Source organism: Lathamus discolor, chromosome 6, assembly GCF_037157495.1.
Source record: "Lathamus discolor isolate bLatDis1 chromosome 6, bLatDis1.hap1, whole genome shotgun sequence".
Lineage (NCBI taxonomy): Eukaryota > Metazoa > Chordata > Aves > Psittaciformes > Psittacidae > Lathamus > Lathamus discolor.
Window position 1 is genome coordinate 82,960,250 of NC_088889.1, and position 144,179 is coordinate 83,104,428.

At 42.5% G+C, this 144,179-nt stretch overlaps 4 protein-coding genes across 6 annotated transcripts in view; all 4 read right to left on the minus strand.

Moving 5' to 3' along the window:
* Positions 1 to 12,426: 12,426 nt before the first annotated feature.
* Positions 12,427 to 17,291, minus strand: RPS15A (ribosomal protein S15a). Its single transcript, XM_065684217.1, has 5 exons — positions 17,201 to 17,291; positions 15,950 to 16,087; positions 15,686 to 15,765; positions 13,975 to 14,060; positions 12,427 to 12,562 (listed from the first exon to the last, which is right to left on the minus strand). Exons 2-5 carry the CDS (start codon positions 16,080 to 16,082, stop codon positions 12,469 to 12,471), a joined length of 393 nt encoding a protein of 130 aa, XP_065540289.1. The 5' UTR covers positions 16,083 to 16,087; positions 17,201 to 17,291; the 3' UTR covers positions 12,427 to 12,468.
* A 461-nt stretch (positions 17,292 to 17,752) lies between these two features.
* Positions 17,753 to 24,741, minus strand: ARL6IP1 (ADP ribosylation factor like GTPase 6 interacting protein 1). 3 transcript variants are annotated; one of them, XM_065684219.1, is made up of 6 exons: positions 24,526 to 24,741; positions 22,314 to 22,447; positions 20,570 to 20,686; positions 19,851 to 19,968; positions 19,104 to 19,188; positions 17,753 to 18,859 (listed from the first exon to the last, which is right to left on the minus strand). In XM_065684219.1, exons 1-6 carry the CDS (start codon positions 24,724 to 24,726, stop codon positions 18,741 to 18,743), a joined length of 774 nt encoding a protein of 257 aa, XP_065540291.1. In that variant the 5' UTR covers positions 24,727 to 24,741; the 3' UTR covers positions 17,753 to 18,740. The 3 variants fall into 3 exon arrangements, with proteins under 3 accessions (XP_065540291.1, XP_065540290.1, XP_065540292.1); XM_065684218.1 differs by having other exon boundaries at positions 20,567 to 20,686; XM_065684220.1 differs by lacking the exon at positions 24,526 to 24,741 and adding an exon at positions 24,298 to 24,519 and having other exon boundaries at positions 20,567 to 20,686.
* A 4,641-nt stretch (positions 24,742 to 29,382) lies between these two features.
* On the minus strand, positions 29,383 to 97,803 carry SMG1 (SMG1 nonsense mediated mRNA decay associated PI3K related kinase). The gene is made up of 63 exons (XM_065684229.1): positions 97,561 to 97,803; positions 88,313 to 88,476; positions 84,236 to 84,391; positions 79,308 to 79,444; positions 77,054 to 77,112; positions 76,097 to 76,310; positions 75,180 to 75,305; positions 75,013 to 75,085; positions 74,249 to 74,346; positions 72,504 to 72,677; positions 71,251 to 71,475; positions 70,389 to 70,490; positions 69,704 to 69,973; positions 69,029 to 69,159; positions 68,294 to 68,455; positions 67,681 to 67,799; positions 66,840 to 66,927; positions 66,656 to 66,757; positions 65,293 to 65,433; positions 64,791 to 64,990; positions 64,305 to 64,501; positions 63,452 to 63,619; positions 62,454 to 62,608; positions 61,242 to 61,387; positions 60,242 to 60,443; positions 58,607 to 58,716; positions 58,055 to 58,202; positions 57,594 to 57,753; positions 56,799 to 56,919; positions 55,864 to 56,112; positions 55,275 to 55,559; positions 54,170 to 54,314; positions 53,749 to 53,887; positions 53,226 to 53,456; positions 52,950 to 53,127; positions 52,007 to 52,168; positions 51,484 to 51,701; positions 51,148 to 51,302; positions 49,996 to 50,218; positions 48,845 to 49,091; positions 48,041 to 48,270; positions 47,199 to 47,447; positions 46,666 to 46,804; positions 46,469 to 46,578; positions 45,896 to 46,114; positions 44,698 to 44,888; positions 43,910 to 44,082; positions 43,252 to 43,531; positions 42,280 to 42,552; positions 41,916 to 42,150; positions 40,215 to 40,441; positions 38,865 to 39,015; positions 38,589 to 38,778; positions 37,918 to 38,387; positions 36,777 to 36,914; positions 35,716 to 35,868; positions 35,201 to 35,380; positions 34,756 to 34,983; positions 34,102 to 34,313; positions 33,776 to 33,882; positions 32,901 to 33,080; positions 32,643 to 32,749; positions 29,383 to 31,988 (listed from the first exon to the last, which is right to left on the minus strand). Exons 1-63 carry the CDS (start codon positions 97,647 to 97,649, stop codon positions 31,911 to 31,913), a joined length of 10,989 nt encoding a protein of 3,662 aa, XP_065540301.1. The 5' UTR covers positions 97,650 to 97,803; the 3' UTR covers positions 29,383 to 31,910.
* A 43,578-nt stretch (positions 97,804 to 141,381) lies between these two features.
* Positions 141,382 to 144,179, minus strand: part of CLEC19A (C-type lectin domain containing 19A) — an 8,635-nt gene continuing 5,837 nt past the window's right edge. Inside the window, exons 3-5 of the mRNA XM_065684232.1 lie at positions 143,679 to 143,772; positions 142,794 to 142,926; positions 141,382 to 142,048 (exon numbers count right to left, since the gene is read on the minus strand). Coding sequence (XP_065540304.1) covers positions 141,969 to 142,048; positions 142,794 to 142,926; positions 143,679 to 143,772 — 307 coding nt within the window. The 3' untranslated portion in view covers positions 141,382 to 141,968. The remainder of the gene's footprint in view (positions 142,049 to 142,793; positions 142,927 to 143,678; positions 143,773 to 144,179) is intronic.

Here is a 144,179-nt window from a genome sequence, read left to right on the forward strand (position 1 = left end):
AACGGAGCAGCGGGGCACTTTCAGAAACATGGTGACAAAAGCATAGTGCGTCAGTGTGATGCTTGCTGGGTGTACCACAGGAGGCCATTCCCCTCCCCGGTGTGTCACAGAAAACCTTTTGAAAGGGAACCCATGGACAGGCAGAGCCTCTGTCCGTGTCCAAGGGCCACTCAGGGAAGCACACAGGTGCCTGGCCTATCTAGGACAAGGCACCAGGAGAGGAGCTTGGCAAAGGGAGAGATCCCAAACTGCCTGTGAGGGCAGCCCAGTGCCGCCCAGCCTGGCTGCTCCACACCAGGCCAAGATGGTTCCAGGCCTTGCTGTTCCATTGCTTTTGGGAGCAGCAAACCTGGGTGTTGCTTTGCCACAGATAGGCCTGGCTTTGAAAGCACCAGTTCCTACATTGGGATCCCCAAAACCCCACTTCCCTCTGCAGAGAGATTACCCCAGCCTGCCCCAGCTGACAGCCCTGGTCAGCTGCGTGAGCAGCACCCTGGGTCTAGGAACACCAGCAAAGCCCAGCTGGGTCTTCCCATCTCCTCCCCTTCATTCCCAATGATCCCTACCAGCCAGGACCGTGCTCCAAGCTGGGGTCCTCACCAGTGCCTGGTAAACCAGGGAAAGCTAAGTCAATCACTTGTTGTGTTCCTTGTTCATAAAAGTTTATAGTGAGTTTATTCTGTGATAGAATTTGAGAACGTTTCTTCAGTAGCAGATAATGCACTGGGCTGAGCATGCAGCATCTTTTTACTAAGAAAAGGACTCATTTCACACCATCTGCAGAGAAGTGACCATTCTCCTCAGCTTAGCAGGCTCCAAGTAAGACTGATGGGGTAGAGGCCACAAGGGCTGAAAACCCACATTCAGTAGAGACCCAAGGGTGCTGTGTGAGACACCAGTGAGCCATGAAGAGAGACGGACATTTACTGAGCACATTCCCATCAGACAAACGAGTAAACAAAAGGGCAAGCAAAACTAATTAAAAAATACCCTATAAAGAAGTTATTTGGTCATAAACGGACACCAGGGTGGAAGCATCAGATATGATGGTTCCCACGTCTTTTTTCCTCCCAGAAGCCCTTTGACTAATAAATTTTAAGAACCACAGTTGTAAAGTCTATTCCAGCCTCTGTTCTTTGCTTGCAGAGAGAAATACAGTGCACGAGTCTGTATTTCAGGTGACTGGGGCCAAGGATAACTCAAAAGGTCTTCAGAAAGGATAAAACCTACCTTTGTTGTACAGCAGCTCCCAAACCATGATTTTGGTAGAAAATAGGCACAGTCATATAAAAAGCTACACACAGCACACAAAAGGCAACAAACAGAAGTATGTGAATTCAGGCAATGGCTGAATCGCTTTAACATCAACTGAAGCTTTGAAGATGTGATTAGCATATAGTTAGGAGACACTCCTCTGCATCTCTGGAAGAGAGCAGCCAGCAGCAGAGCAGACAAGGTGCATAAGTCCCTGTGTGCCGTTGTCCATAGGGAGCAAAAGGGCCCCAGGTACTTTCTTGGTGTTGTGGAAAAAAGCAGACAGTTCATTGAGCAGTTTGATTTTTATGATACTTAGCATAACAAATCCATCAAGGTCAGCCAGAAATAGTCACAAGACATAGGTATTCACACCATAAGTTGGCATCCTTTGATAAAAGGCTGTGCATCTCCTGTAGCAGTTAAAAAGTGGTACCCATTTTTAAATGTAGGTCTCCAAATGATGTTTTGGAGTTGGAAATAGCATTTAGAGCCTAGTTTTGTGGCTCTGATTTGCGTAAGACCATGCTCTCACATAGCAGGGGCAATAATGAACTCCATGGGCTGCTCCCAACCAGGTCCAGCTGGCAGCACTGCCTCTTGAGCCATCACAGCCTGGTGGGGGTTGGATTTGTGCCACTGGAAATCTTCCTTTAATTGTCTGAGTTTTGGATGAGGACTGACTTGCACAGACCTTTCAATGTGAGCCTCGCTGAGATTTGCTGAAGGCCAGTTCAGCACATGCTGTCCATTTAAAGGTCATCAGTTCAACAATGAGCTTCACCAGGCAGGAACAGGCACTGGCCAGGATCAGCCATTATCCTTCAGGCAGACCATAAATTACTTTATCCTTCAGACTGGGTGCTAAAAGCAAGAACCTGAACGTCTCCTAGACTGTGAGGGACACCTGAAACCTGGATCTTTCTCAGGTGTAGCCAGGGGCTCTTTCCCCTCCCTTCCTTCACAGCTGAGCACTGGAACAGCACCAACCCTGCTGCAGCCCCATGCTCAGCCCAGCTCCCCACACCCCCATGTGCTTCCCATATAATCTCAGTTGTTGTTCTAGGCAGACAGCTCTGTTTTTACTTAAGGCAATTCTATGCCTTTCATTGTGTTTTTAATTTTCATTTCACCAAGATTCACTCCCATGACTGTGCTTTCTGGCATCTTCCAGCTTTTGTCCTTTATTTTTCCTGCTGGAGTCAGAGATGATTATCTCTCAAAAAGAGTTCTCAGCTGCATTATGTTGATGGTAAGTGCTGTTTTTCCTGCCCTGTCTGATTTTCCATGCAAGATGCTTTTCATATAGCTTTAAGTATTTTATTATTTGCAAATTGGTTGCCACGTCTCCAAGTTTCCCTTTCCCTGCTGTGGAAAGTGCCAGCATTGCTGTAAGGAGGGGACTGCAGCCTCTAGCAGGCCTGAAGAAGCAATCAGCTGAAACTTGGAGAGAACCACAGAAACCTCCCACAAATGCAAGCAGCTCTGGGGCACTGTGACCTCCCCAGCTGGTACCGCAATATCTTTGAGCATCTCTGTCTGTGTGACCCAGGCAGCAGGGACATTCCTGTGCCAGGGCACGGCTCCCTGAGAAACAGCAATGGGATCACAGGCTTCCCTACAGCCAGCACATTTGGGTGCTGGTACACAAGCTGTGACACCTCCATTCTTACCAGCACATTATCCAGCATGACATGGAGATCCTCAAGCCATCACTTCTGCTGCCAGCACTGGGAGATTCTTGGGCAGCAGGGAAGCACTGGTGAAGACCAGGACTAATGCCACCAAAAGTACGAGCTGGACCTGGCCAAGACCGTCCTCCAGAGCATCTTTTTCTCCAGGACAGGAAGCTCCTGAAGATGCCACATGAATCTCCAACCATGAATAACATCTTCAGAAAAACACCTTCCTTCTCCTTTCAGACAGAGGATATATGCATTCCCCAGCCTCTCCATCATTAGCCTTCCCCGCATTTCCTTCCCAGCACTGTTGCTGCCTCCTCACATGTTGGACCACCAGTTCTCAGCTGCTTCTTCAGCCACCTTTGCAGGTCCACAGTGGCCTTGCTGGTCCTACACACATATTACATAGGGCGTACAATAAGCTCTCTCACATCACTTATTGCACTAGTACCCAAAGCTAGTGGAGCAGACAACACTGTAAGAGAAAGCAAGAACATTAAAACACTGTCCCCACATTGTCACAGCAACCACAAAAAGTGCAACAAGGTTCTTGTTCCCTCAGCTGACCCTGATGCACATGCCCTACAAGGGACATTTGTCTGGCTTCAGCCAAGTCAGTGCTGTAACCTCAGCATCTGAGTTTTTTCCTCCCTGCCTACTTGTCAGGTTCCTCCATGGCTCACCTCTCAGCTCTGCAATACCTCCAAGCAGGTCCGTGCCCATACAAGACCCTCACACTATACAACATCCCACAGGCTTGTGAAATAATATATAGGCAGGTCACTACAATAGAGCAAGCACTAGTGAGAGCCACTGCTGGCTCAGCAGTTTTATTTTCCATCAAAGCAGCATTTTTTATTTTTTGTAATAGTTTTCCACCCTTTGGCATTTTCATTAGAAGACCAACAGGAAAAAAAGCCCTCAACAATCCCTGAGTGAAAGTCATAAGCAGCCTGACACCTGGTAATGAGATATTTCAAGCTATGGGCTGGCAATTTTATGGTATTTCTAAACCAAGCACTCAATCAAGTGAACTTAGAGAGAATGGAAAGTTTGTTTCTCCCAGGCATATGTCTTAAGGTTTTTCATCTTCTATTTCAGCAATGGAAGAATACAGTACAAATAAGGCAGGCAAATACCTGGCAAGTAAATACTTTTGCCGCAACATAATTATTCCCCTCAATGGAAAGGCTTCCAAGACAGCTTCTGACACAGTACTCAGCATTCACAGCCGACCCGAGAACCTCTTGGCCCCACATTTGAAGCGTCTCATGATTTTTCTTAAGGAAACAGAGCTCAGACAGTCCCTTATTTTGTCCTCCCAGTTCTCTTCCCTTCCCCAAACAGCTCTGAAATCCACCAGCCAGCTTCACTCAAGGCTTAAACAGAACAGTAAAGGTCCAGGATCATCCATTTCCAAATGTCCTTATATTAAAATGCATGCATAAGAGATGAGAGATATTACTGCTGTTGCACAGCAACAACTCAAAGATGATACCTGCTGAACCACTCAAGTCCAGAAGCTGTTGCAAGGGGGCCCTTCACCCCGTGCCACCTGGCAGCTAGTGTCTGCCCAATACATAGACCCTCAGCAAAGCTTTCCCTCCTTACTTCCCTCCCTCCCTCCTGAGACTTGGGGAAGAAATGGCACTCAAAGTGGGAAGCAATTCTCTGAGGGTGAGAAACCCCAAGCCCCACGAAATTGGAAGGGGCAGGGCAGCAGTGGGAATGCCAGCCCCTGACCGAGCCAGCATGATGGAGCAGGCTTTGGGCAAGTGAGCAAAAGCTCCTCCCTGCAGAGCTTCCACCACCACTCCCAGCTAAAAGCACCAGGCGTGGGGGCACCTGAGAGCACCCGGCACACAAGCACAGAAAAGCAGGACAAGAAGATGATGAGCAGGTTCCTACCAGCAGAAAGGCAAGGAACCTGCACATTGAACCTTATCTCCATCACCAATCTCCACTTGGAGCACCCATGTCCTCAGAAGACAAGAAAGCTTTCACCCCACCACCCACACATCCGCAACTAAATTCCTGTGAGATAATTGGGATGTTTCCACTCCCCTCCCACTGCAGCCACAGCTCACTGAGGCACCCAAAAGTAGAGCAGAGCCACCACAGCAGGCAACTGCTGGGCATGAAGAAGGGGGAGAAGAATCAGCCTCTTGTGCTGTCATCTCACTTGTCTCCCGGTTGATGCAAGGAAGGGAAGGGTTCTCTCAAAGCACAGCCAAGCTTCGGCCACTCACTCATCTCCCACAACAAATGATGCCATCCAAATGTCAGTGCTAATTGCAGAGAGAGGAAAATCATCTGCATTCTGCCCATAACAATCCATTGTTATTTTTACGCACACACATACAGACACAAGTAGGGAACCCTTCTCATTTCAAGCTGCGCTATTATGCTAACTACAGAGAAATAAATATGCCACACTGTAGCTAATAAGTGTCATTCACATCAGTATTTATTCCAAACATGTTTCCCCCATCATGTCTGTTCTGCCTGGAATTGCTCATCGCTAAAGAGGAGACCTTTATTTCTAGTGATTTAAGCAGACAGGAGAGAGTTAGCAATTAAAGCACACTTTTGTACAATTTAATTCTTTTAATTTCAGCTATCAGGGAGCGTTATCTGCTATCACTGTACCTTTCTATTTCTAGAGCCATCACCTAGCAGCACTGGGCTCGTACTTCACCAGTTTCCAAGATGGGTTCTCCCACATGAGCATGGGAAGAGGGCTGACTCCTGGTGAGCAATGGGCTTGTGGTTCTCAGCTCCATGCCGTGCAATGTAGGACTGGGTCTCTATGAGGAAACAGGCTCAGAGTAATTTTCGTTCATGCTCAGACACATTCCTTTACCCCAGCTCCCTGACACCCCACATGCATTTCGTGCTCACCCAGCACCTGTGTTAGTTGATATCTGTGGGAGACTGTTGCACCGTGAGCTGCCCCAGTGCTCCCACAGCCACACTGGGAGCTGCCAGCAGCCAATCCAGGCACCTTCAGTTGCTCCCTTGAGGGATTATTTCTGTGCTCATCAAAGGCTGGCGAGGACTAAATGTCATTCAAGAAAAGTATTTCGGAGCTAAAAATACTCTCACAATTTTTGCTTCCCTCCCAGAGCAAACGTCTGCTTGGCAGGTAGCAGATGAATTTAGTGGTCCTATGACACACGTCTTATCATCCGCCTGACAGCGCTTCACACACACAGTAAGGCATCACACCAAGCTCAAACTCCCGCTAGCTGGGCTGAACTATAACCATTTTTCACATTAAACTGGAAATAGGACTGAGTCAGAAATCCTCCACCGGTGGTGGGAAACCAGCAAGGCTTTGACTGCTGCCCAAGAGGGACAGGTCCACCTGCCCATCCACACCACATAAACAGAAGCAATAACCCACAGCCCACCCGGCTCAGGTAAAAATGGTTTCAAGTCTGAGGAGCACAGATGCTTCACTGAGGCTGGTGTTCCTGCACTAAGGAATGAATCCAAAGGACTGAACGAGGGCCAGAGCTAATTACCAGCCCACGCAGACTTGTGGATTATGTGTCGAGGATCCTGTTATGCAAGAATACAGCTGGGCATGTTATTGCAAGTGAGGAGACAGCCATTCATGTGAATTGCAGAGGTGTGGGGAGAAAAGAAAATCCTTCCATTTTCTCTCTTTTTCACTTGTACGGTTAAGGGCCTGGTTTGTAAAGATACTGAAAACCTAAAGTTCTCATTGATGTCCCTGGACTTTGCTCTTTAAAACTGCACAGAACAGTAGACCAAACACCAATTAGGCTCCATCCATAGAGCTAATGAGACTGGGAAAGTACCCCAGAGGTGGGTTTCAGCAGCAGCTTTTCTTTTGACCTCACTCGTCACTTGCTTTTCTCCTGCTCCGATATAATCCTTGTTCCTTCCTGCTTACAGCCTGAAAGCACAATTTACTTGCATCAGTGGAAGACAACAAGAACGGTTATGCCACATTTCTTCCCCACAATAGAAGGGGCAAATCCCGCTCTAGCTGGGAAGATGAAGACGGCAGGGTGTTGCACACACACATTTCTATCCAAGATCACATACCAAGTATTTTGCTACTCCTGCCTTTTTCTCATTTTCTTATATTAGGGCAAGAGAGACATCTAGAGATCGTAGGCAGGGGATTGCAAGCTTCTGGAAAAACAGTTTTCTGTGTAGCACGATGTGTTCACAGAGTGGGAACAATGAATCAAATGAATGAAATATGAAACACATTAACTCTTGGTTATAAATAAGTAAGGCCCAAGAGGGAATAGGAATGGATTATAGAGTAGCAGGAACACAGTCTGTTTCTGTGGCTTGCCCTGACACACGACCCCCAAACTGTGAAGAAAAGCACCTCCTTTGAAGACAGAACTTCTGGGATGGGTCACATACCCTGCTAGGGCAGCCTGTCCAAAAGCAGACAATGCTCCTGGAATGCATGCACAATGATTAACTGCAGCACTAGCAGATAAAACTTCCAATAAAATGGAACTAAGCTAGACCTGGAACTTGAATGCTGCCCTTTTAATCCCAAATCAAAGGCACACATCCAACCCACCAGCACAATTACACCAACAGCATCACTATTCTCAAGCCAGTCACAAGAATGATGAGATGGAGTGTCCTGTGCTTCACAGTGCGCCAACGGTATGGATTTTAACTTGTGCTCCCTATATAAATACACACGGGTCCATGTTAGCCGCCACGCAGTGGGCAGGAAGGTTGCTAAACCCAGCGCAGTCAGATGAAGGACAGCAGAACAGCTTTCAAAACCATGGGTACAGCTAGGTAATGGGTACCAGGACAACCTGATTACAGTAAGAGTGGTCCTAGCAAACCTCGAAACTCTCATTACCTTCACCAGAACCACAACATTTCCTTGTAGATGTTCTCGTCTGTTTCTAGTGCTTTTATGAGATTATCCTTACGTATCTCACACAGTAAATGAAACTGGATCAACTGGAAACTAAGCAGAAAGTTTTATGCCTCCAGACATCTTCATTTGCTTTGCCTGAGAACAGGACAAGGTCAATGGATTCTTTTCTCCCCCAGCAGAAGATGGACCTTCGCATAGCAAGCAATAAAGTCTGCCCAGTTATTCTTATCACTTGGTATGTCAGCACTTCTCTCTGTATAAATAATTGTAAACAAGACCAAATTAATCCAGGTCATGAGCTGGAAGTCAAAATACAACGAACCAGAGCAAGGAGATGGTGAAGAGAAAACCAGATACTTCTCGTTTTTAAAAGAACTGTGTGAGTTAAGTGGCAGCTCTTGAGCAGAGAAAGCATCAGAGGCAGGAGCAAGAACAGAGGCCACCAGCTGCTGAAACTCCTTGGCTCTACTAGAATAGCCCTATGGACTAAACTGTGGTTAAATCCACACAGACATTTACTGGGAGCCTGATATTTCCATTAATTGGCAGTAAGACACTGAACAATAGCTTTGTCTTAAATCTAAATTAATTAAATAGCGTTAGACAAGACAAAACATCTTGTTATTTCAGAGCATGCAATTTTAATTAAAACCCCCAAAATAATGGCTTGGGCAGTCCCAGATCCTTTACAAGCAAATGGTGTCTTCTGTCCTCTACCATCAGCCTCATCTGCACATCCTGACCTGCACATCACTGTGCTCCCTGTTCCTGCATCCTGCAAGCAGGACCCCACACCACCCACGAGCATCTCTTCATTCTTTCACTGCTGCAAAGTAACTACTCGGTGCAAAATCCACTGGCACAAGTTCTAAAGCCTTGCTTACCACTTCAGCCTGTTTTCTCTCCCTGCTTTCTGCCATACCACCTCACACATCCTTGTCTATTGCTGCTGGCTTTCATCTAGTCTGATAGGCAAAAAGAGACAAGAAGATAACTGTTCGGACACGGGAGATCCAGGTGTAATTACTGCTTGCATTGCTGGTGCAAGTAATTGGTGCATGAGTTTGAGAAACAAAGCACACGCTTCAGTCAGGGAATGGAGCTGACTCAATTACCCATTGTGGAAAACAAACAGATGAGAAGGAGAAAGTGTATTTCCTGTGAAGCCACTGTTATGCATCAGGCTTCTTACCCTGTTGGGGTATTTTGAAGATCCACAGTTATCTCCCATATTATCTTAAACCAGGCTCTGTTGCATCAAAGACAGAAAAAAGTCTCTTTGTGCACCAGAGTACGGGAGAAGTCCGGGTGGTTGGCAAGGAGCAGGGAAACCACCAGCAACACCAAAGCCTCTCTGGACGCTTCTCTCTCAGATCGCCCTCGAAGTCGGAGGCTGCCATCTGCTGACAACTTCTCACTACAACAATAAATAGATACTCGTTAATGCGGTTTGAACGATGTTTCATCCTATTCTTAAACAGCGGCATAAGGAGCAATCGGTACCTGGAAGTACTGATCATGTATCTGACAGAAGTGAGAGCAGGCTGTACCCCACAGATGGGTCAGCAACCCTCTCCCAGCTACTTGTAACTTACTAAATACTTTTCATAACTCAAACCAAGTTCTGACCCCATTTCACCACTTGTGACTAGGATTACTGACACTTACCTTCTTGTGCTCTCCCGAGCAGGTACAGAGGGACTACAGGCAGCTCAGCATCACCATGCACTATCCATACTGTAACACAACAAGCGTCCCCACAGAACAACAGCCAGGCAAGCAGCTGTGCTCACACAACCTAGGTGTTGAGGTTTGACTTAGCAAGCAGAAGCAACCCTCCAGCCTAAAGGCTGAGGCTTCTCTCTACAGCTGGAAGGGTATGGAGGTGACACACCACTTCCAGACTCATTCAGTGTTAGACTCCAGGTATTCAGGATAGCACCAGAGGGAAATCTTGGTAATTCCCGTGGTTGGTTGCAGCACAGATGCTCTCCTGGGGAGCCACCCACCCTCACAGGTTTCCCCACGGGAGGGTCAGCTGCCCCTGTCCCATTAGGGACTCCTCCACCACCAGCATTCCCCCCCCTGCTCCACTGCTACCAACCAACCAACACCCTGACTTCATTGCCAGTTGCAACCTGTACTGCTCTTTCAGCTTTCCCTCTCACCTCTCCCTATTAATCTTTTTATTACCCAAAATGACAGTTAACTTTTACCTACAAACTGCTTTCCCAAGGCACATCCCACAGCTCACAAACCAGCACTGGGGCTTAAAAAAACCCCGACAAACCACTTTCAGATTTAAACATGTCTGAGAATTACGAATTCCTGCAAAGACTTAAAGTGGCTGTGTTGCAGGGCACACATCCTAATCCTATGTGTCAGCTCCCAAATCCTACTTCAGGAGTTCCCGGGATCTCAGCAGCAGTTGCCCGAGAGTAAAGCCCTCATCAGTGAGGCACAAGCTCAAAGACCACCATATGAACTCACATCAGCTGCAGTGAGCCAGTGAGTAGTCACATTTTTAGCTGTGCTGTGAAAAAGGGGCATCTGCTGCTGCGTGCTCCAAGTCATTCTTTCTACATTGGAGCTCTAATTTCCATTTAATAATCCTACAAAAGTCTTTGGGCTGGCTTGTGAAATAAATTAACAGTCTATTCCCAAGTCCTCCTTCAACTCTGAGTATCAGGAATCCTGTCACTGTGGTGGGGAAGGACATACACAGGTAACTGGTTCAGAAGAACTGACGTGTGTGTCCTGTATAAAACTGGTTTAAAACATGAATGTCGGACCAGCAGGGAACTTGAAGCCCTAGTAAATTCATCTAAAAGGAAGCCTTAAAGTGTCACTGACCTTCTTCCACCATGTATCAGAAACTTGTGCTCTATTCTCGACTGAGTCAAGATGGAACAGTGGAATCTTCAGGGTTACTCTGAGCAAGAAATACAAAAGCTCAGGTGTGCATCAGCACTTAGTACTGCAGAATTATCTCCACTAATGACACAAAAAACCCACAACCCTGCAACAAAAGAGCTCATTTGACAAGAAAAAGGGGTCAAGGCAGACTTCTGACTTCGCAACTATTCTTTTTAATTCAATATACAGATCCTTGTCTTCAGTTAAGCAAATTTGTTCCAAATCAAACTGAGAACTGTACTGATCACATTTGAATGTTCTGCTGCCATCTGCAATCCACATACTGTGACCTTAAACAGCAGGTGACCAAGACAAAACAGGTGAAGTAGCTCTATTACTTCCCTCATCTTCTCAGTCATGGTGCAAGTCCCAGTCACGGGATGCTGGCATGCACCCCAGAACACAGAGCTTGAGCACTTGCACAGCTCTGCTGCTGGCTCCTTGCTCCTTAGGGAAGAGGTACAGCAGGTGAGACTGTGCTGCTTGTCTACAAAGAGTCAACACCTGTTTGCCCAGCAGCAGCATCTTCCCCTTTTCTCTGTAACAACAGACTGCCCTGCAACAGGTTACAGTTATGCATACTTACTGCCTGAAGACAGTCACTTCCACCCTAAAGCTCTCCCTGTCACCTTCCCAGCACAGCCCCTCTGACTTGAGCAACTACAGGTATCAACAGTCAGGGCATACTGCCAAGAAGGAAAATTGTTTCCAGCTGTGTATCATGAGAACCACCAATTCAAAAGCTGTTTCACAGCAGGGTGAAACAGGCTTGCTACATTTCAATTGGCTCCTTCCCAACAGACTCCAAACAAAGCAAAGCATGGCAAGGTATTTCCAGCTGCTGTTAAAGGACAATGCAATTGCCCAGAAGCTGGCTCCCCATTCCACACCATCTGCATGCAGCTCCTCAGCCCGTCACCTGCTCTCATACTGCTTTGAAAGGTGTTGATTTTTCTGTATTGAGTACATTACACTCTTATGCATCAGCTGCCTGAAACAAAGAGCAACAACTCATTCAATACTAAATACTCAATATATGCAAGCTCACACATCCTTATTGTCCCACTCCAGAAACTTAAAAAACTCCTAGTGACATCTTCATTCAACATGCACAGCAGCTGCACAGCAACTACCCCATTCAAAATGCTGCTTCAAAGGACTTTCAAAGCGGAAATCTTGAGAAAAAAATCCACCTCTCGGGTACTCCTTAGCTGCAAGATGAGGAACAAGTTTTGTGATCTGAAATCAAGCTTCAACCATCTTAATTATCCTACAGACCTACATCTCATAACCTTTTCAAACGTAACCAGGAAACACCTTCTGGCAAGGCATCTTCTATTATAGCCAACAGGTGAAACTACAGAATCCCATATATGTAACTGGAGACACACGGACCTAGCACCTGAGAGGTGACCCCACGACATAATAGTGAGTACACAACTTAGCACAAGAGCTCCCCTGTGGAGGCCATTCTGCACAGCAATCTGTAAGTGTCCCACAAGTTATAACCATTAGAAGTAGGTTATACCGTTAACAGAAATAAAAGTTGTGACCAGGGAAGGTGTGGAACCCAAACGTCCTCTGAAGTTGGAACTTGAGCACTACTGAAGAGCTGTCTGTTACAAACACTAGCTCAGGTAGTGTTTGAAGTCATTAAAATACCGACTGGAAACACCAGAGTCCGTTTGAACAATTTATTAGTAGCCTCTTTTTTTACAAGTTTTAGAAAAAGAATCCCAGGATTTTGCCTCCTGTGTGTTTTCGCCTAGCCTCCTCATGGTCCATGATGCCAGCTGAGGTTGTCAGAACAATGTACCTGTGAAGAAAGAACAAATGTTCAGTTTATGGTTCTGTCCTACACTCACGCTGAGCTGACAACACTAACTTCCTTTCTGTATGTATAGTCATGTCGTATTCATGTCTGTAAGTTTCATTACAGCAGCAAGATCTGTTTCTCTAAGAAAGGGCCTGATGGAAGTAAGGTCAGGTTATCAGACAATAACTCCTCTCACAAGTACAACTCTGCAGCACATCAGAAACACCTATATGCTTCTGTTCTCCAAGTATCTGTATCTGTGTCTCAGCAAGACGTTTTCTTGCACGTTCCCACTGTATTCAGCTCTTGTAGCAGCAACAACTCTATAGTTTCTAGACAAAATCTAATTCTATTCTACAAAGACATTTTTCTTCAGAGCAGGTAGAGTTGCCACTGTGGCAGACAGCTCCTCAACTCAGAACACTTTGCCTCTCCATGTTCTGAGCATAGATGAGTACCTGGGTCTGGACTGACACATGGAGCAGCCTTTGCCACTGCTAACGCCAACATCTGGATTACCAGCCTACTTCACCCGTATTGCTTCAGGTCCGAGAACCTCTTGTCCCACCATTACAGACACTATTCTGCCTTCCCAGTATTTGACTCAAGTGAATTTTGGGAAAGAAAAATACACTGCACAACAGGAAGATTTTCTATGTTGTGGAGGTTTGTTTAACAGAGGCTTCAAGTCTCTTATCACCTGATATCTAATCAATTTATACACAATCAGGAAGTTTAATTTAAACCAATATGAAACCTACTTCCACTGACCTGGTAACTTCCATCACTCCTCCCACCTTCCATATGTAGTCATTAATACAATTAAAATCACAGAATGGTTTGGGTTGGAAAGGACCTTAAGATCATCTAGTTCCAACCCCCCTGCCATGGGCAGGGACACCTCACACTAAACCATGTCACCCAAGGCTCTGTCCAGCCTGGCCTTGAACACTGCCAGGGATGGAGAATTCACCACTTCTCTGGGCAGCCCATTCCAGTGCCTCACCACTCTCACAGTAAAGAACTTCTTCCTTATATCTAAGCTGAACTTCTCCTGTTTAAGTTTAAACCCATTCCTCCTTGTCCTATTACTACAGTCCCTAATGAACAGTCCCTCTCAGCCACCCCTGTAGGCCCTTTCACATACCGGATAGTGTAAGAGAAGTCCCATTTTCCCAGTAAACTACAGAACTGGTGAGACCAGGATTTACCAAAGCCAAGCAAAACCAGGGCCTTGCTTAGTTTTAGTGCCCTTTTAAACGGGAAGACTCTGATTTTTAGACTGGTATCTACCTCCAAACTGATGAGAGAGCAAAGGCGCCAGGCAGGTCTCATTCACACAGTATTAAAGCACAGGAAAAAACACCCACATTTTTACATACAACAGGGATTTAACTCTTCTCCATACTCACCCAAACTGACGTGAAGGCAGCAGGTTGTTCTGCCACTTTTCCAAATCCTTCAGCTGAACATCAAATCTGGGACTGATTACACCACACTGTAAAACAGAACTCCATTACAAACTGAAGAACTTTATGAACTGGATTTGCACATTTGTCATTCCCATTCACTGGATAAAGGAATTTAACAACTGCAATTATAGTATTTTTGGCAGCAAAAGATCAGAGTACTAAGAAGCCTGCTCCATTACCCACAATACACACCAGCGCTTCTGTTCAGGTAAGTCAAGATTCTCTCACAACTACTCAGCTGTTACTTCCTTAGCAGCTTTGCCTCCTCCTCACAACCTCCTCCTCTTCACTTAAGAGTGACTTACGCTTACACTGCTGAAGTTAAACTAATAATGGCTAAACCTGGGAGAGCACAAAAGCGTATTACAAATCACTGAGGATTATTAAGCATCCTGTATCATCAGAAATCCTGTGAGTGCTCAGGGATATTCTACTTCTAATCAACCACTACTACTGCCTCCAGTTACCTCGCTGGCTCAAACTATCTTAGTAACTCCCCAAGAACAGAACAGCAGCACACCTTACTGCACTGAGGGACATGTTTCTGAACCAAACAACTGCTCCCTTATTGCAGCCTTTGAGAGAAACATTCTATCCAGCTGCACTCCAGAAGATATGTTATAAAATCATCCCAGGAGTTCAGGCAACACTATACTCAAATCTCACATACTGTATTTTACAGACACACACCACCAGGAGCTTGGGTGGCATCAGAACTCTGCATACTACACTCAATCAATGTTCACCTGCAATTTCATCATGGACATAGCCCCCAACATGTCCTGACCAAGTAGTTTTCATAGAACCATAGACTGGTTTGGGTCGGAAGGGACCTTAAAGCTCATCCAGTTCCAACCCCCTGTCATGAGCAGGGACACCTTGCACTAGACCAGGTTGCTCCAAGCCCGTATAACCTGGCCTTGAACATTGCATGGATGAGGCAGCCACTGCTTCTCTGGGCAACCTGTGCCAGGGCCTCACCACCCTCATAGTAAGGAATTTTTAGCTAGTATCTAATCTTGTTTATTTCTTCCCTGAAGAGCCACCTCTAAGTTGAATGGCTTAACTGGAAACCACAGTACACAGCAAGTCACCACAGAACTAGACAGCTCAGTATTTTGAGACAAAAGCATTAAAAAAAAAAAAAAATCCAAAACACACACGAATACTTCAGATGCCCCAGAACTTAAAAAGCAAACATTAACACAACATTCAACTTTCCCTCAACTACAAGCAAAGCCCATCTAGTGGCAGGAGAAAGGCTTGAATCCTCAGCACTTACAGGTATCAAACATCAATCGGAAAGCAGCTCAGTTCCTATCTCTTAAAGAGAGTCTTCTAGACACCTTAAACATCAAAGAAAGTGGGAACTCACTAGGTAGCCAGAAAGCCCTTAAAGAAAGAGAAACACAGCAGACTTCCCTGAAAATATATCTGACATATTCAGCGTTTAAAAGAAATTTAACTAGTCACCCATACCATTATGAATCCAGAAAAATTAACAAGCATTCGATAACCACTGGTAACACCCAGATTACTCTCATTTTACATGGATCCCACAAATACGACCTCCCTTTCAGAACTGAAGCGCACAAGCAATAAAAATAAAGACATGTTTCTAGAGAACTGAACTCACAAAGACAAATCCTACCTTGTTGAGTCTGCCTGTGAGATTGACAACAATCTTCCCAGCTCTGTGGTCATCAATTATCTCAAATTCGCCAATGTAACCTACAGAAGATCAGGAAACGGACAAATCAAACACGCAACACTCAGCTATGTTAATACAACTCATTAATATAACTGTGTTGTACAAAACTAGTTCAAGCATCTCGATTTGCTTGTAGCCAAAAAGCCCCTCAACAGCACCCGCAGAAGCCACAAGAAGAGCCAGCGCTGCACACTCTGCACTTACCGTGCTTCATCATCACAGTTAAAAACCGGACGATTACTTTGGAGCACGGCCTAATGAGAACTTGGCGTTTCCCACGTTTCTCTGCATTGTTGATGCTTTTGAGAGCATCGGCTAGAACGTTCATGCGCACCATGGTGCCTGCAGGGAAGAGGAGAGGCAGTTATGGACACCGGCCTTCCAGCACAGAAACGCTGAGCAGCACAATTCTTAAAAGTCTAATTTTAGACCTAAAACATCTGACAGGAAGTTACATTAAACCTTAAAAAGCTCTCTTAGGCTAAAAAGCAGGTTAAATCACATACTCGGGTCTGCTCAAGAGGATTTGCTGTTATCATGACAAGTCAAGGAATCTAACACACCTGGCTTTATGAGCATGCACAAACATTTAAAAACCACTGTCCAGATGATGTTTCCTGGGTATGACACCTTTAACAGGTAATCGTTTGGGACTTTAAAACACAGTTATGCAGTATTAGCCCTGTTCTAGAACTAGTTCATAGCTGTTATTGAACAGATACTGCTCAGCTTGCTTATCTGCAACGACCCTGCAGGATGCACACCCAACGCAGCACTATGAGAAAGGCAACCAGGATACAACTCTTTAATTCTCGTGATGAAGTGAAGAGCCCCCAGACTACCACAGGCCACGACAGGACTTGGTCCTGTGGCCCTGCCACAGAACCCGAGCACTGCCAGAACTAGCCATGACGGTGCTCCTCACAGGGGCCACAGGGCCATTGCCGAGGTGGCCAAGTCCTGCAGCGCATGAAGCTTTCACCACTGCACCAAGGACTCCAGAGGAGCAGACCTCGCGAACTGCTGCCCAGGGGCCGAGTGCAGCCAGACCCCCGCCCGAGGGCCGCCTCCTCTCCCAGGGCCGGCACACCGCCCGCTCCCCAAGCCCGCCGCTACCTCCCCCCAGGCAGCACGGTCCTCACTCGCCGAAGCCCACGGACTCCACAGTCAAGCTCCCCCGAGCGCTGCCCAGCCGGGCCCGGGCCTGGCTGCCACGCCAGCCCCCGCCCCGCATCTCTGCGGAGAGCGGGGCGACAGGCAGCAGGGTTCTTCCCCCCACCCTCCCCTCGGCGGGCTCTAGGGCGCGACAGGGAACGCGCCGGCGGCTCAAAACGGGCGGGACGGGTCGGGCGCAGCCTCACGGCCCGGACGAGGCGGCCAGAGGCGGCCGCGGTGCTCGGATGGGGCCGAGGGGCGGCGGATAGCAACCGGGACCGGGCGCCACCCCCAACTCACCGGTGCAGCAAGATGGCGGAAAAGGAAGAGGCCGGGCACCCGCGCGGGATTATGGGACAGCCATAGGCGCGGGGCTGCGCGCGGCGCGGCGCGAGCTGTCGCGAGACTTGGCGTCCCAGTCCGGTGGCGGCTGGCGCCGGGTGTGGTCACCCTCATTGGCCGAGAGCTGCGAATCGCACTTCCGGAGCGACGCCGCCGCCCGGGTTCCTATAGCAACCAGGACGCTTCGCGGCCGGCTGGGAGGCGGCCGCAGCGGCGGACCGGGATGGCAGCGCCCGCCGTGCTGATCTGGGGCCCAACGTGCCCACACCCACCCCGTTCACCGGTGTGGGTCGGCCACGGGTGGCATGAGAGCCCTCCCCTCCCCTCCCCAGCAGGAGCGGCCAGCATACCGCCACAGCTGACAGGAGCTCCGCTCTCGGCAGAGAGCTATTCCAAACACAAGCCGTGCACAACAAGTACGAGCGCTTACAGCACTAAAACACCACCTCCGGCTCCCGCTCATGAGCGAAAGATGTATTTTTCACAAAGAAAAAGAACAAAGAACTTAAAGAAGTTTCTTTTTAGTATGTATTTACCTATCGAACAGTTAGAATGGACACTGAGGAGAGTTCATTTTAGAACAGTAAACTTTTAAAATATTAACACAAGTTTTAGCAGTTTAAAGAAAAAAGTTCAGTTTTAAAAAAAGGAGAGAGGTCATAGAAAAGCACAAACGGTTCAGACAGGCTTATTTACAGAGACAACCCTAGCATATTCAACTGATTTTTTTACAGGCATCAACATTCATAAAACCAAACATGCTACATGGCTCCATGACAACAGCAGGTGTTCAAGCAATCAGCTGTTAAGGTAACAAGCACCTTAACTCATTTTCCTACAGTCTCAGTGCAACAAGTTGAAGCTTACACTACAGCTAAACAACTGAACTACAGATTTCTATATTCCAGACCCCTGTTCAACACATTCAGTATATGCAGCCAAAAAAAAAAAGCAAACAGTTTCAGTGAGACAATGGGATCACCTTTTGCACCAATTTTGAGTACATACCCTCAGCTATCATCCTCCTTACTCTGCTAATGGTCCCCCCTTCCACAAGGATCAGTAGTCGCAACCTTCCAAGAAAAGTTGACTTTCAGAACTTTAAGCCTTTCATAGTTCTTGTAGCCACAAATTAATGATCAGTGAACTGAATACAGCTACAGAAATGCTATCACACATTACAATTCAGCTGTTTGTCAAGTGGGGTGTTTATTCACAGGGCCTCCTAGTTTGGTGAAGACACTGAACAGCCTCCGTAAATCAACAGACAGGATCTTTCACACAAGATCAGCCACAGGCTGCAGAACCCCAGTCAGCACAGCAAGAGACACAAACCCACAGCAGTTGCTACAGTGACATTTTCACTTCATCAGGGAGCCAGTAAAAAAACAGAAACAACAAAAGCCAGTGAGCAATACAACTTCTATTGAAATTATATATTAACCCTCAAAACTGTTCCCCAGGAAATCTTTTATAAGAATGAACAGCAGGTAAGTCTTCATTCATTTTTCTTTTCCTTGTGCTTGAGAAGTTTGTTAATCTCTCTTTTTGCCATTCCAACATACTTCGTGATGATTCCATGCTGGTTTAGTCCAGGAAAAAGCAATAGGAAACTTACTAGAGAGGGGAAAAAAAAAAGCTAATTACTTAAGTCCTTTAACAAGCTTCTGTCACCTGCGATTCCCTTAAGCCATTAAACAGAAAAATATAACCCTAAAAAAATAAATAAATAAACAAAAAGACACCCCACCCCACCCCCCCCAAAATCACTACACTCAATCAAAAATTGCTTCTACCCATCTCACACCATTTCAGTTAGCCAGCAAAAAAGTTACTTCTGTTTTGCATGACGCACGCTTACCAATAAGATAGGTCAGGAAGAGATTGTGAACTTGCTGTCCAATCCAGGCAACCACAGCAAGAGAAAAAAGCATGGTCATGAAGTACTAAAAAATGAGAAGGGAACAGTTATCACAGACCTGTTGCGAATTTTCTGCCTTTCCCTTCAGTGTGCAGCAACACTTCAACATATAAAACTAACGAAGTTCGACTCTTCCACATGCGATGCTATGCACAGGGTTGTTAAAACTGACATTACAGAGTCTACAGCTGTATGTTCTCATTATTTTCAGATCTTCAGTTTTAAGGTATGGCAGTTCTGTTCTGTCCAGACATCCCTTAAGAGTCAGACTACAGCATCCTCTTTGACGCAAGCTCAGCCTCACACAGTACCTGAAGGTGCTTTCAGGACAGTAAACTAAATAGAGTTCATGTACCTAAGCTGACACACCACCAAGATCTGATTTGTTTTTTGACAGTTTGTGTACACTGGAACTAAGCTGTGTTTCCAAAAATTAACCTATCCAAAGCAGCTCAGTTCAACTTTATGTTAATATATCAAGGGCACGCACGTGACTGCATAGTACTGCAAGTTTAAAGTCATGTATCTCGCCACTCCAGGTTTGAATAAGCTGTGTGACTGGCATTAAGTTATACCAGAACTGCTGGTTCTTGTCTGAATAAACTGGCATTTCAAATCACGTCCCTTGCCACACTTAAGAAAAACAAAACCTTAAGACAAGAGAGAAGAACTCCTGGCACTCAATACCATTTTAGGCTTCTCTTCCTTCAGTGTGAAGAGACGTTTCCACCAGCCAACAATTCGGCGACGAGATTTCACCAAACTGCTGCAGATTTCATTAAATCTTTGCTGCTGTTCTCTAGTCCTTTTGTTAAGGGAAAAAAAAAAAAAAAAAAAAGCCAGAAATAAGAATTCAAGATCTTATCTGAAATTTAAAAAATCTCCCATGGCATTTTTCCATCAGTAAAAAAGTTATCTAGTACATATCCCAGCATTTGCTTCGCTTAGTTTTATACGTATCTTTATTGAGCACTGCAACACAATTGCACACATAATTTTTCTGTACACAGACACTTAAATGGACTCCCCAAGAGCAACCCCACCCAAACCAATAGATCATTGATTTTAAACTGATACCAGTGTGATACACACCTGACACCAGTCTGTATCACTATGGCTTTTATGTTAGCTCATTATTAGACAAGAACATCTATCCACTAGCCATCTTAAAGCAGATATAGTAAAATTCTAACTTACTTCTACCTCAAAATTTAGTTACAGCACAGAAGAATGAACGGCATTTTACTAGTGTTCTCACTTCATACTTTATAGAGATTGCAGATTTCTTACTACCATGACTCTACAAAGTATTCATGTGATATCTGTAAGTCAAACATCCAATTTTATGAAGTTCATAATTTATTTACACTCAAGAAGCTGTTTTAATTCATTTATTTCCTCACCACCTGTTAGAGCCAAAGATTCTAGGTGCAAGAGCAGGAACAAGATAATCAGCCAAACAGAGGAACATAACGAAACAGGAGACACCTGAAAGAACTGATGGGTCCAAGTAGTAGATCATCCTGCAGAAAGAAGATAACAAATGACTTCTTGAATCTCAGAGTGCTAAATACAAGACATTTAGTCACCCCTTCAGACTGGCTCAGGACTGCAAACAGCAGACCTACCCTCTTGCCCAACATAGAAAGAAAATTTGCTTCTATTGCTAATAAAAAGATGTTTAAGTACTTCAACACTAGTACAGAGAAATAAAAAAAAAAAATCTGTTTTTCGTCTGTATGTGTTAGGTAAAAAAATGCTACAATACAGCAAGCACAATATGAAGTTTGGTGGAACTGAAAATTCATCACCATTGCTCTCTCAGAAGCTGACATCTAGTGAACTCAACACCGACTGGAGGATGAGTGAATGAACACAAATAACCGGGTAGAATGAAACCTCTCATCTTGCTGGTTCTTAAGTCACAGAATTCAGATCCACTACAGGTTGTCATTTGCTCTGTCCCATCTGTGAGAGCTAACCAAACCTGTTCTGGACAGGCAGCCATAAATCAAAAATTAGGACAGTGTTGTGCTCTCATGTATTAAGTTTGCATCACTCAAATACAGCAGTATGTATACTGGACAAGAACCAGCTCATCTCAGAAGTGTCTCTGAATGCTCAGCTGTGCCCTATGCTACTTATTTGCACTTAACAGAGCTTTCTGAACACTGGAGTAATAAAAGAAACAACACAGTCCATTGTAGGGATAGCCTTTCTATACACTTTGCAGAGTGCCTTATGTGCTGAAGGTTCAAGTTTATTTTTGATGAAGTACCAACTCAGAACCTAAATTGGCTCTATTTCCTCGAAGTATTACTCAACACATGATCTTTCCTGCAATAATCACAGCATTTGTAACAATACCCTGAAGTTCATGCAATTTTCAGTTAAATTTAATTTCCATCCTCCTCACCTCCCTTAAAGACCATAAATTTTGATTAGCTAGAAGACTGATTATCCCCTGCCTCACCTGGTTCAGCATTTATTTTTGTAACTCCCCTCTTCTGCTTACTCCAAAGCCACATGTAACTGGCAAACTGCACAGCTGGTGTGGACACTTATTTGTACAAGGCAGGTTGGGGTCAGCCTGGCTACTACCATGTAACGTAAAAGCATGTAAAAGTTCCTCCAGCAAGCCAGTTCTGTATCTCCAATCCATGTATGGGGAATCCTCCCATACTGTTGACTGAGTTACCTGCAGTCCTTCCTTTTCCTCCTTTCTCAAAGGACAGGACAGAGAATGTAAACAAACCTGTGCTTGCCTTACGGAAATAAGTTCTCCGTAATGATATTGCTGCTGGTTTTGGGAAAAAGCCAAAGGAAGAAACAAGATTTCACTAAGAAGCAGGAATATGAACACACTGAGGAAGGACATACAGCTGAGTGTGGTAAAAACCACAGCAACCTTTGTGGGCAAACAGCTTTCACAGAAAGCACTCCCCTCCATCTGAGCTGGATGGGATTCATTTTACTTCCTGGTCTCAATACTTGAGGGTTTGGGAGTTTTTTTTAATAAAGTTCAGGTTTTGTTTCTGAATGTGTGTGGAGTAAAAGCCTTCCTATCCAGGCTTTAAAATTTACTTAGTAGGCTTGCTGCCAGCCATGAAAGTGCAATGGTGTTCTAGGCTCCCTTCACAAGCTACTTACAGAAAAGAGAAGGAAACAACACTCATCAGCGCCAGAGGGAACCAGGCTCTCTCCCAGCGAAGAACCTTATCGGTCATCAAAATCACTTCTCCCCATCCTTGCAACTGCTCTTCCAAGCTTGCAGTTTCAGCAGCCTACACAGAAAGGGAAAAACTCTATTATTGCCAATCAGAGTATCAAGTTAATTCCCACACTCAAAGTAACTTGAAAAAAAAAATTAAAGACCAAAATCACAAACTTTTCTGAATAACTTCATTGCTAATAAGGTTGTAAGTTTTGCACTAAGTTATGACATCACAGCACTGATTCTTTAAAATAGTCAAGACCCTAACAAACTAGCAGCATGTTATTAGACCAAATGATACCCCCTCCCAGATTTTGCCAAGGTGTTTTCCCTCCAGTCTCCCATTTACCGTACTCCCTCCCCCCACCCCAATTAGTAGAAAGTTTTAAAGTCTATATAAAAACCTCTCAAGTTTTCAATGTCAACATCTGGACAATTAAAACATGAAAACTACTTTAAATTTACGCATTTTCAAAGCCAACTCTACCACATTAAACTGAAGCTTTCTAGTTGCTACCCAACTGCAATTTTTTATTATGTAGAAAATGGGTAACTTAACTGTGGATTCTGAGTTTTTATCCAACTAAACACAAGTGGATTGCACAGAAAGTTTTTCCACAGGTTCCCAAGACCAAGCAGCCTTTAAACCCCCTTCATAAATTATTCCTTCCCAGACATCTGCAAGGAGGCCCTATCTGCTCTGGCATCAGCTTGCTAAGCAGTTCACCCGAGGTGCTCCACATTTAACATAGCTTAATAGCTTCCCCTCAGGGTAAAAAGGTGTATCTCAGGGATTAAAAGACTCAGGTAACCATGAACAGAACCTATCACTGCCCAAGACCTGCACATGTGCTGCACAGAGCTAGAGCAGGTTTCATTGTCACTTAACCCAGATGAGAAGCCTGACCCCACTAGAATAACAAGGACAGCTGAGTGCAGCTATCATAGTAAAGCAGTTTTCTCATGTGACACTATTGGAAACTATTTAAAACTTCAGTTGAGGACAAAAGAAAAAGTAGAAAACTATCTGACATGCTGCTGAACACCTTCCAGTTCTCCTGTCTAGTTCATGTTATTGACAAAACTGTCACATGGGGCAGGGGGTGGAGCTGCATTTCTCCAGAAAACATTTTATAACGAACTTTATTTATTACCTCTGTGCATCCGTTTTTAACATCATAACTAACAGAAAACTCAATGGCTGGAATATAACAGCATTATTAACAGCAGCGTCTGCCTGCCTAAAAGACCACAATTACAAGCTGCTTTCCCACTGGGCCAGACAGAGAAAACGTATCAGCTTTTACCAACACCTTTGTTCCAGGGCCCAGCTACCAGAAGTGCTTTTTCATTAATCAAACAAAGTCTCTGAGAATATGAACTCAAGAGACTCGAAAAAGGGGCACCCCTTTAGGGTTTTTTGACAATACAACTCTGCACACTGTTTCTGCTTAAATTCGAACCTCCCTTCGACCCCCCCTTCTCCTGGCAGGTTCCTGGTCATCTTCCAGGCTGCGCGACTCCCTGCTGCAGAGCGCAGCACCCATCAATACCGCCATCAAAAGCTGCCCCTCTCCAACCCTTCACACGCTTCCACAGTCGTTGTCCCACGGTAGCCGCTTACCATAACAGCAATCAATATACATATCCTTGTATTTCCTTCAGCACTGAAGCATTCAACCCCACCCTTGCCGTACTGAAGCTAATAATCCAACCCCCACCAGTCTCCTGCACCACTGAAGCATTTGTAACACTATAAACAGTGCGAAAACATAGAGACATGCACACTAAGCGCAAGCCTTGCGCATCAGGTAGGGCCAGGTACTACGATGAGCACCGGCCCGCTCCCAGGCACAGGCACAGCGCAGCCTCGTCAACCCCAGCCCCCGCCAGGCCCTAGGGCATAAGCCGATCCCTTACGAGAGCTTTGAGAGGCAAACCCGAGCGCCGTGAGGTAACTCCCTCGCGATTCACAGGCTCGGGAGCCGAGGCGGCCATCGGCGGCTGCGGCGCAGGTAGGCCCGGCTCCTCCACCTCCCCCAGCACCAGCAGGGCCGAGCGGCCGCCGGCCCTTGCCCGGCCACCGGGAGGCAGGGCACCTTCCCCGCCGCAGAAGGGACGAGCGTTCCCGGCGCCGCCCGCCCTCACCATCTGGCAGACGCTGCTGCTGTTGTTGTCGTCGTCGTCATCCGCCATCTTGCAAACCGTCCGCACAGCCGCACAAACCAAACGCTCCCTCCTGCACCGCCCGCGCAGCAGCCTTTTATAACCTCCGCGGCTCTTCTCTGCATTCTCATTGGCCTTCTTTAAACCCAGTACGGACCAATCCCAGAACTCCCACCGCGCCATTTCGGCAGGCGGTTGGCTGGTGGGATTCAAATGGCGACAGGTGTCCAATCAGCGTGGGGTCTCCGCGCCTCCTCCCCCTCCCTCCGTCGCAATGCGACTGGAGCGCGTGCTGGGGCCTGGCCGAGGCGGGGCCGGGCGTTGCCTGTGGGGAAGCCCCCCCGGCGCCTGTGCTGGGGCAGCGGGCCGGCAGGCAGCCGTGGGCAGCGGCGGTGACAGCCCGCTCCCCGCCGGGACAGGAGCGGAGCGTGCTTTCATGTGAAAATAAACCTGGCGCATATAACCCGAACGCGTGATTAGTGGGATGCAAACAAGTAAAAGATGCGCTGTCTAAAAATACGTTCCCGTGTCCTGACACGCATTGTAAGTGTACGCGTCCCGCAAACGAGACCGAGCCTTCAGGTCGGGAACGTTTCACGGCTCACCAACAGCCCGTTATTGCTGAAGTAACAGCACCGGAGGCACTCGCCAACAACCTCTCTTTGACGTCAGGTTTTGCTGAAAACCCTTTTCCTTAAAAATACCCGTTTTTCCAGCACAGGTATTCCTGTCTTGCACGTGACTGGGGCGTCAGCTGCAGACCGGGATCCGGGCGCGAGGTTTCCAGATTAGCACGCAGGAAAAGGGTGAGATGACTCCAGAGGAAGGGTCTCCAGCCCCAGCCGCTGCCCCCGTAATTAACCTCTCCTCTGTCCGTAGTTCCCTCGCTTACTTCAGAAGCAGCTGCGGCAGCAGCACGGGGATAGACACAGGAGAAAAGCACCAGGATATAAATGTTCTCTGACTCAGCTTGTCACGCATGTCAATGAGCTTGATCACAGCCCCCAGGATGCCAAGCATGCGATTCCCAGCTGAGGACAAAGAAAACGCCTTATCATTTCTGGCACCAAAAGTGTGTTACTTTTCCAGCCCAGCTCACCAGCTTGATAGAGGTAAAAAAGGACTAAGGATGACACTGTAAAAGCAAAACCATGTCTGTACTGAGGAGTCTGGTCTTTTACAAGGTGCTTTTCACACTCGTTCAAGATTCCATAAACAAGAAAGCTTACTGAACAACTTCCAAATTCATTTACATGTTGTTCAGAGTAGTTTTGTGTACCGTGTTGTACTTAAAAATGGCAGAGCCCCCTCTTGAAATCTGTAAATTTACCACAGCAAAGCTGAAAAAAAGCTAATTTCATAAGAAAGTGATGCCAGCAATAATTCCAGTTAGACTTAGGGAAGCATGGACATAGAAATATGATGCACTGCTGTTTCTAGGGGTATCCACAATGTCCTGCAGAAGCCACTTCTCTGGCTATTCAATGCGATCAGCCAGCTGCTGGCTTCATCCATTCGTGTGACTCTGACCACAAACCCAGAAGCACTTACCCATGAAAACAGCAGGTATTTCCATCACCCCCAGCCATGGCCAGATTCAAGATCTTCCAGCCAGTCTTTCAAATGCCAGCTCCCTAACCAGCCTACCATTACGGCGTCTGCTACCCTAGAGGGTCCACGGAGGCGCGGCTCCCTCGTGTTAAGTGTTCCTCCATAACTTGGAGGGGCAGAGGGAAGAGCGAGCAGTACAACATGCTCTCTCCTCCCAGAAATGTCAGTGGAGACAGATGATTGCATTGCAGAGAACAGGACAGCACAGGGCTCCTTCCTTGCTGGGCAGCCAGGCCGTTTGCAGCACAATGTGAAGCAGATAAAAGCTGTGTGTACACACATATGCATGTATATGTTTATAAATTTGGTTGTTAAAATCAGAGCCCTAATGTGGAGGGCAGAGAACGGTAATCACAGTAACTCAAGAGTGTGGAAAAACCTATTCATCACTTCCCATACATTACCTGAGCTGCAAAATCCAGTTGTTTTCTGTATACTTTAATGTATGACACAGGTCATGCTAGTGATGCATTCTTCCTTTGCTGAGATTTTCACTTAGCAGATGCACAGAAACGTAAATACCCAAGCTAACTTCAAAGCACCTCCAAAAGGAGCAGTTTAATTGCTGTGTGCAGTTAGAGACACAGATTTCACATTAAACCTCCACCCATTCATCACACCTAATGTAACAAATGCATGGCAAACTTTCTTATGCCATTCACAAAACATTAGTCTGATGAATGGCAAAATTATTCTAATCAGTTATGCATTTAAGTGCATACAACAGTAGTTTTATGTAGTATCTGTATTTTCAATTAAATTCTTTAAAATGTTGAGTCCACTCAGAAATAATTATCTTCCAGTAAATAAAAATATATGCACGTAACTAGGAACTGTGCTAAGAAAGAAAAAGATGGGTGGCAGGTGTAATCTTGAAACATTTTTGCTAGTCCAATTCTTTAATGTATATAGGGGGATGTCTGCTAATTTCAGGAAAAGCTTGCAAAAAAAAAAAGAGGAAAAAAAAACCCCAAAACCTTTGAAGTATTTGAGTGAGCTAAAACAGAATTGCCAAATGTACCTGGCACAGGACAGTGATGAGTAACTGAAGTAGATAAACCTTCAGGAATGCAGCATTTAGAAAGATGGAGCTTTAACGTCTTCAATCCCCTCCAGTATTTCTGAAGGGATGCTTTTATGTGGTGCTTTCCATTCAGACATCCCACAGAATAAATGTTATCGATCAGTTTATTGGAGGGTGGAGAGCACTGCGTGGTGTCACCCAAAGGGTCTGTGCAATGAAATACCCCCCTGCGTGTGCATGGTAACCTTGTATGGCCTTTTACAGACATTCTTCCTTTAAGAACTAGCTCCCTCTGACTTTTGACTGATTTATATAGGAGACTCAAATCTCTTACAGCTATTAGTAACGTATTGTCTATTTTTTCAACCTAAATAGACTAATTCTGAAGGCAGAAGTAACTTTTGCAAAGCAAATTCAGATAATGGAGCTCCGGCAAAGTACCAAGATCATTTCTCTGAACTGTACACGTTCCAATTTAGTTATATTAACTTGATACCGCTGTTATTCCAGCAAAATAACATCAGGACTCCCACTTAGCACATCCCAGCAACACGTTTGGTAGAGCAGTGCTCACACCTAGGCATTACAGAAGGGGAGCGGGAAGAGAAGGCAAAGTAGTAACTGGATTTTCGAAGGGTTAAGAGTATGTCATCCACTAGCCTGTATAATTGGGAGGGGAAAACAGCTTAAAACTGATGAGCATACTTGGAATGTGACTTTGAGAAATGAGTTTATAGCATGGTCCATGGGTTGGCATTTACTGCAGGCAAACATCAGGTGCAAACTGGGCATAAAGTGAATGGTTTGATTTCAGCTGGATTGTGTGTATTTAACAGAGATCTGATTGTAGATTTATGTTGGTTTAGATAATTCCTCATTACTGCAGAAAAAATGCAAATGACTCAGTTTAAAAAAAAAAAGTAAACTTATATTTAGAAGAAACACACTATCTTTTAAAAAAATCAAAACTAATGCAATCTTATTTAATATGCAAGATGCACACACAGAAGCTGCATCCTAGGTTTAACCAAGACTGTGCCAATTGACCACATTGTCAACATCTATGAAGAAAAACCTTGTCAGGACACAAAAGCCAATGGTCCTGCTACTGCCTCAGCAGGTAAGCTCTTGCTTCAACATTAGCTATGCAAATTTAGGAATTTGTAGACTCCTATTCCAATTTACAGTCACAGAATCATAGAACAGTTAGGGTTGGAAAGGACCTTAAGATAATCAAGTTCCAACCCCCCTGCCATGGGCAGGGACACCTCACACTAAACCATCCCATCCACGGCTTCATCCAACCTGGCCTTGAACACTGCCAGGGATGGAGCACTCACAGCTTCCCTGGGCAATTCATTCTAGTGCCTCACCACCCTAACAGGAAAGAATTTCCTCCTTATATCCAATTTAAACTTCCCCTGTTTAAGTTTTAACCCGTTACCCCTTGTACTGTCACTACAGTCCCTGACGAAGAGTCCCTCCCCAGCATCCCTATAGAGGCCCCCTTCAGATGCTGGAAGGCTGCTATGAGGTCTCCACGCAGCCTTCTCTTCTCCAGGCTCAACAGCCCCACCTTCCTCAGCCTGTCTTCATACGGGAGGTGCTCCAGTCCCCTGATCATCCTCGTGGCCCTCCTCTGGACTTGTTCCAGCAGTTCCATGTCCTTTTTATGATGAGGACACCAGAACTGCACACAATACTCCAGGTGAGGTCTCACAAGAGCAGAGTAGAGGGACAGGATCACCGCTTTCGACCTGCTGGTCATGCTCCTTTTGATGCAGCCCAGGATATGGTTGGCTTTCTGGGCTGCGAGCGCACACTGAAGCTGGCTCATGTTCATTTTGTCATCGACCAGCACCCCCAAGTCCTTCTCCGCAGGGCCGCTCTGAATCTCTTCTTTGCCCAGTCTGTAGCTGTGCCTGGGACTGCTCTGACCCAGGTGTAGGACCTTGCACTTGGCATGGTTGAACTTCATAAGGCTGGCATCAGCCCACCTCACAAGCGTGTCAAGGTCCCTCTGGATGGCATCCCTTCCCTCCAGCATATCAACCAAACCACACAGCTTGGTGTCATCGGCTGACTTGCTGAGGGCATACTCAATTTGGGCTTTATTTTGCATTTGTTTGTGTTAGGCACTTTGTTCCCCCCCATAATTTTCACAACCACAGTAGTTTTGCATACAAGGAAATTATGGATACATATTCTTTTTTTTTTAAAACTTTATTAAACTACGAAGTAAGAACCCATCTCCACACAAGTGTTTCATTTCTGGATAGCGGAGGTATAATACATGAGCCACAGGTGAGTGCATTACCCCTCCCTTCCCCCCAGCTTCCAAGACATAAAACAGCATGTAGAATACACTCTTGTCTATGGTGCTCCAAACAGATTGCTCGTAAGGTTATTTTTAACTGGAGAAAAGTAAGAAGGACTGACAGTGTCAAGTGTCCTGTCCTGCATATGAATGTTCTTCAATGCAACATGCAAACACCTTCTTTCTCACAGCACGTGGATGGCAGAGGGTTCAGGAAGCAATGGCAGTGGAATGCATCTGCATGGGTATCGTTAGATATGAAGCCTGTGACTTCCATAGAGTTAATCAGGCAATCAGAATGCAAAAAAGGCCATGTGTCTGCTGGAAATCCTCACACTTCAAAGTGCACGTCCACAAAAAATTGGCAACAGAGGAGAAAGTGAATACTAAGACCTACCGAGGAGGCAGAGCAGTCAACATAGTGCAAATACTGAAAATAATACAAGTTTGGCTATTATTTCTGCCTGGTGTTACTTTATGTCATCCAAAAATTCCTAGCCAAGCTTTCTACCCAGATGAACTGCTGCAAATCCGTTCAGTTAAATGAATTTTATGTCAGTAGCAGGCTTGGCTCAAATCCTTTAATACTTGTATTTTGATTGAAAAAATGCTGTATTTAAAGTGTGTTTTATTCTGAAAAGTGACTAAAATGGCATAAAGAATCTTCCCATGTCTATCGTTTTTCAGCAACTGTGCATAATGAACTCCCCAAGTTTACAAAAGAGAAAGATTTTATGCGTAGCTACGCAAAGTTACCTGGGTTGAGAACATCAGTGTGCGCTTCTGCTTTAGCTATCAGCACCTGTAAGATTCTGCGGTTGTTACCGAGTTGTGGTAGGTTGGTTTGCTCTAAGAAAAGGAAGCTGCCTTCTCCTACATGCCCCACTTGAAAACAACTGGCAGACAAGCAGGACATTGATCTAAGTTAGGAGATGCCATTTTTGGAGAGACTTTTCTGACTATAATCACACTTTGAGTGCAGAATTGATTGAAACACCCAACCAAGCAGAAAACTGGTGGAAGATTTACTGTGGATGCATTAATGAACAACCATGTACAGAAGTAATATGGCAAAGGAAAATTACTTTGCAGATATCTTTACAGATCTAGTTGAACAAAAATTGGAGAGTCCTTCATTTTTTGGATTATACATATACCCCTGGGAACTGAAGCGTTGTAATTTACAAGTGTGAACTAAAAGTATTAGGAAAGTGAAGTAAAAAGCATATCACTCTACCTCCACCAGAACATCACTTTATTGTTTATCTGTCATCAACAATGTAAAACTCTACTAGATACTCTAACCTGTTTTTTAAAAAGGTAAAGATTACATTGGATTAGCTACGTTGTACGAAAGAAACTACAGCAATCACAGTAGAATGAGATTGGAGGGACAATTTGAATTACAAAAAAAGTGTACACTGCAAGCAGAGGGAAGTGCACATTAAATCAAATGCCTGTAGGATTCATTACTTTTAAATGCACAGCGACAATTTGGAGAAACTGTACGTAATAGAATCACAGAGATGACTTTAAAATAACCAAAATTACACTTTGCATTTGACCATCCAACTCATAAGTAATCACTGATGTTCCATATTTTCAGTGCTTTTGGAAAATTTGTTTACCAAATGAAATTTAAGTTGGTAAATTTGACTAAACTGTGAAGTAGAAGGATTGAAATGAAAAGTATATTGGAAGTACGCCTAACCTACAAGAATAAGCCAAGAGGGGTATATGCAAGAGGAGGCTGGGAGGGAGGAAAGAAAGGAAAGAGGAAAGGGAGAAGAGAACAAAGGCTTTTTCTTCTATCTCAGAAGTTCTTCCAATGCGGCGTATATCTGATGTACAGCTCTTCGCTTTCAGTCCATTTCTGAAGTGTACATTTTGTAGCCTTTTCCCGTACTAACTGGTCAACTCAACCAGCACTGTTGCCAACGCAACAAGAGTAACAAGAATCTGAATGCATCAAATCTTCCCTTGCTGTGATTTCTTCATGGCCCCATTTTTTCTGTTTTTCTTTGACCAGGGTTCGGTGTTTCCTGAAGTGTTCACAGGGTCAGGTGGAATTGAGTTCCAAATCACTCTGCGGTTTGTAGCATCCCGATTTCTTTCTGCAGCTAACCCCCAGACACGTTTGCAGTTCTTCCATAGCAGAAAGACAAACCGTGTTGCTCAAGCGGTGAGCTTTCACCCTTGACTGTGGGGGTTGCAGACCATTGTGTTTAGCGTATCCCTGAGTGCAGCTATCCTGCAGGATTCACTTCCCAGTGCACCGAGATTTCCTAGGTTTCCTCAGATTAAGCCCCAGTATGCATCACCACCGACTGTGGTGCGGCTATGGATGCCTGAGGCCGAGTTGATTCTGGTGGATGTCTGACCTCGCTGAACCAGACTGATCTGCTTTCTCCCTACTCATACCCAGGCAGTCCAACCTTCATACAGCTGAGCCAAGTTATCTAGATTAGTTGCTTCCTTAATCACAAAGTCAACCTATTAAAAAGGTCAAACAAGTAATTAAAAATAAGCCAGATTTTTTAAAGTGTTTCAGCGATCTTAAAATTCGAGTCACCTGCAAATACAGAATTTCAGTGAGATCTACAGTAACTGTAAATCTTGCATAACTCTGTGTAGTCCACATAAGAAATAGGAATTTATACTGCAGGGGCAGACCAAGATCACACATCTCATTCACAGCCCCTGTCTTGAAGATAGTCACAATATTCTCAAATTCACATAGGCATCTGGGTCCCCTGACTCAGCCTCCCAGAGTCACGAGTGTGGCTGTGTTATGCAAGAAAACACAGACAAGTTCTGTCTTTTAGACAGTGTCATGTTCTGCCTGGATATCAACAGCTGTGTAACATTTGTTAGCTTACTGATATACAAAAGGCAATTTTATTCAATTCTTCAGTTTATCAAATGCTTTTGTTTTCTGTATTGTATATTTTTATAAATAAAAGGATGCAGCAATATGAGGCAGTAGCATAACTTGATTTGTACTGGAAAATAAATCATATACCTCGGAAGGGATGCCCCATTCACAGTAGGGTTTTAATCTGCATACTTCAGCATCCACACACATGTGCTTTCTACCAAATATTTAAAGTAAAGACCAGTACTGGAACTTCACTATTTTGAACTCACCTGTTCAGCAACAGACATCCTCCTGTTGGGATCCACATCTCGGCCCTCTAACTTGGCTTTGACCCGCTTCCACACGCTAACTGCATATGAATTCCTTTCCTGCACGGCTAAAGGTACAAAATAAAATCTATTCAATTTTACATTCCTGCACAGAAGCCCACTGAGGTGTTTGGGGATTTTCTTGCTCTTGTCAGTGATGGGGTTTTTAGTTAAAGCTTTGATTTTATTTGTTTGAGGGTTTTTTAGCCCTGTATTTACCTTTTCCTGTTTTAGGGTCCCTGGCTGTCTTTTTGGGACTACAGGCAGCACTTCTGCCAGTTCCTGGGACTGTGCTCGGAGGAGTATCTGCTGACGTGGCAAGATTTTTCTGAATTAGCTTTCTTACATTCTGCAACATCACCTCTGGCTGAGTTTTCTGCCCTGTGTTGCTACGTACAGCTGTAAAGGAGTTATTCAAAACAATATATTATAGATGCAAGACAAAGCACAAATAAAAGTGTATCAAATGCAGCTATTAGTACTTGTGTACAAATGCATATTAAATTGTATTTTAAACTCTGCTCCAGTTCTTCTCTCTTCAATCTTCCTGTTTTCTGATTTCCTTCACTTAACAAACAAGACATTTTGTTCCACTGCAAAACACTGAATTTTATCATTTTGTACGGCACTTAGAAAATGCAGTTCTCGCTCCTGATAGAAATCAGGGACCTCTGCTTAGCCCAAATATGGACAGTAGAATAATCCTTAAATAGAAAGAAACCCATGCTCATGAGAAAATTTGTGGTTTTAACTGTAAAGTCATGAACATTTTGCTTGAATGACCTTGTAGGATTTCTGGACTGATTTCAAGGTCACCATACATTTTAGTACTGATTGCAACAGAAATCACCATTCAGTTGATACATGTGACAATGTGTTCCATGTGTTCTGGGCTTTGTGGAGTGAATCCAGATCTCAAAAGGCTATTCAACGGCTAGGATAATCACTCATTCACTACTGTATGCTCAATAGCTTTTCTTTTATAGGCTTTTATAATCTTATAAAGATTGTCTGTATTGCAAGATTTAAAAGTTACGACCCCCTCTCTATATAAATTCCTGGTGTTCGAATGTTTGTACTTTTTCAAGTATTACCTGCAGCAAAGGTTGGCTGATATGTAGCAGCTGACGTTGGGCTTGAGCATTCATTTGATGTATCTGTGACTAAGGGTGATGCAAACCCCACCAGATTATTGTAGACACTAGGAAACAATGGAGTTGATAAATATTCATGCAACTACTTGCCTTACTGAAAACTCAAAAGGACAGTTACATCAAACTCTGCAAAAAGACTCCTGCATTCTAAGACTCGGAATGAATTCTAAGACAGAAGTAGGTACCCTGTGCTGGCTATGTTTCTGCCATGCACAGGTACACAGACAAGCAACATGCCTTTTCACAGGAGAAGGTGACTGTCTTACCTTTGGCTCTGTGTTTTTAGTTCTTTCAAGGTGGGAGTTATTTCCTGCAGCATTTCAACATGTTCCTGACTGCGGACTTGACCCATAACCTGAACTAATGTAAACAAAACTGTCTGAATATTATCTTGCCACGATTTATATTCGCCCAAGAACTGCCTAACACTATTCTCATAGGGAACATCTTCACCATCTGCCAAAGCTGCTTCTTCATCCTGTAACAAAGACATGAAAAAAGGTTAACTATTCGTTACATTTTGGCTAAGAGAATAAAGCTGAGCATTTCTTAACCTTTGCAGCCCCTCTGTTATTTGACTACAAAGAACCACAATTTTCAGTAATTACACTTCAAGCAATTTGTAAAAAATTTGTAGAAGATCAGATGTTTTGCTGATTAAAACCCAAGAGGATTTGCAAACACAAAAGAAAATGTTTCAACTCCTGAATGAGAGGAAAGGTTTAATTCAGCCAAAGCCTGATCAGCCTAACTCTAGAGCTTTATAAATCCTTAGAGGTGAAATGAATTTTATATCTTGAACTCCATAAGCATAAACACATTTCACTATTTCTAGATACTTTAAAAAGTACATCATTGAAGTGTTATTTTTCCTTGAACTATACAGGTTTGAGGAATAACTAACGAAGTTTTAGGCATACCTTTGCCATAGCTTTCAGTAGATGTTTGACATCTCCAAGTTGTCTGTTATGACCTGTGAGCACAGTTTTAATACTATCCACCAGATTCTGAATTGTTTCACAAACTGTTTCTATTTGCTGTTCTCTTTCTGTTTGTACTGTCCTCTGTGTAGATATTTCCTGGGTCAACTGCTTGTGAGCTGAGTGAAGCCATTCAGAGCTGCCAATAGGATGTTCAAGACCAGTGCCCTAAAAATAGCAGAAACACCTTTGTATCTGTATCCAAAGATAAATTTCAATTACTGTCTGAATGCTACTGCCAAGTGTTTAGCAGCTGATGGAATAAACTCTGTAATGCACGACCCATTAGGAGGGACACATAACATTTAGAATGAAAGTCAAAATTGGGAACTCGTGATTGTAATGATTCTGTAATGTTATATATTTTGCTTCGACCTTTACTTACCACTCTCTGAAGTAGTCGAAGTTCCAGTTCAGAGACTGAACTGTTGAACTGTGATGCAAAAGAACACATTTGTTGACAACGTTTGAGAAGTTCAAATAATGCAGCATCAAGATTTAAGGCTTCTGCTGTTCTAGTACGTAAACTTTCAAAATGAATGATATTACTGCAGAGGAAAGTGACCTGAAAAATCAAAGCAAGTGAGAAAAATTATTCCATTTAAACTGTCTACTATACAAATTGCACTTGTTCTATGCCCTTAGAAGGGAGAATTTTAAATACAACAGTAAAGCTACTCTGTCACAGTAGCAGTATCACTTCAGGGTCATCCAACCCTGCAGCAATTCCCCCAGAGGTTATTCATAATGGTTTTAAAGTAGAATTCCCAGAAGTATTTGGTTATTTATGTCTGCTGTTTAGGTGCTGAGGAGGAAGAATGTCTTCTACGTAAATCTCAAGTAGGAAATACAGAGTAAACACACTTACAAAGTCAATAGTACCATACTGCTGTACAGTACCTGGCTTGCTCTTTGACTTTCTTTCAGTACAAGGTTTCTTCTTTCAGCAATAGTGGCATCAAAATCTTGCAAGACTGGTGCCAGTGCAGGATTAGCACCTCCTGCCCATTTTAAACGCTGCTCAATACTTGCTTCAAGTGCTGCTAGTTTCTCCTATGTTGGTGACCAAAACACATACACAGATATGGATAATCCATACAGATATACATAATCTTAAGCCTAACTGCCTAACTTTAAAAAAATTAGGCATGTATCACATGCAGGAATGCTCTTACACCCATATATAGAAAAGAATGTGGCACTCAAGACTGACAAATGTTATACTCTTTAAAGGTTTATTTTCAGCACACATCACAACTGGACTTGATTGTTATGGAAATAAAGTCACCCGTCTAGGTTATAACACATCAGAACACACACACACACCCCCCCACACTCACCCCCAAACCAAAAGCAGGTTGAAAGTAATCACATTTCTAGACTAAAAATTATATAAAATCATAGGAGTCCTGAATTATTTTATAAATAGTTTTCAAAAAACTATTACAAACAGTTACTTCACAACTAAAAAGGAAATAAAAATTCAAGAAGCTAAGCATTAAACAATTAAACACACTATATTACTGTTACTCAAAAGCCTAAAAAGCTGAGCCAAGCCACAGCACACAGAAAACCTAACACACAAAATAACTGATTTGCCTGGATCTGCAAAGGGAGCTGCTAACACTTCGTAAGTAACAATGATGATCTAGGTCAGACAAACTTAAAGAACAGGAGCATGATCAGCCTTCAGAAGGAAAAGTACTTTCACATAGTCATATAGTCACTTGTGAAACAAACAGTGATATTCCAGAAGGAATATTTTGTATGAGATGGCAAAAATCAAGCAATGCACCAATATACATCAGACAGGCTTAAAAAGAGATCAACGAAAATGCCACTAAATTTGTGCTTCGACAGCAAGAGAGAGAACATAATCCAGAGGTGGGAGATAATTTTGCCATTTGCATTAAGTCACATTCCAATATGCTGCTGAACAAACCTCCCAAAGGTAACAGTACCTGGACTGTAGCAATTGAAGCTTCAATCTGACTGAGCGTGTGAAGTTTCTTTTTCATGCTGGCTAAAATTGCAGAACGAGGTGGAGGAGTAACAGAAATAGCTTGTGGGCGACTGATGAGGAGATCTTCGTGCTGCCACTTAAAGGAAATGATGGGAACACCTGAGCAGCCATATTTCTCAGCACAAAATACTTAGCTTCACAAATAGTAATTGTAGTACTCTGGCATACTTAATAAGTAAGGGCATTTTAAAAGGGCTAAATGTGAGACAATACCAGCATGCTTAAAAGTCCTAAATCGTTAGTGCTATACTACATAAGTAGCTGTAAACTATGTTTTGCTGGCTTGGGTATTTATACCATTAATCAGTCATTAACTTACTAGGAGTGATTTACACACATTTCCCTGATCTAAAGAAAAAAAACCCATCAACAGTCAGAAACAATTCCTTTGTGACGCACTAAAACAAACACAGTTTTGCTTACCAATCTCTTAACTGGTTCATTAACTGACGTGGAGAAAGCCTTTCCCTTAACCTCCAAATAACTACAAAATGAAGATCAATGATACTATAATACAACTAGATACCAGCATAGAGCTCAAGTTGCACAATGGCATTTATCTAAAGCCTCAGAGGAACATTTTTAGAATTGATACAACTACTATTTATTTTGCCACGAGGCAAACACTGGAGCAAGACGACAGTTACGGCATTAAAACTTAGAAGGAAAGGTGCAAGACGATGTTCAGCAATGCTTAACCTCCGTTTTAAGCAATCCCCTCAGTCATAGTCTGTTTGAAAAAAGAGGGAGAATGGGGAAACACTGCTAGCAAGAAAGCCAGCGAATGACTTCCTTTCTAGTAAATGACTTAGTACCTGCAATTTTTTCATTGACTCCAAATGTACACCTTTCCACACTTCAATCTTATACAGCAGCTAGTCTTCAAAAGAAGCTAAGCTGTAACACCTCTTTTCCTTATACATTGACAGCGTAATTTAAAACCAAAATACTTCAAGTCCATTAAAATATTCTACAGCTCATCCAACAACATAAAGAAGGTCTTGTACTCACAGTAATTAAAGCTCACTTTCCACAGACACACTTTGGAGAGAAATGTGTTTTGTGCATTGAGGCCTTACCTGGAACATGGCAATATGCAACTGTACTCTCTGAAGACTGGTCTTGCAAGATGAAATACTGGTTTCAAGTCTGCGCACTAGATCATGCTTCTTCCATGCTGTATCATATGAACTAGCTAATACTGTTGCCCTGTTCATGACCAGCTGCGAGAACTTGCCAATTTGGATATTGTGCTCCACAGCTTTCTTGCACAGGTCATCCACAGAAACCTTGCTTTCTGCTCCAAAGTCTTTAGCTTCTACCTGAGCAATGATATCAACACCCAAAGCGCTGATGAAGCTGCACAAAGTAAGTCCCAAAGCTTGATTTGGAAGTCCAATTAAAAGCTGCCTCACAAAGTCAGCTGTAAAAGCCTTGATAGGTTTGGCCATTTGGTCTTCACTAAAACAAGAGTTTCTGTAAAGGGCTTTCACATTGACAATTTGAACAGGTCCATTTACTGCATTCTGCTCTTCAAGTGAACTGATACCTTTTAAAGGAAATACATGGTATTTTTGTTACAAACATAGCAGGATTAGAGGAACTAATTTTAAATTTCTGCATGCTTGCCATATATGAAAGGTAAGTTACAGCAGAAGTGACCATTTTACATTCTTCTCAAAAGGCACTATTCTGTCACTCTATGAGAAGTGGACAAAGCGATACTGAATGTTTGGTAATATTCCTTTACCTGACAATGTTTTAGAGAAGGTACCACAGAGTCTGAAAAATTCTTTAATTGTCTGCAGTCTCTTCAGAAAGAAAATTTCCTCTAGAACTTGCCGATTATTGTCATCATCAAAGAAGTTAACTTGGGTGCTGCGGGCTTCCCTGATTATGTCAATCTTACGCCAAGCAACAGGTATTTCCATCTTGTTTAGCTGCGAAATGTACAGGAAATATAGTTTGTTTTTGTAAAGCTTTCATATTCCTGACTCAAAGTACTCTGTAAAGGACAAATCCATACCTTTTCAATCAATAAACCAAATGCAGCTTCCACTTGAGCAAACATTCCATCAAAGGCTACCAGAAGCATCTGCCCAGCCGACATTTTGGGAGTTTCATCCACTGAACCATTTCTTGGCTGAATCAGTTCACCATACTGAGCATGAAGTACTCTTAAAACAGAAAATTTACATGGTTTTGGTTAGTCTACAAGAAATAAATAGAATTTTCTTAAACTGATTCAATTCCCACAGCCAGAGCAGATTGGAATGAAGATGCATCTGAACAAGGTGAAATCTCTGCATGCTCTTCTTACACCTCTTCCTCTACTTACCACATAAATCTTAATGCTGGTCTCATAAGAACAGCTAAAGATACCATATAAGACAGGATTGTATTAAATAACCAGCTACAAAGCTAACTTAAAATGCAGGTAGAGGATACAAACTACATTCCCTATGAGCATATTATAGTTATGAACAGTAAGTGATGTAAATATCTTCCCTTCATGAAAATCAAGTACTGGTTTTTAAACATAACACATGTAAACGCCTGAATGCACCATGGGGTAAAAAGGTGGAGGATGAGGTCTCAGTTACTGTCAAGACTGTTTTACTGCTCCTGAAAGGTGGTCTTATCCTCTCCCTCTCTTATATCACTTTTGACCCTTAACTAACAGACTGAGCAGGCTTGCCCATGGGTAAACGAGAAAGAAAATTAACCTAAGAGAAAAAAGTAAATTGTTTTCAACTGGTATAGCAGCCTTCCTTGCAGCACTGATGGAGCCACCATAACTGGCACAAGGGAAGCATCAAGATCACTTCTACGTAGCAGGAAGCTTTTCAATTGGCTCAGCTGTCTACCAAGAACTTCCATACAAAGGTACTGTCCCACATTACAAGATGCACAAGTCTTTTTGTTTGGCTGGGATTTTGTCTATTTCTGTTTTGTTGTTTTCTGTTTTTTTTAATGAAGTCACCAATTCATCACGCTAAAGCTCATCAAACCTCTTGATGGAGAAGTTCCATAATTACAAGCTCTCCCTTTCCCCAGTTCCTCCCACAAACTAATGGACCAGTTTCTATTTTTAGCATCCCTTAACTTCAAGTATAAAACCACAACTATATGTTTTGAACAAAGTCGACTACCAAAAGTCAACTTCAGGCAAATGTAAATGTAACTTGCCATAGCTCTGTATGTCTATGTACGCGTGAATAAATGTACAAACACATAGAGGAAATGTGCACTTCAGACGCTGCACTCCGCTTAAGGGTTTTCTTGGACAAGAAAAGCCTGTACATCAAATAATATTCAGACAAACTAATGTTGTGCAGTCCTCATTCTCTCATACCTGAGCTAAAAAGTGATTTACCTTGCAACATCAATGTAATGAGTATGTGTTTCTTCCTCTAGTCCCATGGCGGCATTTCGTAAGTAGGCTTGGAGAGATTCAACCAAAGTTTGCAAAGGGACTCCATCAGTTGTTTGTTCAATGAGATTATCTAACTCATGGAGCATACTCTCTAAAGTATACTCCCCTTTCATTAAGCACCTAAGTGCTTCAGGAAAAATGATCTGTCGGAAGTTTGAGTTCAGTTCCTGTTGGGAAGTAGGCATGAAAACATTAGATATTTTCCCGTCTCAAGAAGCATCATATACAGCATCTTTCATCATTTTAGTAGTAGATATTCTCTGAAAGATAACATGATGGTGGTCAACCAAGGGTCAAAATTGACTTTTTTTTAAGTCGAAAGAAATCAGGAATCCATTACACTCTGTACAAACCCAAAGGTTTGACACTTGCATAATACAGCAACAGATACCTTAACTGCATCATCAGCAATACCATACAGCAATTCTCAGCAGAGCATTAGCAGTACAGACATCACACTTTACAAATCAATTTAATCAAATTAGGTAGCTTTTCTTTCCATTATGTAACTTTAAAAGAGTAGGTTAAATTATTTACAGAATTCATGATTTGTTAAACTGATTGCAGTAGGCAAGGAAAAGAATCAAAAAACTTGCCAGACAGTGATTATTTTATTAGAGTCCTACTCACGCCACAGAAATCAATGCAGGTAAGAACAGTACCTTAAATGGCATAAAGCAATTTTCTGCAAGCAGAATGCACCAGAGGGCTAAAGGCAGCTATAGAAAGAACCAACCAGTATGTTCTGTCTCCAAAATGAGACAAGAACCAAAGGAAAAAAAAAGATTAGTTATCTTGGCTGCTCAGTGAGCTACACATCTTACCTAAGAGCTCACAGGGAGGAAAACAATGCGGGTGAAAGATCTCAGCTGCACTGCAATGAAATTGCAGGCATGTTTCTGAAGTGTTACTACTTTGAGGAGCAAAAAACCAATGTGACAAAAATCTCAATGTGCTTACACAGGTTGGTAGGAAAATATTTGTCAAACACAATACAGTGGAACCAAGAGCCTCAATAAGCTATTTCCACCAGCCACAGGTTATAAACCATTTGAGTCTTCAGCAGGTATTTCACTCAATCTGCCACTAATGTCTTTTTGTTTGTTTAGTTGGTTACGGTGGAAACATTTCTAAACCACGAAATTATAAACCCAGTTTTCTCCTTCCCAATCTTGGAGATAGGGGCCTGTAAAACAGACTTTCAGAATTTGTTTCCAACCAGTTCTTTTAGGTGAAAATAAGTAAGACTTAATAGGAGCAGAAAACAGACAGAGCATAAATTAAACAGCCTGGAAATTGTTCTGGACTGCCAGCAATAGAATAAAAGAATGAAAGCAAAACAAAGCTGATGCTAATATCAGATTTATAGACACAATTATTATGGTTACTTGACAGCAGTTTTTACAATTTGTCAGGTGTAGATCAAAATGGTTTCTTTCAACCAATGTAAATGGCAGTAGCAAAGCCTATTCAGCTCAGCCAAATACAGCAAGGAAAATGACTAAGGTCCAACAAAATAAAAATCTCAGCAGCACCATAAGCAAACATTTGGCCATTTAAGGAAGAAGATGTTAAGAATAGCTTAGCTGAAGCCTTAGAAGTTCAGGGATTAGGAAAGGAAAAGTAATACAAAAGTGTCACCTGAAGTGAGATGTATACTCCATTCGCTAAGTGAACAGCTTCTGATGCTTCAATTGGATTAGGAATATCTAAGTCCTGGGGCACAAGATGACACTGCTTCAGCAACTGCACAAGGCATGTAACATTCCCACTCATGCTGCAAAGCTCCTCCAGGAACCAGGCTCCATCTCTTGAAGTCAAATCAACCAGTTGCTCTCCAGCACTAGACGCTGCACCTTCCATCATCAGATTTCGCCTAGATGAATTACGACACTTAGACAACCTGCCTGCTATTGCATTCCCCACATAACCATCACTTGAACATTCCTTCTATGCGGTCTCAAACATGAGCACATACCAAAAAATGTCACAAGAGGCAACTCACCTCGTCAGCGTACAAAGAGCAGAGATGATAACGCTTGCTAAGCTCAGGGAGCCCTCCTCCCCATTTTCATGAAGGAAAACCTTTATGCAACGTTCAATTTCTTTCAGCTGCTCTTCACAAACAGGTACAGTGACTGCCTCCTGTTTCAAACGCTCCACCTGCCTGATAAGTCTGTTATTTATATCTGCTGCATAACGCTGCAGAGTCATTTCCGTAGCAGTTATAAACTGGCACATACTTGGAGGTGGCTGAGGAGCATATTGCATCTCATACCTGTAAAGCAAAAATACAATTACAAAATTCTCCCTTCTCAAGTGCTAGCAAATTGCTTTCTGCTCTGTATTCTGGAAAATACTCTGCCTTTGAACAGTTGCCACATTACCTACTCCATATCAACTCTAAATAGCACAGCAGCTGATGGCCACCCTAATGACACTCTCATGAAGTCCTAGAAAGCACCGTTATTTCATCCCTGTTTGCAAGTACAGAAGGCAATCAGTGGTCCTTGGGCAAAGAATGAAAACGGGTTTTGGTGTAAATGCGCAAATATAACCTAGATCTTGTAAGCCAAGCAGTAATAATGCCAATGCTTTGACTTTAGAAAAAGAAAAAATAATTGCTTGAAATTCTGCTTTAACAAATTAAAAAAATCTTTACTGAAGTGATTTTTAAATACTATAACTTTCTAAAACCCCTAAATATCACTACCCTAAAGCCACAAGCATGGTTCTTCACAGCAACGTTACTTGACTTTCTTTTTGCAGTACACAGATTAAACTCCAGAATAGTATTTTTAAAGCAATTTTTCAACTTTTTTTTTTTTTCCCAAACTTGTGGAATTACAACTTAATCTTGTCTTGCTTTCTAATTAGATCAGTCCTCACAAAAGTATATGTTTTAATTAGAAAATTAAAATCCCAAAGTAGCTTGAAAATTAAGTTCTTCAAACAATCCATTATTTTGTCAACTTACTTCCTGAAGATATCCTGACAACGCTCTATTGTCATGTTACAGATGAGTTCTTCCATCCAAGTTTTCCACTGCTCTATTCTGTGTTTCTGAAACACAGCTTTTGGATACTGAAGAGCTACTGTTGCATAGTTGTGCAGTTGCTCAAGACAACCACGTAACACAGATCTTCTCTGCTGGAGAAGAGCACCAACTTCACCTTCCAGTTGTTCACACTGGCTGATGAGATGTGCCTGGCCTGCATTTTGCAGAAATGCTGTTGCTGGTACATAGCTTGGAGGACCTTTTAAGAAAGATGGTTAAAAATGAAGATGTATCTCTGAAGCACGCATTTTATAACATACAAATACTGAGTGCTGACGCATTTTAAAAAGTATTCTTTTACTTGTGATAAACAAAACATTGAGAATTCACACTGAGCACTCTGAGCACAAGGTAAGAGAATAATCTCATGCCCAGCTAGGGTAAGATAGACAAGTTCCTTCAGATAGCTTGGCACAGAAGCCTTGAAAGTTATAAATCACCCTTCGAAGGATACCCTTTCTTTTAATTTACTATACAGGTCCTTGCCTTTAAATTGGAGGATACTCATAATGTCTCCTGATACTAAACTCTAGATATTTTCAAACCATTAAGAAACCCCACAAATACTGTTTTATACCTAGGTCCATTTGTGTGCTAATTTCTTGAAGAAGACTTGCAAGTTGCGTTGCCTCTAAATTGCTGAAAGCAGTTTGGTAATGTGTTATCCACTGCTCAAACTCATTCAGCTTCACCTGGATTGCTTCCTGGACAGCTCTTTGTTGAGACTGCAACTGTGTGTGCTCAGAATACCTGAATTATTAAAGCCACAGAATTAAGTACTAGAAGGAAAAAATACTTAACTATATTGAATAGAAAACAATATTGAACAGTACAACTACTTTGTTGATCAGAAAATAAACACGTTTTCCCCGATTACATAAAACTTCAAGAGTGTTGTGTTAATAATTAATTTTCCTACAGAATAATACATGTGCATAGTCATGCAATTCTGAAATCTTTGATCAATTTCAAATAAACTCAAAAATAAGTTAAAGAACTAGAAGCCTAGATGAAAACATTTTTGTGGTACTTATCAATAGCTGCATTATGTGGATTAATTTGATGTGACACTACATACAGCACATGCTGTCTCTTGTCTTGGGGATCAAGTGTAGAACATAGACTAGCAGAGGTTATACTGATGGAGTATGAGACATAGGACATAAATAAGATTATTCAGTAAAAAAATAGTTTCAATAGTAGTTCCGTACAGGAAGTGACTTGCTTACTTAAGAATAGCTTCTATCCAGCTATTAATCACCCCCATATATATGTATTTTGAACATTAAACTCGTAAGTACATTACTAAATCACCAACTGTATTGGACTGTGAGATTCCTGACAGGATTCCCGGATCCTCTGTACCTGTGCTGAAGTGTGTGGGAGGGATGATCCACTCCGTCTGCGCCTTCCAGAAATTCTATCTCCTCCAGTAGTTTTCCTTGTAACTTTTCTACATCTGTCAACTGCTCTTGCAGGTTCAGATACTCTTCTAAACTACTGTCCAATTTTGGCAGTACAGCAAGCATTTCATCTCTGTTCTTGAACCAGTTAACCTGTAACCAAGACACAGACTTTATAAAACTGGACTTAAACAGGTAAAAGAAAATAATATATAGCAGCACTTAAACCTTCAATTATCTTGTTAATCTAGGACTACTTCCAGTGTTATAAGTGCTACAAGTGCTACAAGCACTAAAGCTTAACAAACATGTAGACTGCTCTCTAAACCTCTATTTTTATTCCTCTAGCTTAGATTCAGGAAAAATATTAAGCACACTGTCCTGGGTTCAGCAGTAGCAGTCATTTTTCTCCTTCTTAGTAGCTAGTGCAGCGCTGTGTTTTGACTTTTGGCCTGTAAATAGAGCTGATAACACAAATGTTTGGTCTAGCCAAGGACCTTCTGAGCCTCATGCTCTGCCCAGGAGGAGGGAAAGCTGGGAGGAAGCAGGGACAGAACACCTGACCCAAACTGACCAAAGAGGTATTCCATACCACAGCACGTCATGCCTGGGATGTCACAGAGAGTTACCTGGAAGGGCTAGGACACTGCAGGGTTGGACTAGGTATCAGTCGGTGCTCAGTCAGGTGGGGTGGGGCGAGTTATCGGTCGGCTGGTGCTGAGGTGTTGTATTCTCGTCCCTTGTTATTTGCCTTATCATTATTATTATTGGTGGTAGCAGTAGTGATTTGTGTTATACCTTAGTTACTAAATTGTTCTTATCTCAACCCATGGGAGTTGCATTCTTTTCAATTCTCCTCTCCATCCCTCCGGGAGTAGGGGGAGGGCAAGAAAGGGGGGGAGTGAGAGAGCGACTGCATGATTTATGGCTGACTTTGTTTAAACCACGACACACACAGAAAATGAAAACTATTTGCAAGTTCCATATAAGCACTTTCCTTGATACAAATTAAATTCAGCTCAATAAAATCTGTAAACTATTTCTAATAAATGATCACCAATGAACTTTGGGTCTTCCAGTACCTGAAGATGCAAAAAAATGAAGTGAAACCATAGAGTCTTCTTTGGTTATAAAAAAGGAAACTATTGTAGTAAACTCACCTTTATCTCAGCCACTCTTGAAGAAAACAGACTACGTGTAATATCTCTTTCCATTTCTCGTTTGCTTTGCTTGTTCTCAGCCTGCTGGCCACCACCACCATAGACAGCTCCAGCAAATCCTGCCTCGCCTCCTGCTGTCCAGTCCACCAGAGGATCATAAACAAAAGCTTCAAGCAACGTGAGCAAAGTCTCTCTCCCACGCCGCATAATATGAAGGACCTGCACCATATTTTAAACAAGACTCATTCTGATCTTAAATTACCCTTATAGAACAGTGGAATTTGAAACGCAAAATACTGTACATGAGTAGGTACAGAAACCTGTAACTTTGCTCTAACCACCACAAATCAGGAAGAACACCACAGTACGTACAAATGCAGCTAGCATGTAGTAACACCACTAAAACTAAAAACTGAATTCTAGCTAGCCTTCCACATGAAGTCCTATTAAAATCACAGTAGAAAAGGCAAAGGCTTTATAAAATAAATCAGTATCAGAATGTTTAATAGAAAACTTTTAGGATAGTATTTGGTAAATGACAGCCTTCAGGTTTATGCATGTTTCCTAACTTACCTGTTCACAAGAAAGCCTGAAAACCCCTTCTACACCTGTCACTCCAAGTGCTGTTTCAATATTGTGCGTCATCCGGAATGGAACCTTCTCTGGTACCCTAAGGCTTTTCCCTTTAAGACAAAAATTTAAGTTGTTTCTCTTAACTAGCAAGAAGGGAAACCTTTTATTTGAATAACATATAGCATTTTTTAAATTACCTTTTTCAAAGCAAACATTATAATCTATGTGGACAACTTCTCCTGTAGTCATATCTATAAGAACATTATCCAGATGTCTGTCTCCAAGACCAATGATGTAGCCAACCATGGACATAACTGCAGTGGATCTTGCATACGACTTTAAAGAGAGTTTCAGGAAAAAATTATTTGTGGGAATCCTCTGCCAACATACTGGACTGACTACCATCTTAAAACATTATCTGAAGTGTATGTGTAAGACAATTCAAACCCAACTTATTCTAAGCTGTTTTCTATTTGCCTGATATCTTACAAGAGTCTTACATGTCATAGGCTGATAATTCCAGTATAATAATACAGAGATATATCAGGTGTATACCCAGTTTTTATTTCAGATGGTACAACTGCCAACATTTCCTGTTACATGAAACTTCAGCAGTGCCAGCTCACCTAACTCAACAGTATCACTGCTTGAACACATCCCAGGCATTTGCTGCCCCTCACCCCATTAAAAACACGGCCTTTCAAAGGGATAGATATCTGTTATAACTCACCTGTGTAACTCTCCACCATTCATCTGGTGTAGTACACGATGACCAGAGCTCCTTAGCTAAGAGATTTGGGGGAGTTGCTTCCATCAGTTCTTCCAAAACAGCCCGCATTACATTCAAGGGCCAGTCGCGTCGTGACACATCAAGACTAAGCCCAACTGCCTTCAAAGCAGGTCCAATTTTACTGTAGTAAAGTTCACTTGGTCTAGGAACTATTCCAGGATTCTGAGGAGTCTGGTAAGAGTCCTGAGCCTAGAAGAGGTAAAAATTGTAATTTACCTATTACAACTTATTACTACAGAGAAGTATCCCAAATTCAGTTTTGGTGAGAAGGAAATACAAAAAAAAAAAAAAAAATCAACTCCTCTACTGAGGAGGATTTAAACCTCTGAATTCTTTCAAAATTCAATACTTAAAAAGCCTAAATGAACAAAACACATTGTTTTGGCTTAACTGTACAATTTATGAAGGAAAATTTTAAAAATGTAACTGTAAACCCCACATTTAGAATCAAATGAGAGAATAAGATACCAAACTAAAATAAATTTAATCATGGCTAACTCTATTTGTTCAAACCCAACTCTCCCTGAATTATCATACAAGAGTATATTTACGTAATATATACTGTGTGTATGTGTGTATATATATATATATATATATAATGTATATGAAAACATATTGACATCTGGTGAAATCCCAAGAGATAAGAATATACAGAACCATTCCGGGTTACTATAAAAAAACCCCACAATCATTTTAAGACAACATTATGGAGAACTGCAAAGCAAATCAGAATAAATGTTTTCCTTTGAATTGTTCAAGCTGGCATAAAACATAGCTGTTACCTTCTGTGCTTGTAAAGCAGCTTCTCGCTGTTGCCACCGCTTGTAAAGACCAAACAAAGGTGTAGCTCCATCCACCCACTGGATCAAGCCTGATCTTGTTCCCAGAGGTGTCACAGAGTAATGTCTCGCGTGGAACCTTGGTGTTTCTTGACGGTTAATAGTAGCAAACATTGTGTTCACAATTGATAAGAACTGCATGATTCTTTCATCCAGATGCAAGTCTTCCAAACCTGTGATAAGTTTTGTTTAAAATTTAATTACTAGATAAAAATTCATCCTTTTTTGAAGTCCTACTTCATTTCAGACTGTGAACAGCTTTATAAACTATGTAGATTAAGGATGAGTTGTTCAGCCTAAAGTTAAGTGTTTACGTAGCATTTGCCTACTGGAATCACCAGTTTATGACAGCTCACCCTGTGAGCAGTACAGACTAGGTTACTAACATAATGAATAGGTCCTTCCCTTTTAGAAAAGGCATAAAGTCTCTGAAGTTCTCTTAAACTCCTGGAAAAGTGCATCCAGCTAATTCCAACAGTGTGCAAGTAAAATACTGTTTCTGATGCAACCCTGCTAAAGAAAAGATACAAAACACCTGACTTAGAGCTTCACAGGGCAAAATTCCTTGAAAATGTATGGTGAAGTGGGTGGTGGGGAAGAGAGGGAGCAGATGGCTCAAAATAACTCTTTCTCTGTATCAGGCAGGCAGATAAAACACCAGCTGCAAGCATGTGGATTCCTAGCTTTATTGCAGTTTAATTTATAACAAGAGACAGTAACTTGCAAGAGAAAACTTCAATTTCTTACCTTTGAAGAGATAGGGATAATTCTTCCCATCTGAGCCCAGGAAAAGCAGCTTTTTAGGTTTGGTTTTAGTAGGCAGGATTGTGATGGTGCTGCCCACACTATGAATTGTGACTGTGTCTCTGGTCGATACCTCTCCAGGAAGTGCTATTTCAGTGTTCATCATGGCAGCCAACCAAGGACTAATTTCTTCAAGGCGTAAAAGGTAACTAGCCCGTTTCTGCGCTCTCTGCTGCAAACTCAGCATAACCTGTTCCAAAGAAGTTTAATTTAAGCAGATGTTCACATTAAGAGCTAGCAGTAGAAAAGAACTGTCACCAAAAGAAACGTAATGGTGGTCACCTTCCAGAAAGCATCCTTGCCACCCTATGAATCCAGCTACGGTTAAGGATGAACATGACAAAAACAAAAAAACCAAAACCCCATCCTTTATGCAGCAAAGATACCCTGCCTGGTGATAAGCACCAAAGTCACAATGATTCCATAAGAGGTTTGCTCCTGCTTTTATAAATATTTGAGCTGTGGTCAAAAGCAGCAGCATTCAACAACCTCCTGTTTACATATCTGCTTGTTCTGCAAGGCAGAAGGGGAACTACAAAAAACATCTGTTTGTGTGTAAAACATAGGTTGTATCTAGCAGGACTTTAAAACCACCAGCACAGCCCCGCATATCCAAGTAAATATGTATTTTGTTTCTCCTCAGACCAATTAAGAACTAGGACAAGTTCACATCATTGAAAAACAAAGTATCTTTGGGTAGGGTTGACCACTCGAAGCTTGCTGCATAGCCAGAGAACTACACCAAACGTGTTAAAATTTAAAACCACTAAACTCAGATGGCATATAGAGTTTCAGAAAGACAGTACTTAAAAACCATAAAGCCCTCTGTCCCCAAAACTGACAGCATCCCAGGCAGCAGAAGATGCAAGATTTGAAGAAAACAGAACAATTTCATTGGGTAGAAATGCAACACTGCAGGCAGTCAGCAGGCCTTCTTACAGAGGCAAATCTAGCAGGCAGGCCTGCAGTGACTGCAGAGAAAGTTTCAGACTGTAATTTTGATGCGGCAAGGGAATACTAAGGAGAAAAGTCAAGTACACGGTACAGCAAGAGTGCTGATCGTGTCTACATTGTACTGCCTGTGCATACAGTACCTCTTTAAACGGGAGCCAGCTGCTTCCAGGTTTAGCAGGATTCAAAGGATTCTTAAGTTTCTCCAGCGCATTTTCAATTGCTTCTCCGTAGTTATCCTGAAACCATTTCTCATGAGGAGTTTCTGCAGGAGCTGCAGTGATGCTCCGTACATGTTCCAGAGCAAATACAATGGGCTTCATCAGAGCTGTATGCTTTTCACGCATGATTGCTATTTTCTCCTCTCTAGTAAAAACAAAAATTTCCTCTAAACTCCATAAAAAACACGTTACTTTATAAGCAGAGCAATAAAGTAAGACTGCAAATGTGACATTTAGAATTCACAAAAATTATTACACCTCTAAAATGACATCTTCAAGGATAATTGTACTAAAATTAAGAGTATTTCATTCCACACTGAACGCATGTTCCTCTGAGCCACACTCCCCACACCTCGTCCCCTTTCGGGTTTTTTAATAACTGAAACATTTTAACCGGGTTCTTCACCACTGGAAACCCTGAGGAGAAGCTCAAGAGCTCAAACTACTCTAACAAACTGTTTTCCTTTTATTAAAGAGCTATTTACTACTACTGCCTGAAGATGTACCACAGCTATAAAGAAGAAAGATATTCGTATAATGCTGTTCTCCCATTCCATGTCAGTCGTGACTGTAAGAATTCAAGAGGCAGTCTTAAGCTTAGCCAAGACCACAGTGAATGGCTTCCCTCTTCACAAATCCATTCACAGGAGAACCCAGGTGAAGAAGAAAAAGACTTGCTGAACACTGAAACTCAAAAGCAGACTAAGACATTCTGTTTACTCCAAATGGATTATACTCTTCAATGTGCTTGTTCTCATTTCAGCTGACTTGTAGAAAGACCTTGGAAATGAGAACTACAGGATCTCATAACCCACAACTGAATATGCATTTCCAACACATTATTGGTAAGGAAATTCCACCATGGATTCACAGGTAGATTGTTGTTGGTTTTCATCTGATTACAGTACCAGCTGTAGCATCATAATGTTCTTGAAATAAAGTCACTGGCTTTCATGAAGCAGCTAGGATAGTATGAATTCAGGAGGAACACCACTACTGATTGGTTGAGTATATGCTTCCCTAAGAATAAATATTTGTTACAATTATCACTTGAATTAATCAAAAAAGACATACTTCCGTAAAGTGTTGTTGTTTTGGACCCGCTTGACTTCATCTTCCAGTTGTTGAATCCTTCTGAGGACATACATATGCTGCTGCAGTAAAACTCCCAACCACAGTTCATCCCAAAGAACTGTAACTCGTCGCAGCTCAGCCACTAGCATCTGAACCTGTATAAAATAAATTAAGATTCACTCACTTCTAAGAGTATTAAGACTTATTGTAGATGTAGAACATGAAGAGATGACTGCCTAACAGCAAGATGCACCAAGCTTTCAATAGGTCTACCCACAAATTATGTATTTTGTGGTTCAAATAACTGTGCAAGTAGCATACATTTGGATTATTTACCTGCAATACCATTGTTGGATTTGCAGCAGACAGTTTCTCCACAATTTTGCTGTAACAATCTTGCATCATTGCTTGATCTTCATTCAATCCAACTTTTGTGTCATCTTTAGTGCTTTCTTGAGAAGCTGGGGGGCTCCCTCCATCACATTCACCACCCAACAGTTCTTCTCCTTGAATATTACCTAGCAAAGTAGGGATGGCAGAAGGCAGCTTGTTTCCTAAATTAAGAACAGATGTTAAAATATCAGCTATGCTGTTCTGGCTTTGAAAGATGTATCAACCAACACTTCATTTCACATCAGGTCCCCATATTACATTAAGTACCGGCAAAGTATACGATGATGAAACTGAAAACACTTATTTGCCAAACTGGTAAATCAAATGAAAGGTATCAGTGAGGTCCCACCTAAGACAGAAAGTATCAGAGTTACTGGGGAAAACAAAAGGAATTCAATAGCCTTTTATCCAGTACGTAAAAATGTATGAGCTAAAGTGTATTTGAATATTTATTTTTCCTCCATACCTGAAGTCTGGGATTCACTGCTAAGGGAAATGGTGCCCACTATTGCAGGATACAGTATGAGATGAGGAGAATCTTGAGCCACACGACATAGTAAGTTGCAAATACTCTGACGAACATACACTTCTGGGTGATTCAGGCGGGAGAAAAGCTGAGGTATAATACCTTCATAAACAGGAAAAGAAAGTGGACCCATTTCATTTCACCTCGAATGATGCAGAAATTTTGTATTTTATCTTTAAAAGTCTGCTGGTTTTGCTTTGAGAGAACGTAAATGTCTTTTTTAAGTACAGGCAATAGCTTATTTCCTTCTACTATTCAAATACAGGTAACATCAGACACAACATATAAATCCTTCAGCCAAGCACTAGGAATTGAGTTTTGCACATTGTATCTGTTGTATCATTTTTCAAAATGAAGCAAAGTCTCATTAATAAATAGTTCTTGAAGTCAGTAACAATGTTGCAAAAGAAAGAATAATTTTGCATGAGTCAGCCTCTTCTGCCTTCCACATTTTCACTCAATAACCTTTTGTGGGAAAGCCCCTGAGCAACCAGAACCAGTAGTGTAGTGACAATCAACTACTTCTGAGACATCTGGCTTTAGCCATATATCATTCTCTTAACTTCATTTTAAAACATAGCTAGGAAACACCCTTCCCCTGCACCCCATTTTAAGGTGGTAATATAACATTAATACTCCACAAATTACATCTCATTTCTCCTTTCAATGTCTTAAGGCAGGGGAGGAAGGGAGCCAGCATCTTGGCTACTTGCCTATCCTAGGATCAGGATGCATAGCAGACTTCAACATTTTCAATAAAATTATTTAATATAAGACAGGCTCTCTTTCCATCAGGCTTATATAAAAGTTTTATGAAAAAATGCTTTCCGCTTGTATTTAGAGCAAATGCACCAATTTTAACAACAACATAACACATACTCACCTCTCCAAGGAGCAGTAGGTGTAGTTTCTAACCCATGCTCTAGATACTGTCTAAGCTCTCCAGCATGTTTCACAAGCAGTCGTAACAGTCTGAGGGTTGCCATCACAATAACATCATCAGTGCTTTGCTCAGAAGTATTTCTTAAGTGTAGCCTGGGATCATCTTCATCAAGTGGAACCTTGAAAGAAAGCATTAGTCCTCTAAGCTAAGTTTATAGTTCATATAATCATTTAGCAAAGTTTGTAACTGGATTTCCTCATTAGTACAAACACTAACCTGACCAGCATTGAGTTTGAGAAAAGTGAAGTATGCACTGCAGGAGAGCTTATACAGGCTGAAGATTCTGTCTACAACTTTCCTCCACACTTTAATTAACCCTTCTGTTGCATTTTCATCAAGATCTGAAAGCCAGGGACAACTTGTTAATAATTGACGCCATATAACATCCACCATATCATCTTCTTCATTGTCTTCATTTTCAGTGATTTGTAGAGTCATATCTTCATCCTACATGCAAATAAAGTGAAAACAATTTGACCAAGTCCTCCAACCACTTCTACAACCCACATTAGTTCCTAATGTGGTTTTTGTCATGCAACTGCTTTACTTGATAATATTCGCACAGTCCATAGAACAGATGTGTTACCATTTAGCTAACAGATGGTTTCTCACAGAACTCTTGTATTGTCCGAATTTTAACTTCAAGACATTTACAAGAGTTAATATGAAGCACAAGTAGAGGAAAAGTAAGGTTCATTCTGAGGTTGAACATTTTTCAAGCAAGCAAATATACACTTACTTGAATCCCAGCTGGACGACACACTGCCTGCCCAAGAATCCCATAGATTTTCTCTTTATCTTCCTCTGCAATGCTGTCTGGAAGCAAGTTCTGAACCTCCGATTTTTCCCGGGGCAGCAGACGAACACCTTCTCCCTGACTGTAACATTTAATGGATTATTGATCCCCAATAAATTAATATTTGTAGAGCTACTGAATGTAGTAAGACTGTATATATAAAATTTCTTGAAGGAAGAAATCTTCATCCTTATTTCAGAATTAAAGTAACTTTTTACAGAGGGCAAGTAATACAGAAAATATTCAGTCCTCTGCTCACATGTGACTTCAGACCACAGAGAACAGTAATCATAAACAGAAAGCTATGGTTTATCTTAAGAAAACTAGTTGTGGTGTATAGATTTAAACATTAGGATGAATTTACCTGGCATTATCAACTACTTTCCGGCCCCATCTATAAGCCCAACTAGCCAGGGCTGCCCAAGACTTGGCTACTTCAGGAGCCTGTACTGAAGACAAGTGATACAGCTGTCCTAAGACGAAGTCAGGTTCTCCAACTCCAATATTTACTGTAATGGGAGAAACAGAGCAATATGTTATGATGTAAAACCTACTTCTAATTTCCTTAACGTAGAAAATAACATCAAAACATTTTAATTCAGTCAAGTTAATGCCCAAAAGTGTAAAATTTTCCTAAATGCCAGCATTTTTCAGTTCTAACACTGGCTGCAAAACAAAGACCACTTTTCATTTGCTAACAATCACTGCTTACAGTCTACAATTGTTTTCTCTTTCACAGAAAGATGTAACTTAGGCAAGAACTAATTATGTCTAACAGAGCAAGATGTTCCAGAGACCAGACTTATGAAGCATCTAGGGCAGTGCATGTTTATTTTCTTCACTATCAAGTCAGAAAGCACCTACTGCTTAATGTCCATTACCAGATCTAAAAGAATTCTGGACTCTGCATGAGAGAAACAAAGTTTTCTTATACAAAATGCACGTTTAAGCAAAGAACTCTGACATCTGAAGAAAGTCAGCAGAAAATTAGGAATTTGAGTACATTTTGTGTCAACAGAAGTGTTCAAATGATGTATAAATATCATGAGAAGAACTACGGTAACTGCTTTTCACACATATCAGGGCTTTCAAAATACAAATCTTGTCAATGCTTGATCTAAAAGATCTCATTCAAGCTTCAGCAAATACAGGAGCTGAAAGCAGACAAAAGCAAGGCAGAATTTATTATCCTCCTCATAAAATAAACACATTCCAGTTTCTTTTTCAGGCCACCATCACCTGAATGAGAAAAAAATGTGAAAAAAAAAACCCCATGAAATATCACTATTAAGGTGTTTGGGGTTTTCAACTGCAGTTACCTATTGCACAAAACAGACCGTTCATACATTTAGGAAAACATATACATGAGTAAGGGAGCTCTGACTCTTATCAATGTAAACGGTGCTATCCTTCAGGGGGGATCGTCAGTAACTAATTTAATAACAAAAGAATAAGGAGAACAAATCTACCTGTAGATTCACTTTCAATCCTAGGATATTCTTCTTCTAGTGTATTGACAGCTGGGAGATCAATCAAATTATATATGTTTTTAGACAAAGTAGAGAGACCAGTGTGATTCTGCTGCTGTCGCGCTCTATATACTTGTTTTAACTGTCCTGAAATCTCTTTCCATTCTGCTTGAATCCATTTAGCCAGTGTGAGAATAGATTTTGCAACTGCATATTCAGCTTTGGCAGATTTGCAAAAGGATATGGCACAAGAACTCAGCATTTCCATGGCATGTGTTGACTGACCTGCATATTATGAAAAGCGTATCTTCATTAGAGCATTAGCTTCATTCAAAACACTTCTGAACTTCAGCACGTTTAGATACAGCTTGTAACAATATATTTTTACAAAGAATATTCTCTTTTGAAGTTAAAAATGACAAGTAAAAAAAGACTTCTGAAAACACTTTCAGACTGAGACAACAGTTAATAGGATGACATCAGTTCCTATTCATACTGTCTTATTACAATTTCTTTAAGGTCAGGGGAACTGGTCTAGTTACAAGAACAGGAAGCTCAAGTATCTACAACACAATTAGCAAATACTCACCTGCTGTATATAGCAGTTTTGTTTTCTCAATATCAAGTTCAGGACCCCATTTTTCATCTATCTGACCTGGTGCAGATAATTTTTTAAAGTGCTGGACTAAGTCCTGTGCAGTGGTGGTTTTCCCCAGCTGAACTTCACTGCACTGGGCAAGCAGTCGCGTAGCTAGGGCAATGTTTCCTCGCTTCCGTGCAAATTTTGCTGCTGTTAAGCCCAGCTCCATTAGATGGCTTTTAATTGGGACTGTTGGCTCTGAAGAAAGCAAGACATCATAAACAAAATTATTAAACAAACAATGATTGCACCTGGGTTACACAGATGATTTCTGCCCAATATATTCTGCACGTGGCCATCAGTAACAAATTGCTCAGCTCTTTCATATTTCCTAACACCTCCCTCAGAAATTAAGATTACTTCATTTCTGCCTAGAATATTTATATAACCCACCTGAAATGAAAAAAAAATTATATCCATAGATTATCTACTGGGCAAAAAAGTGATTTTTTTTCCATCATAAATATTATTTTTTACTAAGAAATCTACTTTTGCCCTGATACTTCTTTTTCCCAATTATCTCTTACTCTACCACACATTTAAATGGCTTTCATGACCCTTTTTAAAAGATCCATCGCTAATAGTCTTGAAGTGTTCAAAAGGGAAAGCATTTAGAGTATAAAGAGATGAGCAAGTAAAGGGCAATTAGAAGAGTGAGCATAGAACTGCTAACCTTTTGGAATATTTTTTTCCTTTTAACATTGTCTATGCTACAGTAGTAATTGAGACCCCTGTTTGTAGAGCAAGACACCTAAATAACTCAAACTTGGCTTTTAAAAAGTAAACCATCTGATAGAAAAAAAGACAACTGCTGCTCTCAACAGCAGATTTTAGTTCAAGTTCTGCATTTACCTTTCATAACACTAAAATGAAAGCTTATATACCTTTAAGTTTTTCCATCAATTGATTCTGGTACACCGTGTATCTCAGTGCATGCATCCATGGCCTTACATCATGCTGTTTGCATGACCTCAAAGCATCATTGAAGAGAGGTATCAGACAGTCCTAAAAGAGGTACGGAAGTCGCACAGTTGTCAGAGACATATTTACCGAAATGTATTTTTCACTTCTTAAAACCAAAGACCATTTTAGTGCAGAGTAAACATTATTTCAAATGTCACACAACTCTATAGAGAGATGTTACATTAGAGAGAACAACGCAAAGTGCAGCTCGAATCAAGCAGAAATGTTTTCTAAGCTATGTGATTAGAAATTAGAACTAGATCATTGATGCTGGTTGAAGTTTGACATTGAGTTTTTAATTGCTGCAGTGATTGTCTTTTGATAAATTTTTAAAGTTATTTTCAAATAAGTTACAAGTGTGTGTTGTAGGAATAAGTTTTACAATGTATTTAGAGAAGAAATATCAACACTTCTCTAAAAAGCAACTTTCAGTAAAATTTTAGAAATACTAAGGTTTTGTTGATTGAAAGATATAGTATATTTATAACTATATATAGTTATATTACTATATAAGCTATAAACAATATTTATAACTATAGAAAGAAATCCAACTGAGATTTAAATCTAAAAATAAACTTGGGTCAAGGCCCATCAGAAAACTGTCTTTTTACAGTATTATTAACAACTGTCAAAGCAATTAGTGTATGTTCTATATTCAATACTTCATGACATGGAGAAAGACACTACTCCAATTTAGGTTTTGAACAGAGACATACCTCTGATGTCAGCCTGTTGGACACAGTGTTTTCCAAAGCAGAAGAACAATACAACTGAAGAGTGCTCAACACTGGTAGAGACTGAGACACAGTGAGTGTGGAAAGTCTTAAAGGTCCAATAGCAATTCGTGATGTTTGCTTTAAGTACTTAATAACATTTCTGAAATAGAAGAATCACAGTCATTTTTGTTTGCTTAAATCTAGACTTGAAGTGCAAACAGCGATATCAAAATTGCTGAATAAAAAGCAAATTCAGCATCTTCAGAAGATATTACGAGAAAAAATCTTGCAACATTGTACACAAGTTGCAGTATGATATTTTATTGTTAAACTGACCAGAAGCAGTACTTTATCAAAGAACTTCATAACCTGCAAAGTAGGGTATGCAAATGTTTTTAACAAACTAGAACAGCTTTTCACAGTACAGAACATTCATTCATTCATAGCACATTTCAACTTACTCAGATATTGACTGCCACTTTTGCTCCTGTTCTATGTGGTTTACAGCTGTTGCCAGACATACTGAACTTCTCAAAAGCTGTACTTCAACTGCTTTTTGAAGTTCTCTTGGATCAGGACTTAACATATTAGGAAGGAGTTTCTTCATGTCTATATGGGAATTAAACAATTGAAACCAACCAGAACAGCCAAATTTTACCAAAGCATCATTATCTGAGAATGCATTTTTGAAAGCAAGAATGCTTGGAAAAAGAACTTTTAAAACATATTTATTTAATATGCATGTCTGTATTCATTCATATTAGAAATTGATGATAGATTACTTATAAACAATTAGCTCCAGAAAACACACTTCTATCGACATACAGAATGACCACTGCCAAGTGGTTATTATTGAAGCTCAATCTGAAGCTCAATTCATAAAGGTTATGGTCAGTCCACTGAACACAGTAAACTGCATTCAGAAGAAGTTTCCGTCTGTCATTTATAGATACCGATGCATGAAGAAATATTTACTTTTGTATTTGAAGCAATGCTAACTTAAGCATTTATACCTATTTTTTCTTTGGATCCTCCTGCAAGTAGGTTGATATTTTCTCCTGGTAATAACTCTAGTTGTTCAGTGCATTCAATAAGTTGTCCAGACTCAAAGCTGCTCAAAGATCTGCAATTCAATGTTTATAGTTTTATTTTCATGTTTCTTACTTCATCCCAGTTGCTAAATCTCTTACGCAGCAAAAATGACTCAAGCCTACTCAAAATTGTACAGAACACTTATAATTAATTCTAAGCAAAAAAAATTTCTCAATTTTCACATAGATCAATAAAAGGCAATACTACTGCACCAAAAGAATACATTCAATATGAAAGAGGTATGAAGGTTCCAGGTATGAAGCTTTTCATATTATCATTACACTAGATACAATAACTCTTCTACCATAGTCACAAAGAGAAAGGATGACTGGAAGAGTTTAAAAACAAGCAAAGAACCCCCAAAACTTTCCCCTCTCCACCATGCACAGAAAGGCAAGTTCTGGGGCAGAATTCCATGAGTCCACGGTTTCAACTCTTCAGTTTACATTTACAACAGGTCAACATTCAGTTTACAGACTGATATAGTGTTCGGGTTATAGATTTTACAAAATTATACTGATTAACAGCCTGAAGCTGCAAATTTAACTTTTCTTTCCCCACTGGAAGTAATTTGGGCATCATAGACTTTTACAGAACTACACATAAAAAGCACTGAAAGGTTAAGAGCCTTCATGGCTTAGAAAACTCAGAGAGTCTATATTCTTGTTACTATCCTCTGAATCTAAGTATCTGCGTTAGAAAAGGAAGAAGAAAAAAAACAAAACAAACCAGAAAACCCAAAAAAATCTATTCAGCACTTGAAAACTCCTATTTCTGATGAATTATTTTGACCCTCATTACTACAGAGTCTCTGCACAGCCTGGTCAGGGACATAAGAGTCCAAATGCTGTGCATCCTCAAAGGCTCTTTACAGGATTTTTCTGATGATATAGTATCTTTCTTCCAGAAGTTACCTGGATGAAAACTAACTCAAACCAGCAACAGTGATGCTTATCAAAAGTCCAGCGGCTTCAGTTTACAAAAACATGAACATTCAGAAATGACACGTTTTTACATCCACGACAAGCACTCATTTTCCTAGTGATTAAAAGGCTTGCCCTATCCTCTGTCAGAAGTAGTCGCCTTTTCAGACCTGAAAGACTACATTTCAAAAGCTTACTTTTATCCTTTCATTTTCAAGTAATGAAATTTGGCAAAAAGGATTTTACAATGTTTACCACAATAGCACAGGGGTGGAAGGTAACGGAGTTGCCAAATGAAACAGAAAGGGCCCTTATACCTTGAAGGACTATTTCAAGGACAGATACTTTTTCATGAACTAGACAAATATCAAGGGTTAGGAAATACACACAAAAACTACAATTCTACATACTATTACAAAAAAGAAAAATTTAAAGCAGCCAAGACCACCTCCTTAATATGCTTTTTACATTAATGAAGGAAAATATTCCCCCTGCCTTCCAAAATCACAACTTTCTTCTTATCATTCCTCTGTTTCAGACATCTAGCTTCTAACAATCCATAACAACTGTAATATTCCAGTTCTAAGATACTGAACTCCAAGATACTGTTGAAAAAATTAATTATATCCTTACTTTATGTAGTTAAAATCTGCTTTCAGATTGATTGAGGTATTACTATTGCTTTTCTTCAAGTCATGGACCATATTTTGCCATTCCTGAACACCAGACCAGTCAGCAATGGAAATGTAGCATTCACATGCTTTGTTACCCAAGTAGTTTATAACTTCAGGTGAAGAGTCACTTGGCTTAGTCAGAACAGTTTTTCTAGTTTCTCCTGTGAAACAGAACAAAAAGGTATATATGCTTCAATATATATTTATACTTATGTATTTTCAAATAGCACTTCTATCACTCAAATGTAATTTCCATGTATTTTCTCAAGAAAACCACCTAATATAAAAAACCCAAATAGTTACACAACACTTGCAGTATTCTTATTCCACTTATTTTTCTTACAAAAAGCCAGAAATTCTTCAAATGAGGTTTTGGAAATAGTCCACATTTGTAAAGAAGTATCAAAACAGGAAAACGGAAGAACTACATTAGGAACAAAGAAGGTCCCTTTTCAAAGAGGAAACAAAGCCTCAGTAGTTAAAAAACTCCAAGTCACTAATGAATTTATGATACAATCATAAATATTAAGCCTTAATTTATGATGATCGAAAATAATCTAGAACCAGATCAGTAAGATACAAAATATTTTACCTATTACTTTCAGTTTCACTCAGCTAGACCTCAATACTGCAAACCCTCATATTTACACGTAACATTGGCCTCAATGCCATTAAGGCCAGGTTGGACAGAGTCTTGGACAACATGCTCTAGTGTGAGGCATACCTGCCCATGGCAGGGGATGTGGAACTAGATGAGCTTAAGGTCCTTTCCAACCCAAACCATTCTATGATTCTATGATTAAGTGACATTAACTGGTTCAGATAACTGTAAGCAGAGACAGGTTTTCAGATTTAAGAATTAGACACTATCATTACCATGGCTATATCATTGGATGTTCTAATTTTACATATATACAGTTACAAAATTATATTTCTCATAAAAAGAAAGGAATACTGACCATTCAAGGAATGCTTTGGACTGGCATTATTCACACTGCTTGAATTGGCCAACTTCAGAACAGTTTTGTCAAAGCCTGTTATGCAGCAATCCACTCCTGTCATGGAGCAGAGGTGCTCCTGGTATTCCGCAGTTGCTTTTTCAAACCTTAAATGGTTTAATATTTTAGTCAGCATTTCACAGAATCTTTTCTTTTTTTGGTAAATGGACTATATCTTAAACATTCCTTTACCACCATACCCAAAAAGTTCACATCACCTTCAGCAAAAGAAAGGGATTAGCATTGAATACAAATTTACCAGCTAAATTTTCAGTTACAGCAGAATATAAGAGGTTTTCTATTCAGGTTTTAATGCCAACTTTAAACCAAGTACAGACTGAAGGAAATAAATTAGCTTTATATTCTCTGTCAACTTTTACATGGATGAGCAAAGCTGAATACCGATTAACTATGTATCATTCAATAGACAATTGTATAACTGGGTCCAGGGCAACAATTCACACCTTTACCTTGACATTTCTGAGAAGCTGCATATTATTTTAAGGAATCTTACAAAAATGAGGGAAAGATAATTATAAATACAAACCCCTACTTTTTTGTCTTAGTTAGGGATTTTTACATGATAGGTAAATAATGCAAGGTGTCTCTTTTTCATTTCACACAAAAGAAAAGATGCATTCCTTTAAAGAGATGAAAACACTAAAATGAATGCATACCCTATCTGGAACATTGACCCACTTATTTGTATCTGCAGCCAAAGATTCTACTTCAATAGATGTAGAAACCACTTTTTCAAAGCTGAACTAAAACTGCAAAGCATCTCCTTCGGAGTCCCTCTCTTGGCAGACTGTGGCAGGTATCAGATCACAATGTTGGTCAAAAACTTCATTAGAAAATATTTAATAATATTTTGCAATGGAAAATTAAACACAGTATGAAAACAGTACTGCTGTGTCTGAAAAACTAAGGGAAAACCATCTTAGGAACATCATTTATGTTCAAATCCTGTTAATTTAGTTAAAACTAAAAGTTAAAATACCTAGAAATGCTGGATGCAGTAGGTATCTCTGAAATACACACTGACTAACTGAAAAAGAAATCAGATCAGTAGCATTCATTCACACCACAATGTAAAAGATTCAGATGTAGAACTCCATGTTAGAAGGAAAAAGCATCCAAGTTTGTAACATCCAGTTAACTGAGAAAACTTACCGCCCTTCTGCTTGCTGAGCTACAGAACTGATCCAGGCAAGACTCTTCCCAACTACAGCAGAAGACCAGACAGCAATACCCTGAATAGCTTCAGGACAATGAAGTTCGCATAGTGCTTCTACCAGCATCATAATTGTCACTTCCATTTCATTTCCCTAAAATCAAACCAAAAGCTTTATTCAGCAAATCTCATATAAAGTAACAGTTATATACATAGTTAAGTACTTGGAAATGGTAAAGCAGCATTTCATTATATGCATCTACAAGTGAAATGCTCTGCATATCCATCCATTAAACTGCTTTTGGAATAGCAGGGGAGCTAAGGGAAGAGTCTATGCTGTGAATCCACAGCCTGAATGTCAACAGGTAGCTACCACTATGGGATGGTCTATACCTATGCAAGCATGAGAATTCTTAAAAGCAGCAGGAAGTAACAATTACCCATCAAACCTCTTCTGTTAAAATATTTAAGTAAATCAAGTAATGTACTGAAGAAACTATTCAGCCTTTTTAAGTAGGTTTAACCACTTTACCCACTCAACCCACCCCTGCACATATCTGCTAGTTACTTATAGAGGAAGGATTCTTCACAACACACCCCCCTTCTGCTCATACACAGCTAAGGAAAGACACTACACTACTACAAGCTTGGGAAGGCCTCACACTAATACAACAGCAGTTTCATAAAGTTTAAGCAGAACCTTCTACTTAAGAAATTGTTAAACACAACTTGTGAGTGAACTATAGCCTTTATTTAAGTATAATATTTCACCGTACATACACAGTACATACTAATCTCCAACCTACAGTATCACTTAACCACAGAAGTTTGTCAACACTAAAGTGTGAGCTTAAAACATGGTTTTAAAATACACAGTCTTTTACAGACCAGTTGGTTTAATAACTGTTGATTGCCTTAGCTGAGTTCTCCTGAAATACCATGGGAGTATTTTGCAACAGTTGACAATTTTTACAAACAAAGAGTTTGAAAAGAGTACCTGAGAGAGACTATTATTAGTTTTCATTTCTGTGAGTAAATCAAAGCCATGCCTGACTGTCACAGCAGGCTGGCCAGCCAGCAATCCAACTCTCATGATGGAAAGCCTAATCCGCGTTAGCCAATCTTGACATGTCTGACGATTAGTATAAAAGAATGTCCTGATAACCTTTAAAGACAGAAAAGGTAAGGTTTACAATACCATTCTTCTGTGTGAATCCAAATAGTAATATTAAGCACTTAGTATTTATAACAAAGTCAGGACACGTGTCTTTTTCTCCAGTTGAGTTTACCTCAAGAAAGAGGTAAAATTCTGCACCTTTAATTTTATTAATGCAGATAGTCTGAAATGATGTGTAGCATGCAACTAGCCAGGCTTAACAGCAAATTAAAAATCTTGAAACAAACCAACTACAATTATGTAATTACCAGGCATTGACATGGCAGTAATATAACAGGTTATTTCAACAGTAAAGAATGTTTTGCAGCAAGAACTACACAAAAGGGTATGTTGTCATAAATAATTTCTATATACCTCAGAAAGCAATTTAAAGCCTCAAATAATTGTGTTACTTTAACAAGACTGTTGACAATCCGCAAGTAAGTGACTGCCACAAATTAGAGGTACTACAGACTTGCTTAATGTGCATCACTATACAAGCTGGTAGTCCAGAAATAAATCCTGGTTTTCACATTTTCTCTAGGCATAAGCCAAAGCCAGATGAATTAAGAGTCTCAAACTTTGTTTGAGAAGTTCTGCTGAAGTTCCATGGTTAAGAACCAAACAAACCTCAAAAACACTGCTCATTCAGTAGACTGTTTCAAGTAACATCAGCATTGTAAGACAAACCAACCTTGGGTGGAGAGGTAAGGGCATTGGCACATCCTTCATAAGCATTGTACATCAATTTTTCCAAGTTCTCCAGATACTGGAGAAGGAGAACAAGCCTAAGCTGGTTGCTATTGTGTCCTTCGTCATTGTCTGCAGTAGTCCACTGGCTAACATCTTGGTCAGGGTTTAATGTGTGAGCTGCAAGACTCCTAATAATACCTACACGTTTTACCAAAACATGGGGAAAAAAACAGTTACCAGACAGTATTTTGCTTAAATATGTCAAGGCACAGCAATGCTATCTGAAAACCTCTCAAAAGTTTATAGTAATTATACAACCACTCTTCTGCCATTACATGTCTTAATGCCTTAGTCAAGAACATGCTACAATCTAAAATCAGTGAAAAATAACATCATTGTGCTCCTTGCCTTGGACATGAATTTCATCGCTAAGCAACCTTACACACAAAAAAAATCCCATGGAAGTAAACTATAGCCTTTATATTACCTTCAATTGTCTGAAATGTATCCTGGGCTCTACCCAGAGGAGTTCGTAACTTCGAAAGAACAGTAAACTGGGCTGCTTCCCAAACAGCCCATTGCCAAAGAACAGCATCAGTCTTCAACAGATTGCGAGGGATGGTTGGTTGATCTCTCTTATCTAGTCTTTGACAGCTATAGAATAATCTTTCTAACCAATTATCCTTCCTGAAAGAAAACATCAGTACATTAACACAAGTTCATGCGGAAACAAGTTTATACTGCATACACTTCAGCTTCCTATTGCTCTCCAACAAATCACATAGGATTATTTCCAAGCAGCAATATACATAGGCAAATATGCAAAAAGGTGTGTATTTAAAGATATTTGTAAATACTTAAGAAGTATTAAAAAAAAAAATTACTGAACGTAAAGCCATGTAATCTTAAAATTCTAAAATAAATACAGCTTGAAATTCTTTACTATGATTTCAACATCCATGAATCTCAGTTTTAAAAGAAGTTCTTACCCAGTTCGGTGAGAGTTTCCATACAAAATAAAACTAATGACATCAGAGAAATCCTGTGGGTGGAATGTATTACTTGGAGCTTTACTCATATGACTTCTTAAAGCCAAAGAAATTTCTTGTATTTCTGTGTGGGTACGGTTACTGCAGGGACAAGGGAAAAAAAAAAAACAAAAACAAAACACCAAACCATGCTGTAACGTACTTGAATAAAAAAGTTGTGCAAGAAGTTACACATGCACACATAAAAGTACATGCACAATGATAGGAAATAAGTATATTTTTTTAGTATCAAGACAAGTGCTTTAAGAGTTCACATCTTTGAGACAAACTGCAGGACACAATACTGATAACATGGAATTTAAAAGCATTCATATTTCATAGAACCACAGAATAGTTAGGGTTGGAAAGGACCTTAAGATAATCAAGTTCCAATCCCCCTGCCATGGGCAGGGACACCTCACACGAAACCATGCCACCCAAGGCTTCATCCAACCTGGCCTTGAACAACCCCAGGGATGGAGCATTCACAGCTTCCCTGGGCAATTCATTCTAGTGCCTCACCACCCTAACAGGAAAGAATTTCCTCCTTATATCCAATCTAAACTTTCCCTGTAAGTTTTAACCCGCTACCCTGTGTACTATCACTACAGTCCCACCCCAGCAACCTTATAAGCCCCCTTCAGATACTGGAAGGCTGCTATGAGGTCTCCACACAGCCTTCTCTTCTCCAGGCTGAACAGCCCCAACTTTCTCAACCTGTCTTCATACGGGAGGTGCTCCAGTCCCCTGATCATCCTTGTGGCCCTCCTCTGGACTTGTTCCAACAGTTCCATGTCCTTTTTATGTTAAGGACACCAGAACTGCACACAATACTCCAGGTGAGGTCTCACAAGAGCAGAGCAGAGGGGCAAGATGACCTCCTTCGACCTGCTGGTCATGCTCCTTTTGATGCAGTCCAGGATACGGTTGGCTTTCTGGACTGCGAGTGCACACTGAAGCTGGCTCATGTTCATTTTCTCATCGACCAATGCCCCCGTGTCCTTCTCCACAGGGCTGCTCTGAATCTCTTCTCTGCCCAACCTGTAGCTGTGCCTGGGATTGCTCTGGCCCAGGTGTAGAACCTTGTACTTGGCATGGTTAAACTTCATTTCATATCTGCTGCAAGAAGTGCTGTATCACACTTGTTAATTACTTTGTGTACTACCTACCACTCTTAAACCTGTAACGCAGTAGAACAGATAGCAAGATACTTCATGCTTTTTGATTTTAAGACAGCATGATGACATTCAACTGGCATTACTTTTTAGATAATTGTCACTGAAGAAACCAACCATTCTCTATATTGAAGCTAATCTGAACTTACCTCAACACAACATCTAAAGGAATTGACTTCAGAAGTTTTCCAAAAGTCTGCCTTACACGAGCACCACTATGTACAAGTTGAACACGACATACATCAACACACCTGCATCAATCAAACAGAAAGAGGTGATAACATTTCCATTAATAGCATAACTGAAGTAAAATATAGAATTCAGCACAAGTACCTTTGTAAAAGGTCATCTGGGAGGGAGGAAGACAGGGCATGAAGACTACTACATGCTTGAAGACAAGTGTTCGTATCTTCCAGAAGGGCTGAATTAAGGAGTTAAAAGGGAAAAAAAAAGTTATTCTTGCTAGAATTAGACAACTTCTGCATTATTCTGGTTGTGGTAGAACATCTAAAGATGTTTTAACAGCGTATCTGGTAGAAGGAGACACAGGCTTTAAGCAGTACTTTCCTATTGATTTCATTGACTGGTTTTACTATAACAAGTACATGTTTAATGACAAAAAGCCACTTGTGCTATGTGTTACTTGTAGGCCTTTCCTGGCAGCTGACAAATTAATCCTTCTATGGTTCATACATGGAGATTATGCACAATATATTTAAATAAATCCTAAGGTAGAGTTAGTAACTCCTGGCCTCAGAAAGTTACTGGTTTTGATAATATTATGCTACTAAAAGCATTAGGTCCCATATTTCCATTTCCAAGCTTTGAAATTCAGAACAGCACATCACATTATGGAATAGTTCTGCTGCTTTTGATAACAAAAAATGCAATATTACAAGTAAGATTCGGCACATCACTGACATTTTTGGTAAATCAATTTCACAATCGTAAGTTTTAAGAGAAAAAAATGTTTGCATAAGTAATAAGTAGAGATCCACTTGAGAAAAAAATACAGTGTAAGTTGTTGTACAACACAAACTGAAAGCATCCCTAACCTAAATGAAACAAGTAGTTACAGCTATCAGTGGTATATGACAAGGTTGATTATGTACTTCACTATCCCATGTAGAAGACATGTTAAAGTATGGTAAAGTAAAAATATGTGATATCTTACTGTTTGCTAAAAGTCCTTTACAAAACTTATGAAAAGATGGAAGAGAAAATAATGGTGCATATGTTTCTGATTTTTTCATCAGAACAGCCACTTCCAAAGCCCACGTCATAAGTAGTTTCCTTCAAAAAACAAAAGTATTAATCACTCCATACAGTTACAGAAACATACTTTTCAATGTAACTTAAACTATGTCACTTTACAGATGAGTATTATATCATCACTCATTTTTTAAACAAAAGGTTTCTTAACATTAAAAATGTCCCTAACTTTCACAGCATTTAGGTAACAGAAGATTATAACTATTGTAAAAGGGTACTTTCAGTGAGCAAAAAGATTTTTGAAGTAAAGTCCGATATCTCTGCTTTTATTGTATACATCTTATGACAATTTCAATTTTTCTAGTCTTCACACATAATAATGAGCAGCTACTTTTTCCACAGGTATTTTGTTATCTTTTTTTTTCCCCCCAAGGTAAAAAGCCACAAACAAATGAAGCCCAAATACTTGAGTGGTTAAAATTTATGCCAAGATGAAAATTATCCTGATTTCTGAATTAAGGCATTCTACTGTGAAGGGGAGGAAGACTCCTGATTAGTAAGAAAAAGTTGGTTACCTGGTGTCTTGAGTAAGGTTATCCTTCTTAAGCAGTAACCCCAAAAGGTTTAGTATGATTGAGAAATGCTTTTTTGTTGCTGTGGTTACAGTACTTATAACTGCTCCATCAAACAGAGAGGGAGAGGAAGAACTGAGGCTACTGGATATGAAATGGTCATGCCTGAAAAGGCAAGGAAAAACAGAATATAAACCCACCCCCAGATTAGGGATACTTTCTTACAGTATTGGGGGGAGGGAAGGAAACAGCAATAACAAACACCCCCAAAACAAACAAAAAAATCCCAGCAACAGAAGTTAATGTACACCCACACAGAAACCACATCATGTCAAAACCCAGATATTTTATATCACTGGCCTAAGAGAACAAGGCTACGATTTTACATGAGTCCATGCAGCCCAGTAACCCGGTTTTAACTCTGGCTGATACCAAACACTTCGTGAAAAACCATTAAACCATTATTTACTTTCAGTAGAATTCTCCCTCAGTTATCTCTAATCAAGCACAAGACTTCTAATCTGCCTTTGAATAATATGCCCAATTTTAAGCCAGGATATGCTTTCTTGGCTGAGATACAGACTCCCTGCAATTAATGAAAGTAAAAACTGATTAGGGAAGTTTGGACAAAAGACTGACTGTGATAGCCTATTTAATTAATTCCTCCAACAATATATTCTACTCAGACCAGTCCTTCCTATTGCTCTTAAAATACTGATGAATTATTGATCTTCATACCTGGAACAGTGTGAATATAACGTATAGAGTACTGCATACTGGACAGCAGGAAAATGAACTGCTATGTCACCATGAACAATCATCAGATTTTTACTCAGTAGTGCAAACACAGTCGGCGAAAGGGCCCACATCTATAAAACAATTGCAACATAAGCAAGAAACATAATAAACAGGATCTATTTTTAAACGCAGTTTCCATAACATGAATTATTGTGGTTTGCCTCTTCCCATGGGAAATAATTTAACTCTATTAATTTTCTGGCCTTTATTGTAACTACTTTCTTTCCCTTTTTTAAACACTATTAAAAGCAGTTTGTTTTATTTGGAGAGATCTGGAATACATGTTTCCACATGGCTGATACTAGCAAAGGACCACTAAAGCTGCTTTCATCGGTCTTGGCTTTCAAAAAGATATTACTATGACAATCAGACTTAACTCGTTAACAACCCCACTAAGATGCTCTTCCCTAAAAACTGTGTTTCATGATGCACCAGTTAGAGATACAATCCACGCATTTCGTTTCAAAAAGTTTTAAGACTGGAAGTTTTTCTATGACTAAGCAATTAAAAAAAAACCCCAATTATTTTAATTATACGTATGTGCACTCATGGTGAAACACACTATGGTATATTTTAAGTAAAAATTGTACAAGCTTTATCTGTAGTTTTACTCACCCCAATTAATGAGTTTTTAGCATTTCCAATAGTACTTAGAGCACTGAGGTCAAATATAACAACAAACTCTGCATTATCCACATTGAGTATACGCTTCTTGAAAGAGTCATGCTGGATTTCAGAACAGGCCTCAGGAAGACGTAAACTACAGAGAAGACTATTTAGAGCACAGGTCATTTCTCCTAGAATCAACCTGTAAGCTGTCTCCAAAACAGGAATGTTCTTCAGGCTCAGTACGGCTTGGTATACAGCCTGGGCTGCTGCAACAACCTTGAGAATATAAAATAATAAGTGATAAGCATAAAATCCTAAAATGTATTTATCACCAGTGTAGAAGTTATGCTTCTTTACCTATAAATAGCCTAATCTGATTTAGTTTTCTGTAATTAAGTACTACTTACTTACAAAAACCTATTAATTACTTTCTGGATCATCCATATAACACACTGAGTATGAAAACCACATCAACTAAGGAATTATCTACGTGGTATGATGGCCAGCTTACCAATTCCTTATCAAATCTAAATGCCAAAACCAAGAACTACCTACATCTGCCTTTTCAAAAGTTTCACAGATATCTAGCTATGATAAAAAATATATTTAAAATTAACAAAGTTGAACAGCTTAATATATTCTAGGATATACACAAAGGCTGTTGTAAAACACCTGTAGAAGTCACTCTTACCTCTTTCTCCTTATGATAACGAAGAACAAGTAGTTTAGACTCTGGTATAAATAATTTCTCTACAAATGATGAGGGTAGCTTTGTATTAATTTGTTCAACAATCTGGGGATAAAAATCAAAATTGTAAATATCTTTACCTGAATTAATTTTTATTAGAATAGATTATTAAAGACCAAATAAAATACTGCTTTTCTAGCTTGTATACACTACATATAGGAAAAAAACCTGCTTCCCAGTAATGCAAGTATCTAGTATTTGCTTTCCCAAATTCACATTGAAATTCACAAAGAATTAGTTCTATTTAATAGTTCTGAACATTAGTTCACAGAGAATTAGTTATTTTCAGGGTTTAATGGCACACCTGAGACAAAGTTGCTCTTTTAATTTAGATCCTTGTGGGTTTAGGAGTTTGTGGCCTATACATTCAGAGCTATGTTTTGAAGAAGTCTGATTTTCCAGATCATGGCATAAGTAGATAAATAGAACATATCAAGCACTAAGATTCTGCAATTCATCAGGTGCTATCGTCAACTGCAGAGGCCAGAGAGGGCCACTGTTCAGCAGTCGAGCCAGAAAAAAAAACCCCACAACAACATACCAAACCAAAAACCCAACCCAAAAACACAAAAGGCTAACACTCAGGCTAAAACTACATAACAATTTATCAACAAGCCAAATGCATAAACAAGTTAGCAGCATAAGCTTTAGAGAAGAGAGTACAAGAATTTAGAAAAGGAATTTCTTGTTTGTGGTCAGGGAGAGCTCTAAATATTTATCTAATACACACAAGAAAAAGCAAGGTTGCTTAGAAAATAGTATTTTCCAATGCAAAAACCCCACAATAATAAAAATATGTACAAACCAGTGTCAACAGATTCAGGACTGAAATGATATAATCAGTGCCACAAGTCTGACAATTTTCCATTTGATCTAATCCATATGTGATGACCATGTCACAGTGTATGGTCATGCTTGGATCTAGGCTGCCAAGCAAAACACCAACACACTCATTGGCAGCTGTAAGTACAGCTTCAGAAAAGAACACCTGGTTTGCTGCAGTCACACATCTCATTACTCTGTACAGAACCTGGAAAATTAAAAACATACCTAAATTAAGGTCCATCAAAAAGAGACAAAGGCTGCATGTTATTTGATTATATTCACATCTCTCTGATATCCTGTCCCATAACCTACTCTGCAGCTTGGTAAATTCTGTCAATACAATAGTCTGCAGAATGCATCATGGCACTACACTTGAGAAGTATAAGGCAAAACAAACCTCCAATTGTCTGGTTTCCTACTCAGTGAGAGGCCTGAAAAGACCTAGAAAAACTAAATTAATTATTCAGAATTCTGTTCAGTTGCAGCTGATGTCAACAGAACTCCTCGTGTAAAAGACAGACTAGTTTTCTTTTGTCACAAGAATCCCCTACAGATTAAGAGACAAGTTACATAACTCTTTTGGCTTTAATTGGGAAATCCACGCATTTACTTACCCCTGACTCTGCAAAGGCGTAAGTTCCTGTTGCGCAGCACAGCAGCAACAAGAATTTGACTGCAAATATTTTTACTTTTTTTTTTTCCTTTTTATTTTCTCTCATTTAACATCCACCCCTCTATGGTTTCTGTTACAGAAGTATAGCAGCTACTTAGCATATTATATAACATTTATTCCAAGTTTACACCATCCTATACTTCACAACAGGAGGACTTTGCTATCAGATCTGATAGATACAATTTCAGCATGGACAAGACCCCTACGTTTTATAAAGTCAAACTCATAACATGAATTCAGCTTTTATAGTGTCATAGCAATCTGAATAAAGGTAACATTATGGTTACAAAGCATAAACCTAGCTATGTGAAGTTAAAATGCCTAAAAAAGTTAAGTTTCTGCTATATACTATTCCCATGTACCACTACCACAATCTATACCTTAATATTTAATAAAAATACATTTGCTCAAAGCTGCGCATATACGCATATATTCATACGTATATATTCATATACGAGCCACAAAACCTAAACAAACTCGAAAGTGAATAGCATCATTGTATGGTGATAAATCATGTCAGCAATAAAACAAAAAACAGAAAGAAAACCCTGAATTCTTACATCAGTTACATATGCTTCCGTAATTGGTGGTCCTCTAATTGGGCTGAAGCGCTCCCCAATACTCCTCACCACAGTACTGAAAACCCGAAGAAGTGCAGCCAGTTTAGGTAGAGATACTGAAGGAGGAGGAATATCTTCATCTACCGATTCCCCAGAAGCCACATGGCTGAGATCCTACAGCACAGAAGTTTTCTATTTCAGTACACATCATTAGCAGTTACAATACATGTATAAAAGATCAAAATATGAGACTGAAAACATTTTATCTATTTTCCAGACATATCATAGATACATTTATCCAGTATCTCTAACCTTGTACATATATGAAGATGGGATAGAGTGACACAGTAACATTGAGCAAGCCACAGAGCAGTAATGAGATGCTGCTCATTAGTTTACCCTCTGAAATGGAGTGCTCAGGCTGTATCTTGTAAATTAAAGCACAGATTCATGATGTTCCTGGCCCCCACAACATGAGCATTCATACTGCTGCACGTACAGTTGTCTGCACACTTTTACCATTCTGCCAAACAATTCCCATCCACAAACTGGAGTGAAAATGTTTGAGTGGCCATTCCCATCACACTGTTTACATGTGGCTACCTTGATCTGAAGATCATGAGTTTACTGGCAGGCTACTTCATGCCAGCTGGCATCAGTGCCTGGGAACATTCCAGACGTACTGATCTCATTAGTATGGATATAGCCTTGGTCTACCCCAGTATGAGGTAAACACACACATGGAGGAACCACCTCCTCCATGATTTAAGTTAATATGTGTTATCTTAAAACTCTTCTGTGACTAAGAATACACGTTGTCCAGTTCAGCAGACAAGTTGATAAGCAGTGACTTACTGCCCTGACTAATCACTTTCAACTCTGTGCCTACAGTCACACACAGGCTTCTGTGTGCTTGACAATGCCAAAGTAAATCTTAACTCAAGCTGTGCCATCAGAAGCCTTATGTATATGTAAGTACATTAATAATATCAAATCATTTATCCTACCTTGAATGAAACAGATTAAGCTGAAAGTACAATTTCACCTATAGGAACTGCATGCTAACACATATAATACAGCATGACGTAGTTAGAAGCATATATACATATGAGCACCTTAAGAAAAAAGCAACACTCCTCCCTAAAATCCAAAACTCTTCCTTTAATGCCAGCATCACATAAACTTTACACTCTTGTTACTTAAGCAAAGGTTACAAAGTCAAAACAAACTATGTTAAATTAATATACTTTAGTTTGCTATCAGATCCTGCCTCATTATTTCCTGCACAGTATAATTTGTTACTTTAGTAAAAAGACAAATTTACCATTAATCTCCAGAAGCATTAAAAATCCCTCTCACCCCCAGCAGTCACTACTTCTGAAAAACTCTGAAGCTGGACAATTAGAGAAAACACCAAGGAAAGAGTGGGAAATGTCTTTACTGCAGATATTTAAAAATGAAGGCATTCCTACTTGGTTGTTTTTATTTTTATTATATCATCCTATTCTCAACAAACAATAGCTGAAAGCCTGGCTATGATCCTATGTAAGCAGTTCATGAGGATTCATGTACAATTGTTATTGTACATGCCTTTAGTATACTCAGTAATTTGATCCTCTTTTCCCCAGGAAAACCATATAATTTTATTTTCCACAAATGTGCTACATCCATCAGAATCACAGTTACAGATTTATTAGGAAATCTGCAATAGTTCACTCTGGTATATACCATGAATTCTTGTTTACCTCAGCATAGGCTTCCATATCTTCTAAAAACTGACCCAAGAGCGTGGTGGAAAAAGTAAGATCAGCCACCCAAAAGGGCTCCAAGCTCTGCAGCCATCCTGTACAAAAAAAAAAAAATAGGGCAATTAAAACAGCAGAACAAGGTAACATATGAAAACTAAATTTTAGTTGCATATTGCTGAGGTAAAAGCTGCTAAGGTAAGAGAAGGTCATCTGCATCAAAATGTTAACATGTAGTTTTTAAAATAAATTGTATTTCCCTCATTAATCCCTTTGACAAATTCATTTTGAGGCTCAGTCCTGCCCCACAGCAGTTAAACATTAATGATGGAATCTAGGGCTGGGGTAAGGAAACAGACTTGCTGTGAACAACTCCAATATAACTGCTCTAGCTGTAGGAAGAAGCTTCCCAACTTCTTAAATGCCAACACAGTATCTATCACAAAGATTTTCTAGAAGTACACAGGAGAAAATATATTATTCCACAGAGAATATGTTAAGATCTATAAACTTATTTACAACTGTTAAAAAGTTAACAATGCTTAACTTTAGCTCGAATAAAGCATCCCATTTTTCCAGCTATAGCATAAAATGGCAAATGCAATTATAATAAAAGTCAGGAACAAAATCTCTTGTTACATAGCCAGAAACTCATTTTGGTTTTATGTTAACTTCTATGGCAGTAGGATCAGACTCAAGTAAGTAAACCCATATCATCTGCAAGCCAGAGCGTACTACATTAGTGACTCCTTGGCCAAACTTACCAGACACCTGTTGTGTCAAGGAAGGTTTCTGAGTGTGATCTATATGCCACCCAACCAGTATGTCCACTGTGTCCTAGAAAGCAATTTTGAAGAAAGATTAATTACCCAGTTTGCTGCACCAACATTTCTATGTGACAAAGAAGATACAGAGTAAGAAGTAACCTTACCCTAAAATTGGTGCTGAAAATGTGTGGGTAGCATCGGGACACCAAAAGGATGCACTTGACACATTTGCACAGTAACTCTGGTGTATCCACATTTTCTAGAATGGACTGCAGGCTGGTCATTACAAGCTAAAAAGTAAAGCAAAGCCACTAGACATTTCACTTCCTTAAAACAATGCACGAGAAAGTTATGGTGTTAGACACAGATTTATTCAGTGTTGAACACTTTTTAGTGAATTATTTCAACTCACCAGAAACACTGTAATACTCTTTCTGAAGGAAGGAAAAATGTAAAAAGCATAACATATACTGCATGAAAATAATAATTTAAAGTGGGCGTTTGCTTGAAATACAGTAGACCCAGGTTCTAGCGCTAGGGACACAGACTGACCAGTTACATTCCTGCTTCTCCTGCCGAAGCTTTTTGGCTCTGTAAAGTAGTTATTAAATTGGAGCACAGACCTGGACCTAGTTGTTCTACACACAAAAATCACAGACCCTAGAACGAGAACCAGGGGACCAGACTTGTCTGCACACATCCTACTCCCTCTCAGATCTGAAGAAAATTCAAGTTAGAAATTGTAAATAAGAGGTAGTACAAAGCAATTATCAGGTTGGGGTTTGTGCACCATTCTACCCAAATTCTCTTTTTGGTCTCAACAAGACTCTTCCTCTTAAATCTGCAATATATACCAAAAACTTGCATCAAAACACATGTTGTCCTACAAAGGCCAGACATTCCTTTCTAATGTTATCAGAACCAAAGAATCCCATGCAGTCAGAAAGTTCCCTCCCAGCTGTAATTATATTTACGCATTATGTCAACACAGCCTTACTTATCACTCATTCCAATTAAAAAGTTGATTCAAGTCTTGCACTGGAAAAACCATTAATAATCCTGTTTTAACTTGTAGTCTTACCTGCATTAAAGACGAAAAAGCTTTCTTTTCTCCTACAGTCTCTAGTGCTTTGTAGGTTGCACACAAATAAAGAAGTTTAACTTCATCTTTTGTGGATGAGCTGAATTTGCTAAAAATCCATTTAAAGATCTTCTCAGCCTCATAGCTCAGAGAAGCACAAAGAAGTCCAAGACAGCAAGCTCCTTCCTGTCTCAGTTCTTGCAGCAATTTGCTACTGTATTTTGGGAGAGAAAAAACAAGTGGAATCTCCAGACATGACAGCAGAATAAACAATGAACAAATTAGAACATTTCTAAAGCAGAAAAATACATGCATGAATGAAGCTGCTTCTCTCCTACCTAATGGCAGCAGCAATGAAGCTAAAATAAAAATAATCTGAAAAATCCTGTCAAATAATTATTTCTATGGAATGAAGCAACTTGAATAAAAATACACAGTGAATAGGCTATTCTACTTCAAACACACTATCCAAAGAGGCAAATTCTTAACACACAGATGACTTTAGGTAGTAACAGTGAACACCAAAAAGCTCCCACCAGCACCTGAGGTCCCTCTACATATGCTTTTAGTTGCATATAAATCAATTAGATCAGGTTGTAAAAGACTGAAATTCAATTTGCCAGCTAGACTAGCACAGCAGCATACTACTACACCCAGGTGACTAAACATAGCTGAGACAGAATTTGTATTACCTACAACATAAAAGCCACAGGTGTGCATTCAAATTCTCTCGTGTTATGTATACTCTAGTACAGTCTAACAGTTCTGCTGATATGCCTAAGGGAGTTTTAACTCTCCTGCAGTTCTGCCCTGTTACTGCAATGTTACATCCAACCAAAATTAGTGAATGAATTTCTTTCAACCTTTCCTCCTTCCTTTCCATTTCTATATTGAAATCCAAACCTAACACTGTCATTATTTTCCCCTCTTCAGAAAAGCCTTGTTTTTCCAGCTTACCTTTCATTGAGTACATCATGAATGGCAGTCAGGATACTATCCAGTTGTTTAACTAGTACCTATGAGATACATAAAAGCCATAAGCACAATAATGGCACGATAACTTCTGCAAACTAGATACTCTTTACAACCATGTTAGTGTTTGCTAATAGAATGCTATTATGCTTCCCACGGACACTGAAGACTAGGATGAACTATATTAAGCAATACTGCAGTATTATCCTACATGTTATATTTTATATTTATTTACAGTAGCCACAAAAATACACTGGCAGCCTGCTATCAGGGTTTGCTCTATGTTTAGTTCTTCCTGATAACATTACATCACAAATATTAAACTCACGATACAGCTCATCAGTAGCATCTACTGAAGACCTAATCTCCTATACTAATAGCCAGTTGAGTCAGCTAAATATTTAATTCATCAGATAGTATTATCTGAAGTAGTAAAATTTCTCCTGAGGCAAACCTGAATTTCAGAGAAATGGATTATTATTTAGGGGGATGAAACATTATTGATGAACCAGCGCTTCTCTCAGCAAACATAACCAGAAATACTTGTTTTCCTAACATGCAGTAAAAAAAAACCTCTCCACATGAGTGAGTTGAGTTGCAAAATAATACATTAGCTGCAACTGTTTAAGATATTAACAACAAGCTTTCTTGACAAGTTAATAAAAAGGTTTGTTCTCTTTTCTTCAGCAAGATAACATCTACTGTGTTAAAGATTCATATCTAGTTTTTGTTGCTAAGTTTTGAGCAACATCATTCTTTTGCAGGGGGTAGGAGGCGCAGGTTGGAAAGAAGTCCACATGCTTGGCCCCTCAGAACTCATTAGGACGTTTTAAAAATGTGCCTGGTATCCACAAAAGAGACAAGAGAAGTACCTATACAGTTTAGAAGCTGGAACATGATGCCATTACATGACAATGCCACTGCCTAGTGACTTTTACTACTTCACTCCATTGAACACACATTTCAACCCTGAGAATGAAGCTACACTTTATAGTGTCAAGAATTGTAGAAGCTACTGCTATTTTATACTGCTATTATAGTCCATTATAGTTTTAGGTTTGACATGATGGCTATTATTTGGCATCTGATCTTATTCTCATTACCAAACTGTAAGAAGTTTTAAAAAAAATTCTCACTGACAAACTTCTAGCATTCTGACCATTAACAAAGATTGTCACCACTGAGTTACAACATACTGGAATTACTATTCTAATATCTGAGATACCAATAAACCTAAATAAAATGCAGTTATAAAAAGAAAAATGGGGAACACATTTACTCCACAGTACTAACTTGTACTTCTGCTAACAAGGATTTTGTTGCAGAGGAAATCTGAAGTATTAGCTAGGCCTGCACACGGTCTGCTTATGCCAAGGTGCACAGAATATAAAAGTCTCGGTATTTGACTATGATGCCTTTTGAAAAAGAGCACAATTAACATTGGTTAATCAATATATAATGACAGAATGAACCAGCTTCTTATAAATATGGATAGACACATTATCCACAACTGAAAAATCACAGCACTGCCAGTAAATGAGCGGCAGGGTATTAAACCATCACTTCCTGCCTTTTCAATACTTGGAGAATTCCTAAGCTCTCCAAAACAGTGGGGGTAAAATGTGTCAGACAAAATAAATACTTCACTTAAGTAGTGTAAAAACATATATCCACAGCAGGATACTCTCCCCCACCCAACCCTTAAGAAACACTTCAGGATATTAGTTCAACAACCCATTAAAAAAACAAAGATGTAATAAAAACAAAGACTCATTTTGTTCTCTCCCATAAAAGGGAGTCCACATACAAAGGTGCTCAAGCTAGAAGGCTGAATAACTTAAGATGAGCTATTCACAAGACTATTTAAATATCTGCGTATTTTTAAATTGAAATACAGAAACAGCTCTTGAACAAGACAACACATTTTATTAGTTTTATATTTCCTTGCTGAAGGATATTGTTAAGACCAGTCAAAAAAACCCACATGCATACCATATATATTCCTACAGCTCATGCATTCAGTTATTTGCTTTAAGGCACTACGGCATAAGTAATGAAGCAAAAAAAAAAAAAAAAAAAACCTTCCTCATTGCCAGAAAAAGGACATGCAATCCAGGAATATGCTTTGTTATGGAAGGAAATTCTTTCTATAAGATATTCCTCACAAACATATCCCAATACACAGGTTTTTTAAAAAGACAGCTTTATAAAACGAGTGTTATGGAAGAGTAGAAATTACCAGTTTGTTTTCTGGTTGCTGAATGAATTCTTTCAGTTGCTTTACAGTAGCCAGTCTTCGGTCTCTGTCATCTTCCCGAGTAATCCTCCGAAGAAGATTTGACAGTCGAGACTCATCAGAATAAGACAAGGATCGCTCTGAAAAAGATAAGGCATTTATTTCTTTTGTCTGCAGCACTTGATCAGTAAGATCTGTATTGTCTGAAATAAGTATTTGTGCACTTGAAAAGTCATAATAGGAGAAAAAAAGGCAAAAAGATAAAACCAGTTTCTTTTTAAAGCTAATACAAGGAAAATTAAATGTAAAATCTAATTTACCTACCTAAAGGTTTAATTTCTTCCAGTGGACTCTCCAGTACCTGGGTAGAACTCATCCAGAACTAAGCAGAACTGTTTTACTTCTACACAAACCCCTGGATTTAGTTCCCTTAGGTACCAATTACAATGAATTCATATGAATCATTCATTTCCCTAATTTGCAAAAAGGAAAAGTTTCTGTTGGAAGTTTAACATTAGATGTTCCATGATGATTAAAATTAGAGGATTCATGGAACATGATGAGATTTTCTTAGTCACCATGACTTATACAAACATCCAAGACAACTACAGACAGCTCTTTTCTCTAGTATGTTACACATCAATCTTACACTGGGATAAAGCCATAAAGGCAACCTGCTTATAATGGGAAGGTTATAATGGAAAAACACTGACAGAAGATGATGTCTGCCAGCCCAAGAACCTGGCCTGGGATCCTCGAGCATCCTTGAAGGGCAGCTGGGTACCTAGGAATCTGAGACATCCCAACATACCCTGAATAAGGACAAACCCAGAAACAGCAACAACTTACCGTCTGGAGATGTGAAAAATAGACTGCAATGGTGGAAGACACCCTTGGAAAGCAACAGTTATTGGCTGCTCAAATAGGAAAAACAGATTGAGAAAGCAAATACTGGTCTGAGAAAACAGAAAACAACACCATCTATTGCTTGCTTCCAGGTGAAAAACAGCAGTTAGCAAAACCTACTGGTGGCTCCAGGTAGTTGTGCCCTATACCCCCTTATGTCTCCAACAGGATAAAAATAACTCACTTTCTACCCAAAATGAAGCTTCTCTCCAAAAGCTTCGCCTGCAAAGACTTCACTACACAAGATATCCTAGACAAACCGGACCCTCACTAGGAATGCCTGACTGACTCCAGGCTGATGCAGATCATCTTTGAAGTGAGACTCTGTCACCAATTTGCCCCACTCCCACAAAAAAACTGGCAAGTGCTGTACCAGTAATGCTCTGAAAAGTATAGGTGTGCATACAAACAATTAATTGTAAGTATACACTTCCTTTACTAGTGGTCATTTGTAGTAAGTTGCAATAAAGAAACTTAAGAAACAAAAAACCTTTGTGTCCTTGTATGTTACAGAATCCTGTGAACCCACACACAGGCCAGTTAACTCTTACAGGTCACAACATCTTCTACAGAAGAGCATATCTACTGTATTACAGTAAAGAAGACTATTCTCAAACTTATTTTCATGTCTTTATTTTTTAAAAGAGTATGAGTAAAATAGGTTTGATAGTCTGCTTCTTGCCAGGCATCAGTTTAAGCAATTAGTTTTGAAGACATCTGACATCCTGAAGAACTAGGCAGGCTTAGCAAACATTAAAATAGCAGTAGGTCTGAAGGATCAAATCTACATTTCGTTCCTAGCTAGCACAACTACACAAGACATGCTGAAATGTTATGTGACAGGTATTAAGAGCACTTCTTTTAAGATGCTATTGATTTTACAGGAGACTAAGGCATATGTATCCATTTCGGAAGAATAAAGCTTCTTTATGTGGAAACCACAGTCTTAAGTAGGGGACAAAAAGCCATGTGTCTGGTGAGAAACATACAAGGAATCATGATCAGCAAAGACACCTTCTGAAGCACATAGATGACATCTTCTCGAGTGATGGTGCCAGACTAATGCCTACAATCCCTGATACATGATCACTTGCATCTAAAGACCTCCTTTTACTTCTACCCAGAGCTGAGCTAGAAGGTGTAGTCCAAGGCTTGCCTGCCAATGGTCAATACATAGCAAAGCTCCAGAAAGATGCACCTGGTGCAGTTACCCACCCAGAAAATTTGGCGAGCCCTGAAAAAGGACTGCCACGAAGAATGCAGCCTGTGCAGGGCTGTACTGTGGCTATCATTCTCTTTAAAACCTGGGCAGCAGCAGATCACCAGACCAGGAAAAACATTTTTCTTTTTTGAAAGTTCTAATGAATAGTTCAGAAACAAAACATATGCAAATAAAAATGGAAGTTCTTTTAAAGCTTGGTTACAATGGAAACTAATACAGACTACAGCAGACAAAATAAAAAGTGCAACTGCTATTCATGAGTAATTCCATGTGAAAACTCTTCTGCTAGGCAAGTACTGTGTTCTACACTACTGAATGTATTTTGAACGCTTAAGCTGATCCAAATCTGCACAAACTTACTTCACTGTTAGACTGTCTCTATATGAAGCTTCTCAAAACAGCAATCTGAATCTGCCCTTGAGTAATTCAATGCATTTGCCACAACATATACTCCTTTCCAAGACAACAGATGTGCCTCACGAGAAAGAGAAAAATCTATTCTACAATATTCCTACAGCTGCACTCTACCAACACTAACAGTGACCTGAAATGCACAGTATGCATCACTTCTGTCACTTCCAGTTTGCACTGATCTCTGCCACTCAGCAAGCACATGGGAAGCTACACTGGCACAGTGGGGTTAGGTCACTACATGCTGCTCCTGAAGGGCAAACCAGGATGCAGTGGTTTGGAAAACACTGAAAATTGGTTTTACTAAGTAACTTTTAATAAAGGTATTCTAGATCTTTGTCAGGTCCCTAATTATTCTTCCCTCCCATCCCTAATAATGTTGACTCTTCAGTGTTGGATGAAAAGCCAACAACAAATAAAAGCCTTGAATTTATTAAATCCATACCTTGCAGCTTTTTAGTGTTGTCTTCTCAGATTTATCTTTTTGTTTGTAATCTCTTCATGGAAAGCTGCAATTTATTTTGAAATATGGTTGTGCTGTTCTACATACAAAAAAATTCTAAAACCGGGACTGCGTAAATAAAGCTACCACTACCAAGGCTACTGGTATGAAACACACAATTAACTGCTGCTAGAACAAGACATACTGTTCAAAGCTCTCTACTAAAAGCAGCATCCAGTCAATATCTGATGAACACTGGCGTTACTCCCTAAAAGAGTAAATGTTAGCTGTCTGTTGAGCCATAATCATAACCTAAAAATAAAAGAATAAGCTAACCAAGAGCACAACTGATGTTAGACTAAAATCAAAGCACTAGCCAATAAACACCTGTTTAACTTCCATTTGTGAAATATCAGCAAGGTCTCAGCCACATGCTAACTCAAAGACAGCCGTTATAAAAATTGCTCAAAGCTCACACCAAACAAACAATATAAACAAATACAAAAGATCCCGCTGTAACATAATCCCACTGTATTTTTGAGGACAATATGAAAAATAAAAATGGCTTGCCAAAACCTACAATCACAAACACAGCCCAGTTAAAAAGGAGAAATTCTTGAAAAACCAACATCCAGACAGAGGACACAACACATACAGAAACACAGAAGTCATAGGCAGCAGCTTCAATCATCTGAAATTATAGTTCCTAACATTTTAAGGCCTAAAGAGATACTCTCATACGTAGAACAGTTTCTGCTGCTACTAATAGTAAATTAATGCACAAGCCCACTACCAGAAATATTATTTACACATAATTCTCTATTAGACAATTCTCTATTTTTTCTACGTAGACATAATTCAAGGCGCTACGAGGACTGAATCATTTTTATATCAAGATGCCACAATGGGATTACAAAGTCTGAGTTTAACCCATTCCGAAGATCAGGCTTTTGCAACAGTCATGTCACCACTGGCACCTCAGTTCTTCTACCTGCAAAGCACACTCACTCTTCTTTCACTTGTATGTTCTGAAATATAAATTCCTGAGATGAAACACCATGTCTACGTATGCTTATAACTTGCATGGCATAAAGCAGTCACAGTTTCTGTCAGTGGCTCAACTACCACTTATACTAAATGATGCAATAAATGACAGTGTTTAGTCATAACTAAGTTTCTATTTTAATTCAAAAGCCCTTGGAAAAACTTTTGCTTTTTAAAAAAAACCCTATAAATTAAACCCAAATAGTGGATAAAGTGAACCCTTCTTTCTCAAAAATGTGCCCAGCATTCTTGTACCCTCTTGAAACTCCAGATTTCCTCTCATTACATCTCAAGACCTTGCCCACATTCTTATGATGCCTCCAGTTCCTTCCTGGCCTCTAATCCACAGCTGAGCAAGAGGGAGCATGAATTGTTGCTAGTTCAGGAGTGCACGTCTACTGACTAATCAGCTGGTATGATGTGATGACTAGCTGACCTGCAGGCCAGTGAGAACAGATAACTGTTGAGCTCACCACTGCAGGTTTTCCCAGACTAGGGACTTGTTAATTAACAACCTTTTACTCAGGCATTGATTTAACAAATCTAAGAGTACCTTCTCCTTCCTGAAGCCCTTGATCTCTTTGCCAAATTTGGCTAACTTGTATAAGGGTTCAAAAGCTATTTAAACAAAATTGAAAAACTGACAGCATAAGCTATACAGTCAAGAGATCTGCCCAATGTGTGGAGGAAGTCTCAATGCAGGAACAGTAAATACAAGATGACAGTTTCCATAAACATCATATAATCATGTATCACAAAAAATAAAATCCATATAGATTGCCTAATCATAGAATCATAGAATAGTTAGGGTTGGAAAGGACCTTAAGATCATCTAGTTCCTCTTTTCAGAACAAGGTATGTTGCCAAAAGAGATCCTTCTTTCCTGAAAATCTGTGGTATCCTTACCCTGTGATTTCCTCATGTCTTTTGTGGCTAAAGCACGATTCCCATGCGGAACACTGGTAAAATCAGGATTGGTCACATTGTTAACTCTCAGCTCTTGCCCCAACGACTTCCGACCATAAGTATTTTCCCCAGATCCTCCATTGACACTGTAGCCACCTGTGGAAAAAGCAGAGGAGATTAAAACAGGCAATCAGACCATATATTTAGTAGTACAAGTTATTCAATTAATATGCAAATTAGCAGCTCTAATTTCTACCACCTTCTTCACTCTCACATGCAAAAATGTTTTTTTTATGCCCTGTAAGGTTCGAGGTCAGATACTCAGAATCTATCAGTCTTTTTTTGAAGCATATGAAAAAAATCTCTATTGCAATGAAGTTTAACATTGATCTTTTTGCATTTGGGCTTTTCTTATTATTACTTCTGACCCTGTATTTTACAGGGCCCTTCTTGTCAAACTCTTTGATTACGCAGAATAATTTCTTACTCAGTTTTTGTTATAAATCCACCACACAGGCTCAGTAAAATGGTCAACAAAAAAAAAAAGGAAAAAGCTTTTAAGAAAAAACACAGATCGTTTTCTGTACAGATTGAACAACTCTCCCTAAACATACAACAGTCAACATTTTCACACACTAATACGTTAATTAAACTCAACCCTACATTCTCCCACTTGAAACACACACGGTATATCTTTGGTAACAAAAAAACACAGCAATAGAAGTGTCATTCTGAGCAATTCAACTATTTTTACAACTAGATCCACAAGATTTTATATGCTTAAATGTTGAAACCAAAGATTTTTCCAGTCTGCCACACCACTGTGAGGGCCAGGTCTTCCTGTGCAGAACTGTGGAGAAGTGAAACTGTCCCCTGAGCCTGCCCAATACCTCACTCAATGGACCACAGATCACTTTTGAGGCAGCTGTGCAGGCAGCTTTCTAAACTGCCTCCCTGTCTGCAACAGGGAAGAATCAACTGGTAAAATTCAACCCAGAACAACAAAAGATATACAAGGCTTCTTTCAGAAAAGGTATTTCCACAGTTCCACCTGCATCAGTTTATAAAGGAAAGCCTGCGGAAAAGGAGAGAAAAGGAGAGTCTCTGTAAAAAGAGGCAGCCTACAGGATAGTTAAAAATAAATTATTTCAAATATCAGGGTGAATCTGGACCTCCGCAGATGTAAAGAATGTCATCTTGAAAGCAAAACTTCTGATAAGAAGCTGTGAGCTACCGGGGAAGTTTGCATTTCTAAACAGGACTATCCTACCACTACAGAAAATCCTGTCCAAAGTCTCAGTTGTAATTAGTTACAATTACTGTAAAGATAATCTGTGTTTATTTGCATTTACAAAAATAAACCCAATTTTTAAACATAAACTAATATGTATGACACTTTAACATTATTTTACCGTTAACAAACCAACATTGTCCTATGAAGAAAATTATTTCTAACAACAAGAATCATGACTAAACAGAAGAGTATCACTAAAATTCAAAGCAACAAAGAAATCAGTTTAACTGAAGACATCAGCTAATCATGCATTCAGACCACAGACATCAACTATCAAAACCAGACTATCATATGTACTATCATATACTACTGGAGTTCTTAAAAGTTACTTTATACTTTAGCACAAAAAATACCTCACTTTTTTGGTTTTCTGCAAAGGCATGTAGTATTTCCTACAGCATATTTGTCATTTTCTTAAATGACTTAAACACAAACCTGTATTCTCCACTTGACATGTACCATTTGGTACATCTTTGGCAACAATGTAAAACAAACTGTCATTTACAGTAATTTAATAAGTGGGGTTGTTTTCAGCAAAAAGGCTGTAAATATTAGAACTCTCTTCAGTTATCTCCTGGTATAAGAAGTTTTTGAAAATCTTGATATATACAAATTCTATTAATTTCCCTTTAAGTGTTAAATCTGAGGCCAAATAAGGATATGATCAGCTATGTCACTGTTAATAATTTTAGCATAAAAATGCAGATACCATGGCATACAAATACTAGTGCAGTGTCTTTTTAGCAGTAAGGACTCTGAACACTTCAGTTACAAATCAAAAGGGAGGAAAGTGTTGCAGGGAGGGCGAATATCTCATTGAGAAGTAAAATCCCAAGAGCCTTCTATTTAGTTTTAAAACCTTAAATCTTTTTACTTTATAAAGCAAGACAGCAGAGTTAAGGAGAGAAGACAAAGGGGAGAGGTATAATTGTACTCTTCCACTAGTTAATGTGAAGGGCTATTAAAAATTGTAGTAATAAAAAAGGGAAAACCAGCCAGACTAATCTTACAGGTGCAGAGCAAAATGACAGGAGTCAGTCACAAGCTACAGCAAGGGAAATTCAAAACGGATATGAGAAAACATTTACCAGCAGAGCGGCAAAGCCCTAGACTGGCTGCTAAGGGAGGTTTTATAGAACATTCCATCCTTGGAGGTTTTCAAACCTGAACAACTTCTAGAAATTATCAAGTTAGAAGTAATTTTTACTATCAATATCAGAAACAGGGAGGAAGGGGGGTAGGGGGTAGGAGAACCTCTTCTCAAGGATTCTGGGTACTTACAGCACATGATTACCCAGGACAGAAAAGCCAGAAGTTCTTAAAATGGCTGACTCCAGTGCTGGCAGACTCCAACTGATTCATTGAAAAATCTTAGTAAACAAAGAAACTATTCTGCATCTGTAGGCTTATCAATTTCTCCAAAAATAAAAATTAACCAGAAATACCTGGAATTTAGTTTTGTAGTACAGAATGTCCTAATCATGTCTTTTCAAAGTCACACCTGAACAAAACAGCATAGTTACAGGGCATGTCTCTGCTAGCTCAGCACTTTAAGATACAGTACTTCAGGGAGAGATAGGTGCATTTTTCTTTTCAAATGGCACTTTCCCAGCAACTTCACAAACTACCTTGCTCAATTTAGCTGAAACTTACTATTTCACTATGTCTTACCAGTACATTCTTTAAATACTAGCAACGCTTCAAAGTGTAAGAATAACCTACTATGCTAGTCTGAGAAACACAGTAAAACTCTCCATGTTAGCAGACACGTTGACAAATATACTCACTTTCTGAGCAGTTTCTCTGTTAAAGTTAACCAAATCCTAAGGTTCTCAAGGTATGCAGATAAACAAGTACCTGTTTCATGCTCCTGCATCCTATTAATAATACCTACTTCTTAGAAAAAATAAATTTGCAGCAGCACACCCAGCTGTAACTTCCCTTAAGATGCAACAGTTCTTTACAGGTAGTTATAAGACAGAAGTAGGGGAGTGCGAATGCTTTTTCTGTTCCTGAGCAAAGACTCCCACAGTGATATTCCTGTGAGATTTTTGAGTCTGGCCTGTCTGAAGATTTACCTAGTCCAAAAAGTGACTCTGTAAGCAAAAACTCCTCCTATTTGATACCTGTATTTAGGAATTTAAAAATAAAAAGAAAAATCAGAATAGAGACTTCTTTTTAATAAAGCTGAGAGATGATTCTGAATTTTAGCTCTTTTCTAAACAAAGTATTTCCATACTAAAATAATAAAAGGAAAAAAAGGAAAAAGTCTGTATTAACCCTCCACCATATGATTTCTATGAAGTCTGACTGAAGCATATAGAAGTAGAAATTCCCATTAATGAGAAACTATAGATTTTATTCCAAACAAAGATTCCAGTTTGCTGCAGTAGGTAATGTGTCAGATTAGTCAAGCAGTCAATTTTTAACACCAGAAGCACTAGACAGTATTCAGGAAGAAATTACAGCCTGCAGACCAACACATCCAGAATCCTGTTCTTTAGGGCAAGACTGCCGATTCTGTTAATGCATTAAGTCTTCTCTTACATTCTTCTCTTTGCAGTGCAACTGCATATTTTTCTCACTATTCATATCAACCACATTTCTTTGATCCCTGATAAATCTCTCAGCACAGCGATACTATGGCAATGAGCTGTTATCAGTTCACTGTCCTTTTTTTTTTGGGGGGGGGGGGGGGGAGGAGTAATCTCCACCATTTCAAGTTTACTGCCTTTCTCTGAATGTCCCCTCACAATTTACACATGAAACAGCAATCTGTATACCTTTTTCTTCATTCTGTATGTCAGTGTGGACTCTGATATCATCGTGTCTTTGTCGAGACACCACAGCTGAATTTGAGGGTTGTAATCCATAGGAGGCAGAACTGCCCCGATCTCTGGATGAAGAGTATTTTAAATTGTCCTGGTCAGCTGATGCACTGTCAGTTCTATAAAGAGAAAAATATTTTTTTTATGTAGTGGTATAACAGGAGCGGGATTCACATTCATTTATAAATGCAACATATTTAAATGACAATCCCAAACGTGCTTTTTGACACAGGAAAATACATCTAACCTGCTGCTGAAAAAGTGACCCTAAATTCACACTGGGATTAGAATTTACTCAATTGACTCATTATCACAGTAACATGCAAAAGAAGTGTATTCTAGTGGGCCAGTGTCTTTTCTCAGGATGTTATCAAGTCTCTTTCCAGTTGGAGGCCTATGTTAGGAAAAACTACTTCCCAAAAGTGAAAAATAAAATACAGTTATGTACAGGTACACATCATAGCTAGGCAATACCATGTCTACCATTTGTGAGCCATTACTAATTCACACGTGAACATTTACATAATATGCTATGGGCCTTACTGAGCAATATACCCTCTGATTAGACGGAGGTATCACTAAAATGTCACTGGTAATCAATATAGGAATCGTACATTCAATTTTTGCAAAACAAAAATTGCAAACCAAAAGAACAGGCTTTACTGTGGCAAAACCTGGAATGTAAGTTAAGAGTAGTTATCCTTCAGAGTAAATGTCTGCAGATAAAAACAGGGTTAAAAAAAAAAATCTATATTAAGTTAGAAAACTGATTTATAGCCTAGAATAAGCTTTTAAGAAAAAGGTGAAAATTATGGAACCAGCTCTCACTGGATATACTATGTAATTTCATTTTTAAACATACAGTAACCTTAGTATATGAAACTTGCACACACGAAAATTCGGAACCCACATTCAACAAATCACTTTAAACACATTCTTACAAGCAGTACTGGGGGTTTTACATTGAAACCAGTAAAACAATGCTCATCCAATAGAAAAATCCACAGAATTTTGTTTGACTCAAATATATTTGGAATCACACTGTTGAAACTATTTACAGAGGTCTTCTCCTTTAAGCAAACTTTAAAGATCTACTATTTTTATTTCAGTCTTTGGATAGTTCATTTGATTATTTCAGAAAAAGCAGGACACACCATTCATTCCTTTTCATTCTTGTAAATTAACTACAACTCGTGTAAGGACAAACACCACATGTTCTTGGGAAGAAGCCTTTCACTTTTACGTTTCAAAAGAACATTGTGACTAGAAATGGTAGACAAACTCAGGGAAAAGGAGTTAAATACTATTTAGTTGCTATTTTCAAAAATAGTTTGCCCTCAGTAAAATTGGAAAAGTAATACCATGAGGGTTGATATTCGCAAAGCCAACTGGGATAGAAAACACCCACACACACATATTTTATGCAAATATTAAAAGACAATATACTATCATTTGGAACAAGGTTCCAAAGGAGAAAATTGTGCTTTTGCCCTTTCTTATGGTGAAAGGTTGACACCAGGTTTGCTTGGCAGGTATTATTCCTTTCTGCTCTATAAGCAAATTAATCTCTAGATATACACAATAGGACTCTTTCTTGCTCAATATTCAGTGTGGCATCACATCTACTGTCGTTGAGCACTGCTTGGCCTATTTTATAAAATAGGCTATGCTACTCAAGAGGCAAAGCCTTACTAGAAGTCTTTGCTTATGACAGTCAACTAGGATTGCAGCAATACTTACACAGTTGGACCTTCATCATTCACCTAAGTAATGTTGAACGGTAAAGGTCTGCACTGTACCTTCAAATTATATGAACTTTAAATGTGCCTAAACCATGTGCAAATTTTCCAGTCAGCTAGAGCCCCCAGATTTTCTCCCTGCTGTAAAACAGCAGACTTCCACCTCACTTTGAGGAGCAGCAGAGTTTATTACAGAGGATTCAAGTTATTTTAGCCTTTCAATGAAATAGACTGACAAAAGTTTCAACTGATAAATTTAAGAACTCATGGGTTAACAGTGTACCTCCCCAAAGAACACTGCTTTTTCCAAGGCAACGTGCTGTAGACTGTACCATCTCCAATTGTCAAGCGTTAAGTCTGAAGGCAAACTGATTAAACATACAATTTTTAAGACTGCTCTGCGTATCCCAATCAACTGAAGGACTACACATGTTCTCAGCTAACCTCCCTTCCTGCAGCAAAGCCTTTGAACAGTTAGGAAAATTTTCCATTGTGGTAAAAATACATAAGCCTATTGTTTCCCTGAGAAAATCCACATGCTCTCTTCATTCCGTCTTTGCGAACAGCTTTCTGCAGGCTAACCTGTTCACACTTCATCACCTGACTAAAAGGGAAGCACAATTTTATTAAAAATGTATAATTGCTGTCCTATGTATCACAACAAGACACAATAGTTCCCACTGAAAACGTTCCCACTATAATAAATGTATAACTTAGATATCCAGCAGTTTCCACCCCTTCTTGGAGGCAGAGAAAAAAACTGCTTTGTAGAAAGATATTGTTTCCAGAGAACTATGTTTCATGACCCAACTGGCTGCTAAACCCATACAGCTTTGAAGGATTCTGAACCAAAGGAAGTTTGCAGTACAATTCACACCAAAAGCAGAGCCCACCACCTCTTGGGCCTGTGCATTTCTAGCTGTTCAGTGATGCACACTATGTCTTAGGTGGGAAGCAAACTGTACTGCTGGCTCCTGCCTCAGCATGCTGGGAGTTTGTGGTGCGGGCTTGTCAAGACTTGGGCATACAACCAGAGTATCTGTCACATTGACTTTTCAGATGTGTTTCTGAAAAACATACCATTTTTCATGTCAGTAATGTACTTTGATTTTGTAATGATTTTGAAAGACTACCACTTACAACTCAAAACGCAGCCACTCTATGGACAGGTACTTGTCAAAGTCTTACTTTTTCCAACTTCTCTTCAGTATACCTTTAAGGTACACTGCAGCCATCCCACATGGCAATGGGAAGAACTGTACTCCCAGCTACCCCCACTCATGCCTGCATTTCAGGAGAGCCTTTATCTGTTCACATGGCAGTATTTGCATCTTAATTACAGTGTGCCAAGCATATGGCAGGTTATGTCACAGACCTAAGGCATCAGCTTTCAAAATTAGTCCACGTAACAACAAATCTGTCAGTTACACACACTGACATTGTCACAGACCTGAGCAAACACTGTATACTAATAAAACTACAAGGTACAATGTTAGGAACACATAAGCTGAAATACAAATGTGGTATTAGACAAAGTGGGAATGGGAAACTGAATGGATGAACATGTCTATGACTACCATAAACTGTAGCTGCAGAAGTGTATTTGCTACTTCACGACGCTACTCTGATTTATTTCCACCTGAAAAGCTCCTTGATGGGAACTAAACAAAGTACTTCAAGAGCTCACATGACAGTTTTCATCTGTGCCTGGTTCCGGGTGAGAGACTACCTGATTACCACTAACACTGGCACCAATTTCCTGCATACACTGGTTTAGCAATATCATTTATACAGAAGAGACTGCATACAGTTTTCTGCAGGGTGGTTTTTAATGCGCCTCTATCCATCAGAAAAAGAAAATAATTCATCTACATAAATAAGCAGAAATGAGTACTAGGTCTCCCTAAACCCCAAGCTTTTCTTTTTGTGGGGGACACACATTCAAAAGGAAAGCTAGACTTTTCAAAAGTAAGCATCTACTCATTCCATCAGAAGCATCGGCCTGATTTGATTAGCTAACCTGTATAACTGAAGAAAGCATCGACCAACTGGCTTAAAAAAGTCTCTATGAAAAATAGGTCAATCAAAAATATATCATGTTTTTTCCGTTAAATGGGAGCCTTAAGAATTTTTACTCAAGAAACTTGTTACAAACAATCTGGTGTATACTACTCATTATCTGCAGCTCTTTCAGAGTGACCCTGCCATATGGATATTATTTTGAGACACAAATCAATTTTATTTTCAAGTACAGATTTATTCTGAGAAAACCACCATATGAGTTGTATTATTGTTCAAGCCAGTCAATTTTACTAGCTTATTTGCTCTATTTGACAAGGTTATTTGCTATAATGCAGAAAATTCCTCATTACTTAAAATCTTTATCAATAAAACACTTAAAACTTAGAGTCACTGTATCCACTCAATTAACAGCTTCCAACCAAGTTTTCAACCTTTCTTCCACTGGCATGCAGAGCTATGACAGCCTTCTTTTGCTGTGCTCTTCTATCAACTCTTGGTCCATCTTGCCCATCCAGGCCTGCTGAGCCCAGCCCAAAGCCTACTTTTGTTTCAGCTTCTGTGTTGAGAGAGCACTGAGAGTAGAAGTAGCCTACTAGTGTTTCCCACCATTAAAATAACAACTAATTAACTATTTTCCTACTGCAATTCTGCCATCTCCACTGCTGGAGAACTACCTGTAGTCACTGTAGTTTTTTAAGTCACCTCTTGATCCTGCATCACTCCCTTCTTACACAGTAGCTCACCAGTTTCCTTTTGTCCTGTGGTGGACGTTGGGAGGGAATGTTAGGAAGTGTATCACATATGTGCATCCTGTCCTTATTTCTCCATAGCCATCTTCTGATGGTCATTTCTGGATACAGGATAATATGCTAGCTATGCATTGGTCCAATCTAGTATGGCTCTTACATGGAAGACTCTGCTCTCCAAGTTCGTTCTGGTTTCCACTGACACACTTTCATCTTCTTTCATCTTTCTTGCATCTCATTCTCCTCTGTCTTCACATTAAAAACAAAGGCTTTCATATTACAAACTTAGGCTCCCCCATTTTACCCAAACCCAAAAAACCTTTTTGATCTCACAGCTTTCCAACTTTACCACCATATTCAACACACCCGCATGTGAAAGGAGATCAAATATTGTTGCCAGTTCAGAGCTGAACCCATTCCTGTTCAGCACCTCCCACACAGTCCACTGAATCTCTTCCCAAGCTTTCCATTGACCTCTTCATAATGGCACCTCACAACTAATATTGTATCTCATTTTCTAAACTACCTTCTACATCACAGACTATTTCTCTGTCTCTCTGCCCCCATGCACCTCTCACTGCACACTCCACTCTCAACTATCCCTGACAACACGGAGAAGTCTTACAAACTTTCATCCTTCATGACACTACACCCATTCTCAACTCATTTCAGTGACATCTTCACACACCTCTATATTGTCAACTTTGAGATCTCTCAGTTACAGACCTGTTCAAACTAAGATTTCAGCCGATTTTTAACAAACATGTTCTTTGTTCCTTACACATGCAAATGGAGAAGAATTAAAGTCTGTCTCCTACACTACTATCACTCTGCTTGTCATTCAATGTGTTAATCCAGCATTATAAACAGACAATATCCACAACAGCTAGTGCTTCCTTCTGTAAGATGTATCTCTGCCCTTCACAGCCATGTAAAAAGGACTGTTCTAACCATCACTTTCTTAGCCCATTTGCTCTGATTAGTTTCTCTGCTCTCTGCCAATGCCTCCTGTCCTGTCTTTAATTAAAGATGGGGTACTTGTCCTCAGTTATGAAGTGCTAGCCAATACCGCTCTCTTGCTTGGGTTGTAAGCTACCTGGAAGAGAAGACATATTTCACTGTCTTGTCTCATCATGTCTAGACCCACAGGGACCTAGGCGGTAACTTGGCTTGGCAGGCACCACGCCAACAGAAATTAGTAATTCATAACACTCACACTGCATGAGAACAATACACTTTATTTTCAGGAATGAATTTCAGTACTAAACTTAGTAAGGCACTTCTGGAACCTCTTAGAGGTGAATGATTTTCTCTTTTCTGTATACTCCTCTGCTAACCTACATTACAACAGGAGAGACAGAGAGGTCCTGTTAATTCAAATCTTACCTTCCTTTTCTCACTTCTGCCTGAGAAAGCCATAGTGCACCCTGCACTTGCTAACCTGCCACCCTGAACACACAATCCTGCTTAGTACCACCTAAGCATGTGAAACTTGCATTCCCTATCAAAGGGAAGTACTGCTTGTTTCAGAATCTAATTTGTCTTCAGTACTCTATCAAAGTAACTCTGCTCACATGCAAGACCTGCACACTGATATGATTTTATTTTTTTCCCACAAAAGTCGTATCAGGGAAAATGTAGTGAAATTTACCAAACAAAAGGAAAAGAAAAAAAAGAAATAAAAGTCTAGAAAGCTATAAAGATTAGAAGAATGGGGAACAAGATCTTATCAAGCCTTCTCAAAAAAAAAAAAAAAAGAACAACCCCCTTACTATTCTTTATCACATACATCCAACATTTACCCAAGGAGTTTTACTGTTGATGTTAATTTAGGGTTCGGTACACCTCAGTGCACAAACTAATATGCCCATATATATTAGTACAACTTCTTCCTCTGTAATACAGTTGATACACATACTATAGGAAAACCAGCCCATGTGCATCTCACAGATATTACTGCATTCATGCAGGCACAAAGAAAAAAAATCAGATTGCAATTAAAAACTACTCTCCCTTAAAGAAGAATGTGGGCTCCAACTTTCAGTTTCACAGTGTTTGCCCCCAAATCCCAGTGCTGATTATTATTATTAAAAATTGAGAGGAATCTAGACCTAGTAATGACAACCAATCTAGTTCTCTTTACGCAGATAAAAATGTGTGCTTGAAAACACAATCCACCTGATGATACACCTGTGCATTAATAGTTCCTTCTTTCCCTTTCAAGAACTTGAAACAACTATCATTACTGCAGTTTTCATTACTCTGGCCACGTGCATTCCCTCTTCCATGCCCTGCAAGAAAGCATTTACCAGCAACATCACCAAAGCTAAACAAAACTAACAGAAAAGAAAGGGGAAGGGAAGAATAAGTGGGTATATTCTGTGTTGCGGGGTTTGTCCAAGAGCACATTCAGAACAATCAATGAAAAAGAAACACTCACTGCCAGTTTTATGTAACAGATCTCCTTCCTACCATGCATTTAAATCACTTCTAAAAAATTAGTTACCACCAAAACAACAAAGACTTGATTTAATCTCCGCATAGTTCTATGAGATCTTAGCGTAGACTCACAGGTTCTGTACCACCAAAGCTATCTTTTTGAGATTTAAAAAAACTGAGCATAGCATATAGGGAAAAATGTGCTCTGTGTTTCGGACTGTGTGAACATTCCTGATTTCTAAGCTTTCTCAACAGATTAAAAAAATAATATTTAAAGGAAAAGGCAAAATTAAATCCTTACAAGTGACAGGACCAGCAAAGAGGTGTTACTTGTATCTTAGCAGGAGCTCTAACACACAGCATGATGGAAACAGAACTAGGCCCCATCCATGCTACGAAGTTACCCTTGTCTGCCACACTTCCTCTAGTGCTCTCAGATTTTTGTTTCCTGCTGTGGCTTTTGGGATAACTATTTTAACAGCCCAGCTTACAGCAGCTGTAGTTGAGAGCTAAGGAGGCACCAAACTACATCACAGGGCATGGACCAGTCAGACGTTGAGCTAACAGTAACTTCTTAAACCAGGCTTATCACCAAGCAAAGCATTTCTGCAGCTACACTGTTCCTTTCCCCCCTAACACAACTGAACCTACTGAAGACAATGCTATATTGGAAAAGGTCCACTTCCTAGATACTGCAAGATGTAATTTTTTAGGCTAAAGGACAGAACATGTGACAAATTAATCTACCCAGACAGAAAGCATTTATAGAAGCTCTCCACTGCAAAGACAGAAGATGTATATCCAATTTCTTCCAGGTTGGAAGATCAAGAGTTAGGCTGCAGCCCAGATATCTGAAGCAAGGTAGTAGGTTAAGGAGTAATAGAGAGATCAGACTTCTTAATTCCCCCCCAAAAAAAATCCAGATGTTGTAAAAAAAGGTCACCAAGGAGGTTTTCAAGTTGTAAGTTATTAAACCAAGCAGTTAAATAATGGAAGAAATTAGAACTTAAACAACCATGCCCCACACACCATTAAGAACTGAACAGCCTCTAGTGTTAACCCTTGAGGCTGAGCTGCTGTTTAAGCAACAGGAAAGCTTGCTTCACAGTAAAGACTGCAGTTACCTCTGTTTCATCTGAAGAGTTACCTTCGCATCCACCCAATTTTCCTAGTCTAAATCACATGCGACAGCGACTGTTATCTGTAAATACATTCCCAACCATGTGCCACTCTGTTCTTCGCTGGGAAGTTTTAAAGCAGAATGCCATATTATGTCAATCTTCCAAAAACACTAAAAAAGCCCCAAGTCTTCCACCAGAAAGAAATACCAAATTTATTTACAATTCCCACATGACAATTTAGACTCTTAAAGTAACAAAGCTGAGCAGTACAGCAAATACACTGGCATCAGATTTATTAACCAGATATCAATCGGGACCTGAAATACACTGTCTCTACTTTACTAAAGTGAGCAGACTGAATGTCACTTACTAAGACGTGCCACGTACAAACACACTTTAAAACCTAACACACTGTATAAGCTCTCACCCCAGCCTACTCATAGCTCAGCTACTTTCCTCAGGTGAACACAAACCCAATAATCCCGTACTGTTTTATTAACCCTCAGAAGACTACGGGTACTCTTGCAGCCTCTGTTCTCTTCTCCCATAAACTGCCAGCTGAGAACTAGACTGAAGGAACACGGCTATCAAGCCCACCCCCTCGTCTCCACCCCGCGGCAGGCCCCCAGCGCTTCAGCTTCCCAGGGAAGCGTCTCCCACCGCGAAGCGCAGGGAGAGGGAAGCCGCTGCCTGCGGACACACACCGGGTATCAGCCCAGCAGGTTACACCGCCCCGGGCCGAGGCTGACCGCGGGGACGAAGGGACAGCGCGGGGAGGAAGGGGAGCCCGCACCCGCCAGCTCGGAGCCCGGGCCGGGTCCCGCCGCGCCCCGCGCGGCGACAGACCTGCCACTGTCCCTACCCCGCCGGCAGACGACAGGCACGGATCCGGAAATCCCCCTCCGCGCCCCGACCCCGTCCCCGCCGCCTAGGCCCGGCGGCCGGCCCGCCCCGAACTAGGCCCAAGAGCCAGGAAGTGGCTCTGCCGCCGCCGCCCCGAGCCGCCGTGGCCCGCACAGCCCCGCTCCGTTCCCCAGGCCCGGCAGCGGGAACGGGCCAAACGGCCAGAAACGGAGCCCCGCTGCCCCACGCCTCGCAAGCGACCAGGCCGCGCCCCCTGCCCCAGCCCTGCCCACCTGGGTTGCCAGTCATTCCAGCCCCGCGGGTGGTAGTGCTGCCTGCTGCCGGTGCCGCTCAGCCGAGACCCCGGGGCTCTGCGGCTCATTACCTTGCCCGAGACGGCATGGCCGGCCGGGCAGCGGCGCGGGGCAGGGGCGAAGAAGGCGGCGGCGAGAGGCGAAGCTGAGGCGTGGGCGGCGGCTCTTCACTCGCGCTCCGCAGGCGGCTGCTGTCTCACACCGGAGGGAGGGGAAACCGCCGCCGCGGCTGCTCCAGCTGCTGCCCGGCCGCACGGCATGCCGGGACCACGGACATGGGCCGCCCGCCCCCTCCGCGGGGCACGCCGGGAGGGCGGGGGACGGGGCGCGGGGGGGCCGGCGCTCCGCCTCCGGCGGCCGCGGGAGGGGTTTCCCCGCCGCTGTCCGCGCCGCGTGGCCCCGGGCGGCGGCGGCGGCGGCCCCCGTGCGGCCGTCATCGTCACCCCTTCCCGGGGCGTGAGGGGAACGGGGGCTCCCAGCCCTAGGGACATGAGGAGAGCCCGAGGCCGTGGGCTGTCAGCATCGGTGACGGCAGACAGGCTCCCAGCCTCTCAGCTGTGGGGGGAACCTGGACGTGAGGGCTGCCAGGGGATCCCAGCCTGACCAGCGTGAAGGGATATGGAGGTTCCCTCACACTGAGGGGATGCCGGCATCCCTGCGCCCCGAGGGGACTAGCGTTCGCAGAGCATGAGGGAAAGGGGGGGCTCCCATTGCCTCAGCTGCTAGGGGAGCCGGAGGATCCCAGACAACTGGGTCCTGAGGGGTGCTTGGCCCCTGGGCGCTGAGGGGATGAAGGACTCCAGGGCGTGAGGGGAGTCTGGGGCCCATCTCACTTTGCCAGGAGGGTATGGGTCTGTGCTGCCCCAAATGTTGCTGGGGTGTCTGTGGGGAGCTGTGTCCTTCAGATCAGATCCTCGTCCCCACGTTTCTTACCACTGGAACATGTCACCTATATATGACTGCCAAGGAGAAGTCTGATGTTTGGCAATGGTCAGCAAAAAGCAAACTAATCCCACGCTAAACACTAACTAAACCCCAAAGGTTTCTCCTTCCTCCCTTCTTCCTCGCGGCTGCTAAAATGCATTTCAAAGGCAGAATAGTGAACTAGTGTCTTTCTAAGCCCGGATAACTTTTCGATGTAAAGCAGTCACCCCATTGCTAGATGCCCATTGTGGGGAAAGCCTATCTGTAAACCGGAAGGCAGGAAATGGGGGGGGAGTAAAATAGAAGTCTCCTCACTTTGGTAGGTATTCTGTCCCCTTCAAAAATGTCAAGACTCTCAGGCATATTTTTTCCTGCAATACCAGAAACTTACATTAGCTGATTTGATAAATCCAATTCCTGGCTGCAGAATATTTCCTTAGTTATGAAAAATTAGACTAGTTTAATGAGATACTCAGCAAAGAGACCTGAGCAGAAAACCTCTTTTTATTCACATTATCCTAGATTTGAGACCCTGAGGGGACTTTTAACATTCCCCTGTGCTTGTGTGCCATGGTCCTGTGGTGACTTGGCTAAAACAGATGGCATCCTGCCACCTTCCTTGGATCCTGCTGGACAGCCACCGTCCTGCTGGTACACTCTTGTTGGCTTAGAGTCCATAAGCAACGTGTGCAAGACATGTACAGATTTAAAAATCAGCTCTAGGACAAAAAGAATAAGAATTGTATCTTGAGACTTCATTGCAACACAATGCCATTTTAATGTGCTAGGACCCAGTGCCCATCGGGCTGTTTCAGCTGACGCATGCTTGTGAATCTTAAGTGATTCAGTTTTGCAAAAACAATCAATTCCACGAACCATGATAGATCTTTTTCCCTTCTTTATAATCGAGATCCAGAATTACACTATCTGCAGTAAAATTACGTGTTTATAAGCATAGTAAGAATACCTGCTGCAAATTTGCTCACCCTTTCCAACGAAGTCTAGCAGATCCTGCCCTTGGTGATGCATCAGGTGATTTTTCTTATTTGATGACTGAGTAGTATTGCAACAGTAACAATATAAAGGGGCAAGGGAATACTAGGAATGTATTTTTAACTACCTTTCATATTAACTTGGCAAAGGAAAGCAAGCAATAAAGCTGGCAAACTATGACAAACAACTGCCTGATTTAGTGTTTGGTACTGGAAATTCTCTATCAGAAATCTTGTATTCTAGTGGTGAATTTGGTGCAGTCTGTGTGGTATAATGCAGATCCCTCTTTTGAGTGCAGTTGTCTCTGTTTGTAAAATGGAACAGTGATGTTTAGCTTTCCAAACTGCTGTTGTGCACAGCCTTAAAGCTGTAAAATATTCTATAGTTGCCAAATGAAACGATGTACTTGATCTGTTTCTACAAGGATGATTATATCGTGAAATTTGAATGGTATTGATAGTGAAAATGATCAAGATTTCTGAGATAGGGCAATAATTATTTATATAGCACTTTCTCAGTTACAGCCGCTTTGCAAAGATGGGTAAGGGCATTCCAGACACCACCCTGAATGAAGAAGCCCAGGGACAGTGAGGCCAGGATTTTCAAAACTACCTTTTAATTTTCTGTCCTTGAGTTTGGGACTTCAGTTTTGGATACTCAATGGCTGGCACTGACATCAGTTGGAGCTGTAGATTCTTGAGTCTTGTTAAAAAATGAATAAATAAGATGTGTAAATCTGGAACCTTCTCAAAATAGAACTATATGAACTTGAAAAACGAGTTTTGCATCTCAGAATAAGTCAATGACACTCACAGAGGTCTGCCTCTCTTCTCACTGCTGGGTGTATGCTCAATCCACCCCATCAAACTCTGGAGTGACAGACACTGTGAGCCACACTTTTCCTGCTTTGTAATTCATGGTAATGATTATTTAATATATGAAAGAAAGCTGTATTAATCTGAGTATTATTTTTAGTTGGAATGAAGTGCAGATTGTATACATTTAATGTGCTGAAACAGGGCAGTAAGCACCATGTTGCATCTTTTATCACTTACTAGTTTATTTCCTTACTAAGCAGTAAGTCTAGAAAAAACAGCATGTTCTGAGGATTACAAATCCGTTTTGGCCCTTGGCTTGCTTTAATGCATAACAAAGCTACAGACTGAGAGAAAAACAATCACCAACCACCAGAGGGAAAGGGATGCTATTTCCTCCTCTGGAAATATGGTAGAAGCCAAGGAGCAAGAGAGTATTTAACTAGAGCAGAAAAGTACCAGACGCCAAGATCCTGTAGCTTGTATATTGCAGATGGATACCTCTTAAGAACTACAAAGGATTCCTAGAACAGTTATTCCCTATACCTGCCAATTTTACTGCTTGGATGGCAGAATCCTATTTTTATCAGTAACCTACCAGATTTTCAGTTGGCTGGCCACATACACTATTTTCTGGACACAGCAGACTCAAAACACATGTGATACATGGCCAGTCTGTGCAGGCATAGAGAGCCCAGGGTGTCCAGAACATACTGTACTTGCAGTGCAGGCACAGCCATCAGCGCATGCACAGGAGGTTCCGCAGGACTCCTACTGTCTTCTTCATTAAAAATGTCGGCAGGTGTAATGATGTATGGAGATTGTACTGCCGAGCACAGATACTGTCTATCATGGACAAATGCTGCAGGCTATATAGGGGTCTACTTTACTTCATCCCAAACTGGAATTTTTCCATATCGGGTGTATCAGTACAGAAATCCAACTTACAAATAGTCCTAATAGCAAGGTATATCAAACCGCTCAACAGTTTTGTGTTGAAAATCTTTTTAATGCAAAAAAATGGTCAATCTGATATTTTGGAATTCCATAATAAATGCACTGTGATTTGAATACTAACAAAAAACATCTTTTACCTTCTTTTTTTTACATAAAAGACTGAGGGAAATAGTATTTTGCTTTTTCTGAGTGTTTATAAACCCACTTTGAATTTAAGTGGGATAGGACATGGAACCATCTGCTCCATTTCCTCAAGGTCTTTTAGAGGGTAACTTTTACTGAACAGTATTCCCCTACAGCAGTGCAACAAATACAGTAGCTTTCTGAGAACTTGTATTTTTGCTCTACTGGATTTCTTTAAGGCTACTGCATCTTTAAGACATTTTACATCTCCTAGGTAAGGTAGTATTATGTACAATATATGAGTAAATATTTGAGTTCCTGTCACAAATATTCATTATAGATTTATTACATCATAGACTATAGAAGTTCTTGGTTGTGTGTATAAGCTGTTTTTTCATTTTCTGTTTATTAACTACGTGCTTCTTTAAATGTCCTAAACATTTACATATTACCAGCAACAGTTATATATAATATATAAACTGAACGCATCCATTTAAGTGACTAGTCCCTAAGCAAGTAGTCATTTAAGTTACTTTGACCCGGCAAATACATAGCCTAAAACAGTTTTAGGTCTTTAAATATTTAAGTCTTGAAATGTCCAAGGGAAAAACAGTAGAAAAGTAAATTTCTTTTGTCAATAAAATCAGCCATATTACACCTGTTAAATTTCAGACAGAGTAAAACTGACAAGACATCCCAAAGCAGTAGTTTCCCTGCTGGTCTTCAGGAGAGCAGAAATTGTAGCAATCCTCTTACGAGTTTTGGAAGCCACACAAAACGCCTTGGAGGAAAGTCACAGTCTGCATGCAGTGTGTTGCATAAAGTGACAGCATCATAGCAACTCAGTTAAAAAAAATTCTCAGCATCTCTGAAAATCAGACTCTTTGTGGAACAGTTGTATGTCTGATTGGTAGACAGTGCTGGCCAAGAATCAAGTATGCTTTTACTCATACTGAATAAAATGTGTGCCACAAGCAGCAGCTCCCTCTGTTCAATGAGTACCCAAGGTCCTGCCCGAGATGTTCTGTTATCTGCAAGCCAAGGAGCGTGGCTGCAGATTAGTTCATGTTGCTGCAAGAGCTCCCTGTTTGACTGGCAGCTGTTGGGAAATTTGTGCTGCTGACATTATTTCTGGAGAGCCTGGGCAGAAGCTTAATGAGAAGCACTGCATCCTGCAAGAGCAAAAGCTGAATCAGGACTCACAAGCAATTGCATATTATGAAATGCTACACAGTGCTGGAATGGAGCTGGCATTCAGTGCACTGCAGAAAAAGACAAAGTTGAAGCAGGAAGCTGTTATCTTTTACCGTGGATGCCAGTAGACTATTATACTGTGAAGTCCTTTTGAAAAATTAATCATGTACTTGATACTTCACCTTTCTGGCGAATCTGAGAATTTCCATCTCTTAAAATAGCTGCTCTCTCACATAAATTTTCATGCTCTGCAGACCCAAGTTTATGTCGTGTTTGTTGAAGGGGTAACTTGAAAGAGGCTGCCAGGAAAGTGTCAAGCCCTTAAGGCATAATAAGCCCAGGAGAATTTGTTTGGATGGTGTAATGAATCCAACTTGATAATTTATCTCAGTTTGGTGTTTATTGCTGATAGTGGGGTGCTATGAAAGTTAAAAGAAAGATTGGTCTAAGAGGTCTAACAATTAGAAGGTGAAACATAAACTCCCACAGGGTATTTATCCTTTAATCTCCACTAATTTTACCCGCTTTTTCTAGGCTTATTTTCCTACCTGTTTTTGAAAGTGTTTCAGGTCTCAGCATTACCAGATCCTTACCTCTCTATATTTCCTTGGAGTCTCTGGAAAAGATTTTGATGATATCATTAGAGATGTCACTTGGGTCATACTTCAAGTGACAGCTCAATAACTAGCCTTTATGAGAAAAAAACATAGTATCAGAGCAGGAGTTGGACTCCTTCACTCATGGTGTATGGATAAAGCTGGGGTAAACTCAGGGGCAGCAGCAGCAGGAGTTGCTGTGTTCCAGCTCAGCCATGGCTATTCTGCTTGGCACTGCAGAGGATGAGCACCCCTGTGGCTGCAGTCACCTGGCACTATCTAGAGCAAACCCAGAAGAATTCTAAGTCTCTCTACGGGGAATTGAGGTCTCAGGCACTACTTGGTTGAAATCTCACCTGCACAGTTGTTATTGCATGTTATTTCCGTGAGAAAGCCTGTGTCCGTTATTGAAATAATGACACAATTCCAGCTGAATCAAATGAGAATAAATTGCTTTCTACTTTCAGATATATTCAGCATGAAGATTTGGTATTAATTTGAGCCTTTGAAAAGCTTGGTGTGGGAGGACTGTCTAGCATTATGTAAAAGAGTATCTGATTTCCCAAATAACATACATGCATCGTAACCACCAAATCATCTTCCTGTACCCTATCTAAATCACTACAATTGCCAGTTTCTCTAACAACAGCCTCACAAACCACAGCTTCCTTCAGTAAGCAGCTTTGACTCATCTCCAGGCCAGGATGAAAAAATAGTATGTGTTCTTGTGCATAAAAAGCATACATTATTCCTAGTCAACCTGAATTTTGGTTTTGCAGCCTTCATAAAGTTCTTTTAATTCAGTTTTTGCATGTTTACAGAGAAGACTCCAGAATTTAATCAGAGATAAACAGAAGACAGAAGATCTCATCAGGATGTATACACATGTTCTTTTACATTTTTTTGTGATTTGCATATAATTGATAGTTTTTAGTCCCCAATACTTGTGATTCCTCCTGCAAAAAACATGTTACTCTATAAAACGCTGTACATTGTAAAGCTTTCTAGGCAGAAATGACATCTTTCCTTATGTTTAGTACAGTATGACCTTGATCTAGTTGGGATCTTGAAGCACAATATAATGTTAAGTCTAAGAATTCTGCTATAGAAGAATTCAAGAGCCTGAAGTTGGTGGGAGCTTCATTATTTGAAGCAGAATGAGTCCTTTAACAGAGCACATCTGTCTCTTCTTTCTATCATTGTATTTCCTAGACCACAGTTTACGCCACGCTTTTGCCTAATTCCTTGTTGCACAGCTGTCCTCGGACCACAGCTCACACAGCTGATGACACACAGCAGTGTTACAATCCTTTAACACAGAGGCCTTTTAACAAGCGTGATCAGCCTTTCATTCAGCTAGAAAGTAATCAATAAGTGACATAAATTTATAGGTGTCTTTCACATAAGTTCCTCTAAATTCTTATTTGAGATATTAATTAGATTGGTTTTAGCCTATGTTTTGTACTTAATTCTCTCAGTTCCTTGAACTTCGTATTCCTCAGTCTTGCAGATACAGCATCATTCAGAGTGAATAAAATTAACCTTGAAATAATCAGTAATCCACCAGGATAGTGCTTCATCATGGTGCTTTTTCTTATTATTTCTGTTCCCTGAATATAAAACTAGTCAGTGTTTTGCTCTCTTAGCCTATTAATTCAGATGTTTTTGTAAAACACTGACACTAGAAGCTGCCCTGCATTTATTCCATGTCTCATGTGCCCATTAGTTAAACACCTACTCTCCAGATAAATGGAGTTTAGCTCCAAGTGTGCAGACCCAGTCCACCAGCCCCGTAATGACATGTTTGCAAGTCCATAAATCCTGGCTGTATACTTTCACCAACACACAGCTAAAGAACAACCTAAGCATTTAAACGTTGTGAAGAAAACCCATGATGAGACAAAAAAGTGACACTGAGAAATGTAGCGGTACAAACCAGATCTGCACAGGTAATTGCAATTTGGGTGTAGGTACCCCTCTGAAATGCATTTGCATGTATGGTGTGTATGTGCCTACACATATATTTCTACAGGTACTATCTGGATCAAGATAACTGTTTTCCTTTAGATCCGGAATCCAAGTTGAAAAAAAGAACATCTGAGTTTGAATGAAACGTATCCTTTTAATTTTGAACTTCAGAAGCTTAAAAATTACACTGAAGCAAATTACAAACCAACCCATCTCTTCTAAGGTATATTGAGATTAATTGTTCAGGGTTGATTTTTTATGCATTTCCCTCCTTTTATTGCTTATGGCCTGCAGTGTGCTGGCTTCCTAATGCTGAGGGTCCTTTGAGGGTGTGCCTCCTATGCTGGCACAGCGCAGAGCTGTGCTGAACCAGCTGCAGTTCAGCACATGTAGAGGCCAAGTGCATCATGGAGATGCACGTCAGCCTCTTAAGGCAGCTTCACATGTAACTGATTTTTAAGATCACTGAATAGAGAATGATTTGCATAAGTGACAGGTTATATGTGATTCCTTTTAGTTCCCCAAATTCAGCTTCATTACAAATCATGTGCCTTGGCAAAATATGTAAATTTTATGTACATTTTTATAAAATGCCTGAATTGATAAATTACTTCATCTTTAAAAACATATTTAGATTCTTTTAGTTGGGTTCAGCTTTTCCTATTACCTGCTGAATATTTATGGCTCTGTGTGGCGTTTAGGTGGTGATTTGGAGACTATCCAGCTACTTACAGATTTCTGTGTATGGGAGGGCTCTGATTTACCCTGTGAGGGTAATGGAGTTACTGTCCCCATCTCAGATCCCTTCTATGGCCTTCCAGCTGTAGAAGCTGAATAACAGTGTATCTGTTCCCGAGTTACTGCAGGGTATAGACCGACATATTAATGCAAACTGGAATTGAGGATTATGCTGATATGTCAGACTGTGCACTGGAGTGGGGAAATAGGGCAGGGAGCTGGGAACTGCAGCCTCAGCTACCATCTCAGCATGAACCACACTGCTCATGAGCAGGGCTGTACTTCCCACCTTGAATGTGAAACTTCATTATTTTATAGGCTGCCCTATTTATTTCTAATTTTTGCCTGCTCACTTGCATCCACCTTGAAAGGGGTCTTCCCATGGAACTGAGTCCCTGTTGGACTGGGTTGCAAGGATTATTCTCCTATCTCAGGAGGAAGATGCTTTGGTGTGCTTTCTGCCCACTGTTTTCTGCCCCTTCAGCCCAGCAGTGACTGCTTTCTTGTGTACCAGCTGTTGTAAACCCCAAATGATAACTTCTCTTATGCCTTGGTTTTCTTAGTAAAGCTTGTACTTCTGTACTGCCCAGTGCAGTTTGTGTGCACGGTGCCAGTACTCAATTAGTAAATAGCTGTTGCTATCTCCACTGTTGGAATGCTGCTTCTAACTCAACTGCCCCACTGCTCTCTAGGAGTCAAAGTGTTACCACTTGGCTGATGCAAAGTCAGGTACTGCCCTGAGGAAGATGCCAACTTCATCTGCAGTATCAGGATGCTGGCAGTCTTGGGAACTGATTGAACCAAACCACAGATTCCCTCTCACTCTATATCTCCATGCTCCTAGCCCCGCTGCATGGTACCCTCTCTCCTGCCCTGCAGTGGTGGCCAAGAGCAGTTCTGTTTCCCTCTCTATTGCACCATTATAGTTAGGCACTTTCCTTGGTTTCAACTGTTTTGCTTCAGATTGTATCCATGAAAGACCACCATACCGGTGTTCTCTGCCCCGATCCTCAAATTTCTGAGGTGTTTCTGCTCTTATCCCAGCAAATTCAGTCCCTCTTGCTATTTGGAGACTTGTCTCTTAATAGTCTTATTGTAATTATGTCTCTTCAAAATAAATTATTATGAAATCCTTACTGAATCCAAAGCTACATTTCACCTACAGCATGCAATCCTTGATCTGAAGTGGTCGCTACCAGCGGTAACAATGTCATGGGAGCTCAGCAGAACACAAGCTGAAGAGCTAGAGAATAAGAGGGTTTGGGACCTTGGAGAGCCATGCCAACTAGCCAGGGCAGGCCTTTGGCTACCTCCCACATGCAAGGTTTGCCTCAGCTTCAAAACCGTCCCCACTGAAGACACTTTTTTGTAGCTCTGCCCTTAGAACTGTGCTGTGTTGGTTCAGAAGGTCTCAGCACAGACAGTCCCTGGCATAGCCAGGCTGGACAGTGCAGGTGAGAGGCCAAAAATTAAACAACACTCCTCATTTTGAGCAATGAATTTGAAATACACATTCCTCATGGGGCACTGGGAGTTGCTAAATGAGTTCTGATAGTCTCCATAGCAATGGAAAAGCATACTAAGAAGAGAAACCACAGAGAAGATATATGCCAGAGATATGTCTCCTTGACAACAAGCGAGGCATGGGACTGAGCTGCCTGGAGAAGCTAAAGCTGGATCCTCATGTCCTCCTCTTCTGAAGTGACTCAGGATGTCAGAAGGGGCAACTCTAAATAAAAGGAACAAGCACTAAGATGAGAATAATGGAACCAGGAACATCAGGAATGAAACTACCACTGATTTACATGAACTGGAAATATATGTCTGGGCATGTCATTTCCTTTGCATACCTATATGAGTTATATATGAGTTTTATATACTCACATGCTGCAAAATCAAGTATCTGAAAATTATCAGGCTTACTATAGGCCATGCAGTGGTCTCCAGTCCTCCAGTTTCTCTGCCTTACAAGATACTCCTTAATAGCATGGCCAAGGGAGATTTTTCTTACAGGACCCCTGCCTTATTCAGCACACTAGGCAAATGATGCTTACTGAATTGGTGAGTCAATATTTTGTCTTTTCCTTGTAGTTCAATAGCTTGCCTCAGGCCTTCCTTATTTCATGCTATACAAATGCATTCACCAAGACAGAATAAATTCCCTCATGACACTTTCTGCAGCAGTTATTATAGCAGCAAGGTTAAATGCTACCAAACTGGAACAATGCTAAAAATACTAGCAAAAAATAATCTGCAATTACAAAGGCAAAAAGCAGGAATAAACGAGCCAAAACTGTTCTACAGCTGTGCCACTCACCAGCAAGCCTGCAGCACTCCAGTGGCCAACTAATCCAGCTGTTAACTTTTGCTCTCATTTCCCTTTCTGTTTACTCAGATTTTGGTGAGTTTTTCCAGCTCAGAGTATCCAAAGGTCCCTCTCACATCCCCTTTGCTGAGCCCTCAGCCTCTCAGGAGAGATTGAGTTGGCTGTGTGCTCTGTAAAGGAATTACGATACTTGGGTGGGTCTGAAAATATATAATTAATAAGTAATACCAAAACAAACAGGGCATCATTCAACTTAGTGCTGGGTTCTCCCAGTGAACTTTGGCACTGAGAGCAGATACTGCTGTACATACTTGGGATTATAATTTAAAAAGGAAGTGTAGGGCCCTGGTTTATTTTTCAGTCAGGTGCTGAGTATTAAGCAAAGTCCACACCATGGTTTATTGTGTATGGTGAAGATAAATCGTGGTAATTTTCAGGCACAGAGAGTACTGCCAAGCAGAAAGTTCTGTCACTTTTGCATTAAATAAAAATCATAGCTGAGTTGGTTGAGATTTTATTGAAATTAAACCCCATTGTTTTCTCTGTCTTGCTTATAATGAAAGGAAGTAATTGGTCTTTGATTGTTTAAGCTATTTAAATTTGATTCCATTTTTATTCCCTACTTCACTTAATAGCTGAAGGAGGCAAATCTGCCTGGACAGTTGAATAGCTCATGCCATGTTCCTTCTCCCTCCCTCAAAACTGACTCTTCCCTGCCTTGGAGTTTTCAGTATTTCCTGGAAACCAGGAGGAATGATGAATTTGCATCAGTGTTGGCAAAAGCTGCTTTTACTATTTGCTACCTGCAATCAGCTTAAAAAAAGTAAAGAAAAAGAAGAAAAAAGGGAAACCACAGGCCCAGCAGGCTCTAGTCTGGAAGTGGCAGGTTCCCAAGACAGGAGGCTTCCCTTAAGTCAGCTGCTGCTGAATCCTGGTAGGTCATCTGGACCACGGTTTGCCCCTTGTAAGAGGGAAAAGGCCACCAAGGCATGAGGATGAATTCATTGGGAGCTGGGGCTCACACTACAGATGCAACTGCTGACACAGTGTGAAGTACAATCACATCAACTTTGGGCTCATCCAACACGTGCTCTGCTGGTAATTATAATTTCCTTTTATATTTATAAACATCTTTTTCATTTTCTACAGAAAAAAAAGTGGATGTGCTTTGTAGTTAGCTCAAAGCTGCGCACACTGCCCCGGCTCCCTGAGGAAGTTTTTCTTCCAGAGGCCATGATGTCATCAGTGACTTGGGCCTGGCTATCCTGGACACTGTGTGCAGATCCTTGTGTGCCAAATGAAAAAGAACAATGGCAAAATATTTCTCAGACTGCCAGCAAGACAGACTGTGTCGCGCGAGGTGCCTGCCTGTGAAGCCAATTAAATACGCAGCACCTGGGAGCTTCAAACTGCGTTCAGCATGACAGCATAAACCTGGCAAATGGGCAAGTCCCAGAAAAGACAACACATCATAAAAATAAGAGAGATTTCCTTAATGCCTTTTATCTGTGTGTGCAAAGCTGACAGTCTTCATAAGTCCTGGGATAGATCTTGGTCACGTTGCTTAAGTAGTACCATTTGTCTCGTGGCAAGAAACAACTCCGTGTCTGCTTCAATTTAACCTTGCAGTGCTCCAGCCCGGGATTTGTTTCACTGTTACTGCAATGCAGCCACCTCTGGAGCAGGGAGCAGTAGCCTGAAATACAGCTCAAGGATTCCTCCTAGCAAACATACCTTTACCATTCCAGGCAATGGGGGTTGCTCAGATGCTTCAGAGGTCAAATATTCCCCTTGAAGTTAGGGATATCTATACAAAAAGATCCGTATGTCCCAGTGTGATACAGTGACAGGGGTTGAATGTCAGCTTGACTTCAGCTGAGCTACAAGTAAGCAGGACCAAGAGGGTATAGGTCAGGAACACTAACATAAGCCCACAGAAATTGCCTTTTCTCCTTACTTTCTTATTCAGAATTGTTTTTTCTTTAGTTGAAAGAGAAGATATAAAAATAGAACACTAAACAAATCAACAATGAACTTGGCATTAAAGAAAGCTTTCACGAATACCCAACCTCCAGTTTTGTAAGGGATCAATACTCATTCTGTACCAGATGGGGCAAGTATAACAGTAGCATTAAATGCCACTCAGGATATTATTAAACTGTCACATAAGAGAGGAAATTGGAATACAATTGCTATGAATGCTGTTAGGCCACAGAAAGATACTAGGCACATGTGGAAAGATTTTCACTTACGATTAAGGCCTGTGGTAAGAGAGAGAGCGCGCACAGCTTTCACTTAGAGTGAAGGAATTGCACAGGATTTTCAGCCAAAGGAATATCCCATCCCTGGAAGTCAGGCTCTCCGCTGTAGGATCCCCTAACAGGGAATTTGTCCCCATACCTCTTAAGTACTTCACTCTTCTGAATGACATCTCCATAAATTCCTTTAATATATATCAGATGTATGTTTTACTCTAAGCTAAAACAAAATCGTAGTGCTGCTGTGCTGTACTTGAGCTCTCTAATACTGTCTTGGCTGCATCCATTTGAAACACAGCTGGATCCAGATTTTGGAAATTGTTCAGGTCTTTCTAAAAAGCCTAGCTAAAAGCCTTGGAGCAGACATCTCTTGTCCAACATGTGCAGTTTCCAGTTTGAGGACATGCCCTGTCACAGAAAGAGTGCAAGCTTGAATAGCTTATGGTGAGCTGTTCAGAAATGTGAAATGAAAAATAGAGTAGGAAAGCAAATGGGCAGAGGCAAGTGAATACACTGCCTGTCAAATGCAGAAGTGTTTTTCAAAGTCATGGTAGCTGAAAGTAAAAAAAAACAAGTACTTTTTAGAGATGCAATCAACAAAGTCCCTACCTGGCACAAATTCATTGCAGCCGTGGAATGAGCGAACGGCTGAAGCAGGGACTGGAAGGTTACAGGAGATGACTTTTGACAGATGAGAGTTTCTCCTTCTCCCCCAGGAAAGCCAGACCAGCAGCACTGCACACCCCAAGGACTGCTCCTCATGCTGGAGGCTTTCAGCACTGACCAGCCTGGGGACCATACTCCTATTGAATTCCATTAATTCAGCATCCCTACCATGTATTTGTCGCACTCCCTTACCCAATTCTAGCTCTTGCTGTAGGCCGTGGTCCTCTGTTCCCAGCTCATGACCCACAGCTGAGACTCAGGGTGGATACAGGTGGGACTGGTGTTATAATGATGCCAGGTGCCCCTCTGGAGGGAGTGGGCTGAGAATATTCAGGATTAATTCAGCAGAAAAATGTATTTAAGACATCTAGGAAAGATCAGAAGAAAACGGCTGTGCTATTATTTTATCTGTCTCTTTTAGAAACCTTTCCTGACTCACTGTGTTTCTATGGGTTTAAAAACCAAGTCCTCCTTTTTCACCTCCTAAAACACCTCCTCGGTACCTTTTGTAGGGTGGCAGGGATAAGAACTGAAAGATCCCTCTGATGGGAGGAGGAGGAGATAAGAGTTGTCAGAGCTCACCTGATTGCCTTCTGCTGGGCAGACTAAAATCACATCTCTTTACACAACCCGTTTTTGTAAAGCACGGTACCAATATCCTGCAATATGTGCATGTCATGAGGGAAGAGCAGGACAGGACGGTGGAGACCTCAGCACCAGGTGTCTTCTAGGTGACACAGTCATGTCCCTGTGCCCACCCAGGCATGGGTGACACAGTGCTGGTCTATGCTGGCACACAAAATGTGGCTAGTGTCAGAGAGTAAAAGGAAAAAAACAGTGATGAAACCATTAACCAACCTCCTTTGGTTCTGAAGTGGAGTCCAGGCAAAGTTCTATCGTACCTCTGCTGTCACAGTTTTGTGTCCCTGCTGTCACCCCAGAACACAGCACGTTTGCCCCGGCTCCTCCATCCAGACTCCAGCTTGTGAGTGCAAGACCTGAGCCTACAGTTTTCCCCAATCCACAGAGAAAACCAGGAGCTGGAAGGGCACTGAAACATTGCAGCCCACACATGCGGGGATATCACATCCCACTGCCCATCAGCTGGGAAGGTGTGAAATACTGGTGCTGGCAGGGTTTGGACAGGAGCAGAGAAGTCCTGCACTCTTCCCTCTAGCCCTCTGTCCCACAGCCTGTGCATACAGAGGGGGAGCACAGGGGGCTTTCAAGGAGTGAGTTTCTATATATGAGGACCTGGATGACAGATCCTAAACTCTCATCTAAGAGGAGCTTATCACTTCAAACTCCCCTCGCCTTTTTCTTGTCTCCCAGTCTTCCCTCATCAGCTTTTCCTTACTCTCTCCACCTCTGTCTCCTCCTTCACACAGCCTCAACCGTACAAATCAAGACTTCTTTTGATTTAGACCTCTTCTGCTTTGTGTTTTTCTCATCTTCCCTTTATTCTTGCTCCTTTCCTTTTCCCCTCTCACTCAGATACTGCCCCCTGGTTTTGTTCCTGGGAGCAGACCATGACCCTGTAGGTTACAGACATTAAGCAAACACATTTCTAGAAACATCTCCAGTGACTGAAAGCACCAAGTGGTCAACAGTGTGGGAAAAGCTTGCCATGGACCAGCAGGGTCATCTGCTAGTTGCCACCCACAGGTACTATTACAGACCAAGGTGGTGATCCCAAACCTGAATTTGGGTTTCTTATGATGACAGGAAGTCTGGATGAGGCTATCACCGCATCTCACTATGTGGGGTAGATCTCAGTACCCCTGTGGGGCACTGGGGTCCCCTCCTCCTGCCTGCAGCGGCACAGAGCCTCGACTCCTTCAGCCATGCCAGTGCAATTCTTACTATCATCAGCAGATGGCCAAATATTACCACACATTCATAACATTTACATCAAAAAGGCCACATAATTGGGTAGAAAACGCCTTTCCTTGCCAGGAGCATTTATTTATAAAATGGCATATGTACATTTGGCATTTACCTTTCTATATGCAATATTACCAAAAGTGTGACAAATGTTAACACTCCTTTCCCACTCTTGACACACTTGCCAAAGTAAAAAGCATCAAGCAAACAAGTAGTAGGAAAAAGCTCTGCCCTAAAACACCTAAATAGTATTTCTTATCTCAAATTCGATTAACAATAAAGCAGAAGAACCCAAGGCCCAGACCTGGCTGCAATGAAGCCAGTGCCGGCAGCAGCTGGCAGCAGGTGGCAGAGTGAAGGCACTGTCACACCGAGTGAGAGGCAACTGGAATTTGAATGCAGAAAGTGTTTCATTAAAAGCGCTCAGAGGCCTGGTGAGGGCTGGTTTTGCGGCCACACGGGTTTATGGCTTTAGCTGGTTTGAAGCAAAGCACACGGATCTGCTCTCATGCTGCCTCACCCGGGTGAAGGAGCTTCAACTCCATGCTTTAATGTTGCATAATGTCTGAAAGTGATCGATACAGGCGCAAGCGCTGACATGACTAATAGAAGCAAAAAGCCAAGGAATAACCTTTCCAGCATCACCTCGGGGCATGCCTGTGCAGACAGTTGGGCGCGCACTGGGTTGATTCAGCCAGGACACGTGCCAGACAGTGGAAATGAGACGGCTGTATTTGCAGAGGAACAGGAGCACAAGCACTGCAGTACTTGCTTTTTGGGACCGTGACAAAAACACACACCTGCATTTTGCTGCTTGACCCAGGGCTGGTCAGGAAAAACCAGCTTAGTAACTGGCTCTACATTCTTCACTGTACATAGGTTAAAGAGGAACAAATGAGAGGAAACAGCTCCATCACTCAAGCATGTTTTAAGAGAACAGTTTTTCTGAAACACTGCTTTTACAGTAGCTCAGGAATTGCCATTTAATCTTTAAGTTATTAAAGATTACACTAGGGTGCCAACCATAGCCAGACCGAAACGCCTCCTCTCTTGTGCAGTACTGGATGTTACCTTTCCCCAAACTGTTTGAGCTCGGTTCCAGCTTGCCAGCTAGCTGGGTACTAGCATAGGCCACCAGGAAGGCCTTTGGTGTCACTGTCACCAGCAGGAAGGACATGACTGCCCCATTCCCATACCTTGCTTAATTGGCTGACATTCATCACGAGTGGTGGCCCATAGCTCTCAGTTGCATGAAGGATGTAGGAGGGCTTTCTAAAAATGCATGATCTGTGAATCAAGCTGGCAGAGAAGGCTGAAATCACACTTGATTGCTGCCTTTTATGCTAAATCAGTAGGACTACAGGTATGCATGCAGGATGTTCATGCTGGGATCCAGTGCTCCCATCTCTTATCCCTACCCACTGCCTAGGAGAGGTGGAGATGCTCCAGATGAGATCCTGGGCATAATACACACAGTAGCATAACCTACCCTGGATTAAACAGGGGACAATATCTAGAGATCACTTCCTTTGAGTAGGAATCTGATCCTCAGTTTGAACACTATAGGATTTCTCCTGACAGCTTCTGACATGCAACAGAAACCCTCTCCTGCCAGCAACATTCATGCCCTGCTGCCTGATGGAGACCTTCTGTCTCACAATCAGTGTTACTCCTGAAACAACACTTGTCCTTGCAATGCCGTAGTCCTCCCTGATAACCAGGCAGTGGGTTATTGAGGAGATCCCAGACCTCCATTCACCTTCCCAATACCTCCTTTGCCTGTGCTCAGAGACCTGTGGCTCTGCATCACCAATCTCCAGCTTGGATGAACTCCTCGACATACCCAGTCATACATGATGAGGAGATGCAAGTGCAGGAACCAGGACCTACAGTATGTCCCCGAAGGTCCTGGGCAGACAGGAATAGGATGGGTCCCAGTAGGCACACACAGCCTCAGCCTGATTTTTCAGGTTTATCAGATTATGCCCAATTTTCCACATTGTGCAATCTCCAGTTTTGCTCCATGTCCACATGCAAGCCTTTGATCATTCTTCAGGGATATTATTTGCACTATCTTGGAATTTGAATAGGATTAAAGGTGCCAGTGAAGAGCTGCTGAGAAGTTCTTGATCTACACCGCTCCCCAAAAGAGCGCACTGAGGGCCAGACCATGGTCAAGGATGGCATTAAAGTGGTGGATGTCTCTTTCTGCCCATCCACAAAAGCCCCTCTCTTTGCCACCTGATCTCCAAGGCCTGTCTGTCCCTTTATGTAGGCTCCTTAGAGCAGACCCTTGGCTGAGCCATGCTGACTGTCCCTCTGCACAATGGCCATCCCAGAGCACTGTCCAACGCTGCCACTCAGCAAGACCATACCTGAACAGAGGCTGAAGGACAACTTTGCTGTCTAAATAACCTTTTGTAGTAGCTCCTAGGAGAGCTGCAGTGCTCTGACTTTGGGAGGCTGCAGTGGTCTCCATTTGCAGACATCACTTTGCCATCAGCTGGGACATGCTTACAGTTGTGCACCAGCTTGGATTCCTGCCATTTTGGGAACCAGTCCCTTAAAGTCCTGTTTGTGTGCTGCATTTGTACCTACAGTAACTCATTTCAGGATTTTCCAGCTTTAAAAGGAGCCTATCAGTGCATGGAGACTTAAGACTTTTTTCCCTCAGCTTAATGTATTTATAAAGTTACCTGTGGCTCAGCAATCTGATTTGATCAAATTGAGCAGATATAATTTAAGTACTAAACCTTTCAATTTGAGAAAATAACTTCTTTTGTATTTCAAGAGCCCTAATTCTGACTGAGTGCATCACTGACTTAACGACAAACATAATGCCACCAGTGACCCTGGCAGGCAGTTTTAGAAACATGCAATTCTATATATATGTCAGAGAAAACAGATAATCTGAAAGTAAAATGGCTCACTGAAGAATAAACAAAGCATCATGCCAATCTTTTGTGCACCATGTTTTCTTGGCTGTAGGCTGCCAAGTGCCACAGAGGCATATTTTGAACCTGAATCCCATTTTTGATGCCTGTTCTCAAAGAGAGCGAACCCAGAGGGAAGGGGTCCGCTGTGCCAGAGGGATGAGCCCAGGACAGCATGCAGGCAGCCCCCCGAGGTCAGTGCGGATTGTCAGTATTGCACACAGGGGAGATCTGCCTTTGGGTCCGAAACCCCTCATCTCCAGCCCCACGCACTCGAGAGCTGCCAGGGTTTTGGGCAGCCACTGCGTGGAAGCCACAAGGTAATCTCTGCACGCGTGCATTAATAACCGCCTGCTCCCATCCAAATCACGCCCCGCCAGGCGGCTGCTAAGCAACTAAACCCTGGCGAGGAGGCACTTTTGAGATAATGCTAAAAATAGTCCCCAGCAGGCGAGACGGAGCGAGCAGCCGTAGTGGTGACATCACGTTTCTTACTGCTGTCCTCCCTGACATCATTCACAGCCTTCCATGACCAGGTCAGCTCCTCTGGGTCTCCCCAGGGATCATAATCACAGCAGGGATCACATTGCTGGTGGTCCCCAAAGTGCTGCCTTCCTGTGGCCTGCCCCAGACTGTGCCCAAAGCTGGGAGCGGCCCCCCCAGCAGCATCCCTGGCCATCAGCCCTCTGGGAAGGCTGCAGGGCATCGGGATGGCCTTCCTCTGCTGTGCCCTTGCTGGATCCTCATCCAACATAGAAGGGAATGCAAAGAAGCCCCTGAGCAAATCTGGTGTTAAAAGGAGAGATTTGATTAAACTGACAAAGTCATGCACACGATTGGAAATGACAGATAACAGCTACAACTCTGGTATCAATGAGAGGCAGAGCATGCATACCCCTCTCTTTCCAGTCTGTTCTCTGCAATTGAAATCACTTCTGTAGCTTGTCCATACTAAACTCAGTTTGTATCTGTCTTTACACAGGGATGGAAGAAGATACAAGCCAAAACACAAGAAAAGGTGTCCATAGCCTTTATTCAGCAATGTTTCCAAGTCTGTAAGAGAGAGGAATGGCAGTCCCCTTAGCCACATCAAGGAAATTATCAGGTTAAAAAGAGCCCTCTGACTCCCTTTCCCCAGGGATATTTTGGCCCAGGTCTGCTCATGCAGAGCCCCATGCTGACCATCCCGGGTTCCAGCAGGGCTGGGATGGGATGAAGGGTGCCTGTTCTCCCTGAGAGCTGTGGGCAGGGAGGGGTGTGTTACTTATAGGTCTTGAACAACAGCCTCCTCCACCTCCTTGCATCACCAACCGCAGGAACAGGAAAGTCCAGGCAGACGCACATGTAAGGATGGCTGTTGCTTTAGATACTGCTTCCAAGAGTTGTGCTTTACTCCTCAAAATACCACTTTCTTTCAAAAGAGCGGCCCAAGACCACAGGGAACTGATAAACAAAGCTGCTTGAGTAGAAAAACAGCAGCAAGAGCCCCCCTGTTCAAACCAGCAGAGGAACAACCCAGCTATCAGCAGGGCCCCATGACACCCACATAGGGATGCCCGTGGGGACTGGGATAACCTTAACTCAGTGTCTCTGGTAACCCAGGCAAGCACCCTTCGCATACTTTCTTGTACCTCATCTCTTCTTCTGGTTTCAAGCAGCATAAAGCCCTTGGTACCAATCTTGCAAACCTCTGCATCAGATCCCACAGCACTTCCCTTGGAGGTACCTGTGATAGCGTTTCCGCTTAAGCTGCTGTTAACGACCCCAGGGGTGCAGCTTTCACATCAGGTGATGGGTTTCCACATGCAGCCCACACACATGATGTAAGTCTGATCCTTTGGCTACCTTAAATAAGCCCCAGTGAGAAGGCAGTGAGGTCTGAAGAGCAGCAGGCAGCTCTCAGCCTCTCCTGGCCAGTACTTGCTCTTTCCAGGGCTTTCCTTCCTGCACACACAAACCTACTCAAGTGGAGAAAGAGCAGAGCTAGAAACCAAAGTGTCAAGTTCACTGCAGAGGAAATGGCCTCTCTGCAGCTGGGGAGAGGGCCATAAATCTCCCAGCAATCATAAGGAGGAACGTGGGTGTGCACATAAGTCTTCCAAATACCAATGCCGTTTTCAGTGGGAGTAGAAGCTAATTGATCTTTAACATACAGCACTTAATTTCAGTGCCTTTTATACATCAACACTACTAGTGAAACAAATACCAGATTTTACTAAAATGAGTATGTGTCAACACATTGATGACTCACATGCCCAGATGCAAAGGGAGACTCTGAATTACTCAGAAGGATTCTGCTTCAGCTCTTTTTAGCCAGCAGCGATAGAAACACCCCGGTTGGAAATCCTGGTGTGTCCTGGGTCTTTCTTGCCCTTAAGCTGAGGTCTTAGTGCATTTGGAAAGAGATTTCCGAGTGATAAATACTGTACATGTCGTCTGCACACGTGGCATTGAAAACATCAGGGGAGCAGCCACCACTAAACCTTTCTACAGGCCCAAATGGAGAGGGTTCAGCTAAAATTGGAAGCCTGTGAACATTTAACAGCAGGTTTTTCATTAACCTTCCCAGGCCACCCCTGGAAGCCTGAAGCATGATGAAGCATGATGGCAATGTAACAGTGTGATGAGTGCTGGGAAAGTGGAGCTGCCCTGAGGCCCATGGATGCCCAGCCTGTGGCTGCACAGCTCCACATATACTTGCTGGTGCTCTTTATGTCTTTCTTGGACTGAATTATCATTAAAGAGCTGAGGGTTTGCTATCTCACAGCTGTGAAGTATAAAGAAAGACCTTTAGAGATATCTTGCACCATAAATGTACTTGCCTGTGCTGGTCTACATCTAAGTGATAAATGAAGCCCAAGACACTTGAAAGAGGTTCTTAATCTTTGAAAAGCAAACCAAAGCCAATAATCCTTTGTAGTTTTATTATCCCATCCATCCAATTTCTTTTGCTCTGCTTCCAAAAGCCTTAGTGGCAGATGGGCTGTCTCCAGGTCCCAGCCCAGCAAGGTTTGCTGGTGAGGTTCATTGCACAGCACTGCAGGCAGAGGCACTGGCACTGGGGAGAAATGGGGTGAAGAGAGGGCTGTGGAGGGACAGCCTCAGATTCAGCCGGAGGTGCCTGGACCCTCAAAGCATCTCTCTTCCTAACTGCAGTCGTCTGCTGCTGCAAAGACTCTCCCAGGTGCCACAGCCAGCAACAGGGTTCAGTTTCTCCTGTAGGAGCGTGAATGCTCTTTTCCAGGAGCTGTTACAGTCCCAAGCCACCTCTGAACTGTCTGAGCACCAGTAACACTCAGCAAAACCTGCAGCAGTTCTGGATTTTCTGGTTTCTGTTCCAAATCACCTTTCTCTGCCATAGCCCTGGCTCATCCCAGGCAGCCAGAAGGCTACTTCTGGTCTACTCTACTATCACCGTTTCAAGGAATACAGGAAGAGATTCAAGCTCTCAATTTATAAGATGCTTAAAAAAAAATCCTCAAATCAGCCTGGGCCTCTGCATTCCCACCAAGGTTTCCTCACCAAACCAGCCCCCGACCTCAGCAGGTTTGCAAGCCTTCTTCCTCAAGGCCAATTCTGACAAAAGCTCAGATCTAAACCAGAAAACTCAGGCTGACCTTAAGCTTCTACTGGGTACAGCTCCACAAACCATCTCTCATCTCCTGAGAAATCTTGCAGAGCATTGGTGGCTCTTGCAAGTCCCAGGCATCCACTCCAACCTACAGCTATCCACAGCTCTCTGTGGACCCAAACCCAGCTAACAAAGACCTACCACCATCACAATCCCACAGTGAGCCAAGAGCCTGTTACTGTGCTTTATGTTCCCCTCTCAGTTCCACCATGAAGTCTCTTCAATAATGCTTTTATGGCTCCATCGATCTTGTTTAAACTTCAGCACAAATAAGTTGCAGCATATTCGCAGGCCCATCACAGTGCTCTGACTCACCCAGCCCCAGCAGACATCATATATTAAATTGATTTTGGAATGTATTCCAAAGAAATTTTTTCAGCTTCTTCAGCTAACTCCCCACGTTAGGGAAAGCAGTGAAGGATATACCCACAGCATGTCCTTGTGGGGCAGGGTGTAGTATTTGATATTGCAATGAACTCCCTCCCTCACCCCTGCTCTGACTTGGACTTACCCAGTCTGGAATCCCTTAGGGTGCATCTGTTCCAAGTGAAGCCTTATTTATGGGCCAAGGTCTCTTCAGGGGTATACCTGCTGCAGCACAGGCTTATCCACAGCCACAAGTGGTGGATAAACACCTTACTTTGAGGTGTAGCTGTTCCAGCATGGGGTTATCCATGAGCCATAATGCTCAGAGATATACCTGCTCCAGTGGGACCTTACATACAGCCACAGTCCCTTCAGAAGTAAACCTGCTCCAACATGGCCTTGCCCATGGCTGCAGTCCGTCCAGGGATGCCCTGCTCTGTTGCGGGGTTATCCATGGCCCAGTGCTTTGAGGTGCTCCAACATGACCTCCTGCACAGCCACAGATGCTTTGAGATGCACCTTCACCAGCGTGGACTTCTCCTTTGGCCACAAGCCTTTCAGAGGTACACCTGCAGCAGCACAGACATAACCACAGGCACGGATGCTTTGGGGTGTCCTGCTCCCACATGGGCTCATCCACAGGTCCAGTCCCTTTGGCTTGAGTTCACACTGTAGTTCCAACCTGTTCACTACAGCAGGGATACCCTGGCTGTCTGCCAGCCCAAGCACGTGGCCATTCCTGTTATCAGAATGTTCCCAGGCACGGCACAGTAAGATGATGAGCAGTGCAGCACTACAGCAAGCAATGTAAGCAAAAAGCAGCCACTAACGAGCACTGGACTCTAATATCCAGTAAGGCAGGCAAGCCCCATGGCAAACACAGAAGCTTGGCAATTAATAGCTAAACAGCAGTAACAGCTATAGACTCTACCTAGCACATTCCAATCAAATCTGTCATTATCTTGAACCCTTCAAAGCCCCATGCTGGGTGCCAAAAGGACTGTTGTGGTTTAACCCCAGCCAGCAACTCAGCCTCACACAGACAGTCATTCACCCCTCCATTGGGATGGGGAAGAGAATCAGACGAGTAAGAGTGAGAACAGTGGTGGGTTGAGATACAGACAGTCTAATAGGTAAAGCACAAACCATGCACACAAGCAAAACTAAAGAAATCCATTCACCGCTTCCCATGGTCTGGCAGGTGTTCAGCCATCTCCAGGAAAGCAGGGCTCCATCACACATAATGGTGACTTGGGAATACAAATGCCATTACTCTGAACATCCCCCTCTTCCTTCTTTTTCTCTGAGCTCTATATACTGAACATGCCATCACAGGGTATGGGATATCTCTGAGGTCAGTCGCGATCAGCTATCCTGGCTGTGTCCCCTCCTTGTGCACCCCCAGCCTCCTTGCTGGTGGGGTGAGAAGCAGAAAAGGCCTTGACTCTGTAGGCACTGCTCAACAGGAGCTGAAACACCCATGGTTTATCACCACTGTTTCCAGCACAAATCCAAAACACAGCCCCATACCAGCTACTATGAAGAAAAATAACAATCCCAGCCAAAACCAGCACATAGGAGAACCTTCATTACCTGGTGATTAGCCTCATTAGGACTCAGCTCATGAATAATGTAAGTCACCACCTCCTCCCCCTCTTGGCTCAGGGGAGAAAACTTTTACAGGGATGGGGAAAATCTCCTTTTCCTGCCCAGGATGTGGATCCCTCATCAGATGCAGGAACACATTCTGCAGGTCATTACACCTGGAGGAACTCTAATAAATTAAATGAACTTCAGGTTTGCTCTGGTGTCACTCAGAGCCCAGTTAACCCCACAGACTAAAACGTTTACCAACTAGGTGGGAAAAAAGTGCCTTTTCCAGCTATTTCTGCCACATCCAGTGGACTCAGCTGTGGATACTCATCTGAAAAGAGTGCAAGATTGAGGAAATAAGGGCCTGGGGTAACCAGGGCACCTGCTTGGGACAAAAGTGTCTGTAGTGCTCACAGTCTTTTATTAAAAACATTCAGGTTTTAATTTTCCAGCTATCTCTGCTCCTTGTGGACTGCTGCCCCCACAGAGCCAGCTGAAAGCTGTTGTTTGCTCTGGGCTTGTCTTCTGGCTGCATCCTTGAGGTGTATTTCAGGGTTCTGTGGGATGGAAAAAGCCCCGAAACCAAACACACAACCTCAAAGAAAACCAAACCAAACCAACCCAAGCAGACAAAACTGCCCAAACTCCAGTGTTGTTTCCCAGATCCTCCTGTTGGGTCCTGCTTTGCTTTCCTGCAGCAGTAAGTGAGGCTGTGGGCCGTGTCACCCCAAAGACTGGGTGGCTGTGAGCCGCCCTTCTTGCAGAGCCAGTGGATTAATTACCTGCAGCCTGCGCAGCACTGCAACAGTGATGGAGATGTCGGTGCCAAATCAGCTTCCAAATAAATAAATGGTGCTTAAACTGAATTATTATTGGACTTACTGGCTGACAGGATCATTAGCTGTCCCACACAGCTTATTAGCAAATCCCTGAAGCTGCAGTAACCATCAGACCACAGGCATACCAAACTCCTTACTAATTCAGCTTTGCTGCATGTCTCCTCTGCCTCCTCTTATCCAGTATCCTTATCTTCTTTGAGCAAAGCTTGTGCACGAAGAGGAAACACCTTCCTATTTAACTGCCTCTGCTCTGGAGTGGTTTCCAATCAGTGGGCATCAGCTTCGGATGCAGAAATCCAGTTAATCTAATCTGCCCAGCTGGTCGATTAATATCTGTGAGGTGGGTGTTCAAGGGAGAATGCCTTTGGAGACTGACAGCATTAATAGCAATGATTATGCAGGCTCACGCTTTCCCCATCCCATTGCTCTGTGTGCAGGGAGCCACCTGGGCAGCAGAAAAGCTTCTCTTCTCCTCAAAGCCTGACCTGAGCAGCCAGGGCTTTCGCAGGTCTTTCAGCTCTGCTCCTTTAACTTCAACCGCATTTCCATTCCCAAGCAAGAAGGAGAGAGGAGCTGTGGCTACAGGGATTTCCAAGGCAAAAGGGCATCTCTATTGACCTTGTAAAGCTTCTGAAATGCTTCCTTCTTTAGCAAACTGTGCTCAATCATCCCAGGTCCTGCCAGCTGTTCCATTGTTTTTGCTGATGCTGTGGGTATGTACCTGCACCCCAAGGACTGTCAGTCAGCTACAGCCACAGACTGACCTTTTGCTAAGCTGCACTGGTCAAGCCTGGAAAATGACTCTAAGTACTGAGGCTTTCCTTCTAAATCACATCAGGCTGCTCAGCAAAAGCTGCTCAGTGACATCCATGTCCTGCAGCTTTCCTGGAGAAATCCAGGTGTTCCCCAGTCCTTGTCTGGGTGCGTGTTCAGCGCTGGAAGAGAGGCCTTGCATGGCCCATGGAGCCCTGGCACTGCCCCAGCGTGCTTGCCTTGTCTTGCCAAGCACCATGCTGGCCCTCCTGGAGCCACCAAGAAGAGGTTTTGGGGTGGACAGTGGTAGTTTTGGCAGAGCAGGTGCTGAGCGGTGCCTCCTACCTGCAGGGCCATGGCGAGCCCCAGGCACTGATCATGGAATCACAGAATCGTTTAGGTTGGAAAAGACCTTTAAGATCATTAAGCCCAACTGTTAACCCAGCATGCCAACTTCACCAAAGTTCACCACTAAACCATGTCCCTAAGCACCACATCTAAGTGTCTTTTAAATCCCTTCAGGAATGGTGGGTAGACCACTTCCCTGGGCAGCCTGTTCCAATGCTTGACAACACTTTCAGTGAAGGAATTGTTCATAATACCCAATCTAAACCTCCCCTGGCACAACTTGAAGCCATTTCCTCTTGTTCTGTCACTTGTTTCCTGGGACAGAGACTGACCCCTCCACCCCAATACAACCTCCTTTCAGGTGGCAAAACAAGTTGTACCCCACTAGCCTTACACCAGCTCCCTGTAACTGGGTGCATATGGGGAGCCCCAATCACAGGTCTAGCAACATGCTCTGGGGTTTTCTTAAATTCAAACTGAGCCAGAACACCAAGGTGCCAAACTCCCCATTCCCTGCCCAAAGTCAGGGTCTCCATGAGGCAGGCACTCAGCTGCAGGGACCAAAAGAGTGCTGTGGCGTAACCCAGCTGGCTGTGGCTCCCCTTCACTTTAATCCTTGCTGAGCTGGGGTACAGTAGGGGAAACACTGGATCTGCATCCACTGGGATGCTCTGGCAGCAGCCATGGTGGCCAAAGTGCAGGTAGGGGGGAAGCCTAAAGCCAGACCTTCGCTTTGCTACCTCTTGCAAAGTTCCCATATCACTATCACGATGGTGTCACAACACTTTGACCCTCAGGGAATTGTGCCTGTGGGATTTGCCAGGCAGAAGCATGGGGCTTCGCATCTCATAGCTCTTCTTCCCCAGTATCTGCTTAAACAGGCTCTGCCAAATCTTTTGTTTGGGGTGCATCCTCGTCATAGTGTGGGAGCAGGGCACTGCATCTTTTGGTACTGAAGATAAAACTTAGGGTCTCTGGCTCCTGAAACCACATTTCCACTGAGAGATTGTCATTTTTATGCCAAGGATGTCTGGGAGGAGAGTCCTGCTGCTGTCAGCAGCGGAGGAAAGCAGCAGGTTTCAGCAGCCTGGGCTGTGAAGCACTTCAAGCACCATGGCAGCTGATGCTGTCTGCCCTGATGACTCACTGCTGTTGATTTGGGCAGAGGCAAGAAAAACAGCCTGAAACACGCCAGTTCAACATTCATTTTGTCAGTGATGGTCTGTTAGCTCAGAGCAGGTCCCTTCCCCAACCCCCCTCACCTTCTTTCAGTGCAACACCACTGAAATTTGGTTTTCTATGTTGGAAAAGTGATATATTGGAAACCTTTATATTTGGGAAAGCAGCTTATGTCACTGTCAGACATGTCACATTCAAATAGATCACATCTGCATGAACAAAATACCTGGTGCAGTTTGACCCTGTAATCTCCCCTGGCAATTTTTCTTTCCTATTTCGTGGCTTCTCAAACACTGGCTCTATCACCACAGGAAGGAGTTACCTCTAGAGCAAGTGCTCATGATAGCTTCTTAGGGCTATTTTTGCAGGGCTGTTCTCCAAAAGCATTCACCCCAGAAGAGATGTTTAAGTCAGGGGGAGCTTCCAAGGGGCTATTTCAGCCCAGTACCACACAGCTGCAGCCAAACCATTGGGCAGGAGCATGGCCACAATGGAGCTGAACAAAGCATCCACGGCCAATGCTTCCTGGCCAGAGAAGGAATCACACAGCACAAAGCAACTCCAATGCGGTTAAAAACATGGCACTGCAGCAGGGGTGGCAGCTTGGCTCCAGGCTAGGTGGGAAACATGCCGTCAGGTCATGTTCATTACATCCAGCCTTGGCAGCCATGAGTATTCACTTATATGTCTTCAATAATTTCCAGTTTCTTTTCCTTTTCAAAGGCAAGGGACCACAGATAAGCTATTTAGACCCACACAAATGGGAAAGAAAGGCTGCCATACCAACAAATAATTTCTGCAGCTGATGATACCCTGGAGCTGACATAGCACAACCCATTTCCTTTGACAGAAATCACACTGGTGGATTTTGTGGTGATGGATGAATGGATGGATGGAATGATTCATGCTTAGCTCTGGATGGTGCTCACCAGAAAGGAACGAGATAACCTATTTTCTGAAGTTCGTTTCTGAAACCTGTTTTGCCCAGTGGTAGCAGCTACCATTCAATCCTGGGCAGCACACATACAGTAAACACTGTATATAAAATAGAGTGCTCATGTGTTTGCTGGTTGTAAACTCCATTTTTAAACCCAGGAAGATGCTAATTACAAGACTGCAGACATCGCAGTGCACCACTGAAGCAAATAGATAAGCCTGAGACTTTCCATCAGTCGATAGTTAATTCTCAAATTTACAGAAAATCTTTATTTATTGGGCTGACACACTAAACCCAGACACATGCTAAAACATTTTGTTTGGATGCCGGTGTCCCACAACACAGTATGCTTGCTTGGATGCTCAGCTTGGGCCGTTGGGAGCCACCACAGTGTTCCCTCGGCCAGCACTGAGCACAGGTCATGGCTTTCCCCTCGCACCCAGGATCGTTTCACACAGTAAAGGGAATAACACATGGTAATGGGGATAATGGTAAAAACACACAGAGGAAACTAGTTCATAAGCAACATTTTCCAAGCCAATGCAAGTTGCGCACTGTAATTCCTCTACACCTCTCCTGATTTGCATAGCCAAAAGATGGCAGCACTCTCTCACATATGTGCTGCTGCAAAAGCTCCCTCTCCCCTACAAAAGAAGACAAACGAGAACTTTAATCCAGTGGCGATGCACATCACAGGGACATTGTCCTGTCTGGTCTGCTGCAGCACACAGCCACACTAATTGCCATGGGGGTGCAGGACTGTGAGCACAGGCAGGACAGGGATGATGCTGCTGCTGCTGCCTGTGTACAGTGCCTTGTACAGCAACACCAGCCTTGCCCCCACCAAGCACTGCCACGCAGGCAAGGAGCAGAAGCAATTATTCCACATACGCCTGGTCATCCCCATCAGCATGGAGAGGATGCTGTGCTGTCCATCCGGGTGTTTGCTAGGTGTCAGTGAAAGGATTTGTTCTTAATCTTCTGAGTGGTCTTTGCGGAAGAAAATAAAACCAGCAGCATCCTTTGCCAGATTTTGGCATCTGGAATTACTTTTCCTTCTCCTTGCTTCCCCTGCCACCCTGTGTGGTGCAGGTCCCAGCTGCCCCCAGTGCACCCAAGCAGAGAAATTCAAGGAAAACATTCAGTCTTGATTTTTGCCTTTCCCAAGGTGATGAATCCACCACAGGATTCCATCCACTTACCTTTGGTTTTTTCCTCCTACCCTGCACCTATTTCTTGTCTGACTTTGCTGAGCTCTTTCATGCACACCCCCAGGAGCCTGCTGTGCACCGACCTGCTGGCCTTGGCCAAGTCTTGGTTCCTGTGGGATCCCTCAAGGCTGCTGCCACTGCCTGAGATCACAGCCATCCCTCCTTCACTATGCAAACAGAAGAAACCAAGGTTTGATTTCAATAAGTCTGATGCAGAGATCTGCTTCATAATCCCTATGAAAATAGAGGGAACTAAGAGAGGTGGAGAGCTGCAGGGAAATTCAGATTTGCAGATCATGGCACTTGAATGCAGAGGGAAGGCTGGAGGAGGCAGTCCCTCCCCACCACGGGCAATGTGAGTGCCTGCACCCAGAGGAAACCGCTTTATAGCGAGAAGCCCATCTGCAGCAGCACATAATGGCGCAACAGGAGCCGTGCTGTGTTAGGATAATCACATCTTCTGTGCATTAAGGTCGAAGCCAGGGCTGAGCATTTCCAGCCCCAGGGGCCAACCCAGCAGATCCAGGAAGACCGCAGCAGGGAAGCTCCCCTGGCTCTGCAAGTCAGCTTGTGCTGGATGAAGGAGAAGAATCTTCATTTCCCTGAAAACAGACTTGGTCACTGCTTTGGAAAGGGACAGACCCCTTAGCCCCACTCACCGCTGACCACAACCATAGGCAGACTTAGTGTGAACCATGAGCATGACCTGATTTTCCTCTGCTTAATGCCCTCATCAGAAGTAGCAACATTGAAAGGTGTCATTCTGGGAGCTGGGGACGGAAATACCTTCTAATTACAACAAATCTTTATGAAAAAGAGCCTCTGAGGTGAGCTGTGTCTGCTGGAGTGGTAGCACCAACCAGAGACGCTCCTTTGCACTGACTGGGCTTTAGGAAGACCTACAACTCCTCTCCATCACCCTAGGGAGCCTCTGACTTAAGTTCCTGCAGCAGGCAGCCCACTGCCACCAATATGGGAAATCTGAGTGGAGAAGCACCTGGGACTGATTAATGACAGCATTAATTAAGGGCAGCAACATGGCCTCACCTGCAAAAGCCACTGTACTACAGCCTCCTTGACTGTTATAGGAAGGAAGAGCAGAGCTGGCAGGACCTTCCCACAGGGCACCCACCTCCTCCAGCAGTCTGTGGGAGCCAGCTTTGGTGGGAAGCATTTCCTCAGGGCAGTTTGCTTAAAGAAAACTCATCAAATGCTTTCCTTAGCACAGAAAACTTGCCATGTGCCAGCTACTCATCAAGCCTGACTACTTTCTGTCCTCTGCTCTGCAAGGGCATTACTGGCCCAGCTGCCGCTCTCCAGCGCAAGTACTCAGAGCAAGGTGTGCTAAAAACCCAGATCCAGTCTTTACAAAACAAGGGATCTGGACCAACAGCAAATAAAAGCTGTCAGGAAACATGCTGAGTGTGCTTGGTTCAGTGTTTTCTCCTTGATTTCCCACAGATCTGATGAGTTTCCACTACAGGACTCCCTAGGCTACGGGGGCAGATGCCACATCTGCAACTCCATTCAGTCATCTCTTTTCTCCTCCTTTTTCTTGGTATTTTCCATGCTGTTTGAGAAGCCCCCAGAGATGGACACTGCTCAAGGGCCAGCATCTGCACACTGTCCCTGCGGGTGCTGCTGCCCGACTTTGGGCAAGCCAAGCTGATGCTCCCCTTTGGGGCTGTGCATCCAGGTCACTCTGTGCTATCTGGGAAGCCTCACCATGGGGTAGCTCTGGTGCAATATGGAGTGCCACCAGCCTGGGAATAAGAAGTCTCCAGTATCAGGGAAGCCTCTGTGACAGCTGGGAACTGCTTTTGGGAGTGTATAGAATATCTCAGCCCCACTGATTTCTGGGCTTCCTTTAAAATCCCTGCACTGGTCCAGCACTTACAGGAGTGAAGTGACAAGGACATGGCAGCCACTCCTTTGCCCTCTGAGAAGCCAAGGAGAGCCCAGTGCTTCCACCCAGGCTGAATTTGGCCTGCAGCCCCAGAATGACCTCAGCAGCATCACTAGGGGACGAGCAGCAACAAACATTACAGCTACCTGCCATGGAAATAGGATCTTTATCATCTCTCTTGCAAAACACAGAGCATAACATTGCCTCGATTTGCTTACGCTGTCAGGCGTTTCATTTACTTTCTGGTGGTACTCAAGGATGCCTTGTCTGGGTTAATGGAAAAACCAAACACACAGAGCCATTTGGAAATTATATGTGCAAAATGAGCATAATAGAAAAACAGGAGTGCAATATTGTCTGTGTATTTTCAGATGTGCTGCAAGGAGCAGAGTGAACATTATCACAGTACACGTCTGTAACTTATCTTGCAGGCTCCTCTGATGCCCAGCTTGTGCTGAAGTGTTCAGAGAAAGCAGAGAGCTGAGCTGCTCTCCTAAGAAAAAAGACCAACAGATCTAATCTCTGATGGATGTTTATAAGCAATGGAAACTGCCTCTCTCAGATCACAGTGTGGCACTGCTGCAACTCCAGGCAAGGCAGGCACTGAGCAGCGTTTCAGGCTTTGCAGAGCAGCTCTCTGCAGGAAGGCAAGTGACACCGGTTGAAAGAACCATTGCAGGAGCTGCTGCATCCTCCGTAGGACACCCCACACTTCATCCTGGACACCTTGGCAAGCACCGTGCCCTGGGTACAAGGATGCCACAGATAAATATGGGTTCCCTGGGAGCTCAGCTGCCTGGGGAGAGAGAAAGCCCAAGCAGAAAAATTGTTATCCATGGCAGCAATCAATAACCTTCAAAAAAAGGCAGAGGCCAGTGGCAGTCATGGCTAAATAACAGTGATTTTAGGCTCTGTTTTTAAACTGCTTATTTAGTATTGCAGAAGGGATTTTATAATGAAAATAGGGATCTTTCTCAGTCTGGCATATGGAAGCTGTGCTCTTTTACACCCTGGTCATTGCCAGCTAAGTCAGAGAAGGGGTATGAGGTTAATCAGTGCAGAACCTGACTCCATGAAAAGTCTGTAATTAGCAGAGAACCCAGTTCCCCAAATCAGCTAGTGGGGACAAGCCATTTAACTAGAAGAAATCACTGCAAGGGCAGTTCAGAGAACTGGAGAGGAAACTGCTTTTGGTTTTCAATCACCACTTTCATTGACAACTGTATTGCATTCTGCCCTTGCTCACCAGTACTCCCCATCTCAGAAGGATTTTTCACTCCAGGCATTTTCCCATGCAGAATGGTTAATTCTGTTTAATTTTTCATGTACTTACCTCTGTCTGCTGGAGAGATCCCAATCAGGTTTAATTCTCAGGTTTGTTTTCCCCATCCCTGCTCTGATGGAGCTCCTGTTTTGCTGTACCTCTGGCTGCAATTTCTCACCTGCAGCATCTTATCCAAACCACTGCTATTTGGTTTTACTCCAGCCAGAAAACTCTAGCCCCTCACCTAATTCTTGTACGAAAGGAAGAAAATGCTAATAAATGGTGATCCTTTGCCATTCCCACCGTTTGAGAAGTCCTTGCTGTAAAACAGCTTTCTGCACTGTCGCTGCCAAGACAGCACTACACAGTCTGGCATATACAGGGCACAGGTACCTGTAACAGCCCTGTCAAGAAGCTGTAGCTTCTTATCTTATCTTGGAGCCTTCACTTAGCAAAAAGATGCCACTGGGCCAAATTCAGATCACAAACGATTTGGATGATGGCAAAGGAACTGGAAAATAAATCAGCCCTATCTCTTTTTCCTGGCCTTTCATGGCTGCTTGAAGGTGATAATAGGAAAAAAACAACCCCCCCTTTTAAGCACACATAAAAAAAAAACCACAGAGATCAAGTTTGGGATGAAATTCAGGGCCAGCTTTAGGAGCAAATCCCAGTCCCTCAGGCCCCCATCCTCAATTTCTCAGACTCACAGAGACCAGGGAAGGGAAGCGGATTTCATCAAAACTGCCACAATCCACAAGAATGAGGACATTTCAGGGTCCGTTCTGCTTCGAAAGGCTTGGTGAAGTTTTGAAAGCTGAGGCTTCTATTATAGAGGCAAACCTGCCATCTAAGCAGGGTTCTCTCTCCCACGCTATGAAAACCCACCAAATAGGGGCAGTAGCTGGATTTCCACCCAGCTGAGGGACACCTCCAGCCCTGTGGTCTGGCTCAAGCCCCAGCAAAGCCCATGGGATTTTGACTGATGTTGGGCCAGACCTTGCACAGGACCAGGGATGCTCTGAGTCCATCCCTGCTCTTTCAGGGCTACCTTCCTGGCCCAACCCCATGGCACCAGTCCCACCACCACCTCATCACCCTAAATGGTCACATATTATTGACAACTGCAAGATCCAGGATGGAGATGGCCTCATTTCAGTGGAGGGAGCCATGATTCATCCCCTATGGCCTATAGCTCATACAGCACATGGCAATGCTTTTTTAGAAACCCAGGATGGAGAGAGGCAGAGACAGCACGTGCCAAACCAGGGAGTGTGGCAAGACACCATCTGGTGATGAAGTCGGCACGTGGCTGCAGATCGGCCCCTGCATCCTTCTGTGCCTGGTAGGAACACGTGGACCCCGGAAAAGCCACCACAGCTCCTTTCCATCCCAGCTTTCTCACCCATGTGGGCTGCACTAGTGATGCTCAGTGTGCTTGACTGTTTAATGGTGAATCCAAGCCAGAAGATACCTACAGCAAACCATGTATTTCTTGGTAAATTAAGAGAGATTCTACCTAGCAAAAGTCTTCAGGTAGCTCCTTCTCCTGTCCTGGATGGTCTCACTTCTCCTGAGATGCTGACAGGCAGATTTAGCCCAAATAGCAGACATACTGTAGTATCAACTGCACAAACATAAATCTAGAAGCAATTTCACTGCCATTGACAGAGCTGTTCTGGGTTCCTTCCAGCATGCTAGAAATGAGAATCTGGCCCAGGACACGGGCAGGGATGGATGAATTATCAACACGTCATTGCGCCTAACTTCTCCTAATCTTTTTATTCAGGAACGATCTATCATTGCTACACATCATAGTGACTTCTTCTGAGGACTGCATTTGCAGCACACAGGGCTCCGGCTCAGCTCCACCACTGTGAGCCCCAGTGCAACACCAGCACAAGGTGGGGCAAATCCCATTTAAATGGGACTCCTCTGGGTTTGGGACTAAATCATTTAAAGAAAATCACAAAGCGCATCCAGGAGTACAAATGTTCAATAATTCATCAGTGATGGCCAAAACTAATTTAACCCTGTGGTTGTGGAAGTGGCACTTAATTAGCATCCTTATTGCAGAGCCACACACTGATCACTCAAAATCGTATTCAGAAAGCAGCCAGAGGAAATCATACTTGTGCCAGAGACTGCCAAGGACGCAGTGGAGATGTGCTGTGCTATGTGCATGGTGACAACTTACCATACAATAACTTACAACAGCTACAGCCTCTCTGAGGACACTGAACCTGTGAGAGCTGAGCACCACGCAGCAAACAGCCATCCCCATCCCGGCTTTCAGCCGAAGCGGGGCCTGGATAAACCTCCTGACCAGAGATCAGGCAGATTGGATTTCTGGTTTATCGAGCCAAGATTTGATCCCTGAAGCTCGTGATGTCAAACCTGCTGCCCAGCTCTGCCTCGGACTCCAGGAGGCACCAGCGATGCAAACTCCCACGACTGCTTGCCCCGGAGTGATGAGCACCACGGAGGCTCCTTTATTTCACAGACTCGAGGCCACCTTTTAATCAAGTCTGACATCAGTTTCTGTTTGATAAATGAATGTGAAATCACCTCTGCTTTGCTTCCTAGGATGGACGGAAGGTCCGTTCACCATGCTGGAGGGGACACCAGGGCTCAGTGACCAGCAGGAGCTGCCCCAGAAAGCTGGTGCTTGTGCTCCCAGAAGAGATGAAGGGCTGAGCCTGCTGTATGGGATGGATCCTCAGCAGGCTCCAGCACGCTCCCAGGCAGGTGCCGCCTGCCCTTAGAGCTCTATGCCTGGCTCCCTTGTCACCTACTGCTTTAGAAACCTCTTGCACATCTCAGAGGTAACCTGCCTGGTAAGCTGCCATCCCGCAGCTCCCCCCACATCAGAACAAGGGTCAGAGCCTCCAGCGCCATCAAGCTGCTTGGTGCTCTTTCAGGGAGCCTGAGCAAGCACCATCGCTAAATGCACTAAATTAGTGTTTGTCCACTGAATCAGTGGTGCTTTAAGCACACATTGAGAACCTCGGGGCAGACAGGCACACGTGTAGAGCTCCATTTAAAATTGGAAAGCCTCTCAAGTGAGTGGCTAAGCTACAGGTTACAATCATTTTAATTCTGTGGCCTTAGCTCCCCTGTACAACCCACCTGGGTACTGAGCCTTTCTGCACACCCAAACTTTCCCCTGTGAGACAGGGAGGGCAGAAATGCAGCCAAGCTCTGTACCCATACACACCCAGCTCCAAAATCGGCCAAGAGCTGTTATTTCCGGTAGATCCACAATAATAGGCATGGGATTAGAGGAGAGAGGAGAAGGCAGAGCTCAGTATGCAAACTAGGCAGGGGGATGTCTCAGTCTCCCAGCAGAGCTGAGCCACACAAATGCCCACTTATCCGCAGGGCTGTTCCCAGCTCCTGGCTGATCTCAAAATCCCCATAAACAGAATTATCCCCAAACCCATAAACGTCCATTGCTGCCAAAAACCTTATTGGGTATTGGGCCTTCTTCCTGTAAGCCATTCTCAGGAGAGCACAGAGTGCTCGTCCTTCAGCTCAGCCAGCTAATCAGGCTAATGAGGCGGTACGCACCATGGCTGCCTACAGTGTATAATCAGCCTGAAATTAGGTTTTAGTGTAAATCTTACCAAGTATGGAACTTCAAAATGATGTAACTGGACTCTTCAGCAGAAGAAATGTCCATGGGAGAGACCTCAGTGCTGGTTACACTGCACAGGGTGGGAAAAAGAGCGAGATGTGGGATGTGGAGAGGATGTGCTGTTGGTACATGAAATGGTTAGGATATAATAGTAATGCAATACATAAATATCTATGAGTGTATTTATATATGGTTAAACATGCATATGTAATGGGGGAGAGGGGTGTGTGGTTTAGTGTTTTCACTAGGCTTGCTAGAGACTGAGCGTCTGCAGGATGCTCCAGAGAAGTCGTTTTGAGAGTGCGGTTCAGGGGAAAACAGCAAACAGAAAATGGGAGGAACATTATCCTCTTTCAACCTGCATTTGTTACCCTTGAACTAACGTATTATCTGATAGTCTCAGTTGTTGTTTAAAGTCACACTTCAGGTGATGTACTGGAAGCAGGAGCTCCACGAATGTTAGGGAAAACATATTTCATCTTGTAAATAAAGGTACCATTTTAAACGGAGCATATTGCCTTCATCCAAGGTGGGGTTCAGACAGCCCAGACAGTGCACTTAGCCTCTTCCCAAAATAAACTCAACACTGTTCTCCTGTTTGACTCTACATTTTCCCTTGCAGGGGGCATCTGCCACAAGGGTTTTGTTTTCTCCAACAAGGTCTGTGTTAAAACAAAGAGCAGGGCTTTGGGATGTGCTGCCCTGGCAGCCCAGTGGAGGAGTGATGGTTGCTCTCTCCCTGAGCTGCAGCCCTACTCCGTGACCATTCTGCACATCCTAAAATAGCTCCCTTGTCCTCTTCCGTTTCTCTTTTGTGAGACAAACCATCTGGGGAGGGATCCCCTTACCCTGTGTGTGAGAAGAATTGCAACAAATTTCAAATAAGGAAAAAGCGTTAAGAATGTTGTACCCAAAAATGACCACAAGAGAAGCAATATATCCTCTAAAAATACATAGATACTAAATCCTTTGCATTAGGGTGCAGCCATTTGGCACATGCCGTTAATTGTGTAGGTTCCCTTAGTGAGCACAGACAAGGCTGCTGACAATGCTGGAAAATTCAGACATATCCCCCAAATGGCATATTAATAATGAGATCTTTCAAAGGAGGATCCGTGACTCATCGGGAAGAAAAATGGGTCATTCACTGCACTGAGCCGCCGGAACAAAACAGTGGCTTTTTTTGGGTCTGCTCAGTTTAAACCAGAAAAATGGAGAAAGCAATACAGGAAAGGATGCAATTGCTGTAGCTGCCAGATGATATGAGCAGTCTAAAACTGGCGGTTTTAAAACCCCACCCCTACAGGCACTTTGTGCCTTGTGAGGTTGTATGCTAAAAGCAGGAGTGGAACAAACTGCAAGCACTCTTCACCATCACCTCACCCGCTCCACCCAAAGCTACAGACTCACCAGTCCTTCCCCAAAAGTCACATCCTGGGGATCCCAGGGTTGAAGGCACCAAACCTAGCAGCACCAGGATGCTGTGGGAACCCAATGGCAATTGCTGCCAGTAAGATGCAGCAGGCAGCACCCAGGGGCTCAGGATAAGGTGCAATGAAGGATGAATTTGCTGTAGATGCAGAATACACCGAAAAATGTCAAATCCAAGCAAGGATTTTCAGTAGCATGCCCGCAGAGTGGGAGCTGCTCTGTGTTACCTGTGTGGTTGTGGGACAAAGGGTGATAGATAACACTGAAATCCCAGTCGGGCCAGGTATGCATGGGGGATCGGAGGGATCCTGTGCAAAGCTACAAGCAGCCCCCCAGGCAGCTACAGCAGATCACTTGGTGGAATCAATGCAGAAAAAAGGCAGGTTACAAAGCTGGCATTTAAAATTTCGTAAGAGATGTTACTCATCTTGCTATTACCAAATACTAATCACTTTCACAACCCAGCTAAATCCAGGGTAACTATCCATACTAGATTAATACATTCATCATTTGCATTTAGCATTTATTTGGGACCATGACTTCATGTGATGGTTTGGAGATTAATAACAGCCACGGCCCTTTCCTGTGGGTACTTGCCCTCCACACTGATGAAATACCACATTTAATTGCTCTAACCCTCACTCCTGGCATTTCCTTCCCCTCTCTCTGCCTGTGACATTCATGTTTGGTGTCTGCTGGGTGCAACCCATGGCTGGTGGTGGGAGGATGGAGGAGGCTGGCCATGATGGAGAGCATGAGGTCCAGCAGCCCATGTGCTCCACATGAACATTGTTGCCAGCACTGCTGAGCAGACTGGGAGCCCACAAAGGTCCTATGTCCTCACGCAGACAAATTGCACAAACAGCTTCTGTCTACAGACCCGCCACAATGTCCTGCCTCCTAATTTGATTATATCGATGAGATAAAAGAGGAGTTAGTGGCAAGTGCAGTTTTGCCATAAAGCAAATACTTGACAACGAGCTCTTAAACTGCTACTGGATTGTGGGTCAATTGACTTTCAGGAACCCATGGCCATTGAGCCTGAACAGCATCCAAATCAAATTAATTTTGTCTTCAGCATTCATAAAAAGAAAGAAGCTTTCCCTAAGCTGTTCTACAGTCACCTCTGGAAATTCAAGCCAGCCCCACAGCACCAGCCTTTCCCAGTGATGTGCAGCAAGCACTATCTTTGCAATACAACAAATCAGGAAGCATTTGATCTAAGCTTGCATTTTCCCGAACCTCAAAGTCTCCACACACTCTGGAAGTGGAGGATGGTGGTTATTCCCCCAGAAGCAGGACCACAGTCTTCCCATTACAGCCGGTGGGTGCTGCTCCTCCAGCCACGCAGCTCCCACCTCATCCCCCTGTCACACAAGGAGATTGGTGATTCCTCGCACTAGCTCTGAGTTAGTTAAACCTCCTCTCCTTCCTACCTCGTGGCAGGTTTCCATGCACATCCAAAGGAGGATATTTCACTCAAGTCCTCTTGCTACAGAGGTGCAAGAAGAAAGCTTCTCCTGCAAGCCTTCCCCTGTCCCATCCTTAGCAAGGTCTCCCCCTGCAAGTCACTCAGGTGTTGTGTTATCCCAAGCAACTCCATGAGTACGAATGGCTGTCAGAGGGGATGAGCAAAGCCAGCACACGCTTTCTAGGCTAGGGGTTATGCTGGGTTTCTGCAGGAGGGATGCAGTTACAACACACACCACACTCCAGCAAAATTCCTAATGGGAACTTAACATCACCACTGACTGCGGTACAGCCCTGACAGACAGCGATCTATCGGCCTGCTGGCAAAGCGCTCCACAAATGATGCAATCAACAGCCCAGCATAATTTTTAAGAAATGAAAATGAGCAAATACCCCGTTGCCATGGTAACCGCAGGAGCCGGACTGCACAGTTTTACACGTCACCCAATTCAGCTACACTTTGCCAACGCACCAGGACCGCAGCACCAGGGACCTCATTCTGGGACAGCCACCAGGTATAGCTGAGGAGTAAGCTCTTTCAGCAGTCTGCCCAAAGAAGCTTCACAGTCACTGGCTCCAGGGGATTCACACCCGTGGTGCCAGTTGGGATGCATTTCTTTCTCACATCTCCTGCACTTTGGCTCTGGGGCCTTCCAGGCTGACCAGTTTTATGAGCAGGAACCACAGCACGAATTGTGCTGTTGTTAGATCTGCGCCTTACTTCTGATCAGCAGTGTCTCTGTCAGTTTGCACCCAGGAATGAGAGTTTCCAGCCACGTTACCAAGTCCCTGAAGAGCAAAAGCAGTTAATAAAAAACTTTACCATCCTTTTTAGGTAGCTGTGCCACGGAGACCTGCACCAGAAAGGGGGACAAGGCTGCTGACCCATGGCCAGTTTTAGCAGGAATCCTGGAAATCCTTGGCTACAAAAGAAGGGGAGACTTTAGAGATGCTGATAAGGAGGCAAAATGAGCCCTGGTGCTGGCATGAGGCAGCTCCTGTTTGAGCCAGCCCCGTCCTGGGGTCCCCCAGTCCCCTCTCTGGGGGGAACTGGTGCTGCTTAAAGTTTCGCTGAGCCTTTGTCATTAATGGAGGTGCCATCACACCCCAGCAGCTTGCGCTCTTTATGAGCCCACCTTCCATCACACCTCTGGCTCTTCTCTTGACAGCCGTCTCAGCTGAGCCCCCTGCCCAGCTGAGGGGTGGCTGAGCTCAGCCGTGCCCAGGAGATGCATTTCCCAGCAGGTTTGTCCCTGCTGGCTCCCACCATCTCGCTCATTCCCAGGCAGCATCAGGGAGCAGCTGGTGTGAGGTGGGATGGGAAGACCCTCCCGCAGGACAGAAGGAACATCTTGGTTAAGCCAACACCTGTTGGGACCCGCACAACACAGGTCCAAATCCTGCCTGCCTTCTCTGTGCCCTGCCACACACATTTGGCATGCACTGAAGCTGCGGGTTTCAATGCTAACCCCATCACACAAGTAGGTAACATCATTCATCACACATTTTTGTGTTTCAGGGTTCTATTTGGTGATGAACTGCACTGCCATAGCCAGTCAATGCCCGTAATTTTCTCACTGAGCTGCTGGAAGCCTTTTTTTGGCCCTGAGATATTTTTGTTCTCTTGTCAACGGGAAACGCTCTGCAGCATCCTTGCCCTGGGGCAGGAGCTTCGCCGTTACTCAGGCAATTAAAACCATGGGAAACCAGGGAAGGGGGAAGAGGATGCACTAAGAAAAGCTCACAGTTCAGCTGTGCAGGCCTTAGCCTCCCGCCAAATTTCAGGGTTAAAAACCATACCGAATAAACAGAGGGAAGGACCATTCAGCCCAGCCCAGCTGTCTGAGCTGTCGAGATTAGAAACTGGGCAGGAAAACCATCACCAGGCTGCCTGCACCAGGGCAGAGCAGCACCAGGGCAGCGCTCCTCTTTGCAGCTCCCATCCCTGGACATCAGCAGCATATTTCTGGGAATAAAGGGGAAAAAAGGAATCAGAGGGAAAATGGTGCAGGCAGGCCCATCTCTCCTGCCTGCCATGCCAAGGCCACTCTCTCTCTGCAAGCGCTGGGGTAATATTGTCTCTATAGACCTAGGAATGGGGTATAGGAGGGTAAAGGGGTTTGTCACCAATAGGCAATTGCTTCTGTTCACTCCCAGGCTGCATCACACACTCCCCACCCTTACCCCAACTTTCATGCGCCACAAAGGAAGATGTTCAGCTCCCAAAGAACCATGATATAAAAGAGCCCTCAGGTACCAGTCACTTGCAAGTGATGCGCAGGAGAGCTGTGGGAGAGCCCTGCCGCTGCCAGGTTTCCCACTGTCTGCACCATATGGCAAGTCAGGATGGAGAGATTTGGGATAACAGGGGAGTCAGGGGTTATGTTCCTGTGTGATGTACTGTAGGTTACCCTGGTCTTGCAGGGGGGTTGGGCTAGATGATCTTTTTAGGTCCCTTCCAACCCTTGGGATTCTGTGATTCTGTGATTCTGTGATGGGACACACAGCACAGAAAAATAAAGTTAAGTCCAGCCTGAAGAGCCAGAGGCTCATCCTGGCCACCCAAAGTCTGGGACCATCCATGCTGAGGGAAAGGGCACGTTCTGTACTCCAGCAAGCACTGACCTCACCAGATCCACTGGAAGTTCATTAAGGAGGTGAAAACTCCTGTTGTTTTCTGGGTTTTATTTGATTCCTGTGAAACAGAAGACACTATCAAGGACAGAGGGTTGTTTTTTAAGTAAGGACCCTGCAGTCAGGGAAGAAAGCTGAGTTGGGGTACAAAACAAAGCCCCTATTAACTTTGGTCCTGACTTTCAGGTCACGCATATTCAGTACTTTTTACCTGGAAATGAAGATGTTAATTGGAGCTGACAGCTTTCATAGGTTTCCCCATTAGCAATATTTTTAGCCCCAGTAGGGCCCAGGTCTTCAAACACTTTCCCAAGGGAAGGTTTTAACCTTTCTTTTGAAACATCTCACACCACTTGGAGGGAAAAAAGAAGAGGTTTTGGCTCGAGGCACAATGAGCCCCAGCTGTGCCGAACTCCCGGCTCTTCGGAACAGGGAAAACAGGAGGAACAGGGAAAAGAAACTGGGGAGAGGCAGCCTAGGGTAGAGCCTGGAATCAGCACCCTAATCTTGCCTGTCCAGGTGATGGGCTCCGGACATGGCTGAGCCCCAGGGGGATTCTGTGGGGTTTCTGTCTCTGGTCTCTGTCATGAGGCTGATCTTCACAACAGAGACTCAACCACACTTCAGCTCCAGCACTCAGAACCAGGAGTCAATCAGACACATGTCCCATGCCCAACCCTCTTGTTCTCATGCCAGCAGCAGGCACAGGACCCATCCTTGGGTAATCTCTTGAGCAGTGACCAAGATGTCTGCTTAAGCCCTTTTTCTGCCACAGATCAGATCCTACACATCATATTTTGTTAGCTGGTCAGAAATAAGAACACTTCTTTTTTTACAGCTGGTTTCTTTACATACTGTTATCATCCACACGTAATTTATTGTCTTCAGATGAAGCAAAAGTCTCAAAGAAAACACATTCAATGCTGTCTCCTGCCTAGGACTGAAAACTATGCAAATTGCTCACTTTCCATATAAATATATGGAAAGTGTGCATATATATATATATAAAAACCATTAAAAGTAATACAGTTTTATTTCTAGGTATTATCCTTTTATATATAGAAAAATACATAATCAGAAGTGACAGTATTTCCTTCTTTTAGAAACCTGCTCCAGCACACACATTCCACTTACAACACCACTGTTATGCCCACCAAGTTGTGCCGTTTCTCTCTGAGTGGAAGCGTATTTTAGCTGGAAGCTGTGCTGAGGAGGCACTGAGGAAGCAGTCACAAGCTCCTAGCAGAGCCTCAGTTATTTACCTCATTGCATCCAGTGTCATTGCTCTGGAAAATCTTAGATTTGGAATCCTATGTGTCTAAGGTGGTGACATCATGGCAGACCAGACAAGTTTACGAGGGTGCCTTTGCTCATCTTTGCAGGCAGTGGCTGAGATGAGGCAGCCCAGGTTTGTCCTGGCTGCTCTGGTGCTGTGAGACCTGGGGCTTTCCCGGAGCAGGGACAGAAGGGACACATCGCTCTCAAGAGAAGGCAGGGGCCAGAGGGGGAGGCAGCCTCCTCTGCACAGAGCTTCTTGCAAAACCACCTGGATGCCACGGGGCTGTGTGGGAGCAGAGGTCACACCAGAGGGGCTCTGCAGGGAGCACCGGATTTATTGTGCTTGACTGGGTCCAGCAGTGCCCTTGCACCCACATCCCCTGAAGGAGAAGCATGTTTTTGTCTCACCTGCACTGTCCTTCCCTTGTGCCCTGGCACCATCGCAGCCCCGCTTGCACCCAAGCCCTGCAAATTCACCCATATGTAAGGACAGGGTCCCACCTCCCTGCTAAGTAACTCAGACAAGGCACGCCAGGGCCACCAGCACAACCACGCACATCTCCCCAGACATGATATTCCTGGAAGATAAAAGCACCTCTGTGATGCCAGCATGGACCAGGACATCAGCAATGACTGTGGGAACGACTGTCATCTCACTAGGGAACAGGGTCACATCAAAAGCTGTGAGCTCTCCCCGCTCAGGGAAGGTCTGTGGGGCAGGCTGGCCCTCAGCTGGTGCTCATCAGCCTTCACCCACCTGCCTTGTCCTTTGGACGGCTCAAAGCAGCCAGGTCACCTGCTGCAGGCAGGATGTTGTGAAGGTGTGGGGTGCTGAGTGGCTCCACGTGGTGATGCTGTCTGGTTGATGGGGCCAGGTGGAGGACAGGGTCCTGCCCAGGCTGCCCAGGTCCCCCAGAACCAGCAGAGTCAATGAAACAAACTCAGGCATTTGATTCCCCCAACACACCTTTTTAATACAGAGCAGACCAGAGCGAAACCGGGTCCTTTGGCACAAGACTCCATATCCCAGGCAGTCGCTGTTACTCGAGCACTACAAAGCTGGAGGAGCCTCCACCTGCTGTTTGCTATTTATTTTAGTGGAGAGAAAAATAACACACAGGAGAGGTATTTTGTATAACTTAACAGAAAATAACACTTTTCCTCCACTCTTCACAGGTGAACTGGCAGAATGATTTCCTACACATGGCTACTCTTTGGTGCTAACGGTTTGGTGCATTGGTAAAATCATGGGTTTCCTCTAATACGCTGCAATAGTTGATCTGAAACCCAAAGCCAGGCTCAGGCTTGGGGGGGCTCCTTTGCTGTTTAACACAGCTCCCATCACTGCTTGCCCATGGGGAGGGTGAGCACCAGGTTCATCCCCACAGCACTCCAGGAGGGATATTGCAGCCGGGGTCTGGCTGGGGATGCTGAGCAGCTCCACGCTCTCACCACCTGTGCCACATCCTGGCTGTTCTTCCCTGCCACTGGAGAGGTGATGCAAAATGAGGGGAGCTTGGGCAGCACCAGCAGCCTCAGTCCAGGGCCAGTGAGGGGATCTTGCAGACGAAAGGGAAGGCTCTGCCGCAGTCGTTGTCATTCCAGGAGCGCAGTGCTACTCCACAAAAGAAAAAAGGTGTTAGCTCAGAAAAGGCATGAGGGTATCCATGGGCCATCGTGCATTGCTCCCGATCTGCCACTGTGGGAGGCTTTTCCTGCATGTGCTTCCATTTGCACTGCTCCCATCCCTGTCCTGGGGATGCTGGCAGAGATGCCTGACCCAGGCACAAACGTGGTAGTGCGGAGGCAGCTGCAAACACAGCTCTGTACCCTATGAAACATCAGCAGGGTGTCCATGGACCAGGCATTTACATATGTGCAGGGGGTCTGAATACACCTGACTGGTCTCCCTGGCAGTGAGTGGGAAGTGGGATTTTTGCACAAGCAGAGATTTTTGCACACTGTAATGCCCCTGGCCTGAGTGAGGGAGGGAAAAGCTGGCAAAGGAATGGGTGTTTCCATGGGCCTCCTGTGTGGGAGGAGAAATAGGAAAACATGACCTTTGGCTAAATTTGGTAATCCTTCCAAGTGGATGATGCTCCCCTCCCCATTGCTACTGCTGCGGGAGGAGGAGCTGGGCTCTAAGTAGAGGGAAAGCAAGTATGTGTGTGTGTGTACATGGTGAGAGAGAAAACACATCCCTTCTCTGCAAAGAAAAGAGAAAATAATAAAAAATTAAAGTGCAAATCCTCACCTACCAGCAAGCTCTGCAGAATAGATGAGCCGCAGTGGGTTTAATGTACTGACATGCAAATGAGACTCAAGGTGCCCTCAATACTGGGCACCTCAGCACCACTCACCACTGCTGTGCCGGTACCAGATCTGCACACAGTCCTCCTCCTCCGGGATGGAGTGGATCCCGTCGTCGGGCTGACTGCCATCCCAGTAGTGGTAGTCGTAGGAGGAGCCGTCCGTCCACTCGAAGTGACCCTCCTGGCACAGCGTGAGCAGAGAAAGGCCGTGACTGCAGAGCCGCGCTTGCAGAGTGGGGGTCCCACTCCCATGTGCACCCATTCCCCATGGAAAGAGACTGCTACCACTCAGCAAAGGCCAAGCAGATTGTCTGCATTTTACAACTGAAAACTTACGCTGGAAAGCCCCAGCATTCACCGTGTCTCACCAGGGGAAGCCCAGAAATTGAACACATTTATTTTTTAACACACACACCCCCCGCCCCCAATCCTGTGTTCCTTGCATTTTTCCTTTTCCATTGCTGTCCCAGTATCTACAAAACGTTTGCTGGCACGGGACTGTTCTCCTGATGGTCTCAATTTTAACTTGGTGCATATTAGACCATATATTTCCAACATGTCAGCTTTGAAAAGCTACAGGGTATCACGAGAAAGCAATGAAACTTGGTGATGTTCGACACTGGAGATGTTTTCAGTTCATTTGCTCTTCTTGGACCAGCAATACAATACTCCTTCCATTAATCTGTTCATAAAATATGATGTGAATAATCACTAATTATCAATCTATTAGTTCTAGTAACTTTTCATTCAAAAGTAGACCAGACGGAATGAAATTACAACTTTCCCCCATGTGCTGCACAACAGACCCTACGCCACCACCTGATCGATTGGGCTATAAGGAACAAAGAATAAAACCAAGTGGCTTTCCCAGGGGAAAGCACGGGGCAGTGAAATCTCAAAGCCATTTCCCACATGGCTGCAGGGGGCTCTCACCTGCCTCAGGTCATTGAGTCCTGTCCAGATGTCCGTGGGGATTCCCGGCACACGGCTGTTCACCAGGTCATACACAAAGACGTTTTCTTCCCAGCTGGAAAACAGAGCAATGCAGAGCCACTGAGGGAGTGTGTCAGGCAAATGGTCAGTCATGTCCCTAAGCATTCACCCTGTGGCATGGCCAAATGGGTTCCCCTCGTCTAATTGCTGCTGATTGCTTTCCTGGGTCTGTGCAAGAGGTGTGTAGTGTGGGGAAGAGCTGGAGGAGAGGGAATAGAGGGAACAGCCTGTATAATCATGTTGTATTTCTTTCCTTTTTCAAGGGTAAAAACCTACAGGTTTGGGGAAATTTGGGGAATAATACATCAGTTTTCCTGCCAGGCCAGGAAAAGGCATTTTTTACATTGCCTTAGTGTGCCCAGTGCATGAGAGTTGACCCAGTCGCTGCTGCAGAGGGATGCTGAGGCTGGGACCTGACCCTGCAGATGGCCCAGAGGATGT

Bases quoted from the DNA above. Each gene is read 5' to 3' on its own strand.
- ARL6IP1 (XM_065684218.1), bottom strand. From the start codon at position 24,726: ATGGCGCGGTGGGAGTTCTGGGATTGGTCCGTACTGGGTTTAAAGAAG. The intron at 20,687-22,313 runs GTAAGTAGCTTG...TTCTTTCTGCAG, and splicing joins GTTGTTTCCTTCTCTTTTCT to GATGATCTACTACTTGGACC. The intron at 19,189-19,850 runs GTATTGAGTGCC...CTCATTTTTTAG, and splicing joins AGGAAGAGAAGCCTAAAATG to TACTTCATGACCATGCTTTT.
- RPS15A (XM_065684217.1), bottom strand. From the start codon at position 16,082: ATGGTGCGCATGAACGTTCTAGCCGATGCTCTCAAAAGCATCAACAAT. The intron at 15,766-15,949 runs GTAAGTGCAGAG...GATCTTCTGTAG, and splicing joins AACTGTGATGATGAAGCACG to GTTACATTGGCGAATTTGAG. The intron at 14,061-15,685 runs GTAGGATTTGTC...TCTGTTTTACAG, and splicing joins TCACAGGCAGACTCAACAAG to TGTGGTGTAATCAGTCCCAG.
- SMG1 (XM_065684229.1), bottom strand. From the start codon at position 97,649: ATGAGCCGCAGAGCCCCGGGGTCTCGGCTGAGCGGCACCGGCAGCAGG. The intron at 66,758-66,839 runs GTACTTGTGCTG...TGATTGATGCAG, and splicing joins CCAGATGACCTTTTACAAAG to GTGTGTTGATGTATGTCGTG. The intron at 43,532-43,909 runs GTATAAAACAGT...CTTTCTTAAAAG, and splicing joins TAGCACACAAATGGACCTAG to GTCCTCCAAGCTATGTACCA.